This window comes from Hibiscus syriacus, unplaced genomic scaffold (genome assembly GCF_006381635.1).
Source record: "Hibiscus syriacus cultivar Baekdansim isolate YM2019G1 unplaced genomic scaffold, ASM638163v2 tig00110556_pilon, whole genome shotgun sequence".
NCBI lineage: Eukaryota > Viridiplantae > Streptophyta > Magnoliopsida > Malvales > Malvaceae > Hibiscus > Hibiscus syriacus.
In genome coordinates this window covers 4,747,370-4,857,983 of record NW_024062779.1, presented here as the reverse complement: position 1 = coordinate 4,857,983, position 110,614 = coordinate 4,747,370, and the positions used below count along the sequence as shown (strand labels likewise).

Sequence of the window (110,614 nt, the reverse complement as noted above, 5' to 3'; positions counted from 1 at the left end):
GAATTGTTTGAGGTCCAATTCCAAGATCCAAGTGGGGAATGATGGATCAATCGAATTCTGGAATGACATTTGGGCTAATAATTTCACCTTAAAAGAACAATTTCCTAGGATTTATGCTTTATCGATTAACAAAACAGGGAAAGTTGTGGACTTTGGCTGCTATGATAATAATTGTTGGAGTTGGAATATTTGTCTGAGGAGGAATTTATGCGATTGGGAATTGGATCAATGGATATCTCTAATGACTTTGATTGATAATATTGTTTTGACTGATGCTGTTGATGATTTTCTAACTTGGTCAGGGAGTGGAGATGGTTTGTTCTCAGTTAAGGCCTGTAGATCAACTCTTATTCGTAGCTCTGGAGGAAATTTTCAGTGGAAAAAATGGGTTTGGTCTGGATTGGAGCTGTTAGAGTGGAATTGAAGAAAAGAGGTGTTCCTTTGTAAGAGTTATTATGTCCTTTATGCCAAAAGGAGGAAGAAACAATTCACCATTTATTTATGTTTTGTCATGTTGCTTGGGAGTTGTGGAATCTGTTCATCAATTTATGGGAGGTTAATACTGTTCTGCCCAAAGATCCCCCGTCTCTACTTAGTTCATGGTCTGTTTTGAAGGCTTCTTCTTATATTTGGAATTTCATCCCGGGTGTTGTTATGTGGTCGATTTGGAAGTCTAGGAACTTAGTGGTGTTTGAAAAATGGAATTTTGAGAGTTCTACACTTTCTTCATTTGTAGATTCAGGTTAGCCAAATGGCTTCTAGCTAAATTTCCTAAAGCTAACATCCAGGTAGATTTATTAATAGGAGATCCAAGGCTTGCAGATGGTTTAGCAGTCAATTTTCACAAGAAGAAGAAGGATCTATGCTGGTATCCACCTCCACCTGATTTTTATAAATTCAATGTGGATGGGGCTGTTAGAAATGATGGTTTGCAGGGTGGAATTAGAGGTCTGTTGAGAGATTTGAATGGCTCTACCGTGATCTATTTCTCTAAGCCTGTCGGACCTGGTCCTCCTCTGTTTGCTGAGTTAAAAGCCATTAAAGAAGGAATTGATCTATTTATACATTCGGATTGGGCGTTGAAGGGAAGACTTATTCTCGAAAATGATTGTAAAACTGTAGTGGATTGGATTTTCAGGCCTTCTGAGGCTACTTCGGTCTTCAGTTCTTTGGTTCGGGAAATTGGGGATGTAATTTCTGGTAGGGATATTATGGTTAGGTTGATTCATAGGGCTTGTAATTGGGTGGCAGACAAGTTAGCTAAGGAGAGGATAGGTTGAATGTCCTTAGTGTTAGTGGTTATGTTTGGTATTTTATTTCGGGTGATGTTGTAAATTATAGTTGTATGTAATTCTGGTTTATTAATATATTGAGGTACTCTTTTCCTCCTTCCGCTAGTTGCCTCTTTTCAAGAGGCAACTATGAGGGAGGTTTTTAATGAGATCTCCTATTCCTATGAAAAATAAATAAAATACTAAAAACATTGGTAGAAGATGAGAAAGTAAGAAGTTGACCCTTTTATTCCCCTGTATTTGAATTTGTACATTGTCTATATTAATGTAAGTTTCTACTGGTGCTTGTTTGTTTGTAGTTAATGAATTTGTTATTTTCCTTTTTGGATTCGAGTCACTCCAATAGTACACCATTGGCTGGGTACTTCAGCAAGGTATTTTTTTTGAACTTTCGGGAATTCACATATTTGTATACAAGGGACTTTGGATATCTTGTTATCTATGTTAGCATGTTTCATATTCGTTTTTCTTGCTAGGTTGTCATATGTTTGTTGTTGCGGAAAACATTGCCGTTCCTGCTGCATGTTAAGGTATGGTAAATATTTTATTTGACTTGATTGAGGAACTTTTTTTTAACTGAAAGCAATTTTTTTAACTAGTTGGCAAATTTGCTATAAATTTCTGCTAAAATATCCTGAATGAAATAGATGAAGATTAATGGAATAAAACAAACTAGAAGAACAAAATCACTAGTTTATTTATTGGTGATTGATCTAAATATTGGGTTTTAAAATCAATTCCTACATAAGCCTTGATTTTCTAATCAATGTTTCTATGCAGTAAAATTGTTTGCTTATTTCCCTGATAATTAGTGTAGGTATTTTAATGTAGAAACCTGTTGTGTGCTATTGGGCTTGTTTTCTATAATATCAATGGAAGCTTTGTTTTGACAATTGTATTTTTGTGGTAGTTATGATTCCTGATTTTTATTAAAAAAATCCTTGATTTAAGTATTGGGGTTTTGACGTTTTAAGATGGTTCTTAACTCCTCGCGAATTGATTTCAGTCATTTTATCTCGAATTACTTCAGTCACCAGGCTGAAGAGCTTGAATGATTTTGAGTGTCATGCCAAAAAAAGGAAAGGTTTTGAATGGGATTTTGGCTACTTGAAATGTTTAGTAGCAAACAAATAGTGAAACACATACAAGGGAAATGCATAGAAGTTTCAAGTGTTTGCTACCAGCTGACCTTTTTTGCCAAATATAATGTTTAATACTCTTTCAAATATAATTTAATTTGGTTTTATCTATTTTAGCAGGAGGCCAACTGCTCTACATGATCGAAACAGAGATAGTGATGATGATGATTACCAAGATAGGGATTATGATGTTGTAGCCTTAGCGAATAACTTAAGCCAGACATTTAGATATGGCATTTATAGTAATGATGATATAGATCAGGTTCTTTCTAGAACTTTCGTACTAATCCAGCTATATTTAAATTTTATTTTTTTCACTTGTTGAATACCAAGACCTAGAGAATGGATATGAAAATATTTTTTTATTGTGATTGATGACACCTAGTTGCATTCTACATTTTAAATGAATATATATTTTTTACTATGATTGATGAGACCTTATTTGATATAATATTATAGCCATGCTAGGAGTCACTAATATTTCATATTGAAAACTACATTCAATACTATTTGATGTGTTTCATTGACTTGCCTTAACCTTTGTCCTTAAAAAAGTGTTGATGTTTTTGCAAAGCTGTTTGTTCAGTTTGTGCAGTTATTGTGGTTTTTCCTACTATTCTCACGTTTATTTTCTTTGTATCTGTAATCGCTTTACCAAGTTAAAATTTACTAGCTCTTTACGTTAAAGATCATTTTTCTGTGTTCTTATTTTAATTCTTACTGGTTTAGGAATGCATTTATTTTTTACTTGTTATATATTCATTCTGGTGTGCAATTAGTAGATATTCCAATTTAGAATGTGCACTATTTGTTCTTTTTGTTTGTTTGTTTGTTTTTCATTTGTTGATATCGTTTTCATTTGTTTCAGGTACATGGCTCACTTTTTTTTTATAGGAATATGATGCCTCATTAAAAACCTCCCTCTTAGTAGTTCTCTGCCCTAAGGCTAGAACCAACTAGTGGAAGGAGGAAAAGAGTACATCAATTTATAGATAATAAACCAATTACATAAAACTTAAAACCAATCTTGCACAGTACATAATACATAAAACACTCCTATAGGACCTTTCCTGTAAGACTTACAAACAAACCAAAACAACGATATTAATCACCCAATTCCTTCCTTTGCTAGCTTATCAGCCTCATAGTTACACTCTCTAGGAATCCACCTAACAATAACCTGTTTAGTAGAAACAGTAAAAGCAATTTCCTTGACATAATTTGACAGAAAAGTAGGGGCTATAGCTTGATCTTTTATCCAATCCACTGCTATCTTTGAATCACTTTCAATAATAAGTCTGCCCTTCGAAGCCCATTGTGATGAAAAAAATAAGTCGATGCCTTTTCTAATAGCTTTCAACTCAGCTATGATGGTAGAAGTAGGACCGACAGTTTCAGAAAAAGAGATAAGTGTAGTCCGATTCCAATCTCTAAGAATACCCCCTATTCCAGCATTCATTCCAACCGAACTAACAACCCCATCCACATTTATCTTAAAAAAATCCATTGGAGGGGGACTCCAGCAATTCCCCACTCTGTTCAGGACATTGAACACTGTTAGTTTATCCGCCATAGAAGGATCAACAATTAAAGAATCCACCTGAATAGGGATTAGGGCATACTTTGCTATATACCATTTGGCTAACCTTAACCGAACCGTGAAAAACAATGATAATCTATCCAACTCTTTCTTTTCAAAGATTATCTCATTTCTCATTTTCCAGATTTACCAAAAAACAACCCCCGGAATAAACTTCCACATAGCAGATTTAGGATTCAAATCAGCCCAGGAACTGAGCAGAGATGGAGGGTCTTGCGGAAGAGCTAGTCGAATACCCCAGTACCCTATAACCTTATTCCACAGTTCCCACGTAACTTGACATGAAATAAAGAGATGTTGGATTGATTCACTCCCTTGATTACATAGAGGGCATAGAATGTTATCCCCTAAAGGAACCCCTCTTCTCAACAATTCAACTTTAACCTCAACTTTTTGGTGAGATAATTTCCAAAGGAAAACTTCTACTCTAGGAGGAACTAATCCCAACCAAACACATTTGCTCCATTGAAACGTTTCATCATTAAATCTAGAGAGAACTTTCCTGCATGCTTTAACAGAAAACAACCCCACATCCGGTCCAATCCACAGCAAACAATCATCCAAAGAGTCAGAAAGTTTAACATTTTTCAGCCTATCCAACAGTTGTACCAACTGCTCCACCTTCCAATCATAAAGATTCCTCCTGGTATTAATACTCCATTCCCATCCGGTTGAATCAAAACTCCCAAAATCTGCAACATTGCCCATTTTATTTAACGAAAGGGCATAAATTCTGGGAAAAAGAATTTTCAAAGGAAACTCCCCAAGCCATGTATCACTCCAAAAAGATATCGATTTCCCATTCCCAATTTGAAGCTTTGCATGAGATCTAAGACAACCTCCAATGGAATCATCCTTAATGAAATTGTTCACAATTCCCCTTCAAACCCAAGAATCATTTTGAGAGATAACCTTGTTTATATTCATGGAATGGCAGCTCACATTGTGTTTACAACAAACGAACTTCTTCCACAACGAGTTTTTATCATTAGCAAATTTCCAAATCCACTTACCCAATAATGCTCGGTTTGAAATATTCAAATCAACCACTCCCATGCCTCCACCACTCAACGGCTTGCAGATTTTATCCCAACATACCCAATGCATTTTCTTCTTTACATCCCCTCTACCCCATAAGAAATTCGACATCATGGAATTTAACCGGTAAGAAATAGTAGTAGGCATCTTAAAAATCGAAAGGTAGAAGATAGGTAAGGATGATAAAACCGATTTAATAAGTACCAATCTACCAGCTATAGATAGAGAGTTAGCTTTCCAACCCGTCAGTTTCTTGCTGAAATTTTCAATGACCGGCTCCCATAGTTTTTCCGAGTTCCTTTTCGCCCCTAAAGGAAGGCCTAAATAAACTGTGGGAAACGAATCAACAGAACATCCAATATTTCTTGCCCAGTCATCCAGGATGTCACTCTCCACATTAATCCCATACAGTTTACTTTTAGCCAAATTTAGTTGGAGCCTCGTCAATAATCTGAAAATCCTCAAAACTCTTCTAACATTCTTAATCTAGGTAATTGAGTCTCTACAAAAGATAATTAAATCATCTGCAAGCTGCAGATGAGACAAATTAAATGTGTTTTGATTATTTCCAAAAGATAACCCTTGGAAAAGGCCCAAATCCACTGCTTTCGACAACATCCAGTGAAATAATTCCCCAACCGCATTAAACAGAATAGGAGAAAGACTGCAACCTTGCCTCAATCCTTTAGCAATAGAGAACTCTTCAGTAGGAGACCCATTCACTAAAACTGAAATAGAAGCAGTTGAAATGCATTGCATGATCCAAGAACACCACCTCTCACCAAAACCCATCTTTTTCATTAGCTTTTGCAGAATCTGCCACTCCACAGTATCACATGCTCTCCTAAAATCCACTTTGAATACGACCCCTTTAAGTCCTTGCTTCCTCCAAAACTCAATTCCTTCATTAGCTAAACAAGCACAATCCAACAATTGCCTTCCCGGAATAAAAGCAAACTGTGACAAAGTAATAATATCATTGCACACGACATTAGTCTCTTAGAAAGAACTTTTGACAGTATTTTGTATAAACTACCCACAAGACTAATCGATCTATAGTCTTCAATACTCTCGGGATTACCTTTCTTAGGAATCAAGGTAATAAATGCGTGATTAACCCCATGAACCCACTTCTTTCCTTTAAAGAAATCTGGAAAAAAAAAACTCCATAATCTGATTCTTAAGAATTTTCCAGTATTTTTTGTAGAAAGTCATGGTAAAACCATCCGGACCAGGAGCTTTAGAACTATCCGAAGAAGAGATTGTTTGCCAAACTTCTTGTTCTAAGAATTTCTCCTCCAAAAATGCACATTGAGTTGCTGTTAATTGCACAAAAACCAAATTCAAGTCCTCTACCTCCATGGCTGAATTGTAATTGTAAGAAGACTTGAAAAAATTATACACAATTCCTTTTATTCTCTGTGCATCCGATATTAATTCTCCATCAAATTTCAATAAATTAATAGAGTTAACTCTATTCCTTCTCATAGCACTTAGGTGAAAAAACCTAGTATTTCTGTCTCCATCTTTAATCCACCTACTTCTAGACTTTTGACACCAAACACTCTCATGAATCCTTAACAACCTCCATAGTTCTTTTTTGCATTCAACCCACTGATCACATTCACCCTTAGATAAGGTTCCACGTTGGGACTTACCTTCCAGTTCTTGTACCTTCCCTTCCAGCATCGAAATTGAATCTGACATCCCTAAATGACTACTTCCAGGCCATCTTTTGATCTGATTTTTTGTAACTTGTAACATCCTGAAAATCCCCCATTATTCCTTTTTTTCTTCTCAACTATCACCAAGTCTTCCACCCAGCCATCAAAACCTTTTTCCTCTAAAAGATAATTAAAAAATCTAAAAGGTTTGGGGCCCCAATTGATACTAACATCTTCCAGCAAAATTGGATTGTGATCAGAAATAGAAATCGGTAGAATGGATTGTGAGATCTTCGGATAATTGTTTAGGAAACTACCACTAATAAGGAATCGGTCTAATCTGACCCATGTAGAATCTTCTCTGTTGCTACACCACGTAAAAGCCCCTCCTGACATTGGTAAGTCAATAAGATTTGCTTGATTCACAAAAGATTTGAAAATATCTATTGTGTGCCAATTTTGTGATTTCCCAAGCTTTTCTTCCGGATCAAGATACGCGTTAAAATCACCCCCTATACACACCGATATATTCATCGAAAGTACAAAGTGTAGCAGCTCCTCATAAAATTCCTCTTTTTCATATTCGATAACAGGACCATAGACATTAATAAAAGCGAATTCCTCTTGATCATTCAGAAATTTTCCCACCAGTGCCAAGAACCTACTATGCACATGTTTCTTTGTGACTTTGAACACATTATCATTCCATATAGAAATCAGCCCACCCTTTGATCCCTGAGCTGGAGACACCATCATTTCCTTCAATAAATTTCCTCCAATCCTCCTAGTAATCGACACATGACATTTTTTGAGCTTTGACTCTTGGATAAAAATCAAAATTGGTCTAACCTTCTTAACTAGCCTTGAGACAACAACATATTTTTCTCTCCTCCCTAAACCTCTAATGTTCCAAGATAGAATGCTTAATCTATTCATAAAAAGACTTCACTCCCACAACCAAAACCCAACCCACCAAACAACAAAACATGAGTACCTGCAAATCATCCATCCCTTGCTGACTCCGACCCATTCTCGAGACTCAGATTTTTTTCTATGAAAGTCTTCTTCCCTTCCTTGAACGAAATGCCTAACATCTGACAAACTTCCCGTGTAGCCATTGCTTCCTCCACCGCATTCAAAAATTGAGGAGAAAATACAATAGGTGAATTGACCATATCCACTGATACCCTAGTTAACACTCTTCTCTCCCTTCTTTTAGATCTTCCTAACCCTACAACAGAAATAGGAGCTACTGCCAAATCCTCTGAAGAACTATTACGATTAAATGATGCCATAGAAGAGTTTTAATTAGTATCTGAACAAATAATATCCTTTTCCATCCCACCTCTCATATTATCTAAAGAGAGCTTCAAAATATCATCCTTTCTGGCACAAATTCCTTTCTGTTCATTCTCAAACTAGTAATTTCTCACCCTAGATCAGCTATAAAATCTTCTGTAGCTGGTCATTCTCCTCCTCTCTAAGGGTACACTTTTAGAATAAAGTGTTCTTCTATGCGGAAACAACGATCTGCCTCTTGTCTGACTCACTTCTGTTTGTTCCCCACTACTAACCTCCTTATCCAAGACTACAACTTCCTTTAACATATCCTCATTTGGCTTTTTTAAAATCCCTCTAAACTGATATTGTAATCTATCATTGAACCCACCATCAATCGAATTTGCATTAGAACTGTGCAAAGCAATAACCGAATTCTGCAGGTTTGATTCCCTCAAAACAGTTTGTTATATCCCTCCTAGAGCCTCCACCCGATATGCATTATATTTGCCATAGCCCAATTTATTTAGATTAACAGCTGGCCCAGATTGAACAATTCTAGTATTGTTAGAGTTGGGCTCACTCAAATCCTCTGATTGGGCTTTATCACTTTCAAAAAAACAATTATTCCTTAACCCAAGACTCCGATAATCCCCTCTAAAATTCAAACCTTCTTCTGAAAAATCTGACACCTTCACTCCACTAGGTTGACCTTCTCCTTCCTGCCATATTAAATACTGACCCCCTTTGCCGCCTGCCATAGATGTACCAACATCCCCTACCAACCACCTGTCTATACTGCCCCTAGTATCCTCAGCTAACATGCCTGGACTACCTACCCCGCCTGAACAACGATCATCTTCCTCCTCTGATAGTGCATCATCTCTGGACACACCCTCGCCAGCCACCATTGAACTTGCTGTTAAAAAACTTTCCTGTTTTATACCAACCGACCCCACATTAATTTTTACCTTGAAAGACCTCCCATACGACCCCAAAGTAATAGATTCCTATATATCAAAAGGACTGGCCACCCTCAACAATGCCCTTGCCGCCGCCATGTCCTCTCTTCTGGCCATTGACTCATGAATACAGACCAGCTTCCCCTACCTTGAAACAAGTTTTTCCAGAAAAGAGACATCCCAACATAATAAGGGAATTCCAACTAATTCAACTGAACAAAATGCCATCGGTACACCTTCTGTATTCAGAAGCAGATCAATCCAATCAAACCAAAAAGAAAATTCTTCCAATCTGCTCAACCACGCCTCATTTAGTTCTTCCACCGTACCAAAGGTTAGGATGCATGAGTTCCACGCATAACCCCATTTAGCTCCCTTAACCTTTATCCCATCACTCGCCAGCCCCTTCAGCACTATCTCCAAATTGAAATGGGATTTAATAATGCCAGTCAATGATCTTTTCACCCAGTCCCGTTCCTCTGAGGGAATATACATCTCCCACAAATTCTTCATCCCTGCGCCCTTACTTGTTGGACCCTCCCTAATCTCTTTACTCACCGGACCTTCCCTCAGCCCATCATAAGAGACTAACGCATCCTTATATGATCTATCATCCCTCAATCGACTGAGATCCCCCGATCCAACTCTTCTTCTCCAAGTCCCTCCCCTCTTCAACCTATCTTCTTCCCTTCTATCGTTACTACTGACAGCTCGCCTGAGCCTCGGCTTCTGATATTTAGCTACTCCTACCAATACTTTCTTTCCGTCTATCCAAATACCATTGACATTTGCTATCGCCTTCTTCATCCCATCTTCCTTTGCAAACTGAACGAAAGCAAACGTATGGTTTCTATAGTTTGGCTTATTGGAACTACTCGGAATGTAAACACGCAAAACACTCTCTAGTTGTTGAAAAATTTCCTTTACTGTTCTCCAGGTAACCCTTTTACTCAGATAGTCTACAAATACCGTCCAATCCTAGTCGGAGGACTGGCCTCCTAAGACCCTCCCTCTCTCTCCCGCTCTCTCTCTGACACTCTCTCTCATATTTTTGTTTTGTGCTCCGTGCATAGGTACATGACTCACTTGAAAGAGATGATGAGGTAAATGTTATGTGTTATCTGAAATTTAGAGATAATAGTTGGACTTGGACAGTTGGTTTGTTTGAATAATTTGTGGAAAAAAACTTTGCAAACTTACTATCTCGGACTCTTCCACTCTGTGCAATTAGTGTCATTTTAGGCTGAAGTTACAAGTTTTTGCTAAAAATTTTGCCCTGCTTTTCTGGTATTATTAGAAAAAATCTCTATCTAATATGGTGAAGAACAACCCCTCTCCCTGCCTTTCTTTTCCTTCTTCCTTTTAACATTTGATATTGTATTTTTGTCAATAATTGAAAACTGCTGCTCTACTTTTTAGGATGTTTACTTTGATGATAAATCTGCTGAGGTTGTAATATCTTCTCTGCGACTAGGAGATGACCAAGAAAGGTAGGTTGAAATATTTTTTATTTTTTGGAATGTAACTTGTTGGAATTAGAATTTATTCACTTTGTTAGCCATTTTGAATCTTTTATCAAGTTGATTTAATTTCTTGACCTGATTGGCGGGCATTTATTTGTTGTCTGCAGTGGTTCTCTTTTCACAAATTCCAACTGGTTTGTGTTTGAAGATGATAGAGTTTCCAATGAATGCTCGACTGGTTCTTTGGCTTCTGCATCACCTAATTCTGAAGGAGCTGCTGTTGTCAGTGGTGAAGGTGAAGATGATGACTTGGATGATACTGCAACTTCTTCTCAGGTTTGCGAAGGGACAATAATGGATCAGTCCAGTGGTCTGTCTAATGACTCTAAAGAAGCTGGACCCAGTGCAAGTGATAAACCACCTACATGGGTTGAATGGAGAGAGACCCCAGGTTCCAATGAAGCATGTGATATTGTCCCAAATGAAGTGCAAATGAAAGTGGTCGATAAGAACCCAGATGGTACTCCTGATCCCTCCTCCTCCTCCTCTGTTAATACAAGTGAAACTGCTTTGGAGACATCACATTCAACAAATGAAAACCTCGTCTGAAACTCCCTTGAGCCATCTGCGAGTCCTCTTGTCACTAACGATGAGAACTTTGGGAACCGATTCTGACCCTGCGATTGCCAAAGATGTTGAAGATCCTGCCAAGGAAACAAATAACTAATGTAAAATTCTCAAGAATTGGTTTAATTGGGCTATATTACTCATTATGTGGCTACATTGATCTGATGGGGGTGGGCATTGCTTGGTTGATCAAGTTGTCATTCTCATGCAGCCGTGCGTACATGGTTGCTGATCGGAGTTCCTGATTCTCTTCACCACCCACCAATTTCAATTTGAGAGCAGGTGGGTTCTAAGATGCGTGACTAGACTCTTATCTGTAGCCGGTGCTAGCGAGTAAACCAACATTTAATCAGTCTGTTTTCTAGCATCTTAGAGTGATTCAGGAAATGGCAGGCACGATACTATTCCATCTTTTACGTGTTAATGTCACATTATTGCCCTTTTCCCCACCATTGGATCTCAAGTGTTAATTTTTAGAAATGATTTCTGGTAAATGCCCTTCTCTTTCTTCATCCTTTGCTCTTTGGCATTGATTTTCTTTTTCTTTGTATTTGTTGTGAATTGGAATAAATGGAGAGTTCCTTCCATGATCGTATCATACGACGAGAGAGAGCAGCAAGGCTTTGGATCTAATCTGTGAACCGTTTTGTTGGAATATCTTAATTTGATTGAACTTGTGTCTTGCGTGCCTTCATTGGTTGTTTTATTTGCTTCAAATTAGATTGCTCGCTTGTATTAATTTATAAACTTATAATACAGAGGCTCGTCTCTACGAAATAAATTTACACTGCAAAACTGTCGATGAAATTTTAATTGACCAATTAAAATCTGGTCATCGATGATGAAATATCTTTTGCTCCAAATAGTATAGAAATACCACTTTTGGTTTTCTGTTTTCTCTTCCAACAGCACTCATTGGTTGAAAAAGTCATTTGTACAAGTGACAACCGAATCATACAGTATGTGCAAATGTTGACCACAAATTTTGCATCTTTAAGTCAAATCATTCCATTTACCTTAGCCATGTCGTTGCTATATAAGTAGATCCACCGAGTTAATTGCTTTATATGTCTCCAAAATAAAGGCCCTTATCCTAAATCGGTCCTTAATGCCCCATATTATGACTCCATTCTAAATCAATTCCCAAACTTTTGAACATTCCAAATTCATCCCCAAACTATGACCTTCCCCCCCAAAAAAAAATTCTATATAGTTTGAGGGTGTATGGTGAAATTAACTCCAAATCCATTAAACCATTTCTAATTTATTATCCAAGTTTTAAAAAAATGTCCAACGTAACTATTAAAGCAATTCAACACTCTTCCTATGCTCCTCTGCCTAATGCCTGGAAATCTATATACGCTACTGAGTTGTTAAGTACAGAGCTAGACAGAATCAAGCATTACCAACTACTGAGACTATGTCGCTGGAGTGAGCCTATTTTCTCTGCTTATTGCTTTCAAATTTTCAACATTTTCCCTCCATAGAAGCTGTCTCGTTTTTGTCAAAGTTCAGATTGATATTGGACTGTGATTTATCGGCTGATGAAGCATCATTCTGTTTGTTTTCATTTTTCTTCGAATTGAGAAATCGACCCCCAGATCCTCTGGCCCGTCTTAATGCATGCAGATGACGGGATTCATGCAAGTATGGCTGCAAAATCAGCGCAACATTGCAGTAGCGATAAAATGAGTCAATATCACATTTAAATGCAAGCATTTGAATTGACACCCCCCCAAAACACACAAGAAAATCATAGAACTTAAATTTTACTTACTTTCCTAGATTTGGCACGTTTATTCTCTGATTCAGCTTTCGCACGAGATTGTCGACGTCGCAATATGCCATGATATTGTTTTGCATTAACAAACACGGGCTCCTCAACTGCATCTGAAGGCAAAGGAACTCCAGCTTGCTGAATACCCATTAACTGAAGGTGTACCTAAAACAGAAGCACAAGATAATCCAACTTTAGCCTGAAAATCATAATTAGAGAGAGAGAGAGAGAGAGATACCATAGGCTGACCACCATAGGGCTGTGGAGGATATGATTGAGCATCATAGGGAGCAAAGATGCTTCTATAATAGGGATCTGGATAGGGGTAAGCAGCCGGTGCCTTCAGTTTCACAAGTCAAGGAAACAAAAAATATATCAAAGATCCTTAGCATATTTTGATACCTCTCTAGGTTAAACGTTAGCAATCTGTTTCAGCTATACAACTTTTAGCAAAATAAAAAGTTTTTGACAATGTAAAATCTTAGACAAAGATTCATAAAAGCACCAAACTGAAAATAAGACTCGACCCAGTGGTAGGACAGGCTGACACCCTAGGTGGTCCCTAACTAATCTCCCTGCAAGTCTGAGTGATGCATTCTTAAATAAAACGGGTAATTTTTATTTCAAATTTCTGTTAAAAAAAAACAGCTCCCAAATCAAATATCTAGGTAAATGCAGTGTGGCAAAGGGAAAGGCATAAGGGATGAGAGGGTTTTGAGTAGTTTATCTCTTAATTAAAGAATTGGATAAAACAAAACACTGCCAACAGTTTTCAGAAAAGATGATAGAAGTGGTTCAGTACTCGTAAAACGTATCTAAGGCCAAAAAACTTATATTCTTTTTATTAGTCTGGGATGATTACAAGATATTTGTTCGAAATACTCAATAATTTGACATTGAACGCTAAAACACCCCTACAGAAGTCGTGCTTGAAATCGGGATCTCTAGGGATAACAACCATCCCTTTACCATAGAGATCTTGGTTCGTGCTAGAATTTTTTTTGATGATGATTAATTGATCAAAACTAGTTTAAACAATATAAGCAAGCTCAAGCAAGACACAGTGCAAAGTTAATTCAAAGAGAAAGCAAGCATGAAAATATAAAGGTGATCGCTGAAAAAAATAACTCTAAAGATGGTACCATAGCATGTTGAGGTGTTGTGTAAGGGATGTTTGGCGTTGTGATGGAAGGAGAAAGTCCGGTTGCAGGAGATGAGGAGTGATCCCTAAACTCCGAGTTTTTTTTCTGTTCATCAGCTTCAGTTTTGTCTGGCAAAAATAAATTAGTAAAGGTCAACACCATAAGAGAGAACTGTAAATGATGAACAGACATCAATCAATAAAATGCAAGCACTCAGGCAACTAAGATAGAAAGCAATGCAGTTGGAAATAGAGAGAACTGAGAAGTAAAATAAATCAATGCTGCTTACATTACCCATCAAATGGCCCTGTATTGCATTCATATGATACAGCAACACAAGGAGCCATCATCCTGATAAATTAACAATGAGGAAATGCCTAATAGAATGCAGTTAATTTAAATTTCAAAATGAACTGTAACCAAAGAAAAAGGTCATAAAATGAAATCGTAGAGCCATATAAAATCCCAAGTAAACTACCCAGTATGCTTCCTTACTGCACAGGGAAAACCCTCACAAAATGATACCATGAGTCCATGACGTATAAAATAGCAATGAGGTAATAACTAATACACAGGAATTCAACAGGTTGGAAGTGAAAGGATCCTTCCAATCTCATAATTTAAATACCGAATCTCAGTTAAACACCCTGGGGGGAAGCAAATTCAAGAATGAAAATGACATAAGTGAATTCAATATATTTTCCCACTCACAGAGTTCATAACTACACTTTTACCGTACAACATGAAGTTGATATAACACTTGACAAGAAGAAATACCAGAATGATCATGCGAAGAGGAAGTCATGAGGTTGTGAAGAGAGGAGAATCTGCGAACTCAAATCAGGCAGCACAACCAGCTGAGTCGATGTTAGTGCAGCATAAAGAAACACAGCACTTTAATCAAACCAACAGAGACAGAATTTATGTCAATTACTCAGTTTTACATCTAAAGCAAAGCCTATATTATTTTAGTCATAAATTATAAAATATTGAAGGAAAAAGATCAACGGATCGCTACACAGATTCTAATCCATTCTCCATTATAGTAAACCATTTTTTCTCTAAAATATTATAATCTAAAGTTTAAATTCTTCAAATATATATGCTTCTTCTACATCCGAACACTTAAGGGACTAAAAAAAGAGTAGCAGAAGTAACAACCAAAAGTACCTTAGTGATTTACTAATTCTTGCAAACCACCAGCCGGAATTCGGGAGAATTATGCCTACAATAAAAAAATAAAAGTCAATTTAGTAGAACAAGTAATTATTCAAACGCAAAAACTGAGATATAGTTTCGTTATAATGATGAATTCAGCAACTATAAAACGGGATCAATGCGTCTACAACATTAACAAAGTCATATCCATGCAAAATGAGTTTACAAATTCAAAAGGAGCGATAAAATTAGACGAGTTTGTAAATGAGCCCCATTACGCATCATCTTCTCCTTAAACCTTCTCAACATCCTATCGGAGGAAGAAAAACATTTCCAAATAGTCCGAATTTTAAAAGATTAAAGAAACAAAAATGTATAAATCGTGTTTATTTGAAAAGGAAATATTAAAAGAAACGACTTTGGAAAGAGAGATAAGCACAGCTAGGGTTTATCGAGAATCGAAATTTACCTCAAACAGAATCGTCGGGAACTATTAGATGATCGTTTGATGTTTTGTCGGGCGGAGCTGAAACTAAAATTGAAATACCAATCTTCGCTCTGTATGTTTGGGAGCAGAATTGTTATGGCCAAGGAATTGTTGCTTTATTTATTTAGTAAGTTTTGGCGTATAGAAAGAAAGTTACGGTACATTGGGGTGCACATGGACCCTAATTTGAAATCCCCTTTTTGCCATTGCTTGTTTGAAATGTTTTATAGTTATAATACTTGAATTTTTTTTGTAAAATATTAATATATATTTTAATAATTTTATACTTAAAATCATTCTTTAAAATTAATATTAAGTTATATAACTAAATTGAAAGCTAAATAAAAATATATTTGTCTGAGCACGAACTAACTTACCTCAATAGTTAAAGAGTCATTGTTTTTAGATGTCACGGGTTTAAGCACGAACGACTGCAGTAGGGTGATTGAGCGTTCATTGTCAAATAGTTAATAATATTTAAAACATATAATATTTTGTTCTTAATTATATATATATATATATATATATATATATATCATAAAAAATTCACTCTTTTTCCATTGTTTATAATATCAACGGTATATTTGACTTTAAGAAAAAATTTAGTCGTAAATAAAGCCTAAATCCTTCAATAGAAAATTGGGTAAACTACGCCTTTAATACATAAACTATCAATTTTAATTCGTTTTAATATCTAAATTTTTAATTATTTTCAAAAGAATCGTTAACGGTTTTTGTTTCATTTTAGAGTTCTACATTAAAAACCTTAATGAGTTTAATACCTAAACTATCAATTTCAGTCTGTGTTAGTACCTAAACTTTAATTTTTTTAAAACTTAACGTTAAATTTTGAACTAGATACTATAATGAAACAAAAATTAAACTTTAAATATAGTTTTTTAAAAAATTAAAAATTTAAGTACTTAATGGATTAAAACTGATAATTTATATACTAAACGCGATAATTTACCATAAAAAATTGTATACATCTGCCGGCATAGAAATTTAGATTTGTTTTTACTTTAAGATTGAACGTGTCATGTCAAAAAATTATATGTGTCTACGATTAGTAATTAAAATTATTATAATTTTCAGTGATTAGTTATATTTTAATTAATATGTTTAAACATTCTTAATTAAAGAGTGATTCATTTATATTAGTATAAAACTCAATTTTTACACTTGTTGGTTTTTAATATTGATATTTTAATAATTTAATCATTAAAATTCATGCTTTCTTTATGTAGATTATGCAAGTTAATTTTTTTATTAAATTAAAATATTTAATTATTTATTTTAGGATTATTATTTAGTATATTGATTGTGTAAAATTTATTTTATACAATTATTTTATTTTATGTCAAACACTAAAATTTAAAATCTTATGTTGTATATTTTAAACTCTATATTCTAAACTTAAACCCCCAATTTAAATTCACAAACATAATCTTTTGATAGAACCTCTAATATCTAAACTAAATTTGTATACACTAGATTAATATATTTTATCTTTTATCGACATTATAAATATATCAAAATAATTATAAAGTTATTTATTTATAAAAAAATAATTACTAAATTTATATTAATAAATATATGAAGGTTGAATTAATCAAAGATAAACCATTGTTTGAAATTATTCTAATTTTATATTAATATAAGTAGAACCCTTTCTTTCTGATGTATTATTATAATTATATGATAGATTTATGTAATACTGCTTGATTAATGAATGACATTTGGGGTTTTACAAGAGATTGATTATTCAGCTCAGTTGGTAGAGCACAAGTTTCTTAACCTTGAGGTCGTGGGATCGAATCTCACGGAGGACATTTTATAATTCGGAGGTCTTCTACGGAATCTGATCTCAATATGGTGTTGGGGACAGCCTACTATCTTACCTCCCCTTACTCCATTACATATGAGAATAAGGGATAACCATTTGGGGTTTTACAACAGTATATTGTGATGAAAGCCACCATATGAGTTAATTTAATTCTTTAATTATGTAAGTAAATTAAAATCAAATCTTCAAATACAAATATTTTATGGACTGCTCTATAAAACAAAAGTTGAAGATTATCATGGACGTGCACGCACGGGATAGAAAGTACTTTCGGGATTGAGTTAAATTTCATCAGAAAAGACTTCGGGCAGGAAGGGAGCTGACCGTTCGACAACTGGAATAAATCTGACCACGAAATATGGGTCCCACAGAGTGAGAGGAAGCAATTTAAGGTGACAGCTGACCGTCGATGACTAAAACTGTATATAAAAATCATTTAATATTTAAATTTTTGTATAACTATCAACAAGTACATACGATAAATTTAATAATTAAATTTTAATAAATAGTGTTAAAATCTGCTCCAATGATAATAAAAGATTAGGTAAACTATATTGGTGACCACCGAATTAAGGTTCTTAATCATTTTGACCATCAACTTTTAAAAGTGATCAAATAAATCATCTAAATATTTAAATGGTTCAATACAATCACTGGCCGATAAATTTTAACAGAGACGATGATGTGGTTGTTAATAAAAGTGGCATAATTTTATATTTAGTCCTTAATATTTATGCATTTTATCAATTTAGTCATTATTTTAATTAATTCAAAAAAATTAATCCTACAATCCAAAGATGTCACGTGTGACTATATGATTGGAGCGTAAATTTAATTTATTTTAATATTTTAATTAAATAAAATTTTTAACCAAGACGTGTAAGAAAAAGATTTTAGAATAGAAAGTGACATTCGGAGTTTCAAACCAGTGACCCTTTGGTTTAATGGATATAGCTTTGTTATTGGGCTAGGCCATTCAATTGGTTTTTAGTTGCACAATATTGTATAGGTTGTGTTTAATATTATTTCATATATATATATATATATATATATATATTAAATTATAGTTAATGTAAACTTTAAAAATAAAACAGAGTTTAATATTTTATTTATTTTTTATGATTATTTTAAAATAATAATATATAAATTATATTAAGAATATTTAGAGAATTTGAATCACAAAATAAAAAAAAATTAACTTAAATATTAAAAATATTAAAATCATTTTAAAATATATTACCGTTTATATTTTAGATTATAAAATATAATTTCATCATAATAAATCATTTCATTAAATTTATATAAAATATTATTAGTACATTAATCAAAACTTCCGAATTTTACATTTAAACATAGTTAGAAAATATAATAAGTTATTCACATCAATACATATATAATAATATTTCAAGTAATTCTAAAATTTATCTGTAAGTTTTTACAAATATTAACAACTAGTTGGTCTAATGAGATGAAACATTAGATCTTTTAAGAAATATAAAGAGTTCGAATCATCAGCTCATGGCATTTGCGAATGGAGCAAATTGAATTGGGAGAGACGTCCTTACCTTTTTAGTACTGATACAAATTAATCGATCAATAAATTAAATATTGATGGTTATACTCAAAAAAAGTTCTTACCCATCATATAATAAGCTATAATATAAAACACACTTTTTTTTATTAATATAAGGTGATTATAAAGTAATATTTGTTTTAAATACTTTTAACCATTTGATAATGAACACTCGATCACCCCTGCTACAGTTGTTGATGCTCAAACCCGAAACTTTTAAGAATAACAATCATTCATTTAATTATTAAGGAATTTAATTAGTGCAATATATAAAGCACACTTATCTTATTTCTAACTATTTAAATTTACTTTGTATAAATTAGTATATAAAGTACACTTAACTTACAATTTTAGAAAAAAACCTAATTTTTTTAAATAAAGGGGAAAACAAAACTTAAAGACTCAAATTTGTTGCAGCATCCGCATGAAGCAGACTTTGGATTTCAACTGGCGTTTCCACGTGAATGTGCAACCCCTCAGCGAGATCCCAGGCCATTTTTGCAAGGCCATCAGCACTTCTATTAGCTTCTCTAGGAACATGACACAAGCACCAATCTCTCTGCATGAACTTTTGGACGTGTGCTGTCATGAAAGCGTCATTGCCCGCACCCGGCTCTTTATGAAGGATAGAAATTGCTTCCATGCTACCCGTTTCCACGATAAGCTTCCGAATATTCCTCGTCCAAGCTTAAAGATTAGACAAAATATTTTTAATATATTTCTACCAAAATTTGTCTTTAAATTAAATTAGACTTTAGACACCACCTTAAAATTATAAGTCAAGGTATTTTCGACTTCTTGACGTCAAAACAAGAATTCAACGTCCTGCTGTGATAAAAAAGAATTCAACGTCCTGCTGTTAAGGGCTATCCAAGACTAGTCCTACCTAGGGCATAGCCCACCCTATACTTAAAAAAAGGTAAATTACTTATTCAGTTACTCATTAATTACTTAGTTTGTATTTGGTTTAAATATAAAAAAGTGCTCAACGTATGACTTTGGTTACAGTTTGATACATAATATGTTTTTCGTTTCAGTTTGATGTCTAATGTTTTATTTCGTAACTCAGTTTGAGTTTGATCGTGCGGACCATTATTTTCGACCGTTAAATACAACCTGACATTTATTTAATATTAAAGAATGAATTTTTTAGTTAAAATAATAAGAAATTAATTAATAAAAATTGAAAAATTAAAAAGTTAAAAACCTTTTTTCACATTTTCCCTCTTCCCTCCGCTCACTTCCCATTCATTCTTCCACCTTTTTGGGCAACGCCAAACACCAAACAAGTAAAATCCCATAAAGCGCCTCATAAGACGATTGATTGTACGGATGATAAAAATCCCAGAAAGAAAAATCCACATGTAAATTGTCGAAGCTTTCCCCAATGCTTGGATTGCATTGTGATTTCCTTGAACCCATTTGGACACTTCAACGACAACAGCCACTGGAAACAGATAAAATATATAGATTATACTGATCCAACCATAAAGATTCAATCCGTTCACTTCCTTGAAGTTCTGCGAACTTTTTTGGAATAGATGTTTCTCAACACGAATCCCACATTGTTGATCAAAGCACCCCATAAGCCTTGGAGATTGAAGGATACTTCAGTTAATGCAGCTAGAGAACATCCCAGAACAATGGGGAGAATAAAAAGCCAGACTTTTAAAGGGTATGTATCATCGAGGACGAATAAAAAAACTACGGAAAACACGGGCTCCGATGATTTGATAACATGAGTGAAGGAAACGACAACCTTGGAGAACGAAACACAGGCCAATATGTGGCCTATTGTGTGGAACAGCGAGGGCCCGAGGAGTGTGATAATGAAAGGCTTTGTGATTTTGGGACATGGTTGCAACTTTAAAGACCAGAGGACCAACATCCAAATGGAACCGACAAAGAGTTGAAAAGAAGCGAGAAGCCATGGGAATGGGAACACATTCAACGCTTTCTTATTGTAAATGTTGAAGACAGTGTTCTGAAAGTACCAAAAACCGAACACGAGCGCGAGCAGTCAAGTTTTGGCCTTTGATTTAGCTGCTGCGGCTTCAACAGATTCGGCTTCTGGATTCGGTTCGGATGATGCAGCTGCTTTGGGAAAATGGGATCCTGGTTTCCTAAATGGGTTTTCAAGGATATTCCCAAAATGAGCTGTGCTGGTGGTTAAAACTTGGATCTTGCCCAAAGGGAAGCCATGGATTTATTGGAGTTACAGAGATTAGGGTTAAAGGGTAAAAAGTTAAAAGTTAACTTTTTAACTTTCATTAATTATTTATTTTATTATTTTAATTAAAAAATTCATTTTTTTATATTAAACAAATGTCATGTGCTATTTAAGGGTCAAAATTAACAGTAATTCACGGTTTAATTCAAACTGAGTTACGGAATAAAATGTTAGACATTGAACTAAAACGAAAAAAACGTTAATCACCAAACTAAAACTAAAGGCATACGTTAGGCACATTTTTTATATTTAAGTCTTTTTATTTTGGTCACATAACTAATTTATTTTAAATTAAACTTAATTTTAAGTTTTAGAAATGACCATTCAGCTCAGTTGGTAGAGCACAAGATTCTTAATCTTGAGGTCGTGGGATCGAGTCCCACAGAAGGCATTTCATAATTCGGAGGTCTCTTACGGAAGGTGCTCTCAACCTGGTGTTGGGGGTAACCTACTATATTACCTCCCCCTTATCTCATATATATGGGAAAAAGGGACAACTATTTTTTAATATTAAATTTTAGTTTTGTTTTGTTCACTCGTCTTTACAAATTTAGCATGATGTTGATGTGTCATCATAAGCTAAAATCATTTTATGATTGAAAAATAATTAAAAATTGTCATGTTAACATTATTATTAATTTTTTAATAGTGAGTGATCAAAATAGAACTAAAATGTACGATTAGATATGATTTTGAAAATAATAATAATTAAGTGACCAAACATAAATTAAGTAATAGGTGGGTGACCAAATTATTAGTTTACCCTAAATAAAAATATGTATGAATTATGCTAAAAAATTATATTGATCCATTTAATATTTTTTCTAGATTTAATCCATATATATATATATATATATATATATATAATTTTTATTATATTTTTAGATTTAAAAAATATAAACTATTTTAGATAAAAAATTTATTATGTTTATATTAACTTAATCTATAAAAAAAAATTTAGGTTCACCACCTCTGCTGTAGAGGTCTAAAGTTGACGTTTCTTCATCTTCCTCGACCGGGTTTTGCTTGTCTTCACCTATATTTTCCTTTTACTGCTCTTTGTTCTTGTTGTGCAGAGGAGAAAAGCTTTGTTTGTGGAAGTACCTTTAGGGAGGAGAGGGCTTGAATTTTCAAAAGCGGCCCTGAAATGTCGGCAATGTTGCAATAAAACCAGAATGATAGTTAAGTTAAAGTTATACAGGAATGGATCGAGGGATACTGTTGGGTGCGATCGTAATTTTTAAAATTTTAAAAATTTCTTATATTTTAAATTTTTATTTTTATACTTTTTATTGAGTATCTAATTTCATACATTTTAAAATTTTATAACTTTACAGCCTTAATTTTTTTAATATAATTTTTTAAATTCTCCTTATATAAATTTCTGCATCTTTAGAAATAAAGAATCACTCATATTACTACTGCTTCAAGTACCACGGTTACATTCAGCTCGTGGATGATTAATGTCAGCTCTTTTTGATTCTTCCTTTGTCTTTTTCATGTTTTTCTAACACATCTTTGGGTCTACTTGTTCTTTGATTCGTTTGCATCCTGAAGTGCAATTACTTCGGCAGCCTTCTCATCATCGGTAGCTTTCACTCCATTACTCACTTTTTCATGTCCTCTCTCTTCATAATCCGATGATGAACAACTTGAAATGATTTAAATATTACACCTTTTTACTGGGTGTTCAAAACCCATTTCCACCAGCAATATAAAAAAATAAATCAATAAAATAATTCTATCACTAAAAAAAGATAAAATTCTGATAATTAATGTATAATTTACCTTGAATGATTAATTTGTTATACTTCATATAAATATATATGCCATCTTAAACTATTATAATACATAAAATACTGTATTTATAAAAAATATTAAATGAATGCTTTTAAAATAAATAATAAAAGACAAATTAATTGATTCTATGTTGGATCCTTAAATATTGATTTATAAAAATTATATTTAAAATTTGTAATAATTTACCACTTGATAACCTATTATCCGGTCAGACCAACTAGAGGATTAATTATTAGTATAAAGCTTCTTATTATGGTCAACTAAACAGCCACTCGAGAAGGCAAAGCTGAGGAAGGAGCGTCTTTTGGCAGTCCCCAAGAGATCATCACATCAAAATTTTCTTTCTAAACCCTCAGTCCCTTAAATCCTAACTCAAGAGAAGACAAGTGACAAGCAATCAAAGCAAAGATCTCCCTGAATTAGCTATCCTCTGAAAGCTTTTTCTTTGATCTCTACGTCATGGCTTATTCAATTGAATCCCAGGTCTTATTTCTTCCCCCCCCCCTTTTCTGTTTGATTCCTAGGGGGAAAAAAAGGAAAGAAAGATTACCTCAGAAATTATTACGGAGAAAAGTTATTATTACCGTTTCTTTAGCTGTTCTCGAATTTATCGAAATGGGTTTTATGCAAGTCTGACATTTTGGGGTTTTTTTTTTCTTTCAGGTTTCTGTAGCCGTTCCTACTGCAAACGACATTTCTCTAAGGAGATCTGTAATTAAGGTATTCACTAAATTACTACTATAATTTTTTAGCTGTGAGATCGGCAGTCTGTTTGGTTTAGTTTCAGTAATGGGTATTTGGATCATTGGAAAGTCGAAAGACTAGAGTTAGAACGTAGTATAGGATCTGTTACACGTTTTGCATATCGAATTTGGATTCCACGGATGGAATTTTAGTGATTTAACTACTTCGATGCATTGTTGGGGTCGGGATAATGTATGATCGTTGACTTTTTTTTTGAAAATTATGATCGTTGACCTTGATCCCATACTTTTGAGCATCTTTTTAGTTGTCTAAAGGTGCTGCTAATATTTTAAATTTATATATTTTCCGAGACTGATAGTGGATTCGTCTAAACAAGAATGGCGTCATCTTTCCTGTATTATATTGCTTGTTAATTGTCAAAACCAATTAAACAATTGTAATGATAAAGTCAAACGATCATCCCTTCTTTTCCTCGCTTATTTGTTTTAAGAATTCAAAGTTACTGACTACTGAGATCAAAACGATCATATTGATCTTTCATTTCTTCGTTTTCTTTTTCGTTTAAAATTGCTGCTACCAAACAAGTTTAAAATCTCCTATATTTGAATTGTGCTGAAAGTAAAAGAGCTAAACAGATTTAAACTTAATCAATCATCGTTCTAGTGAGTTTCTATGTAGTTTTTGCCTCTGGAGTGGATTATGGAGACAAGGGTGCTGAACTTCATTTGAAAGCGCAAAATTTCTTTTGCTTAATTAACGTTATAGTGTGTTCGTCTGCTATAAAGATGTGCATCTGTGTTGGCAGTTGCCAAAGTGTGTGTGCTTGTCAAATGCAGCATTGTGTTCATTGATTTGTCCTCATGGTAAACAGCAGTATTTGGCGATTTTCTTATGAAGCTGTTTATTGTTAGTATTGTCTGTTCAGGAACTAAGCAAGACTTGCAGTATCTTCCTGAATGAGATTTCAGGCTTACTTTTCTTTATCCTCTTAGTAAATCAGTTCTTAATACTTGAGCACTTGCCTTTTTTGGCAGAGTAACATTATAAGCTTTGGTAACAAGTCATGGGCTTCCAACTTTTCTTTCGATCTGAAATCACGAAATGCACAGAAGAGAAATCAGTACGTAGTATGCATGTCAGTGCAACAAGCCAGCAAATCCAAGGTTGGAGTGTCACCGTTAGAGTTGGAAACTGAAAAAGAGCCTCCACTAAATTTATTCAAGTCCAAGGAACCTCACATCGCTACCATTGTTTCTGTTGAGAGACTTGTCAGTGCAAAAGCTCCTGGTGAGACTTGCCATATTGTGATTGATCATGGTGGTAATGTTCCATATTGGGAAGGGCAGAGCTACGGTGTTATCCCTCCTGTAAGTCTGTCTCCTCTATATGTTGCTGTTTTCTTTATTATTATTGTTTTCAGGTTGTTTGGTGCAGTAGAATACTTTAACTTCAGTGCATGCATTAAAGTTACTATGATGATCTATCATGTTTGGAGCGTAGGAATCAGATGGTTTTTGACTTTTGAATATGGGGATTGCAATGTTTATCTGGGCTAATTACGATTCCCTATTTTTGTTCAATTGTATACGTTAGCGGCTCTCGATCTCATAGAACGAAGTCATATTTATTCTTAGAACTCGTTTCATTTTCTACTTTATTGATTTCTCATCTAAAGTTTTCCATTTATTCTATGTCCCATTTCTCATTTTTTCTTGTGTCGTAGGGTGAAAATCCAAAGAAACCAGGTTCTCCCCACAATGTTCGTTTGTATTCAATTGCTTCAACTAGGTATGGAGATTCTTTTGATGGCAAGACAGCCAGTTTGTGTGTCCGTCGTGCTGTCTATTATGACGCTGAGACTGGAAAGGAGGATCCTTCAAAAAGTGGTATATGTAGCAATTTCCTATGCAACTCCAAGCCTGGAGATAAAGTTCAGATCACTGGTATGATCCTTAAATAAATTGGAACATCCATAAGCTCAGTCCTTATTCATATGTTAAACTCTCTCTCTCTCTTGTTTCTGTCAGTTAAACTATTTATTTTACAGGTTAATTGGTTATCAGGACTACCTAATTATCATATATTAACTCAAGTAGAATATATTGGCAGGCCCTTCTGGCAAGATAATGCTTTTACCTGAAGATAACCCAAATGCCAACCACATAATGATAGCCACTGGAACTGGTGTAGCTCCCTTTAGAGGCTACCTCCGTCGCATGTTCATGGAAGATGTTACATTCAAGTTCCATGGCCTTGCATGGCTTTTTCTTGGGGTTGCCAACAGTGACAGTCTCCTTTACGATGATGAGTTTGCCAAATACCTCAAGGACTACCCTGATCAGTTCCGATACAATCGAGCTCTTAGCAGAGAGCAGAAGAACAAGCTTGGAGGCAAGATGTATGTTCAGGATAAGATCGAGGAATACAGTGATGAAATTTTCAAGCTCTTGGACGAGGGAGCACATATATATTTCTGCGGGCTCAGGGGAATGATGCCCGGGATCCAAGATACGCTGAAGAGAGTAGCGGAGCAGAGGGGAGAGAATTGGGATGAGAAGCTTTCACAACTGAAGAAGAACAAACAATGGCATGTGGAAGTTTATTAGTTTTGCGTTGCTGGATTTTACCCCGAGCTCATGCCCTGTTTGATGACAAGTTGGCATTTTCAATTATTTAGTTTGTGGGGTTTACATGGAAACCTTGATTTAGCTGTCACCATACGTTTCTGGGATTAAATAGTTTATCTAGTTTCAGATTTCGTGCAATAAACTTGAAAACCTTTCCATTTATGATTTGTTCAAATTACATGTTTTAAATACCATCCAGCCAGAATTATATTCCTAAACTTGGAAAATAGATAGAAAGTACAACCTGGTCTTGCTGAACTTAATCTACAACATTTATATTTATCAAACGTTGTAGAACTAGGACAGTTGATCCGTCGTCTTGTCCCTCGGTGGTTAAGTAATAAGAGTTTTATGATTTAGAAGTTGAGGACTATTAATGTAGTTTGCCTATAGCTAAAACTAAAACCTGAAAATCCTCCCCTTTTTATACTTATACGTGAACCACCCCACCATTTTTCTCACCAAACACTCATCTCTTCTTCTTCTTCCTTTCTTAAGTAAAAAGTTCTAAGGATTTAAGCTTAGTTGTTGTAGCCAAGATAGAATGTTTCTTTACATCCTTTAAGCTTTGCTTTAACCTCCATTTTGTAAGTTTTAAAATTAGTTTTCAAAATGGATTTTTCTTGAAGGTAGGGTGAATCCTAGTTAATTCAAGAGGTGTTTTAGCAGCCAAGGCAGTAAAATAACACACTTATAGCTTTCTTATACCAAGTGTAGATCATGGAAAGTTAAGATGTGTTAGAAAGTTAAATTTAAAGCATGTTTAGCAGTTTCCATAGTAGATTATTCATTTAATGTTATAAACATGGTATAAAGTCTTATTTATGCTCTTTGTATTCACATAAAACTTTAAGCATGTTTGGGGACCTCACTAATGTCTTTCGGATTGGGAAATGGAGTTTTTAGTGCATGTTTGGGGACCTCACTAATGTCTTTGGGATTGAAAAATGAAGTTTTTAGTACTTGTTTTATGACTTCTGCAAGTAGCGATACATGTTCTTCGTTTTGGGCAGATTCGTGAGTTTCTGAGCAAGAGTATCGAAACTTTGAGTCATAGTTTCGAAACTCTCAGAAAGTTTCGAATTGGGCAGAACATAATGTTTTAAAGTATCGGTACTTATATAAAGTATCGAAACTTTAGCAGGAGTATCGATACTCTAGGGATAGTATCGATACTTTCAGTCTTTTTGAGCAGTAAAGGCAATTTTGAACGGTTTAGACTCGAGGCACCCCAACACTTTAGTAATTCTTTAGATAAGACTACAAGTTAGAACATTAATGTTAATTTCAACGTAGAAACAAGTTAAAGTTATGAGAAATAAAAATAGCCTTGTTTGAATGCTCGAGAAAACGACCATGACACCCGAGTTCCTTTAGAAAAGCTAGTAGAGTCGACAAGCTATGTTTGCCAAGGCCTTATGACTAGTTATGTTTGCCAAGGCCTTAACACTCTTTAGAATAAAGGGTGGGTTAGTCAGGGGTATGGTTTTCGATGCAGAGAATTTCGGGGGCCATATCCAGGGTAGACTAGAAGGGTGTGTGAGTTCCGAGATGCAGAACCCTCAGACGCACCATGATGTCTACCATAACGTATAGAATGAGTATTCAAGAATACTCTCTAAGACAATTTTAAAGCATACTAGCTTGGGTGCAATGTCCAACACTCAAGGAGTGGGCTAGTAAAACAGAACAGATAGTAGAACAAAACAAATAGTAAAACATATAGCAGTAGATCTTATATCAGTGGACTTGAATATTTAAGTCTTTCAGTGAATTACAGTTAGTATGTTTTAGCCATTAGTGTGGCGCTGAACTTGTTAGCTCAGCATTCGGATGTTTCTGTGGACAGGTTAGTAGATCAAGCAGTAGATAGATCAAGGTCCAGACTAGTCCAGTGTAGATCAAATGTACATCTCAGTGTTTTTATTAGGCATGTATATTTGTAAACATTATTATCTAGTTGAGTTGTAGATTCAGTTAAGTTGATCTATAATATTTTTGAAGGATAAATATTTTATTTTGGAGTTTCTCAGTGAAAAGATTTTTATTATATTTCAGTTTATTTTATAATCATTTTAAAGCATGATAAATTAAGTTTAAAGTTAGTTAACCACTTCGTTGGTTCCGTTTAGCCCTTTAAATCAACCGACTGTGTCATACAGGTCTAAGGTGTTATAATTCTTCCTTCAAAGGCTACACTTTTGCATTCCAACGACGTTTGTGTTTTCATGTGATCATTAGGGGAGGAAAGATGCCGAGTTTTACTGAGTTGGGCCGTTCCTTTTTTCCTCTCCCTGTTGTGAGTTATTGACACCGGACGTCGACTCATTGCTGGTTCTCATAGCTGAAATGAGTTTTTTTTATCAATGTTGATGAAAATTCCAGGGTAAGACCACACGAAATCTAAAAGAAGAAGAAGCTTTATTAGCTATTGAGGAATATCTGTTTGCTTATTTTTGTATTTCATACAATTTATAAAATAATATTTTTAATATATAATCTGGGTGTGTTTTGGTAGGAAATATGAAAAGGTTGAGATTTTCCGATCTATGTTTCACTACAAATGTAAGAATTAGGGTTGGGGGGCTAGATTTACACAATTTCCCACTTTTTCCGCACCATTTTGAGCCATAAACCTCTAAATCTTTCGATTAATGTTTTTGGGCTTTTAGAGGAGGATGAAAACAATGTTTCAGTCCTTTTAGTGTTATTTGGTTAATAGACGTTTCCTTCAAAACAATGTTTCAGAATGAAACAACACGGTGTTGTTTTTTAGAAACAGACAGACAAGAGAAGAAAAAGTAGTGATACGTGACAATCCAAGTTAGCAACAGCAGTGATTTCCGTTACGACGGTTAACATGGAGTGATCAATTTGTAACAAACGATAACGTTAGTGATTGATTTGTGACTTTTAAAACATCAATAGTGAAAACAAATACTAACCCAAACATTAATGACAGTTGGCGTGATTTTTTTCAAAAAAAAAAAACTTCTAGATTAGAGGGCCAACTTTTATTGTCAACTTTCTGTTATTATCAACTATATTGCTTTAGCACTTTATTTTTCTACAAGTACCCTTGTTTGACACCTGTACCCAATACACATGCGAAAATAGGTATGGGGATTTGATCCTTGAAGGACTCTCCAAATAGAATACATGAAAATCTTGGACAAAACCAACATACTTATGCAGGACATATATTCATGTCCAAAATTCACAATTGAGTCGGAGTGATATTAATTTTCAATGAAACTGCATACGATGCAATGCTTGGACATGGTTATACTAGTTAGTATCAATTAAGTAAACTAATTGTTATTTACAATGACAAGATATATGATTGATCTGCCGATGCTTGCATTATTCATTCATACAAGATTTCGTGCCATCTTAAGCATATAATTACAATGAGTTTCTCTAACCTGTTGAGCTTCTACACTGTAGCAAGTATATGATCACGACACCTTCTCAGCTGATGATATAATGAGAGAAGCAGAGATTGATATCCAGCCCTCGATAACATATGCAATGTCGTACGGGGACCCCCAAATGTTCGAAAATATGCAGATCGGAAAATGGCTGAAGTCCAATGATAATGCCGTTATGGAGGATAGCATCGTCAACATCATTGATGGGAGGGTGAGACAAGAAGTGTCACTCCAGCTCCAAAATGTTGAATCTGGAGAAATCTATTTAGAAGTGGAGTGGCTGCCTCTCGATCAGTAAGCATATGCAGTGTAATTGTATTGGCTTCAATATGCTCCGTAGGTGTTAACTTTGAATATATGCAATACTTTTTCTTTTATTTTCTTTTCTTTCTTTCTTTCTTCTCGGAAGTGTTCATTTTATTTGGAGTTGAGGATTGAGGCAATCATTACGTCAAGGTTTTGATTCATGTCTCGTGTTTGAATAAATTAAGGAATGTTTCATGACAGATACTGAGACAGAAAGTTGCCTTGTATTATCTTCTGCTCTCCTTGATTTCTTTTCAAGTACATGTATAATCGTTTCACTATTTTAAATTTAGAATAGAAAAGATAAATGTATAAATAAGGTCTATTTTTTTTAGAGGTTGTTCATATAAAGGTTTAATCTTTTAAATGATTAAATAAAGATATAATATTTTTAATTTATTTAAATAGGAGTTTAATCTTCTGAAAAAGTCGATTAAAGATAAGAAAAGGCTTAATGTTTTTAGGTCTGTTTAGATAATGATTTAATTCTTTTAATCTGTTCAAATAAGGATTCTTAGTAGAAAATACTTTTCATAAAAATTAAACTCCTATCTATGTAAATATTACTTATTAATGTTAGGTTACTGTTTGAACAACCCTTTAAATTAAGTCCTTATTTGATCATTTAAGCAGAAGAGAACTGATATAGGATTTAGGATAAATTTTTATAAGTTAATATTTAAATCACAGTCCGTATTAATCATGTTATAAAAGTTAATATTTAAGCAGAAGGCGTGTGTTATGTGTACCAAAAAATGAAGGGCAGGTGAAGGGTAGAGAAGAAAATCCCTTCCCCTTTATCTATGATTTTCTTTTCCACTTCTATTATAGAATTCCTCTTCGACCTGATCCCAGAAAAATTCCAAGATAAACTATTGTTGCACATAAATTGGGTAGTCATTACCTCAAATCCGGCCTGTAGGATTTCTACTCTTCTCTTTTTTGCATCATTCAAAGAGTACATATTATTAGGTTTTTGACCGTATTAATCATGTTATAAAAGTTAAGGTTCTGCGAATGCATCATTATTCATTCCTACCTCCCTGCCAGTTAGTATTTTCAAATTAGGTTGCTACTTTAAAAAACCTGATCTTTTCCCGTGTTTCTCAAACTAGGGCCTCTATAGGTGCTGCACATAAAATGATTACCCTTTCTTCCTTTATAAACACAGATAACCCGGTGTTCACAAATCTATGATGAACTGTAAAATTTGAATGATGTGCCATGATAAGCCAGTAAATTTGGTACTCATTCCTACGGCCTTGTTAAACATCTCTTATTTGCTAATTTTGCTCCTGAATGTGGCGTTGTTACTGTAATGCATGTTGCACATCATTTCCTTATTTGGATTTTAATATTTTATCTTGAACTGAGAAATCAACTATCGCTTCTTAGCAATATTAAGTACACTAAATTTTCCCCTTTCACTATTTTCTCTGCATTTATTTTGTCATAAAGCAAAGCAAAGAAGGGGAAAAATGAGTCTTTAACTTTAAATTTAAGTGTAGCTTTTGTTTTTATTTCGTCATACATCCTTAAATGTGCCAAAATATCTTAGTTCTTGGTTTTCGTTTTCCTTGGCTTATTATAGGAACTACTGGGAGGCCAAAGGGAGTTGTGATAAGCCATACAGCTTTATTTGTGCAATCCCTCGCAAAAGTTGCAGTTGTTAGTTGCAGTTGTTGGTTACAGTGAGGATGATGCACGCCTTCCTTCTAGAAATATGTATATTCCTTTTGATTGTATCTAAAGGATATGATTGAAGACAATGAAGAGGTAAAATAATTCAAACATGGTTGTTCCAAAGTGGATTTACCTTGTTGGATTAACCTGATTAATGTGGAAGACCATACCTATGCTACTAGGACTTCCAATGTGTGTCAAACATAGGGTATGAGTCTTATAGGGTGGAACACGAATTCTTCAAGAAAAATAAAATGTCGGAGTAACAAAAAGTCATACAGCTCAAGGAACAGTGCATCCTATCTTTTTTGTCTTCTATCCTTTGATCCCACTAACTTCTTAATACTTTATCGTCTGGTTATTTCCAGGTTTATTTACATACTACTCCCTTGTGCCACATTGGTGGTTTGTCCTCAGCCATGGCCATGCTAATGGTAGGAGCTTGCCATATATTCATGCCCAAGTTTGAAGCGACATTAGCCCTCAAAGTCATAGAACAGTACCACGTGACTTCTCTAATTACTTCAAAGCCATAGAACAGTACCACGTGACTTCTCTAATTACTGTCCCAGCAATAATGGCTGATCTAATCTTGTCAACCAGACTGAAGAAAAGTTGGAAGGGAAGTGACAGTGTGAGGAAGATATTAAATGGAGGAGGAGGCCTATCAGACAACCTTATTAAAGATGCCACAACCAAATTATTCCCAAAAACAAAACTTCTTTCCGCTTATGGGATGACAGAGACATGTTCTTCTCTGGCCTTCATGACCCTCTTTCAGCCAATGCTGGAGGCATCTGGTAAGTCACCGCAGATGTTTTCCGAAACTAATCCAAGTCCGGTCAAACGCGAGGTGTTTGTGTTGACAAGCCTGCTCCACATGTTGAAATAAAGATATGCAATGATGGCTCTTCTAATGTTGGAAGGATTCTCACCAGAGGTCCACATGTAATGCTAAGGTACTGGGATCATCAAATTCCTGAAAAGGCATTAAATTCTATTGAAGAAACTTGGCTAGACACGGGTGACATTGGGTTCGTTGATGATCATGGTAACCTATGGCTTGTTGGACGAACCAATGGTCGAATCAAAAGTGGAGGACAAAATGTATACCCTGAAGAGGTAAGCATCAATACAGTTCCCAACTTTCTATCATATACTGTATATACAGATCTGTTCTTGCTAATGGTTCTCGTTTTACCTTATAACGTTGATCTGTTTGATCATATAGGTAGAGGCGGTGCTAATGCATCATCCTGGAGTTCTTTCCTCCATTGTTGTAGGAATCCCCGATCCTCGTCTAGCGGAGATGGTTGTGGCTTGCATTCGATTAAGAGAAAATTGGCAGTGGTCTGATGACAGTTCTGAAAGCTCAGGTCAACGCAACGGGCTATTCGAGTCTAGTACAATCCTTTGACGTCATTGTAGAGAAAAGAATTTAACCGGGTACGCTCTACTAAACTTTTAACTCCATAAGATTTAAAACTGCATGGATAAATTTTGATTTTCCTTGGTGGTGATGAACCAAGTTGGTGAGTGTCATATTTTCTGAAGTTTTTCGTATTTTTAAAGGATTATACTCCATAGTCATATCCAAATATACTTTGCATGCATAGTCTATGAAAAATAAAAAGAGGCCAGGTAACATTTGCGGTGGATGAATACGGTTTGTTCACTGTTTCTTTCCGACTCTTTTTCAGGTTTAAAATACCAAAGATGTTTGTTTTACGGCGGACCCAATTCCCACTAACAACAACTGGAAAGATAAAAAGAGACCAAGTTAGATGTCCCAGCCGGTATCTTTTCCTAGTAATCTTTGATAAATATCTTTTATATTTGTTTAAAAAATTATCTATCAATGATTAATTTTTATTGATATTATAAATTAAAAAATCAATTTTTTTACAACTCTAAATAAATTCAATCAATAAATTAGATACTGATGATTTTTTTAAATATGGTCTATTCGATTTATTTTATTATATTTATTTATTATACTATATATTTAATTTTCACACGACGTAACTTAAACAAATTCGTATAATATATTTACACAATATATAATAGAAAATAATATCTATAGAATCGATAAATGTAGGTTAGATCTCGGGATTTTTAAAAATAATTATGATTATTTTTTTTTAAATTTCGTCTTTCGAATTTAATATTTTTAGACCGTCCAACCTCTAAGCTTTTACGGATAACCTGATGCCTATTTGTAACTTATAAATGGACATTTAACCGCTAATTTACAGTTTAGTTAGGATATTATTTATTTAATTAGTTTGAAGAATTATATTTCATGTTTTTTCTTTTGTCAAAGACGATATGGAAGGAGCAGTTGGTAGAAAATGAAATATCTTTTCCTCTCTGGTTGGTTTTGGTGGTGGATAATTTTTCTTCAATTACCTGTTTATGTAAACATTTATATTATATTACATTATATTATATTTTGTCCCTCTAAGATTTTATAAGTTCATCCGTATTTAAATATTATAAGTTCGTCTCTCTAATATAAAATTATACATCCATTCATGTGCTTAACTAAGTTAATATGATTAATTAATCAAATTCCAATTTAGTTAAAAAATATTAAAATATTTTTATTATAAATGACATTCCATTCATCCCATTAATTGCGTTTTATGTTGACAAACCACATAATTTTAAAACATAAATTATTAAATTTGACCATGTATAAAATAAATAAAATGACAAAATTATCCCTAAAGAAATTATTGATAAATTTTGAGATATTTATTTTGATAGATATAAAATAAGAAGATGAATTATGGGCTTCGCCAAATAAATCGATACGTCTTATGTTCTTGATGCGGAATTATGGGACAACTTGAAGGTTTAAAGTTGGCTTGGCTTGGGATCTAAATAATGACGATATGGAAGTGGAATCCGATAATAGAGAGGCTGTTTCGGTGCTCGATTGGGAATCTCATTCTTGGGGAATTTCATCAGTGGTGCCGCATATCGTTGATCCTGTTAAGCGTATTGGAGGGTAGTTTTGTTCATGTTCCCCGACATTGCAATGGGGTTGCAGATGGTATGGCAAAAATGGCTTGGTCGAACTCTTTTGGAATAAAGTATTACAACAGTCCTCCGGAGGAGATTGCTCGAATTTATCATCGGGATGTTGCTCATAATATGCAGCTGGAGTAGTAGTTGGCTGTAACTATTGTGCTTTTTTCATTTCATTCCAAAAAAAAATAAGGGTAAAAAAAAGGGAAATAAATAATTAATAGGACAATTTGAATTGGATAATTTTAAATAAAAAAAGGAGAAACTTAATAGGAGAGAAATAATTAATATTATTACATATTACCTTTTCATACTTCTATATAAAAATTTAAAATAAATAATTAAAAATTAAAATAGTACTATGAGATTCAAACACAAGACTAATGAATTCATATAAAGGTACGTAGTTTACTACTTCACACATGATTATTTATTATTTAAAAATTTTGATAAATATATTTTTGTATAAAATATTTTCTTCCATTACATCTATAAATTTTCGATAGAATATTTACCCATTATTAAAATAGAAAAAATTATTAAAAATAAAATAGTTAAGAGATGTTTTTGTATACTTTAGTAAAAAACAAACAATATGGTAAAACGGTTATTAAACCTTTGAAGAACGTCCTTAATAGGAGCTGTGCAGCGAAAAGAATGGCGGAAGACAATGAGGAGGGGAATGAATTGTTGCTTTTGGTTGGTAATATCTCAGCTTCTCTGGTATGCTGTATTTTACCGGCTCCCTTATGCAGAGGGAATGGTTGATCTTTTCAGTTGTTGAGGGAGGGAGACATTTCATCTTTAATCAATCATGCATACTTTGACATTTGAGCTCAAACCCTCTTTTAAAAATCTCCAGAATCTGCATTCAATTCGTTGCGGCTTGGTCGGGGAGATGATGGGCGGCAGCGAGTGCAATCGAAGTAAGCCCCATTTCGACATCACGCTGTCCAAGAGAACCAGGAAGCCACTCAATAATCAACCCCAACAACCTAATACCAACGACAAGGAATCAGAAAACGAGGACCGTAGAAGCTTGAAGCAGCTCATCAATGGCGATGAAGCCAACGGCGGCACGGCTTCGCTGGGCCGGCACTTCTCGGAAGAGGAGCAACAGCTGCAGCTGGTGAAGAAAAATCAACAGTATAACAACGACGGGGTAAAGCTCAAAGGAATGATGAGTCGGTACGCTAAAGTTTTGAGCCATTTGATCAAAGTTAAACGTGGGCCCGGTTTAGGCTCCAAGAAAAAACATCTCCTCCGGCTAACCAATATAGGCTGAGCTACTACTATTTAGTTGCCCGTCTTTGGATTCATTAGGTTTTCAGATATCATGCACGCATGCATTATACATTCAAAATATGTTTGCATATGGCATAACTCATACGTACGTAGAGTTTAAGATCTTGAACTTATGCCTGTGTTTACGTAATCCTGCTTTTCCGTTACTGGATTCTGTTGATAATATTGAGTTAATTAATCAGAATGTTCTTTATCCAAGTTACATGCTCCATTTGGATTAAATCATTTACTGGGTTGTTTTGAGATGTAGCAAATAACAACTTTCTTGTGACGGAAACGATTAAGGTGCATTAATGTTAGCTCCATAATGTTGTCTACTTGTCTATATTGAAGACAATTTTGCTTAATCCGAAACATTTTGTTGCTGTTGTGTGTTTTAGAGTTCTATTGTTACTTCCTACTCTCTTTAGATAAAGCTCACATGTTGTTATTATTATCAAAAAAGGATTAAAAAAAAAATCATCCAGTTATAGTTTTTAAAGAGTTATATTAGAAATTTTGAAAGTGTGAAATTATAAAATTTCAAAAGATATAAAATTAAAAAATTAATAAAAGAATATAAAAAATACTTAAAATATATAGGAATTTGAAATTTTCATAGAATGTGACCACCTTCCATCATCATCTTTCTCTTTTCATCTAGGATTATTATTATCATCCCTTAAAACACTATTTTGGAAAAGTATAGCATTATTTCCCTCACCGATGTTTAGGTTCATCACACACCACGCGATTAGGTAGACGATAGACTAGTGGCGGAGCCACATATATTTGAGGGTGGGCACGAGTCCATCACGAAATTCGATTTTTTTTAGTTCATCATTTTATTGATAGTGTCCACCCTAGAATTTTAATTATGTTCGTCCATTCAAAAATTTGTATTACTAACTCATGTGTGTCCCCCCTCAAAAATATTTTTAAATCCACCACTGCCACAAACAATTGTGTTCCGCTCCACTACATTATAACATGAGAGACAATCGACAGATAAGACAATCTAACTTATCCAATCACCTGCACCAACTAGATAGAACGTATTACTAGCAAGCTAGTATGATAAGTCGCATGAGAACCCTAAACTACCTATTGATAGACACAATGTTTCATTGTTTTACTATCCCAGGCTACCACATATTTCCAAGAATGTAAGATCGAGATCCATCTTTCTCTAAGAGTGGTCAGATTTATTTTTCTTTTCTCTTTTGACTTACGATCATTTTCTTTGAGTTTTATTATCGTTATCATTAATCACTTTACCAGCTACTCTTTACTCAAATCACAGCTACCCTCCCAATATTAAACATTAACAAATACCTATAATTATTAATGTCATCTCATAAATAAATCCCAAAGCCAGCCTTGATGGTCAGCAAGCTGCATTATTTAACAAGTTTAGTAATAAAATCCAGCCAGATATTAGCATAGTATCTAAATCTAACGTGGTTAGTAATAGTGAAATAGGAAGCAGATCATGATGTTGGGTAAATTAATATTATGATCCTTCAAAAAGCCACATATATCAGCTCTCGGAATCCCGAAGAGCCTGGAGTTTAAAATGGATGGAATTGTGTGAGCCAAATCTTCCCATGTGGATTCCTTCATTATTGATCTTGTGAGGAGGATCATCAATGGAGGAATTCGGCTTTGGAGAGGATGCTATCAAGTTGTTTAACTCCTCCATATCGAGATAAAGACCACCGACAAGAAGAATATCTCTAAAGATTTAATTTCAAAATTAAAATTTGACTCTTAAAAATGTATAGAGTCAAATACTTCACACTTACCACACCACCTGATCATATAAACGTGCATGTCTAATACTCTGAAAAATGAGCGAGTAATTAAATTTATTTAAATAAAAGATTTTAAGGAATACAATTGATTGATAATCATATATTTGATTTTATGATTATATTGGTGAATAAAAGGTTATATGATCAGGTGGTGTGGCATGTTTATGCTTATAATTTTTATTAATTTAATTGCTTTTTTTAATAAATAATAAAGCCTATCTTTTATACAAATTCAACTAATGACCAGTTCAGTTCAGCCCAGTCCAATCCAATCATGTTGGATGATAATTAGGGGTAAGTAAAAATTCGACTCAATTCGAATTTTTTTTTTTAATTTCGAGTTATTCGAGTCAACTCAAATTATCAATTCATTTTTTGAGTTCGAGTTGAGTTGCAATTTTGAGTTACTCGAAAAAACGAAAAATTGAATAAGTATTTTGATAGTTTTATGACTTAGTCCCTGATTTCATTATTCATTCAATTCCTTCTTCATTTTAAGTCCATTTATTTATCAAATTTGAACCACATGCTCCTAAACCATCGTATAATACATTTGTAATTTCAATCTCTCTTTTTGATAAATAACATTTTTTTATTTTTCAATTTAGTTCTCAATTTTTCATATTTTCTTTATTTCTTCAATTCATCCTTTATTTCAAGTTCCTTTTTACTAAATTTGAACCACATGCTCATATACCACAATCTAATACTTATGTAACTTCGATTCTTACTTTTTTTACTAATAATGTACCTTTTTTATTTAGTCCCTTAACTTTGCATTTTACTCAATTTGGTCTTTTGACTACAATTGTTTGTAAATTCTTTCTTCACATCAATTTATTGACTCCTTTATACTCTCATCAATATTTTACCCTCAAAACAATTTCTTTAAATTATAATATTATGAATATATTTCATAATTTTAGATTGTATTTGATATATTAAATAACATTATAATGTGAAAAGAATATAATATATATATTTATTATGGTTAGAGAAAGTAAAAAATGGAACAAATCCTTATCATAATACTATAAATAATTATGATAAAATTAGTATAGAAATTTGAATAACTCAACTCGAATTTCTTAAATTCGATTAGATTCAAAAAAAATTTAAATTAAGTTTGAGTTGTGAAATACGTCTCATCAATTTAAATATCTTAAATTTTTTTACTCGATTCGATTGAATGATCACCACTAAATTGATAATAGGGTTTGTTAAATGTAATTTAATCCGAGAAAAGAATTTGTTAGTATTAGGACTTGGGAGTACTTATTTTCAAAACCATTTTTGTTCTGTTTTGCAATGTACATAGGAATAATATCTGTCTGGATGTCCCATTCAACTATTAAAAGCAAAGCGTTAATTAGGCAACACAGTTTACCCCCTTCCAGCGTTCACTCCCGTCCATACATTACCCATCAAAAAGCAAAGCGACCCACTCTCTTGGATCCCCCATCACCTTATTTTCCCAAGAAAACGAGCAGAAATATCTAAACCCTTGTGAAGGAAAACATGAGAGAAATCTTGCATATCCAAGGAGGTCAATGTGGGAACCAGATCGGGGCTAAGTTCTGGGAAGTGATATGCGACGAGCACGGGATCGACAACACCGGTAAGTACAACGGCGGCGAATCGGTTCTTCAGCTGGAGCGGATCAATGTCTACTACAATGAAGCCAGTGGCGGTAGGTATGTCCCTCGCGCTGTTCTCATGGATCTGGAACCCGGTACCATGGACTCCGTCAGATCTGGTCCTTTTGGCCAGATCTTTCGTCCCGATAACTTCGTCTTTGGTCAGTCTGGTGCTGGGAACAACTGGGCCAAGGGTCATTACACCGAGGGAGCTGAACTCATTGATTCCGTTCTTGACGTCGTAAGAAAAGAAGCTGAGAACTGTGATTGTTTACAGGGTATATATCATCCCTGTAACTTTTTATATTTTCTTTTTATCTGCTTGTTGTATTCTTTTTTTCCTTAAATTTCTATTGTATTTGTCCTCAATTTTGGATTTCTGAAATTGGGTTTGTTCTTGATCTTGGGTTCATTTTGCGGATAACATTTTTGTAGTGCAGATTATATCTTTGGAACACTACATGTTGAAGTAAAATTGTGATATTTAAGTAGGGATTGTTAAGGCGTTAAATCCATATGATGATTTATTTCACTGCTTGTGTTTGAGGAATTGACATTTATTTTCACCTTTCTTGCTTTGAAGTTTTTGTGGTTGCAGTATGGTCTGATTTTGTCTTTAGCCTTTTGTACAATTGCAATGAAACAAACATATGTTGCAAGCTTGTCTTTTTTAATTCAATTTAACTTGATTACCCAGCCCATTTATTTATGTTTTATGTAAGGATATCAATATTGTCTATCATTGGTTCGTAGTTCGTATAATCTTAAGCTTTGAACTTGTTCTTGCTTCAGAGCTTTTTGTTACCAATAGCTGGTCTCAGAAAGCTCACCTGAAAAGGAAAAGAAAAAAATAATATCTGCCCTCAATTCTCACTTTTAAGTGTCTTTGGGACAGGATTTCAAGTTTGTCATTCTTTGGGAGGTGGTACTGGATCTGGAATGGGAACCCTTCTTATTTCCAAGATTAGGGAGGAGTATCCAGATCGCATGATGTTGACTTTTTCGGTATTCCCGTCTCCTAAGGTGTCTGATACAGTTGTTGAACCATACAATGCTACCCTTTCTGTTCATCAGCTTGTTGAGAATGCTGATGAATGCATGGTGCTGGACAATGAAGCTCTCTATGACATCTGCTTCCGCACCCTCAAGCTTGCCACACCAACTTGTAAGTTCTGACGTTTCATCGTAAATGCCTAGTTTTATTTGCCTAACTAACTGCCTTGGAATCAATATCCCAAATCCCAAGTATATATAATCTGTCTTCCATCTGATTCTTCTTTTAACTTGACTCAGTTGGTGATCTTAACCACCTCATCTCTGCTACCATGAGTGGTGTCACATGCTGTCTAAGGTTCCCTGGACAGCTGAACTCTGATCTTCGTAAGCTGGCTGTCAATCTTATTCCCTTCCCTCGACTACACTTCTTCATGGTTGGATTTGCACCCCTGACATCAAGAGGATCACAGCAGTACCGGAACCTGACTGTTCCTGAGCTGACTCAGCAGATGTGGGATGCCAAAAACATGATGTGTGCTGCTGACCCACGCCATGGCCGATACCTTACCGCTTCTGCAATGTTCCGGGGTAAGATGAGCACTAAGGAGGTTGATGAACAAATTATCAATGTCCAGAATAAGAATTCATCGTACTTTGTTGAGTGGATTCCTAACAACGTGAAGTCGAGTGTGTGTGATATCCCACCTAAGGGTCTGAAAATGGCATCCACTTTCATCGGAAATTCAACTTCCATTCAGGAGATGTTTAGGAGGGTTAGCGAGCAGTTTACTGCAATGTTCAGGAGGAAAGCTTTCTTGCATTGGTACACTGGGGAGGGAATGGATGAGATGGAGTTTACTGAAGCAGAGAGTAACATGAATGATTTAGTTGCAGAGTATCAGCAGTACCAGGATGCAACCGCAGACGACGAGTACGAGGAAGGAGATGAAGAAGAAGAGGAGTATGTTGCTTGAGTTATTAATATGTATAACTCGGTTGGGAGATGTTTATGTTGTCAAACTTTAGTTGACATTTCATGATATGTATTATTGTTGTGAGTTCTACCTTGTATCTTTGATGGATCGAGTTCTTGTGACTATATTTGCTTCTGAATGATAAGCCTTGAACTTAATATTATTTTATTTGTCTACCATCATTTTAAGAAATAAGACTTTGTCTTGTTTTAGGTCAAGAATTGGATAATTTTGTTTATTCTGTCTGTTATAAAAATACTACTGAAAAGGCATGAAAGTATAGTAAACGTAAAATCATATTTGAACCAAGTAAAAGTTCTACATTTTTTCCATGCAACTACTGTGAAGCCAAATGCTCGGGTAGTCGGGGTGCAATGAACAGAATAACTAAAGAGAGAGATCTAACTTAAACACCATTAAACTAAAGCTACAGAACAGCTTAAATGAAAGTAGTCTTCATGTACTGGTTATGTCCTGGAAAACCTGAAGCCTATTCCTTCTCGACGAAATATTGTTCGGTAAAGCATTGTATCTATCCTTAATGCAAAATGATACTAGCTGTTGAGTTATATTCTTCATATGATGCGTAGAATGACCACGATGCTGATAAATTATGTTGGAATTCTGATTTTCATCACCGAACTCCTCGTCCTTGTTAAACCCATCACGAGAGCTCTTCTACAGATATTTTCTTCCACACTGAAATTCTTCCTTCTTTTCTTCTTCAACCTTGTCTGCCCAGGTTTTCTTATTTGGTGCAGCATTTACTGGTTTTTCCACTCCAATTTCTGATTCATCTTTAGAAGAAACTGATGGTTCTACATTAAGAATTTGCTGTGAATGAGTAGTCACACCGCTTGATTGCTTGCTAAATGAATTGCCAACTGATTCTTCAGCCCATCTTCTCCTTGTTTGATCTCTATTATTTAGCCACGACGAAGAGTTTCTTGGCTGAGTGAATAAGCCTTCTTGAGCCTCCTCTTCCTCCTATATGGCCAACTGGAGAGTTTTTGGGCTTCTCATTACTTGAAGAAGGGGGGTCTTCTTTAGGATTCTGGAGCCAAAAGGAGTAAAGAATTGGAAAACATTGCATTTTGCGGTATAAATTAAGAGACCGTGGAGAATGAAATAAGTAAATAATAGGAGGGTCAAAGCGCAAAAACTCGACGGAACAAGGAGCAATGCTTTGCGTTATGCTTTGGCGTTTCCTAATTCCTAACGACATTTTCTTAAGAAACTTCAACCAAAAGAGAAAAAACAAAAACAAAAAAGCGTAATTGCAAGATTCCTAGTTTTGACGGATCTAATCATATTTGTTAAATCACGGCATTTAAATTATCCTGTTGATAATATTATTCTTTTTCTTGATATTGAACTTCTTCTTCAAGGTAAAAGTTACCTTCCTTAGTATCACTATCTCTTTTGAATTTTCCTCTTATTTAATTTTATTTTTTGTTTTTCATTTGTTTGACAGGAACTTTTAAGTATTCCATTGCTCCTCAAAAAATTGGGATTGGTTTCTTGTTGAAGGAAGGGAAATCGGGTGTTTCTTTCTCTCACTTTTTTTCTAAATTAATGTTCGGTTTTCACTGTAAATAAAGGGCTTTAGAAATGATGTACTAATTTTGCCTAGTTTTTAACTAATATATGATTGAAAGGACAAAAGAGAAAAAGAAATGCTTAAAGGGAAAGATTGTGCAGTGTGAACCAGATTTCTGTTTTAATGATTTTTCTCTCATATTTTGTTATTTAAAATTCTTAACCTCGCTTTTTTTCTACAGTGATTGTAATGCATAATGTAGTATATCTATAATTGTACTTTGAGATAGAACTCTTATTAAGTTGCCACTGAATGCTAGTTGTTAAATGAATCTTTTGCCTTTCAGACATTTTTATTACTATTCTATTTCTCTTGACTAACAATTTTGGTGTTTTTGGATGTTATGAATTTTGACCTCTAGATGTCATGTTGATTGTTGCTTCATAGAGGTCAATGGGATTGTGTTAATGGATGAGATTTTACTATCATATGCTTTATATTGAATCTCAAAAATGGCATTATCACTTGTAAATCGTTATTATTGTTATAACCGGGTTAATGAAAAGCATTTTTACATCATTCTTTACAATGAATGCAGATATGCAAAGCCAACTCATTTGTAGCGGATGTAGGAGCATTCTTCTTTATCCTAGAGGGGCTACAAATGTTTGCTGTGCATTTTGTAATACAGTTTCCCAAGTCCCTCCCCCCGGTAAACTTCAATTATCATTCTTATTAATTTAACATTTAAAATCAACTGTCAGTTTTCTGAAGTTGTGAACAGTTGCAAGTTGTCAGTATCTTCAACATGAACATGTTTATTATTACTGAAACTCAAAAGATATATGCATCATAAAATTAGCAAATTGTTCTCTTATTTTCTGGGTTTATCTATATAGGTGAGTGGCATTGGGAACTACTTTATGTTGGAATACTTGGCTTTGTGGGTTCCTTTTCACCCCTTAATAATGGACCTAGTGATCTGGGTTATGCTTCAAATAGTCCTATTAGAAACTACTGTACCTCGTCATTAACTAAATGATTACTTTGGTTATAAATACCATGGAGATCCAATGGACCCCATTTTTAGTTATGCTAGAATCTTATTTGAAAATTTTATGAATTTGCCCCTTGCCTAAAAATTGATCATTGGTTTTATTACTATAAATGCTGAAATGGGCATTGAATTGAGTGGTACAAATGATGGAACTGGGTTTTTGTTGTACTGACGGTTGGATTTAATCTGTCTGTTCACTGCACACGACAGCTATATTACAAGTTTGCTTGAATGGGATTTATCATATGTAATAAGCCACAAGCATTGTTTTTTTTTTTTGTAGTTTGAGAATGTATTGTCTTACTTATAATTGACTTATGTTAGTTAGATATGATGCCCGACACTCATGTCTGACAGTTGCATTTTTCAAACTCAGTAACATATCAAAGAAGCTAACATGCAATATATTCCTCTATTTACTTAAGTTTTGGAATGGAGCCTCAACTCCCCTAAACTCGATTCAACTTAATAACAAAATATAGTAAAATCAAACTTGTTACAGGTTGTTAGTGAGAACTTACTGCTATTTGTTTTTGTGATTTTGATGTTACCTTATTGGGTAATTGTTAAATATATTTTTAGTTTGACATAAGTTCATTCATTGTGGAGTTTCTTTCTTCCTTAGCAACTTCTTTATGTGAACTTGGTTGTGCATAAGCTAGATAAAAATTGAGTTTGAATTGAATGAGTACTCCAAACAAAACTCAAATTATCTTATGGTCCCTAAACCATACTCCATTAAAACTGTTGGAAGTATGAATCTTGGAAAGCTGCTCAGATCTACCATTCAACTTGGCTTGATCGTAGCCCACCCATATCAAGGTTGTTACACATATCATTTGGGCATTTTGGCTATGTTAACTTCCTTTTGTTTGGTACTTAGATGTCAACATGATACCGGATTTCCAAAGGTTTGTTTTTAAAACAACTTAGTAAGATTATTGATGGCAATCTTTAATTGCAGGGTGATAATCTGCCAATCAATATGGCTGTATCCTTGGCACTATTTTTCCTGCTCCTTTCTACAGATGTCTGATTGCAATGCTACTGTATTTTCTTTTTATACGAGTTCTCTTTTTCCTTTTGTTCATTTGGTTGCCTTGAACGATGTATACTTTGAAACTATCTGGTAATGCTTATAATGGTTGTGGTGGTATATAAAATTTCTACAGAAATAAAAGATTAGTTTAAGGCAAAGAAAACAATAATGTAGGGTGGCCAGTAACATTTCTCTTATCTATATATGTAAATAAAATAAGTTCAATATCAGCTAAGAATCTTATGGCTTGATAACCCAAGTTTTTAAATTAACCCTGCAGGGATGGGAATGACTCAACTCATATGTGGGGGGTGTCGAACATTGCTAATGTATGCATGTGGAGCAACAAGTGTAAGATGCTCTTGCTGTAACACCGTCAACCTTGCGACAGGTATAATATACTGGTTTGTGTAAATGATATTTGTGGTCATAATGTTCGGAATTGCAAAATTGTTGCTATTCAATGGAAAGTCATTTTGGGGCTTTGATGAAAGTTTAATGCTTGTGGGTTCCTTCTACTTTTTATGCAATGTAAACAATTTTAAGAAAGTCGCTTAATTTTTTTTTGGAGAAAACGGGACTTGTTCTGTTCTTTGATTAGCGCTTCCCCACCCTGTATTTAGTGAGTCACAATGCGTTCCACATGGATGATTTTTTTATCATCTTATATTATCATTTTCTTTTACTAGCAATGTGAGCTTACTTTGAGTAGTTAAAAATCTTAGAATGTTTCCAAAGTTTGTCTGCCATCTGGATTATTGGCTGTTCTAATCAAATTATGCATACATCTTATTTTTAATGATTTAGGCTGCCAATGCAGTTTTTTTGTGGTGGCATGCGCTTTTAGGCTGTGTTTGTGGTTGTTAATCATTGCTCTGTTTGCGGCATTTAAACTATTTCAGTAACCAGATGATCTTAATATGCTTCTTTATAGAAAGCGGCCTGATCATTTTGGACTTTGGTTTTGTCTTTTCTCGAAGTGGAATTTTTATTTTGAATACCTGAGGTTGTATATCTTCTATGAATTTTGGGAGTGAGTACGAACTATACTGTACTTTCTTCTTTGGTTCATCCTTCAATCTTTTATCAGTGCATTTCCTGGTTGCCTGGCAACAAGATTCATTTTTTCCTCCCCTCTTTTAATTCCATGGTCCCCAGCTTTTTTACCGACCTTGTTTTTTCTTTCTTCTCTTCTTGGATCTCATTACCGTGAAAAAAACACCATCCTAACAGATAGCTCACATCAACTGCGGGCACTGCCGAACAACCCTAATGGATCTCATTACCGTGAAAAAAGCACCATCCAACCAGATAGGTCACATCAAATGTGCTGTTTGTCAATATGTTACTAATGTTGGCGTAAGTGTTTGATTGAATTGACACAATTTTCATTTGTGTCTATCATTGATATTGAACATATTTATATATTGCTAGATAGTATTATTGCATGTTTTCTGATACAAGGTCCCATTTTTTAAATCTTTAAATTCTTCTCAATATCACCGTATTAATGGACTGGGATATTTATTTCTCAAATATGCAAGATTTTGCTTCTTCTTACCAGACAAATTAATTCTTCTATGCAATGATTGCACATGGTCTAATGCTTCACCTTTTTTATTCTCATAAGCTGTTTTTTTTATATGTTTACCCTTTTGGAAGTGAATTGCATTGTATTTAATCAGAAGGATAAGTACTTATTTACTTACTATGCCCATGCGATAAATATTTTTGAACACCAGAGGCGTTGTGTGAGGCATGGTATATATTTTTATGTCTGGATAACCTCTATTTTGTGGTTTACCTACTCGCTCTGTTTCTCATCTATGTTTCAGATGGGCAATGTAAGGTTTCCTCTCCCGGCAAGCAGACCAAATGCCACAGGGACTATACCATCCACTTCGACAGTAAGTTATTAAGTTTGATGTCATTTCTTTCCTTTAAAATATAGATGGTTTCGAGCTTCTGACTGATGCCTTGTGCTCAGAGCCAAACAGTTGTCGTCGAGAATCCCATGTCTGTTGATGAGAGTGGCAAATTGGTATATATAGTTTGAATGCACATATTTACGTTATGTGTGTTCTTCATTGTCATGAACTTTTATTATGCTATTAAAGATGGAACATGGGAGGGGGAAGAAGAAGGGATGCCTGATTCAAAATTATGATTATTGCAGGTGAGCAATGTGGTGGTGGGCATAACAACCGACAAAAAATGATCCAGTGGTGTGTGTTTTTTTAATTATTTTATTTGTGGAGAATGAAAACAAGCATGGTTATGATTGCAGCGCAATTAGTTGCATATAGTTGTGTATATTATATGGAAATCATTAAAATTTGTCCACTATCCATGTCCGTGTCGCTGTTCATGATGACGTATGGAAATATGTGATGTTGCATATTGTGCATGAGAGATTCATGCCTATTTTTTATGTTTAGAAAGATATGGAAGGGGGTGTAAAAAGTGGCTACTCATGTTTGACAATTTGAATAGTGATTCATGCCTATTTTTTCCTTTCATTTTCACTCATTTGTACTGTATTATGATTCAAGCAGCATGTTGAGGACCACCATCTGTATTCACTAAACTATATGCACTGGGTTGATCCAAAAATATGGTATGGAGTGCCTAGAAATCATGCTTCCACTTTTGAGGCTGCAATGAGAAAGCATCTCCCTGATTTGTTTGAAGAACAACCAGATTTGCTCCATGAATTGGTGAAACACTTGTTTCGCTTTTTTCTTTATTTTATTTGGTTGGATTTTTGCATATTTTCTACAGTTTTTCATTGCTTCTTGCAGCCATATTTGATTTCTCATCAGGTTGATTATGAGGAACAAGTATTTTCAAATTAAAATGTCAATTCCTCTAGCACCTTCATCCTGCTTAACTGTGAATTTATACATTTTAAGACGTAATAGTGTTAAAGAAGTTGCAGTATTTTAAACAGCTCTCTGGTGTCTACCAATCTAAATAGATCATTGATGTAGAAATGTTGGACCTTGGTTCCAAGACATCGAGGGATCTAAGAGAATCAGGTACAAGAAAGAAATGCATGTAGGTTGCTTTTTCAGCATGCAGTTTATGTTTTGTATAATGTTATTCTTATGATTGTGCAACTGTATCTTCCAGTGTAATCCTAGAGAGCCAGGTCGGTTGTGTTGGTACCTGGTGATATCCATGCATATTCACCACCTGCGTCGTTAACCAAAGACTATACTGATTAGAACACCATTAAATCATCTATAATTGAAATTTTAGAATAAATATGCACATGAAATGATTTTTAAGTATCTTAAGAATCTCATTACTTTTTCCTAGATGGTGTATCTGTTCCTTGTCATTCACTCCTATCATATTTATTTATTTATTTATTTACTTTTATATTAGATTAGCTTATTACATGCATAAAGTTTGCAATTCATCTTTGGTCAGGTTACTCAGTTTTCTCCATCTGTTCTAAAATGTGAGGGTGTACCAATCTATCGAGCTGTACAATGTTCTGGGGAGTTTGTTATTACCTTTCCAAGGGCATTTCATTCTGAATTTAATTGTGGCTTCAACTGTGCGGAGGCTGTGAATGTTGCTCCTGTTGATTGGCTAGAACATGGTCAACATGCAGTGGAGCTCTACAGTGACCAGCATCGCAGGACATCGCTGTCCCATGACAAGCTGCTCCTAGGAGCAGCTTGGCAAACCATCCAAGCTCTCAGGAAGTTATTTTTGCTGGCACAGAAACTCCGGGAAATTTGAGGTGGAAACATGTCTTTGGAAAGGATGGAATCCTTACAAAGGCTGTTAGGGTAGATTCTTTTCTCTCCTCTCCCCCTATCCCTTCCACCCTGAAAAAGGAGATACTTTTTTTATTAGCTTATTTAAATGTACTTGCATGATAAAGTGAAAAACTTCTCTTGCCACTATTTATTCTAATCAATGTATGTAACATTATCACTTGTTATCAGGCACGAGTGCAGATGGAGGAGGAAAGATTGAATTGCCTTCCACCTCACTTACCCTTACGAAAGATGGAAATAGTCTTTGATTTGGAACGTAAAAGGGAATGCTTCTCTTGTTTCTATGACTTGCATCTGTCTTCCTGCAGCTGCAACTGCTCTCCTGAGCGATTTGCATGTCTGAAACATATAAAGAATTTCTGTTCGTGCCAAACTGAAGAAAGATATGTCCTCCTTCGATACACCATTGATGAACTGAAAATGCTAGTAAAAGCTCTGGAGGAAGGAGTAGATCCTTTTAAAGCATGGGCATGCACAGATATTGAAGGTTGTGATGCTCATGTGTCTAATTTGGTTCATAATAGTGAGGTAGTAAAAGTAGAACCTTCTCAAGTGAAAGTTTTTCTTTTTTCCGGGGAATTAAAAAAAAAAGTCGGATATTATTACTTCATCCTCTTATGGTCACGTTTCAGAAGTATTGCCATCAGACTGCCAGCATGGGACTAAATTAAAAGCTTTTCATACCACCATAGATAGTGAAAACAATGTCTATAATACCGAAGTCCTTACAATGGAAAACTTGGAGCAGGATGCCAGCATGAAGTTGAATCTTGGTATTATATCTGATTATCCTGCAATCAACTCGTTAAATGCCTTGGATAGCCCTAATAACAAGAGTGATGTGAAGACATTTTTACCTTCTTGTAAGCATGAGCGTGGCTTTGATGAAGTAAGAGAACCTGTCCTAAAAAGAATCAAAAGTGATTGTAGGCCGTCATCAGATTCTCGAGATTCTCCCAACAAGTATCAGCATTCAACTTCAAGTGTTCCTTTGGATTCTGATGGCTTTGATGTCAATAACTTGTTTAGCGTTGAACATCAGTCTCCACATCCATGGAAATCTAATATCTTGATGAAGACAACAACTACCAATAGCTCAGATGTAAATGCATCAATTGCTGCCCGAGGAGATCCATTGTTGAATTCTTCTATGGAATCTTTAAATTTCGGATCTGTCATGTTCGGAAAACAATGGTGCAGCAAGCAGGCTATATACCCAAAAGGTACATGACAGTGGAGTTTGATCTGATATGGAGTTTGATCTGATATTTTACTATTTAATCACGTCTTTCTTACCAATATAAGGATTTCATATCCGTGCTTGATATTTATAGGATTTAGAACCCGTGTTAAGTTCTTTAAGGTGCGTTTGGTTCACAGAATGTAATATTACCAGTGAGAGTAAAAGATTATTGGGGAATAGAATTACTGAGAATGTTGTATTTTGTGTTTGGTTGGTTTAGCAGGTAAGATTACAGTGTTTTGTTAAAGGAATAAAAGATTATTGGAATGTATATTTTACCAAATTGTCCTTATTATATATTTGTTTTTTAATAAGTTGAATTCTACTATAATATTACTATAATTAATTTATATATTTTCTTTAAAAAATTTAAATTCATAAAATTCATATAATTTTTTTTACAAAATTGAAAAGATAAATAGGTTTAATGAAATGATAAAATTTTATTTTAACCCCTGAACTTCATATAAAATTTTAATTATAGATTTTTTTTTTGTAAATATAAAATAGTTTAAGGATAAATTTATAATTTAACCTTCGTAGAATTTTTATTATTAAACGACAAAAGAATGATATTTTTGAAAAAAAAAATTAAGGGCATTTTAGTCGAAAATGTCAGTAATCCAACAATACTTAAGGGAAGGGGGTAATCACATCCCCAGTAATATAACCCAAAAAAACCACTGTTGGGAATAAAAGATTACCAGAGAATAGGATTACTGACCAACCAAACGGGGGAATGAGGATTCCATTCCCCCGGTAATCTGTCACGGTTGGGAGAGAGGAGGAGAAGCACAAAACGAAGAGCATGAGGGATTTAGAAAATGAATTAGGGATTGCACGTAGTGAATTGAGGAATTTTGATGAAGAGTAATTAAAAAGGGAGCATGTGACTCAAATGGAGAAAATTAACATAGAAAAGAGCATACTTACTTGAGGAAGAGAAACAAGGGCCTTAGGATAAGCCCAAGCCAAAATAGGAGGAAAGCTAGTGTATTGTGATTAAATAACCATGTACTGCAGAATATAGTTTTTATGTGTGAAAAAAATGAACTCTTTATTCTCTTGAATCTCTATTCTCTCGTCTACTATCTCCTCTTTTCTTCTATTCTTCGTCTATTTTTCTTCTCTATTTCTTGAGGGTCATAACAAATTGGTAATCAGAGCCATCATTTCCTGGCAGCTTGAAGCAAAAAAAATCAAGGCATGACAGCCTCCATTAATCTTTCTTCGATTCAGAGGCAGCTTGACGATCTCACGAATATGATAAAGCATACAACGACTAAGTCAACCCCTCCTAAATGGTGGCAGAAAGAGGACAGCCAGTTGAGTATGTTGGAATCAAAAATGGCGTCGCAGCAGAGAGATGTAGAGCACATGTTACAGTTGCTGACTGGTAAAAAGTGTGAGGAAGAACATGATGATTCCCAGGTGTTCGATAAATTGCCAACACCAAAGGTAGATGTACCAGTGCAGCAGAGCTACCCGTGGTACAGTTCAAGCAGTGGTGATTCTGATCCCCATGCATTTGGTGCATATGTATTCCGGCCTAACGGCTCATCTCCAATCGTTATTTCACGATCAGTTTCATTGAGGGTCACTCGTGGACCCCTAGTTGATGAATTTTTCCAACAATTTAATGAATGGATCTACCAGGTCACCAGACTCTACAAAGACAAAGAGCATGCTGAATTCGAATTCACTATTGGTTCGATTCCCATAGATGACATTGTCGGAAAAGAGATCATTACTCTACTAATAGCAAATATGGCCACAAACAAGGTGTTTCATACTGATTCTAATGGGAGGGATAAACTTGTAGAAGATGATGACCCTTACAAGTTTAGATTATTGCTAATGGGAATCAATCTTAAAGATTCGCGAGTTGAGGTCGATGAGATAATTGGAAGGAGCAATTATTTTGTTGTTGTGAAGATTCCATTTACTCATACCAAATGTGTTTTGGAACTCTTGTTGGAATATGCCCGCCAACTTGGCCATAACTATATTGGATCCGAGCATATTCTTCTTGGGTTGCTACATGAAGGTGAAGGTGTAACAGCTCGGCCACAACTTACACTGAAATTCAGTCAACAATTTCCTATATTGCATTGGATGGTGGATGGAGGGTGGACCACTATAAAACTCAAACAACAACAAAACAATTAGACGGATCTCCTTCAACGGTAAATGTGAATCAATTTCTACAGTGCCAAAAATCTGTTGCTGAACATCCCTTTAAGGCAGTATTAACAAGTCTTCCCAAGCCAGGTGGTGGCGAGTTTGGAAAGTTCTACAGCTTGTCTGCCCTGAATGATCCAAAGATTAATAAACTGCCATACTCTATCAGAATCTTGGTTGAATCTGCGATTCGTAATTGCGACAACTTCCAAGTTAAGAAGGAAGATGTTAAGAAAATAATTGATTGGGAAAATACATCACCAAAGCAATGCACAAACTTGGCAGTGATACAAGCAAAATTAATCATTTGGTTCCCGTAGATCTTGTCATTGACCATTCGGTTCAAGTTGATGTAACCAAATCAGAAAATACAGTGCAAGCAAACATGGAACTTGAGTTTTAGAGGAACAAGGAAAGATTTTTCTTTCCTTAAGTTGGGATCTACTGCCTTTCATAATATGCTTGTTGTTCCTCCTGGTTTTGGTATTGTGCATCAGGTTCAACACAAACAGAATATTATACCCTGATAGTGTGGTTGGAACTGATTCCCATACAACTATGATATATGGTCTTAGAGAAGTTAGTTGGGGAGTTGGTGGTATTGAAGCTGAGGCAACCATGCTTGTCAGCCTATGAGCATGGTTTTTCCTGGTGTTGTTGGATTCAAGTTATCTGGAAAATTAAGAAATGGCGTGACAGCTACTGACTTGGTTCTAACCGTGATACAACTACTTTTAAGGCCTTTTTGACTTAAGTTATTGTTTGTTTAAGGGTACATATAGGTCATTTGAGATGTATGTAGTTGCATATAATTGCATTTGTGGTGGTTGTTTTATTTTATTTTATTAAGGTGCTATATGAGGAGGAATGTGTGGTTTTTAATGATGTGCAGAAAATAACAAGCAAAATAGGATAGCTGAGAAGTAATACCGCGGCATCACACGCAGATTGAAATGCCTTGGGCATTTCTGGCACAGAAAACGACAAAAAGATACAGTTGTACGAGGACAACTGGCTCTGCACGTGAAATGATGGCTGTAACAGCATGTTAGGGTACCACTGCCACCTGGAGGATAAGGTTCACACACAAGGTGTGATCCTAGGGGTATGAGGGGTATTTTGCACCCAACAATATCCCAACAACCTCATCATTGCCCCTAGATATTCTTATTATATATTACACCTCACAAGAGAGAGTGTGTGTGGAAGAAATGAGACGCATAGAGTAGAGCAAAAAAATCTCATTTTTATTTTCCCTTTTCCTTTCTTCTTTCTTGGGTTTTCCTCCATTGATAAAGCTTCAAGGAGTGGCTAGCTAGGTGCCGAAAGGAGCTAGCGAGCTAAGGTGGTTCGTGGTGGCCGAGGAGACCTCCGGTGGCTCGCGTCGAAGGTTATTTCTCACTTCCCCTTTTGCTACTATTTTTTCTATTTATTTGTGGGATTGTTGGAACGAATATTTGCATGACTTTATGTTTGGATATTTCGAACCCCACCATGAACTAACTTATTTGGTGGTGGTTGGTTTAATGGATGTTTAGATTTTATTTTAGTGGTATATTTAAGTTTATTTTAGTTCTTTATTTGCTTTGCTTATGAATGTTTCACCATCTAGGCTTGTAAGAGGCATGGAATTATCCATTTCTTAGATGAAGTTTAGGTATTCGGGAGAAACCTAAGCTAAAAATACTTGTAAGTATTCGATAGAACCGCAAGACAAGATCCTCATAAGCAATGGGTTATAGTATTTCAAGGGGCTTTGAACCGGCCTAGGGATATTATAACCTAATCCCTTAGATCTCAGGAGAGACTAGGATAGGATTTCAACGACTAAAAAGGGTGTCTTTATCAATAGGGTAGGCTGGCCAACATCGTTGAGTGAGAGCAGATGCCTTGGCATCCTATTCTATTAGGTTCCTTTGAGAACATTTTAGGAAAGCCCTGTCGAGCAAGTAAGGATTATATAGCTTAAATATGCCTGAGGAATAAGTTTAGCATCCTTAAATCGATCCCTATCATTCATTCCATTGGAAGCTTGTCACGTGAGGATTATTTACTTTTTATTTCATTTTTTATTTATTGTTTTTACCATTTTTCATTGCCTTGACATTTCACCATACTCAATATTAAACATTTGTTCTTGCCACTGCATTTCCATTTACTACACCATCAGACCATTCATTCATATCCACCATCATACATTTTTCATTTGTCGTGACATTTGTATATATCAAGACTAACTATACTTAGATAGAATAGTGCATAAACTTCACTCAATATCCTTCCAATCCCTGTGGAGACGATACTCACTCATCACTTTATTACTTTTGTGATTGTATATACTTGCACATTATTTGCGTATAATTTTATAGTACTCACAATACGCAACATATAACGAGCCTCAATAAGAAATAGTGTACTCGTCATATCTAGAATTAAACCTTGCAGAAGTTGAACCCTGTATATCAGGGCCACAGAGACCTCATGATCGGGTTCCTTTGAGAGAAATGAAGAGAGATCGGAATTCTTGTCTTAACAATAAAGTTGATTTCAAGGGGTTTGTTGTGCCAAAAGCAGCACAGGGGAAAGTGGCAAAATTTTCGTTCTATGGACAGCCAGCAGAGCTTAGGCATGTCAGTGTTGTGATTGTTGCAATTACGATCTGCACGAATACATCAAATCCTAGTGTCATGCTTGGGGCAGGTCTTGTTGCAAAAAAGGCTTGTGAACTTGGTTTACAAGTCAAGCCTTGGATAAAGACAAGTCTTGCACCAGGTTCAAGAGTTGTTACAAAATTTTTACTACATAGTGGGTTGCAAGAATATTTGAATAAGCAGGGCTTCAATATTGTTGGATATGGTTGCACAACATGCATAGGAAATTCAGGAGATTTAGATGAATCAGTTGCCACTGCTATTTCAAAAATGATATAATGGTGTTTGTTGTACTTTCTAGGAATCGAAACTTCGAGGGTCGTGTGCATGCCTTAACAAGAGCCAACTACCTTGCTTCACCTCCTTTAGTGGTTGCTTATGCCCTTGTTGGTACGGTTGATATTGATTTTGATAAAGAGCCAATTGGAACTTGGAAGGATTTTGTGGTCTTGCTATCACAAATTCGATACTTTGATCCTTGGGGACAAGGATCGTCTAAATGGGAGGAATTGTCACGATTGGGAGAGAGGAGGAGGAAAAGCACAAAGCGAATAACACGAGGGATTTAGAAAATGAATTAGGGATTGAACTAGGAATTGCACGTAGTGAATTGAGGAATTTTGATGAAGAGGAATTAAAAAGGGAGCATGTGACTCACATGGAGAAAATTAACATAGAAAAGAGCATACTTACTTGAGGAAGGGAAACAAGGGCCTTAGGATAAGCCCAAGCCAAAATAGGAGGAAACCTAATGTATTGTGATTAAATAACCATGTACTGCAGAATATAGTTTTTATGAGTGAAAAGAATGAACTCTTTCTTCTCTTGAATCTCTTATACTCTCTCCTCTTTTCTTCTCTTCTTCGTCTATTTTTCTTCTCTATTTCTTGAGGGTCATAACATAATCCCATATGCCGTGAACCAAACATCCCCTTAGTGTTATCAACCCAACATAGACTTCTAGCTACATCTCAGAAGTCGTAGATGCCGGGCTCAGTGGACCTCTATTTAAGGTGAGACTAGTGCTTGTCTGCTTTGGCCATAAAGGTTCACTTGTTGAGTAATCACTCAAGGGATAACAGAGCCAAAATCAGGAAAAAGAAGAGAAATGGAAAAAGAAAATATATCAAATAGAGAGAGAGAGCATGGCGTAGTTGACATTTAAGTTAACAAGCAACCAAGAGTAGTCGATGAACATTTTTCACTGAGTTAGCTTGCTTGTACAACCTTATGTTGCTTACATCCGTTATTGTATATTTCAGGTCACTTTAGAAAGTTGCCCCACTGTAAACTTTGCAGATGTGTCGGTGGAGAAATGCTAGGAAATGGTGGTGCTGCAACTAAACCAAGAAATTTTAAGGAGAAATCCTGGGGGAAGTGGCATTCTTCCTTTGCAATCACCGAAGAGCGTCAATGGACTTGAAATGTTTGGATTTCTCTCACCACCCATAATTAAGGTATGGTAGCCAAATAGCCATTTTAAAACTTAATCTGAGTAATTTGACTGGTATTTGTCTGATGCTTTCTCATAATTACATCTAAAATGGCATCTATCTTATCCTGAGGCAGCACAATAAAGTTCCTAATGCATGTCTTACAGCATAGCCGCCCTTCTTCTATTTAAGCTATTGTACAAGGTTTCAACTCATTGAAATCTTTCAAGTTTGAAAGTTGAGCAAATGAACTAATGTCATTGCTGATGATGCTCATCTGACTTGAATATTTTAGCTGACAAATATGATCCTTAATATTTTATCATGATACTGGAATACGGCTTACGAAATCTGATGATGAGATAATATTACTTATTAATCCTTTAGCATGTTACAGCACTAGTTCCATAATATTTTGAACTCAAAACAACTTGTCCAAGCCTTTTGATATTGTTAAATTCTTATCATTTGAAACTTGCATTTATCTGAATAGCTAACATACTGACACAAATTTATGCCTGGTCAGTTTTAGTTGTGACATTTGAATTCAGTCATATATTTCTTAACAAATTGCCATCTTCCAGGCTATTGAAGCTCTCGATCCGAACCATCAATGCTCAGAGTACTGGAATCAAAAGACTAGTAGCGATAACAACAAATTTAAAATGAATACGGATTTAGATTGAGTTGGCCATTAGGGTAGAGGGAAACGAAAGCAAAGGCTTTGGTGTTGAATTGAGAAAATAGGTAGAGGATGATGTGACCCAGCATCGAGTTGGTGAAGAGAAGTAGACAGGTAGTTCTAAGAAGAGTTGAACATAATGCGTAGTGAAGCACAAAGAGCCGATGGAGATTGGAGAGTGGCATGTAATGGAGATCAGTTAAACGTGTACATCGGTCGAAGGTTGTGGAGATTTTAACAGCTTTAGCTAGTAAATAAGGCTGAAAAGGATGTGGTTGCTAAAATCCAAGTACTATTAGTCCTTAGCATTGTTCTTGTTTTTAAGCTTTCAGGCTTCATATGCTTGAACCATGAATCACATATGTGCCACTCATGCAAAGTCACCCATTGTCAATGCCCACCAAATTATCATAGATAAGGCAGCTTTTAGCTTTGGTGATCACGTTTAGATGAAAATTTGTATGTAACTTTAAAATCAAAAATCTTATTCTTAAGCTTTTTTATAAAGAAAAATAATCGATAGCAAAACTAATTTAATAAACTATAAATTAAAGATATTAACAAAGCACGCAATTAAAATTTGGCACATGCTTTAATTTCTTAAATCTAAAATAATTTATTTTACAGTATAAGTTTGTTATACAAATTGTTAACTGAATTTAATCATTTTTTTCAAATTGATATTTGGAGTTGATAAGATATGTCAATCATCAATTAGATTGTGACAGATGGTGTTTAAAGATGTTATCATTTCAACTAGTCAATGACACATCAAAAATATAATATGTTGTTTAAATATCAAATCAACATATTTGAAAAATATTTTTAATGTAATGCGAAATTCATGTACAAAATTGAATAATAAACATACGAGAAAATAACTTCAGTGACCGAAAATGCCTTATAATATACGATTTTAATCAATTTTTTTTGAATTTGCGAAAATGACCAACAAATTCGCAACGCGAACTCCAATTTCGCAACTCAGTTTCCAAATTTGCAACACAGAAGTCAATTTCTCAACACAGAAGTCAAATTCGCAAAGCGCGTTTATTTTCGCAACGCGAATTTTATTTTCGAATTCGAAACACAATATTTATTTCGCAACACAAATGTAAACAATATAATCGTAAATCATAACCTAAAACCCTAAATCACAACTCAATCTCATCTCCATCTCTCACTCTTTACGGCAACATCTGTCCTCATCTCCGACGAAATCCGTCCCCATCTCCGGCGAAATCCGTCTATCTCCATCTCTCAGAGCCACCCTCACAACCATTCACGGTCAGAAATGAAAAATCAACCACCGAGGGTTAGTTTTTTAATTATTTTTATTTTGAAATTTTTGTATAATTATTAGATTTTTCATATTTAAATTGATAATAAATTTATTGATAATTTCAGTAATAGATTAACCATTTCACTTAGATTGCTTAGTAAATTCATTCGGTTGCTGCCAATACTGCTAAATTGTTTAGTCTTTAACCCTGTGAAGTTAGTATTTGTCTTTGTTTTGTATTTTGGTTGAAGTAATGCAATTCATTCAAGTTTCAATTTGCATAAGACTATTTGAAACTATTCTTCTTCTGCAAATTGAAACTTGAATGAATTGCATTACTTCAACCAAAAAACAAAGACAAATACTAACTTCACAATGTTATCTGATGCATTTTGTGAACTATGATAGAATAATGACTTGGGTGAATACCGTGCAAGTTTGAAACATATTTGGCTTTGTTTTCACTGTTTAATATCATGTCTGTTTATAGTGTATAATTTGTAGTTTTTGGTATATCTAACTTGGTATGTTTATTGTTTTTGTAGAATTTTTTTTCGGCTTCATTGACCTTAAGGAATAAATTAAGCCTAGCCACTACAATTGCGTCAACGCTTACACATGTACAAAGAAAATTGTTTGAGGATACTTACTTCGGGCCATGGCTGAAAGTACAACATTCGGGTGGAGATGCTATGTTGACACATTTGTTTCTTCAGACCATGACTAACGATCTACCCAAGAGGATACAACGTGGTGATGAAAAGATAAGGTTTCATTTTCCTCCACGCGTATACTTGTTTTGGGCGGGAGGAGTTTTGCTTAACCACTGGTCTACGCTTCGGACACGATGATGTAGGTCGGTACACTAGTCATATCGCCCGCCCATCATGGTTATCTCGAGTTTTTCCTGAGCTGGCAAAGGCGAAGCCAAGTTTACACGTCGACGACTTGAAGAGATTATTTGTTAAAGATAGTTTTACTCGGATGGATGACCTCGATGTTGTCCGAGTATGCCATTTATTACTTTTGCATGCCAGCTTTTTAGGCAAAGAGGCCAGACAACCTATTTCTGAGGACCTAATATTATTGGTAGATGACCTAAATGCATGGAACCAGTTTCCGTGGGGTTCATATCTATGGAAAGCTACCTGGAAAAAGTTGTTGTCTGCCTTTGAGGACCGAAAAAGTTTGCGTAGCCATGGTTCCAAATACACTTTGGCAGACTTTATTTGGGCTTTTAGGGTAAGAATTTCTATATAATGTTTCCAAAATTATAATTAATTATTTAACAATTACTAATGTTTGTGTATTATATTGTTTGTAGATTTGGATATTTGAGGCTTTTCCCAGCATGCGGATATATGCAATTAAAAATTCAAATGATATTCCTAGGGTTATTTCCTGGAGGAGGATCCGACTGTTGGATTGGGAAGAGTTACTATCATATACGATGATGAATGATGTAAGTTAACACAAATAATACCATATATAAACAAGTTATTACTAGTAGACGTTTAACTTTGTTTGAGTTTTTATATTGTTAGGAGGCTAACTATCTATTACAGAGGCTGGCACCCACAGAGGCTGAGCTTGCCACTAATTGGTGGCAAGATGGTAAGCATTTTTTTGATGGCACATATGAAGAGCAGCCCCCACTTCGAGAGCCATTACCTCACCCAGAGCCATCACCTGATCGAGCCGATTATACACCTCCACAACGAGAGTCATCACCTATTCAATCACATCATCGAGCCTCTTCTCCATCATCACCTCATGATAGGCGACCGACAAAGATGCCGCGACATTTATCTCCCTGTTCTTCACCTCCACGGGATGAGTTAGGGGAGTTATGTGATGAGGTCAATGTTTTGCGTGAGGAGGTCGGTACTTTACGTGAAGACAATGGTGTATGGCGTGATGAGGTACGATCTTTACGTGGTGAGGTAGAGGTTTTACGCGATGACAATGGTGCTTTACATGGCGAGGTATCTACTTTACGTGATGAGGTAGCCGCTTTGCATGAGATTGTTGTATCGTTGCAGAATGAGGTTCATATTCTACGTAATGAGGTAAGTTTGTTTAATGCTATACTAAAAATGCAAATAACCATTTTTTGGTATTATTTATTTGTTTTTTTACTGATTTATGTATTAATTTATTTTTAGCGGCCCGATAAGGTAGATGCTTTATGTCGGGTTTTTCTTGCACGATGGGGTTCACGCATCAGACGTCGTGCACATGCCATTACGTCTCCGTTCACCCCAATAGTGCCAAGACTTCGTAAGAAGAAGCTCGAAGTACCTGTCATCATTCAAGAGGCCTCTACTATCGTTCAAGAGGCCCCTATCATCCTTCAAGAGGCCCCTCCGACCGTTCAAGAGGCCCCTGTCATCGTTCAAAAGGTCCCTCCCACCGTTCGAGAGCCCGATTCACATGGCATAATATGTCGACATATTGATAAACCCCCTCACGTGCCCGCCATGATGAATGAGAGTTTACTTTCGTATGAGTTATCGGTCAGTACCATTCCAGTATCTGAAGTGGAGAGGAGAACACTACCAGACATAATTCTGGATATACCCTTTGGGCTAAGACCGCAGTTGATTTTTATCTACATGAGCGGAGCCAGGGGTGTTACGCTGACATATGCAAACTCGACGATGATATGCATTTGTTTCTTGATCGGTCTTGGTGGGGTGTGTTATTAGGGGTTGAAGACAATGACTACTTCGACGAGGGGGTAAGTCTTATATTCTTCTTATATTGCATTTTGATTAAATTTTTTTTAAATTTATGAAATTCACTAATATATGTATTTTTTTTATAAAACAGCATATTAATGCATAGGTGTCACGTCTTCTGATAATAAGGAAATTGAAAAAAATAAAAAATACGCGATGGACTATTATGCCGACGTCTTTTCACGTAGCTCACTTGAAGGATCAAATAGACACTTCATATGTGTTGGGTAATGGAAAAGCTAAACTTTATCCTGCGTGGTGGGAGGTCGATAAGGTTAGTATTTATTTTTGAATATTTTAAAGGTGTTCATAAATAAAAAATTGATGTGCGCAATTGAATTATTATTTATGATTGCAAGTGTTTATCCCTATTTTAGAACGTCGTCATTGGCTTCTCGTCGAGCTTCAGCTCCCATCCCTGAAGACAATGGTATATGACAGCATGTTGAATTACATACCATTATCTGATTTGAGAGATATTATTTGTAAGGGATGGAGCGCTCATTTGGCTAAATACTTGGATGCGATTGATTATTGGACTAATTCTGGAAACAATAAGCCAAAGAAGTTCAAAGTTACAATGATCAGAGACGAGACTGTGCCATAACAAACGCAGTGAGCCAGAGGGGATTGTGGTCCTCTCGTATGTATGTGCTTGGAACATTTGACGACATGAAGTAAACAGTTTCTATCTCCCACGGATAGAGATAGAGGTACAATAGGCTTGTGGTTTCGACATTTTATGGCTAGAGTGATATATGCGAGACGATACCTACTTGCATCCACGTGCTGAAAGTGTGTATAAACAACACAAATTGGTAAGTTTGAGCAAGTGTTGTTAACATATATACTCTTTGTTGGTTTGAAAATGTTTGGTTAAGTACCTAGATAATTTGTTGTTTGTTGGTTTTAGATGTGTATAAAGTGTTGTTTGAGCAAATGTTTGGTTTCTGCATGTTAATCCTGATCCTGAAGTGAGCTGCGTGAAATTGATGTATTTGTAAAAGTTGATTTGTAGAGTTGATTTGTTTAATTGATAAGGAAATAAGAATTATTTTTTGCTTGTTTAATTGATTTGTAAAAGTTGATTTGTTTAATTGATGTGTAAATAATTCTTATTTTTTGCTTGTTTAATTGATTTGTAAAAGTTGATTTGTTGTTTTAAATTTCAATCTGCATTATGTTGAAGGCAAAAAAAGACCTGTTGAAAGTACACTTTCGCAACACGATGGTTGCGAAAGTCAAATTCGTGTTGCGATGGTTGTGAAAGTCAACTTCGCGTTGCGATTTCGCGTTTCAAATTTGACTTTCGCAACAATCGCAACAAAAAATCTGATAAATGATAACAACTGAACATATCATAGCAATGTTCAAACTCAAGTTACTAATGAATGTCTAACTGAAATGTATGCATTCACACATAAAATACACATAATACAACGTTTGCATTTAAAAATCACTTAAGTTAATAAGTCCCAAAAGGTGAAGTCGGTTGTGATTGGGATTTTGATTTCCTTTTTCTTGGCACCATATGAGCTTTGGATTTTGATGAGGATCCATATTTTGGTAGAGAAAAAGATGATTGTAATGGCACTGGTGATCCACATGTCAACATTGTATGACCACTTTCCTTGCACCGACTACATGTCGATATCCTCTTCTCTTCACCCTTAGACGGTATACGATCGTGATTTTTTGGTCAGCCAGGTAGCCTACTGTCCATGACTGGTGGCAAAACTGTTTGTAAGTCATCTGGTATGTCCCACTCAGAAGGATGTGGAATATGGTAGACAATCTCGGCATAAGTCTGTCGATATACTTCTGTAGTGTAGTAATCCATAGCGTATGCGCTTGAATCATCTTGGTTTAGATGAAGGGCAACTTTTATAACATAGCCACACGGATAACCAGATGTTTGTCATTTCATACAACTACACGTCTTTGCATTTAGATCGACAAGCCCATTTAAGTTATTATCCAATACTTCAAACAAAGTGTTTGAACATGGTTCAACTCTCCATGACGTTGACTTCACAACACATTTCGTTATCTTTTTTCAGTTCATGGTGAACACGACGTTCCAATGTTCCTGTAAATTTAAATAAATAATACTTAGTAAAATATATGATAAGTTACGAATTTAAAGAAATAATATATGCATGGTTTCTTTTCTTGTAGTACCACTGTTGAATAGAGGCTCGAAAAAACTCCATTAACATAGTAATGGGTAATTTTCGGGAATGACGACTTAGAGCGTTAATTGATTCTGCACTATTAGACGTCATGAAACCATATCTTGCTCCAAGTTGATGTAGTCTTGACCATCTTTCAAACCCGACATCTTCTAGTGTTTGAGCACATTGAGGCAAAACACGTCTTAAACAAATTATATGCTTATTAAAATCCACTTCCCGATAAGCTTTTATAGCCTTCCAGTATGTCCATTTGTGATTTTTTATACCAGCAGAACTTGATTTTAGATTTCTGTACAAATGAACACCACAAAGTCCATGAAAAGCATCTGAAAACACCTTCTAACAACGTTGTCAATTGAGTTTGCCCTATCGGATATGATTGTCAGATTGCTAATAGGACCTATGCAATCTCTAAGATGCCCCATAAACCATGTCCATGAATCAGAGGTTTCAGATTTGCCAACCCCGTAAGCTATTGGTAGTATCCCATTGTTAGCATCCATGGCTACTGCTAATAAGTTTACTCCAAGGTATCGACCTTTCAAATGTGCTCCGTCAACTATAATAAATGGGCGCATTCAAGTAATAAACGAACAAATCTACAAAATAATATACACAAGACATAATCATTTAAATGTGAAATGCATGTAACTAACAAAAATTTGTCAACAAAATTATATTGATTTACTAACCGCAGCACCAATGGCAATAAACAGCAACTCAAAGCGTCTATCTCTATCTGTTTTGATATGAGTTATCGACCCAGGATTTTTCAGCTTTAAATTGTGACAATAAGCCGACAATTGGGCAAACGATGCTTTTGGAGACCCCCTCAACAATTCCAAGGCATAACATTTGGCTCTCCAAGCTTGAGAATATGAGATATTAATCTTGAACCGAGCATTCATGTCAGTCATAATTTCATGTCCCCGATATACCCTGTCATTCAAAAATATTAACTCAGCCAGAAAACCACCCAACACCTTTTTGTTTGCCTGTTTATGGTGAGGAAAAACTTGGGTTCTTGAACATGTATGTTTATCAATAAAAGTCCTAACTTGAAACATTTCTCAATCTTTTATCCTCTTTGCAATCATATGCCACGTACAGTTTTTGTCAATCATACACTTTGTTTCGAAACGATCTTTGCTTGATTTGTTAACTTTTAGTTGATAGTCATCTTCCAAACATTTCGTATACAAAGCTATCTTCAAGTCTTCCTTTGTATCAAAACAATCATCTTTCTTGATACGAATAACTTTTGTGTAACAATCAACTGCTATCTTTACCAACTCTTCTTCCAATATCTGAAGTAATTCTGGCATATTCCAGTTATACTCCCGTGGCATTTTTTTCTTTTTCTTTTTTTCGGGGACTTCTTCTTCTTCTTCAGGGTTATATGAATTACAGAATGGATGTTCAACATGTTCATTCACAATCGTAACTTCCTCCTCATTATTATCAACAACATCTTCCTCGGCAACGGTTATTTCATCATTAAAATTCGGGTATTGACCAATATCAAAATCATTACACGCAGGGTCTGTTTCTTCTTCTGAAACATCATCAAAATCCGAGTATTGGTCAAGATCAAAGTCTGGGTATTGACCAAGATCAAATTTCGAATACTGACTAGTACTCACAATTTTTTCTGTTGGCTCATAATCGTCTAACTGGTCAATACGAAAACCGGAATTTGGTACTGAAAGTTGATTGAGATTTGGATTAGGAAAATGTTGCGTGTTTTGAGATTATGTTTGATATTGTGTTTGGTATTGGAAATGTGGTGAAACAAAATTTTCTTGGTGATGAAATTGTGGTGGAACCATTAAATTTTGAGGTTGATAACAATGTTGTACATTGTGAGCACCATAAACTGGGGTTGAAAAACTTAGTTGATTACTACCCGCTACTGACCCAACTTCACTACTTCTAGGTTCAACAACATACAATGTAACATCATCTTCTTGCGAAACACTAATGTAAGCAATGAATCGTTCAACATCTTCATTGTCGGTTAACAAATAAACTTTACCTTTTCTCTGATAAGATAGCCTAAATCCACTTAGAGGCTCTAAATTCAATTTCTTTACAATATGTAACATTAGAGTTTCATAAGTTAATTTTTTAAATGACAGTTTTAGTTGAAGATTCATAGGTAAAGACATATATTGTAAAACACCATGAACATTCTCCCATGACCCTCCAAAACACAAATCTATCCAAACATGATCAACATTAGATGATTTCATTCTACAAATTGTAAATTAATTTACTAAACAAACGAGCTATAAACTACATATCATCACTAACTTAGAGAAAAACATACCTTTATTAAGTTGATAGTTGATAATTTGGGAGAGAAATCATTGAAAAAATTATATAGAAATAAAATTATGTAAAAAAAAAATTAGAGATGGGGAAGAATGTCGTTGGATATAGGAACGGATGTCGCCGGAAAGAGTGATAGATGGAGATGGAATGAGTTGCGATTTAGAGATTTAGGTTATGAGTTGTTACTGTTGCATAGTTATATACCCAAAACATTTGTGTTGCGAAATTAAAACCTGTTGCAAAATTAAAATTCGTGTTGCGAATTTGAAAATCGAGTTGCTACAACAAAATTCGCGTTGCGAATTTGAAATTCAGTGTTGCGAATTTGGAATTCGCGTTGCGAATTTGTTGGTCATTTTCGCAAATCCAAAAAAAAAATTAGTTAAAATCGTATATTATAAGACATTTTCGGTCACTGAAGTTATTTTCTCTAAACATACACTATGAGACGGTTTTTACATATCGGGTCAGTTGGTGTTGGGTATCCAATTATAGGGAAGGATAAATTATGTGTTTAATATCTAAACTATCAATTTGGTCAGTTTTAATACTTAAGCTTTCATATTTTTTTAAAAATTATGTTTAATATCTAGTTTTTATTTCATTTTTAATACCTCGTCGTTAAGTTTTTAACGTCAATGTATTTTTATGAGAAAATTAGATTATTTATTATCAACTATCTACTCACTCCTATTTTGGTATTAAAGTTTAAAAATTTTCAATTTAACTACTCAACTTTCAAATTGTTCCTATTTTAATCACTCTAATTTATTTTACTAATAATTTTTGTGACATGATATATTTTATTATTGTTTTATTAATATATAGTTAAAATTTAAAAAAATGAAAGGTAGAGTGATTAAATTACGAGTAATTTTAAAGTTAAGTAATTAAATTAAAAAAAGTAAACTTTTGTAACCAAAATAAGAGTAAAAATATAATTGAGAGATGAATGATACAATTTATCCATAAAAAAGTGTCATATGCAAATCACCATTAAATTTTTTACAACGAGATACTAAAATGAAATAAAAATTAAATGTTAATTGTGATTTTAAAAAAATTAAAAATTTAAGTATTAAAACATATCAAAATTAATAGTTAAGTACTAAACATATAATTTGTCATATAAATAAATAGTTTGGGGTGTATATATAGGACGTTTAGTTGGAATTATTCTCTTGGTCCCTAGTATCTGTTCTCGAGAGCTTTGATAAAGAAGATGCAGGTAAAGTCTCCCATCAAAACCCTAATTCCCTTTCTTGATTAATTTTAAAAATTCCGCCAAATTTCTAATTCCCAACCCTCTAAACCCTATATTTTGTTTATATGTTTGTCTCTTACTCTTTCATAAATTTTGCCAGGCCAGCGATAGGTTTAACATCAATTCCCAGCTCGAACATCTCCAAGCCAAATACGTCGGAACTGGCCATGCTGATCTGAGCAGATTGTTAGTTTATAATACTATTTCTTCTCTTCTATTAACTGAACAAGAGAATTGTAACTGCTAATCTATGTATTTCCTTGGCTCAATTGATGGCAGTGAATGGGCGGTGAACATTCAACGAGATAGCTACGCATCATATATAGGGCATTACCCAATGTTGGCTTACTTTGCTGTGGCTGAAAATGAATCCATTGGAAGAGAGCGCTACAACTTCATGCAGGTAAACCTTAATTCTTTAAGTTTGGTGTTTTTGGATTTATTATATTCGTGTTTCTTTGCTTGCCTGACGGTTCTCTACTGCGTGATATCTTAACTAAATTTTATGGATTTAGAATTTTGTGGAATGTAGAGGCATCGATGCTTTTCCTTTTTCTTTTCTTTTTTATCCCTTGGGATTTCTCTAAGCTTTTCGAGTTTCAAAATGGTTTTTTTTTTTGTATTCCATAAGACCAATTGCTTTTTACTACTTGAAAAGAGTTGAAAGCCTGCCTTACATTGAACAAAATGATTTCTTTTTGTGTTTTGTTGAGTGGAGAATTTGGGGTAGTTCTTTTTCTACCTGTTGGGGGTATGCCTAGAAAAGATTACACACATTTTTGCAATGCCAATTTGCCCAGACTTACTAACAAATGTATGAGGTGCATCCTATGCCATATATGGGGCTCTTGGATACATTCTGTACCTACTAATGGCTTTTCGCAATGGTACCCGCCTGTTTATTTCAATCAAAACTGCTGAATATTCAGTCTCTTTTAGGTTGTCGGTCCTCTGCTCCAGTCAGTCTCTGTTGTAAGACCGAGTCTTGATTTATATCATCTTACTAAATGACGAACTGAAATTTAATATCTTGGTTGGTTAAATGAGTCTCAAGGTATAATTGTTTGTGATCTTAATTGTGTAGAAAATGCTTCTGCCTTGTGGTCTGCCTCCAGAAAGAGAAGACGATTAAAAGCTGCAGCTCGGCCTATGAAGTGAAATGCTAGGAGGTCCAAGCTTTTCCCATCAGGCTAGTAATATCCATCTTATCGTGTTTATTTTTAACTTGAAGCATGAAGTGTTGTAACCTCAACTTTATCCATGGCAAGCTTTGTTGAATTCTAGCAACTATTTAATTCTTAAAACGTCCCTGCTCATCTTGCTGATTCTGGGTTTGCAGCTATACAATATTTTTAACTTTTTTGGTTGTGTAGTCCCTGGGTTTGTTTGTTTCAATGTTTGCATGGGCTGTGTGCACGAATTTGGTGTTTGTTTCCCGCATATTTGATTGGTTCCAACAAGCTAAATAACAGGAAATTAAGGGGGGGAATGCCCGACAGAATCACATACGTTAAAAGAATCCATTTTTGCTCCAGTCTTCAGGAGTTAAGTCTTTAAGTTTTAATTGATTGAGCCGGAAGAAGTACATTGGTAAACTTACACGGTGGCCGGAGTACTAGTGAAATCAGATCAAAGATGGGTTCGTTTATATTTTATTTTATTGGATTTTCTATAACAACTCTGTTTGGCACAAGGCCGAGCAATACATCTCACAGCCCATATGCACATGGCTGGGGGTTTTTCGCCCAATAGGGCAGCCCGAGAAAAAAAATTACAAAATAGGGCACACACACTTTTATTTTGGGATATACTGCATTTTGGTACATAATATTTTTCGTTAATAATGTCTCAAAGTATACAAATATTTACCCATTTATCCCAAAGTCTGTTATATACATTATTATTTTTGGTTATGTACAACTTTTTTATCAAAGAAATATAATTGACTTTAATGAGAACTGATAAACTACAAGTCAGGTCTTCTAGATTTTATTCAGTTTAATTTTTAAATTTGTTATTCAATCTTAAATTAATTTCTATGTATTTTTATATTTTATAATTAAGGACAATCTTATTCACAATATTTTACGTGATTTACCCTCTCATTAAAGTTTTCTTTTTATAAATATGGGTTGTATATAAGATAATATTTATTTAAAGACTCTCAATCATTTGACAATAAATACTCAATCTGATGTGCTCGAATATGGGACCTCGAAAGATAACAATGAGCCCCTTCACCATTGAAGTCACTCGGTTAAAGTTAACTGCATTTTTTAAGTTTTATGTGACACACTCTGATTAGTTTTTTTTAACGTTTGTAATGTCAATGGGGTAAAATTGGCGATATTTATATATATTAGGATATTTTTTAAAGAAAAAAAAGGGCAGGAGGTTGTCAAAATGAAAAAACAGATAAACGCTAAAGGTGCATTAAACCTAATAAATAATGATACGAGAATAACACCTCTGTCCTTTACAAGCTTTATGTTTATGGAATGCTAGCTTTGCTTTTTCGTAATCTTTCGAAGCTATTGGATACAAGTAGCACGAGCCACTTGCAAGATTGGATTTTAATATAAAAACAACAAATGCCATTTTCATGCTAAAATCTCTGGAGTTGAAAAACGGCGGGAAGATCAGCCTGTTCATCCCATTTTTTAATTCAAGTTGGCCGACTTACTAATTTATTTTTCCAAACTTCCGTGTCGAAACGATTTTTTTCTTGAAGGGTGAAAAATGGTGAGATTTTGAAAACCACATTAATTCTTAATTGCCTCTTTTCATTTTAAAAACATATGCGATTTAAAAGACCTCTCGTTTCGAAAAATTTGAATTTCCTTTACGATTGACAAATACGGTTCGAAGAGTCGCCACCAATCTTTGATTAGGGTGTGATTGGACACCCAAAATTGCTTTGTCATTTTAAATAAAAATTAATTTTAATTAAAACAACAAATTGAGGTCTGCGTTACCAAAATCCGAGTTCGGGAGTCGGTTACGTGTGGGGAAGGATTAGCACCCCCACAACGCCCTAAATTGGTACCTAATCGATTAATTAACGTTTTTGCAATGAACTTTACAAATTCGAAGTTAATTTGAATTTTGATCCCATAAAACAAAAATGTAAATTTAAATCATTCAAGAACACTCAAACGAATTAAATTAAAATTACCAAGTCATTTTAGAAAGATAAAGAATGTTCGATTATTTACAAATATCGAGACCAGATCTTAAAGATATAACAACCTTTTCTCGATATATTTAAATAAACGAACATTTCTTTTTCTCTCGTTCCCAAATTTTAGGTGACAAATCAATTTTTTTTGTTTCACTTTCGGGATACACTTTTAATTTAAAATTGTCGAAAGTGGATCTCTAATCAGTTAAGACAACCCACTTAAAACAATTTTAAATTAAAAGGGTATTACCCTTAAATCAATTATGTAACGATGTCGAATTGTACATATGAGGCTAACGTGCAAATTATACAAAAGGATGTCATGCAAAACTAATCATATAATGGCACACATTCGAATAACCATCTTAGTCTAAAATAAAATATGCACATACATTAAAATAACATCAATTGCTATATATATAAAAACCTATTGTCAATAACGACAATCTCGTATTCAATACTGACATGGGGACCAAAATAACAGAAAACCAAAACTAAACATACAAAATAGAAATTAAACACTAAACTCAACAAGCATACTAAGTAACTAAATTGTCATATATAAAAATTACAAGCTAGATACGAAGACAAACAAACAAAAGAATAGTAACACACTGGGTACTAAATTAGAATATGCATAAACAAAGAGAACAGAATTAGGAAAACACAAAAGACTCGTTACAGGACTAAAATAGAAGAACATGAAACAACAGGCCAAAAATATCAACAACACAAAATATGACTTAACTAAGAGATGGATTAAAATAAATATTCTGAAATTTAAGAGCCGAATACATAAAGTTATCAAAACTTAAAATAACATGGCTCGTACTAAAATGTAACAAACATAAAGGTTAAAAGCCAAATTCGAAATGTACACAACACCAAAGCAAGGACTAAAACGAAACATATGAGAACTGCAGGGGACGTCTACGCGATTAACCCTCTCCTAGACGCAAGTTCTAAACGGTGCCGTTTAGTTTTAACCTAATTTTCATTCTAAATTCAGCCTCACTTTAATAAACTCTCCCCTCCCTTGCCGTTCTCTCAAAGCTCCTTTCATTCTCTCTCAAAGCAACCAAACGAGGCCATGGCCACCATGGCCACCGCCCAAGGCTCCGATAACGACACACACAACCTCGAGTCCACCCCATAAATCACCTTGAACCCTTAAGCTTCAAATCTCTCACAGCAAGAAACCATAACCCAAAGGTCAAAACAACCCCCTACCTTCACTGCTGAACTCTCGACCACCGCGGACTCACCCTCTAAAGCTCCGTTGAGGAACCAAGACCTCACGACCTCGCTCTACCCCTTTGTTACCGAACCGAAGCCTCACAAACCCAAACTCCACCAAGACTCCCTAAATCCCTAAAACACACAGATCAAAGGCCAAAAAAAAGAATACCTTGAGCGATTCTAGGCGGTTCCGACTTCGGGTGGCCAGAGCTAACTCCTAATGACGGGAAAGGTAAGGATTGTCTTTTTTCTTGTTTTATGGTTTCTGGTTAATAATGGTCAACTCTCGGGTTCTCTCATTACTACTGATGGATAATTTTTGATTATTGGTGATTTTTTTCGTCCCAAAAGAAACCCACTCTTAACCGAGGACCTTGGCAGTAAACCATTCCGACGACCACCCTCAACGGTGACTCTATATTTCTCCGGCAATGGACTCAAATAACCAAGGTAATGAAATTACTCTAACTCCTAAATTTCTTTTATTTATTCCTTTACGCATAAAAGAAAATGAAGAAATTTTGGAAACTTTTCATGCTCGCACTATTTCACATGGATTCTGTTTTTTTTTAGGGTATTACTTAATCCTTGCTAAATTTCCTTTGATTGCAAAATAACATGCACACACATAGAAATAAAAACATATATAAACAGTAAATAATACTCAAGAAGAATACCTCGGAATTCCTCGTATATTATTGCTTTCACTGGTTTTTGCAATAGTATTCAATTGCTTCTGGAATTTTTCCTCTTGTATTTGTTTAAAAAAAATGTAATACGAAGAAAGAATTGTTTTTTTACTCTCTGATCCCTAGATGGTCCCCCCTTTTTTCCTGTTGATGAATGGTTATATCTAAAAAAAACTGACCATCCCCCATTTACAGTTTTTTTTTGATAACTCACAATACCCCCCACTCTCTACAAACCGTTCCCTCTAATTTTTCTGGTTTCTTAACTACCCAGACAAATTAAGCATCTACAGCTGCCCCTCTTTGTTCATTGTCGTGTAACGAGAATAGAGCAAAGATCAAAAGATGACCGAATTTGTCTGGTCTTGAGAATGTTACGTCAGGATAAATACTTGAAAAATCTTCAAATGACGAGCCTGCTCCCTATTCCTTCAGGAAGTATAAGACTCGAACAATCTTCATAAAACGTGTCTGCTCTCTATTCATTCAGAGAGTATAAGACTTGAACAATCTTTAATAAAACGGGTCTGCTCTCTATTCCTTCAGAGAGTATAGAACTCGAAAAATCTTCAATAAACAGGTCCGCTCCCTATTCTTTCAGGGAGTATAGGACTCAATCTTCAACGAACTAGTCCGCTCCCTATTCCTTCAGAGAGTATAGGACTCGATCTTCAACGAACTTGTCCGCTCCCTATACATTCAGAGAGTATAGGACTCAATCTTCAACGAACTTGTCCGCTCCCTATTCATTCAGAGAGTATAGGACTCAATCTTCAACGAACTTGTCCGCTCCCTATTCATTCAGAGAGTATAGGACTCAATCTTCAACGAACTTGTCCGCTCCCTATTCATTCAGAGAGTATAGGACTCAATCTTCAACGAACTTGTCCGCTCCCTATTCATTCAGAGAGTATAGGACTCAATCTTCAATGAACTTATTTGCTTCACTACTCTTTCGTGAAGGCTTATAGATGATTTGCTTCAAAGGTCAAACCAGTTATCTTCATCTCGATGCTTTCATATCTTCAATCTTCAACTATCCCTGGGAAACCTGTAGATATTTAAGCCATCATGCGATTATGAATGCCATGATCCTACTCATGCCTAAAATGTATGCAATTATGCAATTCAATGTGTTTTCTTCTTTGTAGGAACTCTATCTCCTTTTGATCTCGATGGAACTCGGCTTCATCTTGGGCACAGAACGTTTGACCAGTTCACCCCAGTTGACAATCTCAATTCCATATCTCTCGGCTTAACAGGGCCTTGACTTCTTTCTTTCCTGAAAACCTACCAGTATCCATGACCAAATTTTTGATCAATGATAACCTCCTTGGGTCATCTTTTAATGGCTGAGATTTTCTTTGAATTTGAGGATTTTAGTTTCCCATAGCCACACAAGCTTACATGTTTAAACCATTGTCAACTTCAGAATACCTGCATTTTCCAAAATATTTTGCACAATAATACAAAATGATCTCATGTACTTCAAGTTAAGCTATATGTTTTAACCTTTCAAAATAAGATGTTTGCAAAAGGGAACTTATCAAGAAAATACATCTCTTTATTTATATAAATACAGAGAATTTTAGGCAACTAAATGGCAAACTTTTAACTGGAAACAGTAAAAGAACAAAAGAGTAGGCGTCTTCAAATATCAATAATGCAAATGCTTTTGAACTGACACGCCGTTAGAATGTCTCGAGCGTAGCTTCTGTCAAAAAGATCTTCAAAATTGTGATGCTTAAGAGTATGAAGCTACTTCTAAACTCCCAAATCTCTAACATTGGATGCCCTAAACCAGTATTGAATCTCATGTGCATTCAATATCTCTCCTGGTTATTTCAACCGAGACTCATTAATCTTTAGTCTCATCCCTGATCACCAACTGTCATTGTTACTATCCATATCAGGAGCTCTTTCCACTTCCAAAATTAATTCATAACCTTCCACTATGCACAAATTCTGAATTTCAAATTCAACTCAAGTCGCCCTTTGCGGGTTTTCAACTTGAGACCTCCTTTGGTTCCAAGACGCCCTTTTTGGGTTTTCATCTTGAACCCTCCTTTTATTTCTCTTTTTTCATTTTTCTCTTTTCTCTTTTTTCATTTTTCATTTTTTCTTCTTTTTTTCTCGTTTTTTCCATCATTTTTTCTTTCTTTTTGTTTTTTCCATCATTTTTCTTTTTTCTTATTTTCTCATTTTTTTCTCTTTTATTTCTTCTTCAAGCAAAATATCTCTTAACAGCATCGGAATTCACTGGATATGGTAATTCTGATCCGTCCATTTCAGTTAGGACTAAAGCTCCCCCAGAAAAGGCCTTCTTGACAACATAAGGTCCTTCCCAATTGGGCATCCATTTTCCTCTGAAATCCTTCTGAATAGGCAAAATCCTTTTAAGCACCAAATCTCCCTCATGGAATTCTCGAAGGCGAACTTTCTTACCATGTGCCCGTATCATACGTTTTTGGTACATCTGACCATGACAAATAGCTTTCAATCTCTTTTCTTCAATCAAATTCAACTGGTCATACCTAGCTTGGACCCATTCTGCCTCATCAAGCTTTACCTCTAACAAAATCCGAAGTGAGGGAATTTCCACCTCAATAGGTAAGACAGCTTCCATCCCATAAATCAAAGAAAATGGTGTTGCCCCAGTTGAAGTCCGTACTGAAGTTCGATAAGCAAACAGAGCAAAGGGCAACTTCTCATGCCAATCCTTATAGGTCTCAGTCATTTTCTCTATGAGCCTTTTGATGTTCTTATTGGCCGCCTCTACTGCCCCATTCATCTTTGGGCGATAAGTGGTGGAATTATGATGCTTTATTTTGAATTGTTTACAGACCGAGTCCATCATCTTATTATTTAAATTCAACGCATTATCGGAGATAATCCTCTCTGGTAAACCATATCTACAAATGATCTCCTTCTTCAAAAATTTGCATATTGTAGACTGGGTAACATTTGCATAAGAAGCCGCTTCTACCCACTTGGTGAAATAATCTATGGCTACCAGAATGAAGCGATGACCATTTGAAGCTTTGGGCGAAATTTGTCCAATAACATACATGCCCCACATTGAGAATGGCCACGGAGCTGTCATTACATGCAACGGATGAGGAGGAGTATGTATCCTATCTCCATAAATCTGACATTTGTGACATTTTCGGGCATAATTGATACAGTCTGTTTCCATAGTTGACCAATAATACCCAAATCTCATAATCTGCCTAGCCATAACATGCCCATTAGCATGGGTACCACATATTCCCTCATGCACTTCTTCAAGAATCAATTTGGCTTCTTTCGCGTCCACACATCTTAACAAGACTTGATCCAGACTTTTCTTGTATAGGGTCTCACCATCAAGCACATACCCTGATGCCATTCTTCTAATGGTTCTCTTATCATTCTCAGTAGCCTGTTCTGGATAACTCTGATACCTTATATATTGCAAGATATCATAATACCAGGGGTTTCCATCTTCTTCTTCTTCAATATTAAAACAATGGGCTGGATACTCATAAGCCTTCATTTCAATGGGCATCATATTTGAATGCTCGTTCATCTTAAACGCTGCTGCCAGTGTGGCTAAGGCATCTGCCATTTGATTCTCTTCTCTGGGGAGGTAATTGAAAGTTACTTCTTCAAATTCTTCAACAAGTTTCATAACCAACTTACGGTATTCTACAAGCTTGGGATCTTTTGTCTCCCATTCTCCCCTGAGCTGGTATATTACCAAAGCTGAATCCCCATACACTTTAAGCATTTTTACTTTGCGTTCAACGGCAGCTCTAAGACCCAGAACACAAGCTTCATACTCGGCCATATTGTTTGTACAATCAAAATTAAGCCGACTGGTGAAAGGATAATGCTCTCCCTCTGGTGAGACCGAAATTGCCCCGATTCCATGTCCCAAGGCATTTGAAGCACCATCGAAGTTCAACTTCCAATATTTGCTAGTGGATGCAACTGCTTCTTCTACCGAAATAGCCATTAAATCTTCATCTGGGAAATCAAAGCTCAACGACTCATATTCTTCTGAAGCCCTGCTTGCAATGAATTCCGCTATAGCACTTCCTTTAATTGCCGTCTGGTTTACATACTGGATGTCAAATTCGGACAATAAGATCTGTCAACAAGCTAATCTTCCAGATAATGCAGGCACACCCATTAGATATTTCAAGGGATCAAGCTTGGATATAAGCCAAGTAGTATGATACAACATATATTGCCTAAGCCTTCGGGTAGCCCATACTAAAGCGCAACACAACTTTTCAATGGGTGAGTATCTTGTCTCACATTCAGTGAACTTCTTGCTGAGATAATAGATAGCCCTTTCTTTCTTCTCAGTTTGGTCACGTTGCCCCAGCACACACCCCATTGAATTTTCATAAACTGACAAATACAGAATCAAGGGTTTGCCTGAGATGGGTGGTGCTAAGATTGGAGTGCTCGACAAATATCTTTTCACTGCTTCAAAAGCTCTTTGACAATCCTCACTCCATTCCCCTGAGTTATTCTTGCGAAGAAGGCGGAATATGGGATCACACTTTTCTGTCAGCTGTGAAATAAACCGAGCTATATAATTTAATCTCCCCAAAAATCCTCTGACTTCTTTTTGTGTTCGTGGGGCTGGCAAGTCTTGAATAGCCTTTACTTTATCTGGGTCTATTTCAATTCCTTTTTGGCTTACTACGAAACCCAATAACTTCCCAGATGTCACCCCGAAAGTACATTTATTTGGGTTGAGTTTTAGCTGGCATCTTTTTAGTCTTTTAAAGAGCTTTCTCAAATTCCCAATATGTTCTTCCTCTGTCTTAGCTTTGACAATCATATCATTGACATAAACTTCTATCTCTTTATGCATCATGTCATGAAATAACGTCACCATGGCCCTTTGATATGTTGCCCCGGCATTCTTCAATCCAAACGGCATTACTTTATAGCAAAACGTTCCCCACATGGTAACAAATGTCATTTTTTCCATATCTTCAGGGTTCATCTTAATTTGATTGTAGCCAGAGAAACCATCCATAAAAGAGAACAAAGAATTTCCAGCAGTATTATCCACTAGAGTGTCTATATGTGGCAAAGGAAAATTATCTTTTGGACTAGCTCGGTTGAGATCCCTGTAGTCAACACACATTCGAACTTTCCCATCCTTCTTCGGTACTGGGACAATATTAGCCACCCATTCAGGATATTTGGCCACTTTAAGAAACCCGGCATCAAATTGTTTTTTCACTTCCTCTTTAATCTTGAGCAGCATCTCAGGTCTCATTCTTCTCAGTTTTTGCTGTACCGGTTTACATTCAGGCTTTATTGGCAGTTTGTGAACAACCAACTATGTATCTAAACCCGGCATATCCTCGTATGACCAAGCAAACACATTCTTGTATTCTCGAAGCAATTCTATCAAATCATGTCGACCTCCAACTGACAGAGTGGTACCAATCTTTATTTCTCTCTTATCCTCATCTGTCCCCAAATTCAAAATCTCAGTAGACTCTTTATGAGGTAGAATCTGCTTATCTTCATTCTCCACCATTTTCAGCAATTCAGAAGGTAGTTCACATCCCTCATCATCATCACAATCTTCGATTTCCCCTTGACATATAGGCTTCTCGAAATCAATCTCCGGGTCAGAGTCATTGGCATTCATATTATTGATATCTGAGCTCCTGAAAAAATAATGAAAGAGAAGATATATATACATATATAAATATGGGAGAATCTTTTCCCATATAAATAAATAGAAATAAATAAATACATACATATATACAACAAAGAATGAATGAATGAAATGAATGGGAAAATGTTTGCCATTTGGAACTAATAGAATGCATCTTTTATTGAAAGCAAGAAAAAAACAAACAGCTTAACCCTTTACATAAAATCACCTATTGCCCCAGGGTATGAACAACAGGGAGAAAGTTCCAGTGCATTACTCTGTAACAGATTTGTAAACTACAGGCAGTTCTTCCGCGGTCCAATTGTTCAACACAAAGCCCGGTGGTGCAGGATAAATGCCCATAGCTCTCATTTCCTCGGATTCATCATCAGTTATAACGTGAATGCCTAAATCTCCCAAGGCATCCTCAACCATCACCTCAGTGTTCCTCGAATTCCCTTGAAACATATGCCCCCCAGACATGAAAATGCTACTCAACGGCGGGAAGGTCATGGGTTCCCAACTAAGGTCTTCACCAGCCAATCTGGCCTTTCTGATTTCTTGGCCCTTCTTAATTCCCCTCATCTTATCCCTCAAAGTTGGCTGATATCCCAAACCAAATCGATCTTTTTTAGTAATAGGACATATGGGATTCACCGGTCCTTGCAACTGTCGGCCTAAACCCTTTCCAACTTTTGCTCCTCTTCCAAGAGTCAATTTAAGCCCCATCTTGGTACAGTTTGACAATCGAGGCTTTGGTATCTTCTTGCCTTCGGCCACAAACGTAGCATTGACAAACTCCAACGATCTGAAAGAACACTCGACAGCTTGCTCATCAACTTCAATATACGGAGCAGTAGTAGAAACAGAAGCAATAATGTCCTCTTCAGCATGAATACATACCAACCTTCCATCAATCACAAATTTCAGTCTCTGGTGTAATGTGGACGGAACTGCACCGGCCTGATGAATCCAAGGCCTTCCCAACAAACAATTGTACGTAGGCATAATGTCCATTACGAGAAATTCTACTTCATAAGTTGCTGGACCAATATTCAGAGGAACATCAATCTTGCCCAACACTTCTCTTTTAGTCCCATCAAAAGCTCGAACCATACTTTGACAGGTTCTCATAAGTGTACTATCTAATGGAAGCTTCTTTAGAGTCACTAAGGGCATCACATTCAAAGCTGAACCATTATCAACCAAGACCCGGGACAACACATGCCCTTTACATTTAATTGTAATGTGCAAAGCCTTCTGACTACCCATCATCCCAGAAGGGATTTCATCCTCAGAAAAAGATAAAAAATTATCAGCTTGTACATTGGAAACTAACCGATCCAACTTTTCAACGGGCAATTCTTTCGGAACAAAAGTCTGGTTCAAAACCTTTAACAGAGCATTCCTATGGGCCTCTGAACTCAAAAGTAATGATAAAACAGAAATACGGGCAGGCAACTTGTGTAACTGTTCCACAACACTGTATTCACTGTGTTTCAGAAACTTCAAAAATTCTACCGCTTCACTCTCAGTTACCGGTTCATTAATAACAGGCTTATCATCTTCTATCTGCACATCAACCTTTTTCCCCTTATCAACTGCAACCTTCTTCTCAGACTCTTTAGGTGGATTAAGAGAATAACACCTACCACTTCTAGTAAAGCGTCCCACCTCATCTACTTCCTCATTCTCTTTTGTTACATCTCCCATCTGGCAATCATATCTCCAAGGCACTTGTTTATTATCCCGATATGGGAAAGGAGATGGAGGTGTAATAACCACTTTCGGGGCTACCTTCTCAGCAACTCGATTTTTGGGAGTAATAATTAGGGGACAACTAGCATTGTATACTCCTTTAGACGATCCTTCTAAAGCGCAAACTTCCGCTTCCTCTTCTTCAGCAATCTCTCTAAAGAACTCAATTTCTTTACTGTCCATCATGTCTTGTACCAAAGATAAGAAATCAGGACATTGCTGAATACTGTGTCCTTCATTGTTATGATACTGACACACCTCTCCACTGTTAAACTGTTCACCCATCAAACTGGGCTTCAACAATCCTACCTTGACCATCTGGCAGCACACCCAACTCATAGGTGATACCATCTCACTAACATTCCTTACAATTCTCTTTCCCTTCTCTTCAGTAATCGCGTTAACTCCTGCCCCTGCATGGCTTGGCAACGGATTCTGAGCTATATTTGGCTGCTCACTGTCACCAAAGTTGATGACATTCCTCGTTCTCAAAGCTTGGACAACCTTCTTAAAAGCAGTACAATTCTCAATGGAATGCACAGGGTTCCCTGCATGGTACTCACACTGAGCACTAGCATCATACCATTTGGGAAAAGGAGGTTGCATTGGTGTCACGTGATACGGCGAAACCACATGCCGATCATACAAAATCTGAAATAATTCCTTATAAGTCATCGGGATGGGGTCAAATTGAGGTCTCTCTCTCCTCTGGTCCCTTGCCCCTTGTCTATTATCATTTTGTGTTGACGACCCTGCTCCTTGAGGACGGGAAACAGTGATGTTATTAGAATCGTACTGCCTCACATTACTGACTTCGTTTTCCTTTTTCCTCGTTGGTGGCCTCTTACTAGACTCTCCTCCCTCGAGCTTCCCACTCTTAACAGCCATTTCAATCATTTCTCCCACCGTAACTACATCAGCAAAACTTCGATAAGGATTACCGATAAGATGCGAGAAAAAAGGAGCCTTTAAGGTGTTGACAAAAAGCATATTTGTTTCTTCCTCTTCCAATGGCGGGTGGACTTGCACTGCTACATCTCTCCATCTTTGAGCATATTGTCTAAAACTCTCGTTAGACTTCTTTTCCATTCCTTGCAACATCATCCTGTTGGGCCTAACATCCTTCACATGTTTGTATTGCTCAAGAAAGGACTTAGCCAAGTCTTTCCACGATTTAATATTAGCTTTACTCAGCTGGTTATACCACCGGATTGCCGAGCCAGTTAAGCTTTCCTGAAAGCAGTGTATCAACAATTGATCGTCCCCTATGTATCCGGTCATCTTCCTATAAAACATCGTGATATGCGCAGAGGGACACCTAGTACCATCAAACTTCTCAAAGTCAGGAACTTTAAACTTTGGAGGCAAGACCAGATCGGGAACTAGACTTAACTCCTTTGCGTCAAATCCATAGACACTAGTATCTTCCTTCATGGCTCTGACCTCTCTTTTAACTGTTTCCATTTCTCTTCCAACAGATTGTTTTGGTCCTTCTTGGCTTCTTCATCAAGGTCCGGAACTTGATGATATTGATGTTCTTCCTGATATGAACTAGATCCAGGCTGTACGTTAATAGAAGCACCGACTGGATTAATGTGCACCTTCCCGACATGAACAGGGGTCACCTGAACATTCTGAGATTGTTCTGGGTTAACCCTGGATGATGAAGTGGGTCCTCAATTACACCTTCTGGCATAGGACTTTTCCCATGTTCTGGATTTCTTCCTTCCAACATACTCGCAAACTTGGCAAACATCTCCTTTTGGGCATTCATCATATCTTCTTGCATTTTCTTGATATTATCTTGCAACTCCGACTAAGCTTTCTCAATTTGGGCAAGTTTATCTTCCATAACTTTCTTCTTGGTTTTGTAGATATACTTGGGATTTTCCAGTATTACTCTGTCACAGAGTCATTTTGTTATTGCTGATATTCATTAATGAGTATGAAACATATGATTATGAATGAATAAAATGCGATGCAAAAATTAAATGTATATGCAAAATGCAGGGTGTTGATCCTGGAACGACTCCTTAGAACAACTCTTTATATTAGAACGACATTCAATTACAAAGTTGAAACATATCACAAATAAATCTGCACCATCTCTCCTATTTCTTGTACGTGTGCTAGCAACTCCACGATCTTCTGGTTTTCTTCAGCCTCAGGATCCAGTTCTTCAGTCACATCAGCAGCTTCCTCGGATAAAATGACCAAATATTGAGCTATTCCCCGCGCGTGTTCTAGGTAACAAGCAATATAGTCCTCTCTTTGCTTGACTCTCGCTTGAGCTCGCTCCCATCGAAAACGCCACTGTATATCCCCCTCATAAGGAACTATCGATAGCTCACTTGCTTGCCTCTGAAAATCTTGAACCATGGCTTCAAGCTCACTCACTTGTTTCTTCAAACTTTCAACCTCCCCACGGCTCGAGCTACCTTCTTTGTTTCGGTATCGTCGTAATGCAGTCTCTAAACTTGAAATTTTCTCCTTCAACTTCTCATTCTGGGCTTGACTCTTTTGTAACCGCTGCTCTAAAGAATCCTTTTCTTTCGATAAAATTTTCACTTGGTGCCTGCTTTGCTTAAGCTCTTCTTGACTCTCTCCGGCTACTCTTTTGAGGCTCGCCACCTCTTGCCTCAATTCGACAGACTTATTCGAGCTAGAACCTACTTGAGCTTTTACCATTCGCTGATAAGTTGACCGAAGATCGTCAAAGTCTAGTCGAAGTTGCTTCTCTATTTTTTCAATTCGATTTGCTCTACTATTCTGAATGTCAATCTCCAATCCTTTTTGATACACTTCATCTTCTTGCTTCTGCAAAGTCATTCTCCATTGTCTTCGTTCTGCTTCGAAATCGCGCTTGGCTAACTCTAATGGAGATGGCACCACTCTCAACTGTTCCTCCACCGGCTGAATATTTTCAGGATTCACCATCGGGATATTGTCATTTACTCGACCGCTTCTCCACTGCTCGTACTCTTGAGACAACTCGAGATCATAGGTAAACTAGTAACGGTGCCTTTTCCCTTCTCTTCAGTAATCGCGTTAACTCCTGCCCCTGCATGGCTTGGCAATGGATTCTGAGCTATATTTGGCTGCTCACTGTCACCAAAGTTGATGACATTCCTCGTTCTCAAAGCTTGGACAACCTTCTTAAAAGCAGTACAATTCTCAATGGAATGCCCAGGGTTCCCTGCATGGTACTCACACTGAGCACTAGCATCATACCATTTGGGAAAAGGAGGTTGCATTGGTGTCACGTGATACGGCGAAACCACATGCCGATCATACAAAATCTGAAATAATTCCTTATAAGTCATCGGGATGGGGTCAAATTGAGGTCTCTCTCTCCTCTGGTCCCTTGCCCCTTGTCTATTATCATTTTGTGTTGACGACCCTGCTCCTTGAGGACGGGAAACAGTGATGTTATTAGAATCGTACTGCCTCACATTACTGACTTCGTTTTCCTTTTTCCTCGTTGGTGGCCTCTTACTAGACTCTCCTCCCTCGAGCTTCCCACTCTTAACAGCCATTTCAATCATTTCTCCCACCGTAACTACATCAGCAAAACTTCGATAAGGATTACCGATAAGATGCGAGAAAAAAGGAGCCTTTAAGGTGTTGACAAAAAGCATATTTGTTTCTTCCTCTTCCAATGGCGGGTGGACTTGCATTGCTACATCTCTCCATCTTTGAGCATATTGTCTAAAACTCTCGTTAGACTTCTTTTCCATTCCTTGCAACATCATCCTGTTGGGCCTAACATCCTTCACATGTTTGTATTGCTCAAGAAAGGACTTAGCCAAGTCTTTCCACGATTTAATATTAGCTTTACTCAGCTGGTTATACCACCGGATTGCCGAGCCAGTTAAGCTTTCCTGAAAGCAGTGTATCAACAATTGATCGTCCCCTATGTATCCGGTCATCTTCCTACAAAACATCGTGATATGCGCAGAGGGACACCTAGTACCATCAAACTTCTCAAAGTCAGGAACTTTAAACTTTGGAGGCAAGACCAGATCGGGAACTAGACTTAACTCCTTTGCGTCAAATCCATAGACACTAGTATCTTCCTTCATGGCTCTGACCTCTCTTTTAACTGTTTCCATTTCTCTTCCAACAGATTGTTTTGGTCCTTCTTGGCTTCTTCATCAAGGTCCGGAACTTGATGATATTGATGTTCTTCCTGATATGAACTAGATCCAGGCTGTACGTTAACAGAAGCACCGACTGGATTAATGTGCACCTTCCCGACATGAACAGGGGTCACCTGAACATTCTGAGATTGTTCTGGGTTAACCCTGGATGATGAAGTGGGTCCTCAATTACACCTTCTGGCATAGGACTTTTCCCATGTTCTGGATTTCTTCCTTCCAACATACTCGCAAACTTGGCAAACATCTCCTTTTGGGCATTCATCATATCTTCTTGCATTTTCTTGATATTATCTTGCAACTCCGACTAAGCTTTCTCAATTTGGGCAAGTTTATCTTCCATAACTTTCTTCTTGGTTTTGTAGATATACTTGGGATTTTCCAGTATTACTCTGTCACAGAGTCATTTTGTTATTGCTGATATTCATTAATGAGTATGAAACATATGATTATGAATGAATAAAATGCGATGCAAAAATTAAATGTATATGCAAAATGCAGGGTGTTGATCCTGGAACGACTCCTTAGAACAACTCTTTATATTAGAACGACATTCAATTACAAAGTTGAAACATATCACAAATAAATCTGCACCATCTCTCCTATTTCTTGTACGTGTGCTAGCAACTCCACGATCTTCTGGTTTTCTTCAGCCTCAGGATCCAGTTCTTCAGTCACATCAGCAGCTTCCTCGGATAAAATGACCAAATATTGAGCTATTCCCCGCGCGTGTTCTAGGTAACAAGCAATATAGTCCTCTCTTTGCTTGACTCTCGCTTGAGCTCGCTCCCATCGAAAACGCCACTGTATATCCCCCTCATAAGGAACTATCGATAGCTCACTTGCTTGCCTCTGAAAATCTTGAACCATGGCTTCAAGCTCACTCACTTGTTTCTTCAAACTTTCAACCTCCCCACGGCTCGAGCTACCTTCTTTGTTTCGGTATCGTCGTAATGCAGTCTCTAAACTTGAAATTTTCTCCTTCAACTTCTCATTCTGGGCTTGACTCTTTTGTAACCGCTGCTCTAAAGAATCCTTTTCTTTCGATAAAATTTTCACTTGGTGCCTGCTTTGCTTAAGCTCTTCTTGACTCTCTCCGGCTACTCTTTTGAGGCTCGCCACCTCTTGCCTCAATTCGACAGACTTATTCGAGCTAGAACCTACTTGAGCTTTTACCATTCGCTGATAAGTTGACCGAAGATCGTCAAAGTCTAGTCGAAGTTGCTTCTCTATTTTTTCAATTCGATCTGCTCTACTCTTCTGAATGTCAATCTCCAATCCTTTTTGATACACTTCATCTTCTTGCTTCTGCAAAGTCATTCTCCATTGTCTTCGTTCTGCTTCGAAATCGCGCTTGGCTAACTCTAATGGAGATGGCACCACTCTCAACTGTTCCTCCACCGGCTGAATATTTTCAGGATTCACCATCGGGATATTGTCATTTACTCGACCGCTTCTCCACTGCTCGTACTCTTGAGACAACTCGAGATCATAGGTAAACAAATTCACGCGACGAGTTTGCTTCCAGGCCTCAGCAACCCCTTTAACTTTACCCTTATACTGATCTCCTTTGAATGCAAAATCCGACCCTACCAAGTCCCATGTGGCTGGAATGAACTGCCTTGACCCATACTGTCTGGAAACTAGTAACGGTGCATACCCAACAGAGCCCCATATACCTGGCAAAGGAACCCAATCTCGCTCTCCACATCGGTAAAGTATATCCGAAGAGGTATTCCACGAAGCTCGCCACAAAATATCTCCATCTCTGATATCCTTGAAGATGACCATCCATTTTTCTTCAGTAAAACCCCCAGGCCACTCTTTAGCAAGAAAATCCTTCAAAGGTGAGAAACCGTCTAGAAATACTCGTCCTGGTGCTCTTTCAACATGTTTGAAATGACTCAGAATCCACACTAGCAGCAAAGGCGCACATTCTATAAAGCGTCATTCTCCCTCGCGCCTACAAGAACTCAAAGACCGGAACGTCTCAGCTAGAATAGCTGGAACAGGATCCACGCGCTTGTCTAATCTTTCAAACAGGTCAACAACTGATACGTCTACATATCTTAGCACTTTTGGAAAAATAACAAGCCCATAAATCCCTAAAGCAAACAAGTCAAGCTTCTTTCTCTTATCCAGATGATGAGCAATTACTTCTTTCAGAGCAGCCCAAGAGATGCACTCACTGTCTCCCTTCTTCTTAATGTTTCTAATTACCCAATCTTCACTCATTTCGGTCATCAATAGTAATTTCTTCTTAAATGAAGGAGTGACTGGCAGCTTGGTATATATTCTATCTATCTGGGACCTCGGACAACGGACCAATGCTTGATACTCCTCTATTGTTGGTGTCAGGTCTACTCTGCCAAATGTGAAACAGTTATAAGCCGGATTCCAGAACTGCGCCAATGCTCTAAACAGATTTCGGTCAATAGGAACATCCAGAAGACAAGGAATATCGCCGTACAACTGATAAAACATCTCCTTATCGGCTGCTTCCCATCTTCCCCATATCTCTCTTAGCTCACTCAGATCATTCTGACGTACGTTGATGTGAGTGTAACCAAATAACTCTGACACATATCCAGGCATCACGCTGTCTCCATTGGTCAATTGGGACTGTTCCGACCACCTCAGAACATCTGCATTGTCCTCAACCTCTTTCTGAACCGTTTGTTCCATATTACTGGCCTTCTATATGGACATCGACCCCAAATCAACACCATGTAATGGACAATGCAATGCAAAACAGAAAAGAAACAAGGCAAAAACAACAAAAGATCGGTTAGTAAACATAAAGCAATTAAGTCGGGATAATAATTTATTCAAGAATCCTACCCACATGCTGGCTACCCAATCATGCTTTATCAGATCCTACCCAACATGATATCTACCCCCATGCTTTGTTATCCACAAAAAGAAATCCTAACCGCATGATATCTAATTCGCATGCTTATTCAAAAATAAACCTAACCGCATGATATCTAGTTCGCATGCATTTATTCGAAAAAACGAAAATAAATGACTCAAAAAAGCTTTTCCTTGTGTACCCTCCTCACGGGATTCTTAAGGTTCGGGTTTGGTTCAACCTAAGTTCGGGCTCAATGTTCACTATATGCCGGGTTAGGTTCTAAAGTAATAGGTTCTCGAATTGTCCTTGCCGGTGCCCCATTGGGCTGCCGAACCCTCAATCCTGACCCATCACAGGCTTTAGGGGATCGAGTTCAATTTCGAGGGAACACACCTCCTTATGTCCATGCGGAGGTGATTACCATCACGAGGACCATAAGGCGTGAGCTCCAGGAGCGATCCACTATCCCATGCGGAGGTGAAAACCACACGAGGGCATAGTCTCTCACTCCTACTTAAATAGGACAGAGCGGGGTTTTAGCTCATGTTATGATAATGCAGCTGTGCAGTGTGTGAGGAAAAGCGAAAAAACAATCAATAAAAACACTCAAAATCAATTCCCAAAACACACAATTATTCTGAAATCATTAGCAAACAGATCAGTACAACTATTTAATTGTCAATCAAATTAAATTAAAGAAATCAAAATACAAACAAAACTTATTAAAAACCAAACAAGGGATCAAAAATCAAATTAAAACGAATTTGTAATTTTCAATTGCAAAGACAATTAATTAATCGACTATCGGCTTGCCTCTCTAAAAAAAGTCCCCAGCAGAGTCGCCAAGCTGTCGAAACGATTTTTTTCTTGAAGGGTGAAAAACGGTGAGATTTTGAAAACCACATTAATTCTTAATTGCCTCTTTTCATTTTAAAAACATATGCGATTTAAAAGACCTCTCGTTTCGAAAAATTTGAATTTCCTTTACGATTGACAAATACGGTTCGAAGAGTCGCCACCAATCTTTGATTAGGGTGTGATTGGACACCCAAAATTGCTTTGTCATTTTAAATAAAAATTAATTTTAATTAAAACAACAAATTGAGGTATGCGTTACCAAAATCCGAGTTCGGGAGTCGGTTACGTGTGGGGAAGGATTAGCACCCCCACAACGCCCTAAATTGGTACCTAATCGATTAATTAACGTTTTTGCAATGAACTTTACAAATTCGAAGTTAATTTGAATTTTGATCCCATAAAACAAAAATGTAAATTTAAATCATTCAAGAACACTCAAACGAATTAAATTAAAATTACCAAGTCATTTTAGAAAGATAAAGAATGTTCGATTATTTACAAATATCGAGACCAGATCTTAAAGATATAACAACCTTTTCTCGATATATTTAAATAAACGAACATTTCTTTTTCTCTCGTTCCCAAATTTTAGGTGACAAATCAATTTTTTTTGTTTCACTTTCGGGATACACTTTTAATTTAAAATTGTCGAAAGTGGATCTCTAATCAGTTAAGACAACCCACTTAAAACAATTTTAAATTAAAAGGGTATTACCCTTAAATCAATTATGTAACGATGTCGAATTGTACATATGAGGCTAACGTGCAAATTATACAAAAGGATGTCATGCAAAACTAATCATATAATGGCACACATTTGAATAACCATCTTAGTCTAAAATAAAATATGCACATACATTAAAATAACATCAATTGCTATATATATAAAAACCTATTGTCAATAACGACAATCTCGTATTCAATACTGACATGGGGACCAAAATAACAGAAAACCAAAACTAAACATACAAAATAGAAATTAAACACTAAACTCAACAAGCATACTAAGTAACTAAATTGTCATATATAAAAATTACGAGCTAGATACGAAGACAAACAAACAAAAGAATAGTAACACACTGGGTACTAAATTAGAATATGCATAAACAAAGAGAACAGAATTAGGAAAACACAAAAGACTCGTTACAGGACTAAAATAGAAGAACATGAAACAACAGGCCAAAAATATCAACAACACAAAATATGACTTAACTAAGAGATGGATTAAAATAAATATTCTGAAATTTAAGAGCCGAATACATAAAGTTATCAAAACTTAAAATAACATGGCTCGTACTAAAATGTAACAAACATAAAGGTTAAAAGCCAAATTCGAAATGTACACAACACCAAAGCAAGGACTAAAACGAAACATATGAGAACTGCAGGGGACGTCTGCGCGATTAACCCTCTCCTAGACGCAAGTTCTAAACGGTGCCGTTTAGTTTTAACCTAATTTTCATTCTAAATTCAGCCTCACTTTAATAAACTCTCCCCTCCCTTGCCGTTCTCTCAAAGCTCCTTTCATTCTCTCTCAAAGCAACCAAACGAGGCCATGGCCACCATGGCCACCGCCCAAGGCTCCGATAACGACACACACAACCTCGAGTCCACCCCATAAATCACCTTGAACCCTTAAGCTTCAAATCTCTCACAGCAAGAAACCATAACCCAAAGGTCAAAACAACCCCCAACCTTCACTGCTGAACTCTCGACCACCGCGGACTCACCCTCTAAAGCTCCGTTGAGGAACCAAGACCTCACGACCTCGCTCTACCCCTTTGTTACCGAACCGAAGCCTCACAAACCCAAACTCCACCAAGACTCCCTAAATCCCTAAAACACACAGATCAAAGGCCAAAAAAAAGAATACCTTGAGCGATTCTAGGCGGTTCCGACTTCGGGTGGCCAGAGCTAACTCCTAATGACGGGAAAGGTAAGGATTGTCTTTTTTCTTGTTTTATGGTTTCTGGTTAATAATGGTCAACTCTCGGGTTCTCTCATTACTACTGATGGATAATTTTTGATTATTGGTGATTTTTTTCGTCCCAAAAGAAACCCACTCTTAACCGAGGACCTTGGCAGTAAACCATTCCGACGACCACCCTCAACGGTGACTCTATATTTCTCCGGCAATGGACTCAAATAACCAAGGTAATGAAATTACTCTAACTCCTAAATTTCTTTTATTTATTCCTTTACACATAAAAGAAAATGAAGAAATTTTGGAAACTTTTCATGCTCGCACTATTTCACATGGATTCTGTTTTTTTTTTAGGGTATTACTTAATCCTTGCTAAATTTCCTTTGATTGCAAAATAACATGCACACACATAGAAAGAAAAACATATATAAACAGTAAATAATACTCAAGAAGAATACCTCGGAATTCCTCGTATTTTATTGCTTTCACTGGTTTTTGCAATAGTATTCAATTGCTTCTGGAATTTTTCCTCTTGTATTTGTTTAAAAAAAATGTAATACGAAGAAAGAATTGTTTTTTTACTCTCTGATCCCTAGATGGTCCCCCCTTTTTTCCTGTTGATGAATGGTTATATCTAAAAAAAAACTGACCATCCCCCATTTACAGTTTTTTTTTTGATAACTCACAATACCCCCCACTCTCTACAAACCGTTCCCTCTAATTTTTCTGGTTTCTTAACTACCCAGACAAATTAAGCATCTACATTCCGCTTTTAACCTCCGATTGATTTCATCAAATTAACACCACAAAGGATACGATTGGATATAACCTACAAATTTTTAATATAAAAATTTTGGTCGAGGAGTGACAGTGTTGAGATAGTTGGAAAAATTCCTGCAATTAATCTAATTAATTGATTAATTATAAATTCCTTATTTGTCAATTTGTGATTGGATAGAGGGTTTTTTTAGCTCGTAAATGTTGCAAAATCATTGTTTATGTATTTGAACTGACAAAAAAAAAAGATATCTTAATTTAAAATTTTGTATAATTTAAGGGCTTATTCTTTAATTGTTTTAAATATGTGTGCAATCGAGTTGTATATGTATCTACTATATAAATATTTGTCCATCTAGAAGACGTTTCTTTTACTTGATCCGTTTAAGATATTATTTTCAAAATGGGTAAAGTACACAAATGGTCCCTTGACTATAGAATACTACTTTATTAAGTCATTTAACTATTAAAAGTTGTAAAACGGTCCTCTAATTATATAATATTGCTTTGTTAAGTCATTTGACTATTAAAAATTACAAAATAGTCACTCGACTATTAATTATGATTCAAACTTATCATTTTCTATTAAAAATGTGACTGTTGTTTAAGTTATTGATTAACATGATGATTGAGATATGATAGTCAGTTGAGATTCTAAGATCATATTTTATCATATCATAGTCAACAGGTTAATGTTCAACTCAAAATATCTTTCATTTTTTAATGAAAAATGATCAATTTGAAATATAATGAATAATCGAGTGATCATTTTGTAACTTTTAATAGTTGAGAGACTTAACAAAATAATATTTTATAATCATAAGATTATTATTATTATTTTTTTTTTTTGCTTAGATTTGAACTTGCTTGCATCGTGCTGTGTTAGGGGACTGTTTGGGTTCTTGAATCAGAAAAAGCTCGGCACCCAGAGAGCAGAAGCGAAAAAAGGACTCGCCCTTGGAGGTTTCCCCTACTCGAAAGCATGTTAAAATTCTGGAAAACAACTTGGTTTTCGTGCATTCTGATTCTCGCACTACCGTTCCCCTTAAGGGCTGCGTCATAGAGGCTGTTTCTGCTACCGATTTACCCTCAAGAAAATGGTGCTATGCCATTTGCTTTTACTCTTCTTTCTTACTTCAATGTTCAATGTTCATGTATATACGACAATGATTCTTACTTATGTCTCAATTCTAAAGCCTTTCTGTTCCACCCTTTTGCTTCAAGTTGTAAGTTTAACTTTTGGGTTTTCAGTCAAGCTTTTGTTGGTATAACAATGTTTTCATTAAGAGTTGAGAAGAATATATATATGTCTGGCTTTATTTGCTGCCTTTGAATCATATATTACCATGCTGTTATGATATAACTTAATCAGCTGTTCTAAGTTATGCATTTCAAAATATTTGACTTTGCTTCATTTGTATGCAATATGTATGAATGGTCTGAAAGGGCCAAGAGATTTCCAATAAAAGTGGAAAGCAAAACTTCACCCATCTACAATGGAAGTAAAACCATTTATCTTTATCTGGAGACTTCTTGGGAAAAGGAGTCATGGTGCAAAGCTCTTCATCTTGCTTCGTGCAAGGATAAAGAAAAGCTGAGCTGGTTTGCTAAGTTGAATGGTCTGAAAGGGCCAAGAGATTTCCAATAAAAGTGGAAAGCAAAACTTCACCCATCTACAATGGAAGTAAAACCATTTATCTTTATCTGGAGACTTCTTGGGAAAAGGAGTCATGGTGCAAAGCTCTTCATCGTGCTTCGTGCAAGGATAAAGAAAAGCTGAGCTGGTTTGCTAAGTTGAATGAAGACTTCCATGCTTACTTGGCGTCTTTAAATGCTGGATATCTGTCATTTATGAAACCTTCTTTGGTTCTTTAGGTTTCAGTGCTCAGCCAATGGATAATGGAGTTAAGTTTGATGGTTCTTCATCAAAAGTTAGATTATTTTGGAGAAAAATTTCCAAATTAAAGCCTGGTATGGAAAATAAGGGAATTTGGACATCTCAAACTGCCCATGAAGATAGAAGACTTGTGAGAAACAGCATCCATCGCAAGATTCAGTGACTAAGAAAGTACCAAACAGTTCAAGCAAAGAAAATATGGCATTTCCATTACAGCAAGGTTTTCCTCGTTCAGTTAGTCAAAATGCTTCTGATGCTGATTCAAAACAAGACAAGTTTAGTTTTGATGAAGGGACACTTTGCTGGAACTTGTTAATTTCTCGAATCTTTTTTGATATCAAAAGAAATGTAGGGTTGAAAGGTTCTATCCGAGCACAGATTCAGGTTGGATCTTCACCAGAACTAGACTTTCTTTCTTTCATTTTTCTTGGTGCTTTGTATGGCGTGTTCATGTAATTTTTTGCATTTTGGTTTATTTGTTATTATAAATAACAGTTGCATAAATAACAGGTTGGATCTTCACCTTGAATTTTGATTTGTTTCCCAAGCCAAAACAAGGGAAAAGGAGACCTATTTTGTTTATTTCAAGTAATTTATTTTGTGTTTCCTGATTTAATGTCTCCTTCATTAGTACAATTACCAACAAAATTTTGGTTTTTACCCTGTATTTTGATGTCAATGTGGACTACCTTTCTTTCTTGTGTACTTTGTACTTTTACTGTGTCAATGTTTTGATTTAGAATTTAATGGTCATTTTGCCTTCTAGGTATTCATGTAATTAGTTCTTTTGAAAACGTATCTTAATGTACATCGAAGGTGGTTTTTGATTCTTTTCATGCTTTGATATAACAGAGAACATTGTCTAATATGAAGACCCCCAGTTACATGGGTGAAGTCATTTGTACTGATTTAAGCATTGGAAATCTCCCACCTTATATCCATGCAATGAGGCTTCTTCCTACAGAATGAGGTATGCGCATTTGAAGTTGATGCTGAATATTCTGGTGGAATTCTGTTAGAAGTTGAGACCAGACTTGAAGTTAGTGACAAAGATTTTCAAAAAAGCCTGGTGGACTCAAATTCAGAAACAAATTCCGTTGAAAATGTCTCTTCAAACCTTCTTGAAGGCTATTTTGGAAAGCATTTGAATCTTCCTGAAGAGGATGAGGCCGACCCTAAAGTAGGTGAGTATAAAAATTATAGCTAATTTTTGTACACTTATCCATCAACATGGCCCAAAATATCTGCATAATGCATAAATGTGTTTTGATAGTTTTTTTTTAATTATAACATAATTGTAAAAAATGTGGATACCTATTTATGTTAAAAGCATTTGGACACACATGTTGAAGATCAAGTAGCAGCCTCTGTAGAAAGTTGTATAAATTAGAATTTGAAGAAATTTCTAAATGGAAAGCCTTGTTGACTCCAAATCCCTTCCCTGGTGTTGGCATGTATTGATGTCTTGCTGTAATGAAGTCCCCCTTGGTATAGGAGGTTTAATGTCACCATGATAATGGTTGCTATTTTTAACTTTTGATTTCACTCTCTTCGGATTTCAGATGGTCTAAAAGGCAGTAAAGCTACACCAACAAGTTATGCATCCCAATGGAAGTCTGTTGTAAATTCCTTAGCCAAACAGGTCTCACAGGTTTGTGTATAATCTCTTTTTGTGCAGATGCGGTTCTGCTTACAAGAACCAAAATAATGGCAATAAAGGGTTATGAAGGTATTTATGTAAAGATAGATAGTTTAAGATCCAGCAAATTAAAAAAAGGGAATATTAAATCAGCAAATTGAAATACTTTCAACTTGGTATTTGAGGATCAAACATAACCTGTATTTTCAAATTGCAGGTGCCTTTGTCTTTGTCAATAAGGGTTGCATCCCTTCGAGGAACGCTGCGGTTGTATATAAAGCCACCCCCTTCTGATCAGTTATGGTTTGGCTTCACGTCCATGCCTGATATAGAGTTTGGCCTTGAGCCTTCTGTTGGGGAACACAAGATAACTAGTGGACATATTGCTTTATTCTTGATCAGTCGGTTTAAGGTATGAATATCATTTGTTTTTTGAAAAACAAATCTCCTACTATTTCATTTTATTCTTTGGATTGATTATTTGAATTTCCCCATGAAGCATTGACTATCCTGTGACGGTGTGCACTAGAATTTTGGCACACCAATCATTTGGAAGTGTGTGCCAAAATGGGTGATTTTTAAAACAAAATTTGTGTTTTAAAAGAGAAAAAAATTGTGAAAAACCAAGTGATTATTTTCTCTACTTGTGCATGTGAAACAAATAAAAGTTGAAAGATGTCCCTAGTTTTAGATTTATTTATCTTGATTTTATTTGGTTTTAAAGCAATTTTATCTACCGAGTTTACATTATTTAACGTGTAATTAGGAACTAAGCAATTGACAATCACATTATATGTTCGTACATATAAAATTCCCTATGCCACCAGTTGTCTCGTGGGAAGAAAAATAAAAGGCTTACGATCCCACTTCTTTGACTAATACACCTTATGTTCTAAAGCGTTGTAATAGGGAAAGGTTTTAACTTGTTCACTGAATATTATGAATTCCTTTTCCATTCTCCTTTTTAACCTAATACATGCTTTTTTGGTCATAGAAAATTTGTGGTGAATTTGGCTTTATCTTTTAATTTGTTAGGGTGTTTCTCCGTTATAATTTCTTGGAACCATTGGTTTTTTCCTACAATGTTTTTAGACATTTTCGAATCTCAAGACTGAAGATGATATGGTTCTTGATGATGCGTATGACTAAAAATTTGTATGCTAAAATTGCCCTTCCAATTACTTATATAATATTTTTTTTTCTACTTGCATGCATCTTCTTACAAGTTCACTCATCGTCTAAAATTGCCCTTTCAGTGATCAGATCTGGTATGATACTAGACCTACCTTTCAATCTTTGCTTCAGCCATAGAAAACATATAATGAGCTATGTCACAATTTTCATTGCTGAACTTTGGCATCGATACTATGAAAGAAACTGACCAGGTGAACTTACAGCTGATGCTTCCATCATTTGTGCAGGCAGCTATAGGGGAAACAATGGTGCATGCATTCCTTGGATGTTAGCATAAAAAGATGATTGGGTCCCAAGGGAAGTTGCCCCATTTATATGGCTTAATCAAGAGGCACCCAATCACCAGTCGTCGAGTCACCAAGTCTGAAGCCGTGTCATCATCAAGCTCTTCAGCAAAGAGTAGGTCCTTGCAAGATCTAAGAACTCCCCTTCTTGTAACTGATGAACCACATGAAATGCATCAGCAGAATAGAGAGGAAATTTCAGATTCTGTGTCAGTATCATCTAGGTCTCTGACTGAGTCTGAAAGGCAGAGTGATGTAGGTGATGACTATGATTCAGGGCCAAAGAAGACGGGGAGGAGAGCAAGGCTGATAAATTTGACGAAGAAAATGGGAGAGAAGTTCGAAGAGAAGAAGCGTCACATTGAAGAAAGGGGTAGGCACTTTGTTGAGAAAATGAGAGGACCTTTGAGACCAATAGAAACGTCCAACTCATCATTCTTTGTATGTGGTTATTGCCATGCTCTGATTCAATTACTTTTGTTCATAAATACAAATGTTTAAATGTGTTTCATTTTCTTACATGTTTAATTCCGCATTACCAACAATTAGATATTATCCGACGAAGTAATCAATCAAAAGCAATTAAACTGTGACAAATTATTTCATCCTTTTTATTTCCAGAATACAATTTTATTTTATGCATTTACAGGCTAAACGAATGAAAAAATTGGTTACATCAATGAAAAGCTGAAGCAGAAAATGAAGAAAACCAACAAACTAAAGGACCCTGATCCAACACTAAAATCACTATTTTATCAACCCTCAGCTATTAGTGGTGTTGTAGGATAATTTTACAATGACCGATAGTGGAATGCCGAGCTTGTGACCTCGGTCTCCAAAAAGTCCAATCTTCCCAAAGCTTGCCACAGATTGGTTCATTGTTGCATTAAAGATTATTGTCATGACCTGCTTCTCTCCCATGCCAATGAAGAATCGAGTTGGAGTCACCTTCATCGACACCCCATATGGAGCACTCCAGCCAATTTTGTACGTTTCATTGCCAGCAATGTTGGTAACTGTTCTTTCGACCGTTTTAGACTGGTTCAGTCTAGCAATGGTAATGGATGGCAGGTTTAGGTCAGCACTACCAATTGTAGAATTATAGCCACAACAGTTTTGACCAGTGTAATTCAAGACCACTGGACCAGAACCATTGATGCCGCAAAGAAAAGACATATAATCATCGTAAGCTGCAATAAGCAAGTAGATAGAATGAGATGCATATGGAGATAAAACTACTGAAATTCTTACAGAAAAAAGCAGAATGACTCACTTGAATCCAAGATCAGACCAGGATCAAGAGCTGAAGTAGCATCCACAAAACCACTGCCCATGTCGAATGGTGTTGCTGGAGACTGGTTTACATCAGGATCAGCATAAACTCGCTGGGCCATTATGGGGCCACCACTCTTGTCATGAAGAGAAGCAGTTGTGGAGAGCGCAGATATGATGGCTGCAGGACTGAAATGAGGAAACTTTTGTTTTATCAGTGCAGCAAGCCCAGCAATATGAGGAGCAGCCATGCTTGTTCCAGACATCATTGCAAAGCTTTCACCTAAGAAATCAAGTTAATTGTTTAGGAATAACGTAGCTCATATAGAATTTTAACTGAACTATCCATTATTTCCCTATTTTAATACCTTGAAATTCAATGGAATCTGTACCAAGAGAACTCCAGGCAGCCCATATCATATTTCCAGGAGCAACCAAGTTAGGTTTCATTATGTCTGCATCATCTAGGGAACTATCTTCAGGATCTGGTCCTCTGGCTGAGTAATACATAACCTTTGGAGCAGTAATGCTATAGTTTGCTTTCAGTCCACCTGAAATGGTAGCCACTGCCCCAAATCTAACAATTTTCCTTGTAAGTCCATTTCTCTCCAAAGAAGAATTGTAATATTGGAGTAAAATCTGCTCACAACAATTATAAAAATCAGTAAATTTTCTGATTGTGTGTGTTTGTGCATGTGTGTAGAGGTAGAGGAAGGGTACTCCAAATTCTAACACTGGTAACAATTTATCAGATGTTTTAGAAAGAACTTCCAATATTCTCCCACCATATTCAATTAAAAACAAAGAAACGAGTCATGAGAAATAATAATAATAAATTTTGTATGTGGCTTGCAGAAATAATATGTAGAATCTGCACCTTGGAATCCTCTGGAGATGGAATTATAATGCCAGGCATTTCCAATGGAGTGGGATTAAGCTGAAAACCAATTACAAAAGGATCCATGTAGAACACAACTCCAGCTGCACTGAGGTTCTTTGAAGTTTCTAGGGCCTGTTTGATTGTAGAGAGTCCAAGCACAAATCGGATCGAATAGCTACAGATTAACAGGTTTCCCTGGATAAGTTTCTCATTGAAGTAACTGGAGTCTTGGCATTCGCTCACATACATATCATTGGCAACTGCTGACTCATTGCATAGAGCATGGACTGCCGATATCAGTGTATACATTCTATCCGTATCTGTCCCCGCTGCCAAAATAAAAGAGGAAGAAAGTAAGTATTACGTAAGCTTAGTAATAATGGATACTCTGCATGACATTCATTATACCACAATTCCATACATCAATGGGTTAGTGGCATAGGCTATGATATATAAGGATTGAACTACTAATCATAAATTTCAGGAGTGAAACGATTAGTTAATGAAGGGGAGAGAGGAATTTACTACAAAAATCCTGCAGAGAAAAGGAATACGCATGTAAAAGTGGCAAATCAGTATAAGAAAGATACTTTTAAGTATAGCCATAACAGGCAACATCCTTTTGATGGGGAGATCATACAAGTATTAGTTATTTTGTATAATTCATATTTATCAGTCACTCGATGAAGAGGAGAGAAGAATTTACAACAAAATTCCGGCACTGAAAGAATATGCATGGAAAAATAGCTAAAAATAACAAAATAGTATAAGAAAAATGTTTGGTATAGCCACGGCAGTACCCTTTAAATGGGGAGAAGCCAATAGATTTGAAATGTAAACTTACGTGCAAGCCCAGCTCCCGGGATAGTTACATTGTTTCCAAGGATGATGGAGTTAGAATATGATCTGTCATGAGAGGCAGCACCAACGGTGAAGATCCATGGACTGAAAGAAGACATGCTCTTAGGTGATGGCCCAGTATTGCCAGCAGCTTGCACAACAAAAACGCCAGTCTTTACAGCGGATAGCAAAGCCATGTCGATGGGATTGAAAAATGTTGCAATACCAGGTGGACGCCTGTTGGGAGTTATTGATAAGCTTATGATGTCAACCCCATCTTGAGCTGCCTGAAAATGTATCATGATAAAGCTATAGATAAGTGGTGCAAAAATGGTTGCAGTGAAAGGAAAGATTCTATCTCCATGCATAATTCTTACAAATAAATAAATAAACGTATTTCCACTGTAACCAAAAGAAATATTGCCCAAGAAGATCCCTGTGGCTTATTGACACTGATTTAACAAAAGGACTTCTTAAACAGAGAAGGCATGTCGATTTGGAGCAAATGTAGAAAAAAGAGAGGCTTCTTACAACAATGGACGCAATTTTTTTTCGGGGGGTGGGGAGGCTCAGGTAATTTGTTAGATAAAAATTGAGTTATAATATCAGTTCCAAAAAGCAAGTCTCTAAATTATCATTTTCAAATGGTCATTTACGAGTACATAACCCAAATACTACTCAACACTTGCATTTTAAACTATGATGTACCTGATCTATACCAGCAACTACATCTGCAGCAAATCCTCCGAAGCTCTTATACAAAGCCTTGTAGACAGCAATACTGGAAAACATGGCCACATCATTAGTATGATTAAACAGAAATACTGGAAAGGAGTCTGATGCATCCCTATAGTAAACCTGGCTCAGAAAATTCAGCTGGAATCATGCCCAAGACTCAGCAGCATAGCTGAATGCGTAGGTTTTTTTTTTTTTGACAGAGAATGCGTAGTTGAATGAAATAACCAAGGTTCAATTTGTTAAATAATAATTTCACGAGAACTGAAAATGACTAGTGCTCAAAGTATAGTTTTGGTAAAAAACTCAAATCGGGATCCGTAAACTTACTGTGAACGGGGAGCCATCCCACTAGCATTTCCAAAGTGGTGCCCGGCAACCACCACTGGAATCCCATGGTTTCCTGCAGCAACAGAAGCTGTGTGCCTGCATTAATATTATATCCATTGGTAGCATTAGAAGATTGAATCAAAACCAATAATATTAGGTCAGCACATAAGCAGGTAGCCAGAAGTTATAGCAGATCACTAAGCATTGACACTATAGTGGAAAATATAGGCCCGTTGTTCATACATTATGTGAAAAGAAGGTTTTTTATATATGTAACAATTATTATTCAAAAAAGTAAGCGGTCATCTTTGAGATTCCAACATCAAGCAATTTGCTTCACATTATTAATATTGTCAAAAAACAACACAACTTTTATTGCATTGGGAAAGACAAGATGATATTTTGTTTAAATCAATAACACTAAAAAGAGGAACAGGTGTGCAAAGTACTACCCTTAAAAATCTAGGGAAAAAATAAGGGAAAAGAATGTCACTCAAACACATATATAGGCTTATCTAATAATTACGAGAATTGTCCACATGGGAGCAAAGCAAGGAGGGAAGAATATCAAATAATATATTCAAAGTCGGTTCTTCCAACAGAAAAGAGAAGGATGGTCAAACAAGTTTATCTGTAGCATAGAAGGCTAACAAGTTTCTCAAGGGATTGGAGAAATGTGTGGGAATCATGACCACAAACCACAATAAATTACTCATAATGGCATCTTTAGTCTGGTGATATAGAGCTCACAAGTTTCTATTGAAAACTTACAAGTTTCTTTAGCATATAGAGCTTACAGGTTTCTATTGGGAACTAACAAGTTTTTTTAGAATAAAAGAACTGAAAATATTACTAACACAACAACGATCCACAAAAATGCAAAAGGTTCACTCACGTGCCGTGGCCATCACCATCAAATGGTGATGCATAATCCTGTGATGAATTGAATATTCCTCTTGTTATAGCAGATGCTGCAAAATGGCGTGCTCCAACAAGCTTCCTATTGCATGATCCGGATGGAAATTCCCGTGTCACCTCACAAATGCCAGAGAAATGGGCTGGAACTGGGTACGAATGCTCGGACACATCATCAGCAAAGCTGGGATGAGTTGGATCAATACCAGTATCAATTAACCCAATTACAATTCCCTCCCCAGCAGTTTCAAATCCTCCTCCCTGGGACCATGCACCCTTAGGCAAACCCAAAAACTGTGGAGTATGGGTGGTTGCAGTTCTAACAGAGAAATCCATTACAACATTTGCAACTTCTCTTCTCCTTGAAAGCTTTTTTGCCTAAGAAATAAAGAGTACAACAAAACTAAGACCATTCTGCTTAAATAATAACAAAATTTTCAAAAAGGAAATTAAAAGCTTATATTCATGACATCTTCTAAGACGCTAAGAGCCTAAATGATATGTACAACTACACAAAGAAGATAAGTCAAACATATTTCATGTATTTAGTAAGTATAAATAAAATATTAAAACTTAAAAATGCTGCAATTTTCAGGGCGCACTCAGCAGGATAATGATGATGATGGCATTTGACGAAATGATGGGCAATTATGAGGAATGATGATTGATGATATACCTGTTCAGGGTTGATAAACACAGCAAAGCCATTGACCAAGTAGTGGTAACTATACAACTTCAGATATTTCTCCCCCCTCAAGGCTCTCCTTAACAAAGAATCATGAACTCGAGAAATATATGATCGATAACTGGAATGAGATCTCGAATTATTCCTACATATAAAAGAACACATCCAAAATGAAGAAACAGTCAAGTTTTTTTTAAAAAAAATTACATCTCCGAACAACCTATAATTATAAAGGATCCAAGAAAAGAAAAAGAGATATGCAACTTGAGAGAGAAGCGAACAAAGGGAACAACAAGCACAATAATCAGCATTCGACAAATTATTGGTTATTTATGAAAGTCAAGTGTCAACATGGTGAAGCTGAGACCCAGAAATCAGAATGTGTATCTTAAAAAGCATTTTGCAATTACAAATACTAGTTTCCAGAAGGAGATTGTGCTCCTTTTTTGTAGTAATACTGACCCCAAAAAAGAAGAAAAACATAATATAAGGTTGTCAAAACTCAAGGCAGGACATATACTAGACTTGAAGACATTCCCCAACAGTCAATTCCCCTAAGCCCCACAGAAAGAAACAAGAGGAACCGTTACTGTTTAAATAATAATTAACCATCAACAGTCCAGAAATTATTTTTAAAAAACTATTAAAACAAGCATCTACACTTCAGAAATTCTACGTACTTAAATTATTAAAACTATAAAAATGCAAAAAATAAATCAATTTTTTTTTCAGGGGAAAAAACACTTTTTTCACCAAAAAAAAAAGGAACTGTTGCCGACAACGGCTTAATACTACTGAACCGAGGGTAAAAATTCCACACCTTGGTTTTTGAAAACTGTTTAATCTCCCCGAAGAAGAACCATTGTGGAACGGATGACGAGCCTGCCTTCTTAGCTGTTCCTCAAATTGATGAGCCGCGGGAGCTTGCTTAAGAGTGACGATGTAAATATCCGTGCTTGCATCTGAACCCGAATCCTCCTGGCTCAGAGTGTTCACAAAAAACCCAAAACAAAATGGAAACAGCACCAAAAACAGGCAATGGAAGTTGCCCATTTTGAGTGAAATCAAAATCCCAGCTTCTCAAACTAAACAAAACCTTCACACTGAAAGATACAAGCAGCAGTAGCAGAATAAGGTTCAGTAAGCGAAATAGGGTAAGGTTCTGTATGTTGAAGAATTCAATGCCAGAGGTGGTGAAGAAGAAAAAAAAGCTTACCCTCCTCCTTTTTATGAGGAATGTGGGAACACAGCTGTAGTTGAAGAAAACAGAGAAAGGGCACAAAGAGCCGTTAATTAAGATATAGTGGATTCATGGAAATAGTTGAGGGACACTGACAGCATCATTTTTTTCCTTTTATTTACCATTGTATTTTTATTATAAAATAAATATTTAAATTATACTTAAAATTAATTTTTTAATGTTTAAATAAATTTTCATCAGAAATAAATATTTAAAGTTTTATCTATTATATTTTTAGGTGATATGTCACTTCTTGTTTTTTTTTAAAAAACTATTATTTAAAAAAAATTAAAATCTAGATGTGACATTTTTTTAACGGATAAAAATTTAAACATATATTTATAAAAGAAAAAATATTAAAATATTTTTTAAATAAAATTTAAATATTTATTTCTGTATTAAACCTAAAAGAAGTTCAGATTATGAAGGGAGAATCTGTAACTTTCCTCGGATGCTGTGTTTTGTTTTTTTCATAACGTTCTTTTGTAGTTTTAATCATTGTTTCAACAAATATCAACGTTCATTTTCTTTTTGGCTTCCTCCGTTTTCAACTGCTGAGTTATTTGATGATTTACACACTTTCATTTCTAGATTTAGGGTCGGTTAGTTTGACTCTTAATCGAATCATTCAATATTGAATATTGAATCATTCAGTATTTAGCGCGTTTATTTCGTATCTCAGAATAATTCAGTATTAACTAATTCAATAAAACAGTACTGAATGATTCAGCACAGAAGTACGTTCTGAATGATTCTGAGTTAATTCATACATAACTTCTGAATCATTCAGCATTTAAATCATTCGACGCTTAATCATTATAAAATAAACAAACAACCCCTTAAAGTTTTTAATACAATCATTGAGTTAGAAGTTTTCAAGTCTATAATTTAATGATAAAAATTAATAATATTATTTATTTAAATTATTTTTTACTTTATTTAAATTATGAAAACCAAAATTTAAGAAATTAAAGAGATAATTTTTCACTTTTTTCTTACAAAATTGGGAATAAAAATCACAATAGTGGAAAAAGAAGCATACGAAAGGAATGGGGGAGGAAAGGTTGCGATGGGGATGGGATTTAGCATAAATTGGGATCAGATATTTGATCCACTTGAATTTGACTCAAGTAAATTTATCTTTTTATCCATTATTTGATTTGAATTTATAAAGATTTTATTTGATTTGACTTTTAAATAAAATTATAATATAAATTATATCGTGATCATCCAACTATAACCTCTTTTTAATTTAATCATTATTTTTGAATTTTTATCAATCAAGCTATCAAATTATTTAAATGCGTTCAATTAGACCACTTATCGTTAATATTTAACAAAAATACTAATATAACAATTAATAAAATTGATATAATTAATCATTTGATCCTTAATATTTACACATTATATCAATTTAATCATAAATTTAATATTCAGTTACATGACGACACATTTCAATATGTGATTAGAAATTATTATTTAATTTTAATTGATTTAATTTAATATTTACACGTGTCACCACCTAAAAGAGGGATAACGAGTTAATGCAAAAAAAGCTGCTGTTGAGTTTTGATATCGATCAATTACGGATGGCCAACGCGCGCCTACATCACTCGGCCTGTAGTATCAATTGGAAAGTATTTTACAACAAAATTTATATATTCTATAGATACTGATGGGGACCAAAACGGTTTAAATAATTTAACCGCCAAATTATATATCCTAGCACAGATTACAATTTATTTTATATATTTTTAATATCTTTAATGGTAAAAATAGTTGAATATAAAATTATTTTTTAAAATAATCTATAAAAAAAAATTGTCTAAGTTACTCTCCATAATTTATCTGTTTGTGGCATAATAAATAAGATAACTATTTAATTCTATACTCGAATACTATTATAACTTTATACATATATATAAAAGCATGTTATCCATTCATATAATCGTGGTATAAACGATGTTCATGCATACTGTTTGAAAGCTAAAAACATCCACATGTAGTCTTAATGATGATAAAAAAAACTGATAATAGTCTTAATAGATTCACATCTTAAATTTATTAAAAATAAATTAAGTTATAATTTATTTTTTATTAAAAATTTAAATTATTAATAAACTTGAAAATAATTAATTTAATGATTATGTATATTGGCCTATAGTTTAAATTGCTTATTCATTTGCCTAATCTCATTGTTTGACTCTCCAGACTAGCAGTGTGACTTCCTTTTTTTTTCTATCCCCAGTAGCTATAAATTATATAACATTTATTGTATATCATCTCGAATATTCATTGCAGGCCGATTTGTTCAGGCACGTGGAGACCAACCCCTTTGTCCCAAGTTCGATACTCGGCAGCAACATTTTCTTTCTTTAACTCATTTTCCTAGTGATCACTGCTATAGAGTACCCAATTGTATATTAGGTTTGATCTGACACTGTATGATTCTCACTCAAGTTTGAATATGATCCAACTTAGTTTTGTTTTTTTTTTTATTAATTTGGGGTAAGTAGGAGATAATATATGTTTATAGATAATTCTTAATTATTTGACATTACACGTTTACATTCCTAATATTCTTAATGTTCGAACTCGAGACCTCAAAGAATAACAACAATTCATTTATTACTGAGGTCGCTTGATATGTGCCTATCTAATATGAGAACCAACAAAAAAATTATAAAAATAAAATGACTCAAACTTGATTTTTCTATAAAAAAACAACTTTCTCAGTTTTGCCTTTAAAAAATAATCTGATCCAAACTTTATTTTTTTTAAAAATCTCTAATCATATAAAATCATATCAAATATAGTTTAAATCTCATGTCCATCTAACATGAGAACCAACAAAAAATTATAAAAATAATAACCGTTAAAGTGATACATGTACCGAGGTTGCGTCGTAGTGTCACATATATACTAAAAAAATTCATTTTGAACAATGATAATTAAATTTCACTAATAAAATTAAAGGAACAAATTAAAATTACAACATATTTAAATATAAAGAGAAAATGAGGACAATAGTCACACAAAAAATTAATACAAAAACAAAAATATTAAACACAAAGATCCAAAGAAAAACGATTTTTTCCTTTAAGAATGACAACCAACATCAAAATAACCTAATAAAATTTATAAAACTTATGTCTCTGTTGAACAAATTTTTTTACCAAACAGGAAATCTGACAATATTTAACCATCGACAAGCCAATAAAAAAATATCTTAAGGATCTTTGTGTGAGCACCAAAACAACCGCAAAAATATGTAAAAACTTACAAAAAGCTATAATCATACTACAAGAATAGAGAAAATTGTATCATAAAGACATAGATTCTTATTTGAATTTGGAAAAAAAATAAGAGAAAAGAAAAACAAATAACATAATACGAAAAAATAAGAGAACTAATAATCACGATGATCGATAACCAACATTAAGACTAATGTCGTCGTTGGATTAAAAAAAGGATGATGGTAAAAAATATTTAAAATATTTAAATTTTAAAAAATGTATTTTAATTTCACAACTTAATAATTATGATGATAATATTTTATAGTGTCATGTAACGATATTATATGATATCATGTGTTAAATAAAAAATATTTTAACTTTATAGATTTAAGAGAAATTGACATGAAACACTAATATGCTAATAATTATTTAACATGTTGTATGATTATGTGATATTGTATGTTATTTCGGTTGATATCATATATTAAATTTGAATTGAAAAGTTGTGACATGCCATTTCATTCATAACAACATTAAGGACATGTATCTTTTTAAGAAAGGAGTGAAATTTTTAAGTACTCAAATCAACAATTTCTAAAGTGTATCATGTTGAACGATTTGTTATAGTTCAAGGTCCATTCGTAGAATTATCCTAAGAGAAATCATAAATTTAAAACGTTGTCGTAGAGTGGAAAATTTTGTGAGCAGAGCCGTTGGCATCGGATATTTTGTTTGTGGGGGGGGGGGGGGGGGAAGAGTGAAACAAGCCTGAAGGAAAGAGAGCATACATGTTTTGTTTTGTGGTGTGTCGGTGGGAATTATTTTTAGGTCGATCGATCATTCGAATTTCTTAGGGAAGAAAACGAAAGAAATGGCTGGGAATCCAGATCACTTGTTCAATTTGAGGAACAATTTCTTCTTGGATGCGTACCAGGTTGCCATCAACAACAGCGATATTCCCCATCTTTCCACCGACGACGCCGTCGAACGCGACTGTCTCGTCTATCGTTCTTATATCGCCTTGGAAGCTACCAAGTATTTCCAACCCTTCCCCTTTTTTATGTCAATTTGATTTCTTCTTTCTAAGCGATTTAGAATTTAAGAAAATTTCAGCTGGTGATCAGTGAGATCGATTCCTCCGCTTCCACTCCTCTCCAAGCCTTAAATTGCTCGCTCTCTATCTCTCCAATCCTCGAGACAAGGTTGAAGTTCCTTTTGAGATCTACTTCGTTTTCTTTTTTGTTACAGGAAATATCTGTTATTGATTGAGATTTTTTATGATTAGGAATCATCGATTTCCAGCTTGAAGGAATGGCTGGAAGATCCGGCAATTGGAAACAATACTATCTTAAGGTTGATTGCTGGAATCGTTTTCATGCACGAAGAAGATTATAATGAGGCTCTTAAACGCACCAATGCCGGTGGCACTATGGAATTGTGGGTTTTTCCTTTTTGACTTCATTTTTCTCCGTCTCATATGTACGTCTTTATTTTAATTTCTGATCTTACTTCAATTATTGGTCTTTGCATCTTCAATTTCGTGAACATTTGCTATATATGTAGTGTTATTTTACCTGGCCTGCTTAACCGTAAGTCTGGTCTTTGATTTTTAGGCTCGTCAGTGTCTTAGGCATAGAACGAAGTACAGGGTGTTCTTTGTTAAGGTAAAGATCACATTCCATTATCTAAACTGAGAATGGTAAAGGAGAATAGAAACAGAATAGAAAAGGAAATATTGTCTTGGTTCGGAATTAACAACCGACAGAATTCCATGTTGGTTGGATAAATTAACCACCGTATAGCCTTGCTGATGTTTAAATATCTGATACTTCATGTCCGGAAAAAAAAATTGCCGGGTGCCTAATTCAGTTAAATCATTCTGCATCTAGAGCAATGATATAATAGGACATGTCAATTTTCTGGTCTTATTTTTTTTATCAAAGAGAAAACATACTGAAGTTGTTGCATGTACTCTCATAGAAAATGATTGACATCATTTAACACTTTACTAAGTTGTTCTCTTTGTTACATTGTAACAAAAAGATTATCTGTAACTGGTTTAGGACACAAATATCAATTGCTCCCGGTTTCCAGTTCATTGAAGATACCCAAGCTTATATTCTAAGTGACGAGCTTTATTTCTTCTTCTCTCTGCAAAGAGAAAAATAAGTGACCCATCCTGATCAAATGGATCAAAATAGATGCAAAAGACATATCAGAAAATATTTTTGATCCAATCAAACAGATGGTATTTTTAAAATTTGTCTGCCACTGCCAGTATATCTCTTCAAACTACAAGATACCATAGGGATGGGTTAGCAAAATTACAGTGACTAATTAATTAGGCTCTTATATGTTGCAGCTGACTTCTACGAGCTTAATGCATGTATTTAGAAATACAAGGAACTGTAGCAGTATATATTTGGAAAGATTTTATATGTTGTGCCTGTCTTCTACCTGCTTAATATATATATTTAGAAGTAGAAGGAACTTGTAAATAAGGTTAGATATAACTGAAATCCAGTGTTTACCGTAAATACAATCTAATAGTGGTTCTGTAAATGATGTTGAGTTATTCTGGAATATAATTTTGGTAAATATGCTTGCAAATTAGGAGTTGATGTGCTATTCCTCTAGAAAATATGTTCCTTCAAGTGAGTCCTCTGAAAGGCCTTATGTTCCTGCTATTGACTACTTTAACTGCTTAAGTGAGAAACTGAGTAATTTACACGTGTACAAGCAAATTGGAAGTTCTGGTACATCTGATGAAGTCATTGTGCTGTCTGCTTTCAGGCATGTGCTGAATGTGCACATATTCAAAAAGATGCACCGGTCAGAGTATGCAGAGAGACATCTGATGGTCATGCAGCAGATTGATGAGGATCATACACTGACACAACTTGCAATTGCATGGTTGAATCTGGCCATGGTATGGGATACTTTTCATTTTAGTAGCACGATAAATGAGAAACAATGGATGGTATAATGACATTTTCTACCCTATCAGGGTGGTTCCAAGATACAAGAAGCCTTCTGATGGTCATGCAGCAGATTGATGAGGATCATACACTGACACAACTTGCAAATGCATGGTTGAATCTGGCCATGGTATGGGATACTTTTCATTTTAGTAGCACGATAAATGAGAAACAATGGATGGTATAATGACATTTTCTACCCTATCAGGGTGGTTCCAAGATACAGGAAGCCTATATGATCGTCCAAGATTTCTCTGAGAAATACCCTATGACTGGATCGATCCTCAAAGGGAAGGCTGTCTGCTGTCTGCATATGGGAAGCTTTGATGAAGCTGAAACACTTTTGCTCGAAGCACTTAATAAGGCAAGCATAATATGTGGCAACTTTTGTTTTCTCGATTTTAACTTATGATTTTGCATTTCTTTTGGTGTTTGTTTATACCTCCAAGAACAAGAATTGACTACGGCTATTGTGTTTCATGATTATAAATTATTGTTCTTTCAGATTTAATACGCATCAAGTTTCAATTAGTGTAAATATAACCTCTGAATGGCATCAAGCGATAGTGGATTTGACTCTTAAATTTCTTCCAGCCCTTTAAAATACTGTCCGTTTTTTAATTTTGGATTCATCATGATGCTGAATATTTCACTCCCAAGTTTTATTGCTTCAAAACAATTAGTTGATACTCATGTTAAGTGCATGTGATCAGGGTTTTGTTTGTAAATGGATACAGGATGCAAAGGATCCTGAAACTCTTGCCAAGCTGGTTGTATGCAATCTTCACCTTGATAAATCATCTTCACGCTACCTAAGGTAAACTAGCTTTTCTTTTTCGTTGTTTTCCTTGACTAATTCAATTACATTTTTCCAAAGTGCTCTATAAAAAGAATACAAAAGGCTAGTTTGCTTGATCAAAAAGACTCCAACATGTTCAATAGTTCATACTTGGTAACTAGATTAATGGGATACAGCATACTAAGATGAGTTTTCATTTGTTATTCACGTTAGCATACTTTATTCCTGTCTGTGTTTCTATCAGATATAGTCGAAGAATACAAAAATTAGTGTATCTCTGAACCAAACCATTAAGTTTCTATTCTGGTTTCCCAAAGTTGGCAACATAGCCATGTCTTCATAATGATTTGACTATCATGACAGAGGCTCCTAATAAGGATTTTGCATGGTATGTTTTCTCTCCTTATTTGCTTCGCAATTTGACTCTCAACCTTAATTCTAACTTGTGAGGCTTGATATTTCAAGCCTTATTGTTGGGTCCTCCAGTAAAGAAGTTTATGGACTAATATCTTACTTTTCTGCTGTTGCTGTTCTAGATCTTAACTGATGTGCTGCATTCATAATTGATTTGTCTTTGGTAAATGCCTCAATCCTTATCATGTAATGATTAAATATGAATGCAGCCAATTGAAACTCACACATCCAGAGCACATTCTTGTTAAACTTGCATCATCGGCAGAAGACAGTTTTGAAAGAGCAGTGCAATCAGTTGCTTGAAGATGTTGAGTTATTCTGGTAGAAGGTAAACCAGAATCAACATATATTCCGTCTGTTGACGAAAGAGGAGATTTGGGTTATAGTTGGCTGGATGGTTGGTTGGTTAGATAACATGAAATTATTAATTTGCTTTCATTTAAATAATTATCATTATTTATTTTAAAAAATGGTATTATGATAACTTTTTTTTTAATTTATTTTCTTGTTTTTAAAGAAAAGATAAGTGATTGAGGTATCGCGGTGGAGTGAGCTTACTTTGAACATTGTTGCATTGCACCCTGGTCAAGTAGTTGATCACCAGCACGGTAATAAGCTCATCACGCCACATTTTGACGATTTTGACGTCTTTGTTTGTCCATCAAAGTGTCATTCAGTTCAGCTAAGTGCTTATTTTTCTAACAGGAAGGAGCAATAATGAGCTAAGCATAGCTCTTATCATACCTTATATTGACCGCTCCCGAAGTTTATGGCATGCCCACTACTATCCAACCAACCCGACATACACCAAAATTTTCTTCTCTAATGTCCAATTTCAATGACTTAAATCGCCTAAACATACTATTTCTAGTGATTTCCCATCACCCGAAGTTTACGTTCACCAAATCATTAGCAACATCATTTCTCACGAGGACTTGAACCCAGCACACAATATATTTAACGAAATTTCATCTAGTGCTTGTATGTTAATGTGGTGTTGAATACATTTTTGCTTGAAAATTCCAACTATTAACCAAACCGCATGGATACATCAAAAATCTAAAAAAAATCGGCTTTCTGGACAAACTTTGATTTTTTTTTAATTGTATGTCCAAATCATTATATTTTTATTGAGAAAATAATTGGATTCGTTTAATTTTATA

At 35.4% G+C, this 110,614-nt stretch overlaps 11 protein-coding genes, 1 long non-coding RNA gene and 4 pseudogenes across 17 annotated transcripts; 13 read left to right on the top strand and 3 right to left on the bottom strand.

Annotated features, from left to right (window-relative positions):
- The first annotated feature begins 2,551 nt into the window (after positions 1-2,551).
- Positions 2,552-10,664, top strand: LOC120131683. Its single transcript, XR_005516942.1, has 3 exons — positions 2,552-2,693; positions 10,047-10,076; positions 10,393-10,664. It is a non-coding gene; the product is annotated as an uncharacterized LOC120131683 (long non-coding RNA).
- Positions 10,665-12,310: 1,646 nt separating this feature from the next.
- Positions 12,311-15,742, bottom strand: LOC120131360 (nuclear transcription factor Y subunit A-7-like). Of its 4 annotated transcripts, none has more exons than XM_039148368.1 (7): positions 15,606-15,725; positions 15,153-15,203; positions 14,760-14,839; positions 13,983-14,110; positions 13,079-13,180; positions 12,841-13,005; positions 12,311-12,716 (listed from the first exon to the last, which is right to left on the bottom strand). In XM_039148368.1, exons 3-7 carry the CDS (start codon positions 14,785-14,787, stop codon positions 12,531-12,533), a joined length of 609 nt encoding a protein of 202 aa, XP_039004299.1. In that variant the 5' UTR covers positions 14,788-14,839; positions 15,153-15,203; positions 15,606-15,725; the 3' UTR covers positions 12,311-12,530. The 4 variants fall into 4 exon arrangements, with proteins under 4 accessions (XP_039004299.1, XP_039004301.1, XP_039004300.1 ...); XM_039148370.1 differs by having other exon boundaries at positions 14,760-14,809; XM_039148369.1 differs by lacking the exon at positions 15,153-15,203 and having other exon boundaries at positions 15,610-15,742.
- A 4,552-nt stretch (positions 15,743-20,294) lies between these two features.
- On the bottom strand, positions 20,295-22,777 carry LOC120131525 (annotated as a pseudogene).
- A 582-nt stretch (positions 22,778-23,359) lies between these two features.
- Positions 23,360-26,623, top strand: LOC120131750 (ferredoxin--NADP reductase, root isozyme, chloroplastic-like). The gene is made up of 5 exons (XM_039148676.1): positions 23,360-23,559; positions 23,740-23,796; positions 24,816-25,148; positions 25,505-25,724; positions 25,891-26,623. Exons 1-5 carry the CDS (start codon positions 23,536-23,538, stop codon positions 26,385-26,387), a joined length of 1,131 nt encoding a protein of 376 aa, XP_039004607.1. The 5' UTR covers positions 23,360-23,535; the 3' UTR covers positions 26,388-26,623.
- Positions 26,624-27,890: 1,267 nt separating this feature from the next.
- On the top strand, positions 27,891-30,137 carry LOC120131524 (probable ADP-ribosylation factor GTPase-activating protein AGD13). Its single transcript, XM_039148505.1, has 2 exons — positions 27,891-27,998; positions 29,856-30,137. Exons 1-2 carry the CDS (start codon positions 27,891-27,893, stop codon positions 30,135-30,137), a joined length of 390 nt encoding a protein of 129 aa, XP_039004436.1.
- A 1,403-nt stretch (positions 30,138-31,540) lies between these two features.
- On the top strand, positions 31,541-35,002 carry LOC120131523 (annotated as a pseudogene).
- Positions 35,003-35,758: 756 nt separating this feature from the next.
- Positions 35,759-36,360, top strand: LOC120131693. The gene has a single exon (XM_039148623.1). The coding sequence runs from the start codon at positions 35,760-35,762 to the stop codon at positions 36,144-36,146; it is 387 nt and encodes a 128-aa protein (XP_039004554.1). The 5' UTR covers position 35,759; the 3' UTR covers positions 36,147-36,360.
- Positions 36,361-39,341: 2,981 nt separating this feature from the next.
- Positions 39,342-41,729, top strand: LOC120131628 (tubulin beta chain-like). The gene is made up of 3 exons (XM_039148578.1): positions 39,342-39,874; positions 40,492-40,761; positions 40,890-41,729. Exons 1-3 carry the CDS (start codon positions 39,478-39,480, stop codon positions 41,564-41,566), a joined length of 1,344 nt encoding a protein of 447 aa, XP_039004509.1. The 5' UTR covers positions 39,342-39,477; the 3' UTR covers positions 41,567-41,729.
- Positions 41,730-42,947: 1,218 nt separating this feature from the next.
- LOC120131629 (protein LSD1-like) lies at positions 42,948-47,464 on the top strand. Of its 3 annotated transcripts, XM_039148580.1 has the most exons (8): positions 42,948-42,954; positions 43,041-43,109; positions 43,705-43,818; positions 45,483-45,593; positions 46,500-46,561; positions 47,038-47,109; positions 47,190-47,243; positions 47,379-47,464. In XM_039148580.1, the coding sequence occupies exons 3-8, from the start codon at positions 43,707-43,709 to the stop codon at positions 47,418-47,420; spliced, it is 453 nt and encodes a 150-aa protein (XP_039004511.1). In that variant the 5' UTR covers positions 42,948-42,954; positions 43,041-43,109; positions 43,705-43,706; the 3' UTR covers positions 47,421-47,464. The 3 variants fall into 3 exon arrangements, with proteins under 3 accessions (XP_039004511.1, XP_039004512.1, XP_039004510.1); XM_039148579.1 differs by lacking the exons at positions 42,948-42,954; positions 43,041-43,109 and having other exon boundaries at positions 43,291-43,818; XM_039148581.1 differs by lacking the exons at positions 42,948-42,954; positions 43,041-43,109; positions 46,500-46,561 and having other exon boundaries at positions 43,284-43,818.
- Positions 47,465-47,473: 9 nt separating this feature from the next.
- LOC120131522 lies at positions 47,474-57,365 on the top strand (annotated as a pseudogene).
- On the top strand, positions 54,814-55,522 carry LOC120131630 (aconitate hydratase, cytoplasmic-like). Its single transcript, XM_039148582.1, has one exon. It carries the CDS (start codon positions 54,925-54,927, stop codon positions 55,348-55,350), a length of 426 nt encoding a protein of 141 aa, XP_039004513.1. The 5' UTR covers positions 54,814-54,924; the 3' UTR covers positions 55,351-55,522.
- A 9,548-nt stretch (positions 57,366-66,913) lies between the features above and the next one.
- Positions 66,914-68,327, top strand: LOC120131356 (uncharacterized protein At4g14342). Its single transcript, XM_039148363.1, has 4 exons — positions 66,914-66,966; positions 67,103-67,188; positions 67,282-67,405; positions 68,087-68,327. The coding sequence occupies exons 1-4, from the start codon at positions 66,961-66,963 to the stop codon at positions 68,132-68,134; spliced, it is 264 nt and encodes an 87-aa protein (XP_039004294.1). The 5' UTR covers positions 66,914-66,960; the 3' UTR covers positions 68,135-68,327.
- Positions 68,328-91,791: 23,464 nt separating this feature from the next.
- Positions 91,792-95,115, top strand: LOC120131521. The gene is made up of 7 exons (XM_039148503.1): positions 91,792-91,870; positions 91,989-92,044; positions 92,152-92,394; positions 92,975-93,194; positions 93,573-93,661; positions 93,867-94,061; positions 95,071-95,115. The coding sequence occupies exons 1-7, from the start codon at positions 91,792-91,794 to the stop codon at positions 95,113-95,115; spliced, it is 927 nt and encodes a 308-aa protein (XP_039004434.1).
- On the top strand, positions 95,100-95,628 carry LOC120131520. The gene has a single exon (XM_039148502.1). It carries the CDS (start codon positions 95,125-95,127, stop codon positions 95,626-95,628), a length of 504 nt encoding a protein of 167 aa, XP_039004433.1. The 5' UTR covers positions 95,100-95,124.
- A 54-nt stretch (positions 95,629-95,682) lies between these two features.
- On the bottom strand, positions 95,683-102,121 carry LOC120131439 (subtilisin-like protease SBT2.2). The gene is made up of 10 exons (XM_039148429.1): positions 101,605-102,121; positions 100,776-100,929; positions 100,080-100,477; positions 99,185-99,280; positions 98,828-98,900; positions 98,124-98,406; positions 97,277-97,608; positions 96,768-97,038; positions 96,401-96,682; positions 95,683-96,317 (listed from the first exon to the last, which is right to left on the bottom strand). The coding sequence occupies exons 1-10, from the start codon at positions 101,835-101,837 to the stop codon at positions 95,890-95,892; spliced, it is 2,550 nt and encodes an 849-aa protein (XP_039004360.1). The 5' UTR covers positions 101,838-102,121; the 3' UTR covers positions 95,683-95,889.
- Positions 102,122-106,022: 3,901 nt separating this feature from the next.
- On the top strand, positions 106,023-109,850 carry LOC120131408 (annotated as a pseudogene).
- The last annotated feature ends 764 nt before the right edge of the window (positions 109,851-110,614 follow it).

Coding starts and splice junctions, on each gene's coding strand:
- LOC120131360 (XM_039148369.1), bottom strand. CDS start 14,787: ATGACTTCCTCTTCGCATGATCATTCTG. Junction 14,111..14,759: donor CTCTTCGCATGATCATTCTG/GTATTTCTTCTT, acceptor TATTTTTGCCAG/ACAAAACTGAAGCTGATGAA. Junction 13,006..13,078: donor CCTATGGTGGTCAGCCTATG/GTATCTCTCTCT, acceptor CTTCTGTTTTAG/GTACACCTTCAGTTAATGGG.
- LOC120131750 (XM_039148676.1), top strand. CDS start 23,536: ATGGCTTATTCAATTGAATCCCAG. Junction 23,560..23,739: donor CTTATTCAATTGAATCCCAG/GTCTTATTTCTT, acceptor TTTTTCTTTCAG/GTTTCTGTAGCCGTTCCTAC. Junction 25,149..25,504: donor GCTACGGTGTTATCCCTCCT/GTAAGTCTGTCT, acceptor CTTGTGTCGTAG/GGTGAAAATCCAAAGAAACC.
- LOC120131524 (XM_039148505.1), top strand. CDS start 27,891: ATGGTTTTCGATGCAGAGAATTTCGGGGGCCATATCCAGGGTAGACTA. Junction 27,999..29,855: donor ACCATGATGTCTACCATAAC/GTATAGAATGAG, acceptor TCTACACTGTAG/CAAGTATATGATCACGACAC.
- LOC120131693 (XM_039148623.1), top strand. CDS start 35,760: ATGATGGGCGGCAGCGAGTGCAATCGAAGTAAGCCCCATTTCGACATC.
- LOC120131628 (XM_039148578.1), top strand. CDS start 39,478: ATGAGAGAAATCTTGCATATCCAAGGAGGTCAATGTGGGAACCAGATC. Junction 39,875..40,491: donor GAACTGTGATTGTTTACAGG/GTATATATCATC, acceptor TCTTTGGGACAG/GATTTCAAGTTTGTCATTCT. Junction 40,762..40,889: donor CAAGCTTGCCACACCAACTT/GTAAGTTCTGAC, acceptor AACTTGACTCAG/TTGGTGATCTTAACCACCTC.
- LOC120131629 (XM_039148579.1), top strand. CDS start 43,665: ATGAAAAGCATTTTTACATCATTCTTTACAATGAATGCAGATATGCAA. Junction 45,594..46,499: donor CACCGTCAACCTTGCGACAG/GTATAATATACT, acceptor CCGTGAAAAAAG/CACCATCCAACCAGATAGGT. Junction 46,562..47,037: donor AATATGTTACTAATGTTGGC/GTAAGTGTTTGA, acceptor TCTATGTTTCAG/ATGGGCAATGTAAGGTTTCC.
- LOC120131630 (XM_039148582.1), top strand. CDS start 54,925: ATGAAGAGAGATCGGAATTCTTGTCTTAACAATAAAGTTGATTTCAAG.
- LOC120131356 (XM_039148363.1), top strand. Junction 67,189..67,281: donor CATGCTGATCTGAGCAGATT/GTTAGTTTATAA, acceptor AATTGATGGCAG/TGAATGGGCGGTGAACATTC. Junction 67,406..68,086: donor AGCGCTACAACTTCATGCAG/GTAAACCTTAAT, acceptor TTAATTGTGTAG/AAAATGCTTCTGCCTTGTGG.
- LOC120131521 (XM_039148503.1), top strand. CDS start 91,792: ATGGAAGTAAAACCATTTATCTTTATCTGGAGACTTCTTGGGAAAAGG. Junction 92,395..92,974: donor CTATCCGAGCACAGATTCAG/GTTGGATCTTCA, acceptor TTCTTCCTACAG/AATGAGGTATGCGCATTTGA. Junction 93,662..93,866: donor TAGCCAAACAGGTCTCACAG/GTTTGTGTATAA, acceptor TTCAAATTGCAG/GTGCCTTTGTCTTTGTCAAT.
- LOC120131520 (XM_039148502.1), top strand. CDS start 95,125: ATGATTGGGTCCCAAGGGAAGTTGCCCCATTTATATGGCTTAATCAAG.
- LOC120131439 (XM_039148429.1), bottom strand. CDS start 101,837: ATGGGCAACTTCCATTGCCTGTTTTTGGTGCTGTTTCCATTTTGTTTT. Junction 97,039..97,276: donor CATCTCCAGAGGATTCCAAG/GTGCAGATTCTA, acceptor TGTTGTGAGCAG/ATTTTACTCCAATATTACAA. Junction 96,683..96,767: donor AGATTCCATTGAATTTCAAG/GTATTAAAATAG, acceptor TTGATTTCTTAG/GTGAAAGCTTTGCAATGATG.